At 44.0% G+C, this 144,179-nt stretch overlaps 1 protein-coding gene across 1 annotated transcript; it reads left to right on the plus strand.

Annotated features, from left to right (window-relative positions):
• Nucleotides 1-10,621: 10,621 nt before the first annotated feature.
• On the plus strand, nucleotides 10,622-69,653 carry LOC126235827 (uncharacterized). The gene is made up of 5 exons (XM_049944676.1): nucleotides 10,622-10,814; nucleotides 60,457-60,592; nucleotides 62,631-62,889; nucleotides 65,076-65,234; nucleotides 67,819-69,653. Exons 1-5 carry the CDS (start codon nucleotides 10,679-10,681, stop codon nucleotides 67,867-67,869), a joined length of 741 nt encoding a protein of 246 aa, XP_049800633.1. The 5' UTR covers nucleotides 10,622-10,678; the 3' UTR covers nucleotides 67,870-69,653.
• Nucleotides 69,654-144,179: the final 74,526 nt, after the last annotated feature.

The raw sequence follows: 144,179 nt of genomic DNA on the forward strand, positions 1-144,179 counted from the left end.
TGGGGAAGATCAGTTTGTATTCCGTAGAAATATTGGAACACGTGAGGCAATACGGACCCTACGACTTATCTTAGAAGCTAGATTAAGGAAAGGCAAACCTACGTTTCTAGCATTTGTAGACTTAGAGAAAGCATTTGACAATGTTGACTGGAATACTCTCTTTCAAATTCTGAAGGTGTCAGGGGTAAAATACAGGAAGCGAAATGCTATTTACAATTTGTACGGAAACCAGATGGCAGTTATAAGAGTCGAGGGACATGAAAGGGAAGCAGTGGTTGGGAAGGGAGTGAGACAGTCGAGGAACATGAAAGGGAAGCAGTGGTTGGGAAGGGAGTGAGACAGGGATGTAGCCTCTCCCCGATGTTATTCAGTCTGTATATTGAGCAAGCAATAAAGGAAACAAAAGAAAAATTCGGAGTAGGTATTAATATCCATCGAGAAGAAATAAAAACTTTAAGGTTCGTTGATTACATTGTAATTCTGTCAGATACAGCAAAGGACCTGGAAGAGCAGTTGAACGGAATGGACAGTGTCTTGAAAGGAGGGTATAAGATGAACATCAACAAAAGCAGAACGAGAATAATGGAATGTAGTCGAGTTAACTCGGGCGATGCTGAGGGAATGAGATTAGGAAATGAGACACTTAAAGTAGTAAAGGAGTTTTGCTGTTTGGGGAGCAAAATAACTGATGATGGTTGAAGTAGAAAGGAAATAAAATGTAGACTGCCATTGGCAAGGAAAGCGTTCCTGAAGAAGAGAAATTTGCTAACATCTAGTATAGATTTAAGTGTCAGGAAGTCGTTTTTGAGAGTATTTGTATGGAGTGTAGCCATGTATGGAAGTGAAACATGGACGATAAATAGTTCAGACAACAAGAGAATAGAAGCTTTCGAAATGTGGTGCTATAGAAGAATGCTGAAGATTAGATGGGAAGATCACATAACTAATGAGGAAGTATTGAATAGAACTGGGGAGAAGAGGAGTTTGTGGCACAACCTGACTAGAAGAAGGGATCGGTTGGTAGGACATGTTCTGAGGCACCAAGGGATCACCAATTTAGTATTGGAGGGCAGCGTGGAGGGTAAAAATCGTAGAGGGAGACCAAGAGATGAATACAGTAAGCAGATTCAGAAGGATGTAGGCTGCAGTACGTACTGGGAGATGAAGCAGCTTACACAGGATAGAGTAGCATGGAGAACTGCATCAAAACAGTCTCAGGACTGAAGACCACAACAACAACAACAATAAAAACAACTACTAAGGTCTATGACCCCTTGGTGATGTAAAGAAATTCAAGCTTCTACGTCAAAGCAATCAAAAGAAACGGCCACTTATCTCACATTTTTTGATACTCGCAAACTTACTCATCAAAAGCTGTAGGGTACTTCTCGTTGATCTAGAAACATGAAATTTGCAAGAAGCGAGGTTTCACTGTACAAGTCATGGAAAAAAATCCTAAACCTGTTAATTAATAATCATATCACACAAAAAAATGTTTGTCATTTGTTATCCGTCTGATTAAATTTTCTCGGTTTAGAATCTACGAGCTTTCGGCCGAGCTCTCCTCCGGCATTGTCAAGTGGTGACTGTCGAATGACTGCTGCTGCCGTCCTTATACAGCCACGCTTTCTTCACTGACGTAACTGGTGCTCGCTCGAGCGCCATATACGGTAAGGTTTTCATTGCGCGTTTGCCGCGCCCGCTTCAGCTTTCGGATGGCTGGGTTCCAAGCTGTGCTTAGCTGCAGGCTGCCGTCTTTATCGAGGGTGTTGTCAGAAATTTTTAACTCCATCGCTTCTTTTTTAACACTGTCCCAAAAGTCACTAGTCCGCTTAATAACAGATGTCTCAGCAAATGCAATACGGTGTCCGTTTTCTAAAGCACGTTCTGCCACCGCTGATTTCTCAGGATACCGTAGGCAATCCTGAGAAATCAGCGGTGGCAGTCTGGATGATTGACTGATCTGGCCTTGTAACATTAACCAAAACGGCCTTGCTGTGATGGTACTGCGAACGGCTGAAAGCAAGGGGAAACTACAGCCGTAATTTTTCCCGAGGACAGGATACCGTAGGCAACTTCCCCCGTGAACCATGGACCTTGCCGTTGGTGGAGAGGCTTGCGTGCCTCAGCGATACAGTTGGCCGTACCGTAGGTGCAACCACAACGCAGGGGTATCTGTTGAGAGGCCAGACAAACATGTGGTTCCTGAAGAGGGGCAGCAGCCTTTTCAGTAGTTGCAGGGGCAACAGTCTGGATGATTGACTGATCTGGCCTTGTAACATTAACCAAAACGGCCTTGCTGTGATGGTACTGCGAACGGCTGAAAGCAAGGGGAAACTACAGCCGTAATTTTTCCCGATGACATGCAGCTTTACTGTATGATTAAATGATGATGGCGTCCTCTTGGGTAAAATATTCCAGAGGTAAAATAGTCCCCCATTCGGATCTCCGGGCGGGGACTACTCAAAAGGACGTCGTTATCAGGAGAAAGAAAACTGGCATTCTACGGATCGGAGCGTGGAATGTCAGATCCCTTAATCGGGAAGGTAGGTTAGAAAATTTAAAAAGGGAAATGGATAGGTTAAAGTTAGATATAGTGGGAATTAGTGAAGTTCGGTGGCAGGAGGAACAAGACTTTTGGTCAGGTGATTACCGGGTTATAAATACAAAATCAAATAGGGGTAATGAAGGAGTAGGTTTAATAATGAATAAAAAAATAGGAGTGCGGGTTAGCTACTACAAACAGCATAGTGAACGCATTATTGTGGCCAAGATAGACACAAAGCCCATGCCTACTACAGTAGTACAAGTTTATATGCCAACAAGCTCTGCAGATGATGAAGAAATTGATGAAATGTATGACGAGATAAAAGAAATTATTCAGGTAGTGAAGGGAGACGAAAATTTAATAGTCATGGGTGACTGGAATTCGTCAGTGGGAAAAGGCAGAGAAGGAAACGTAGTAGGTGAATATGGATTGGGGGGAAGAAATGAAAGAGGAAGCCGCCTTGTAGAATTTTGCACAGAGCATAACTTAATCATAGCTAACACTTGGTTCAAGAATCATAAAACAAGGTTGTATACCTGGAAGAATCCTGGAGATACTAAAAGACGGCCTAACGGTGTGCGGGACCGTAGCCCAGCTTCATGGAGACGGTTGCGAATGGTCCTCACCGATACTCCAGGAGCAACAGTGTCGCTAATTTGCTGGGAAGTGGCGGTGCGGTCCCCTACGGCACTGCGTAGGATCCTACGGTCTTGGCGTGCATCCGTGCGTCGCAGTGTCCGGAGCAAGTATGGTGGGTCTGACACACCGGTGTCAATGTGTTCTTTTTTCCATTTCCAGGAGTGTAGATTAGGAAATGAGACACTTAAAGTAGTAAAGGAATTTTGCTATTTTGGGGAGCAAAATAACTGATGATGGTCGAAGTAGAGAGGATATAAAATGCAGACTGGCAATGGCAAGGAAATCGTTTCTGAAGAAGAGAAATTTGTTAACATCGAGTATAGATTTAAGTGTCAGGAAGTCGTTTCTGAAAGTATTTGTATGGAGTGTAGCCATGTATGGAAGTGAAACATGGACGATAACCAGTTTGGACAAGAAGAGAATAGAAGCTTACGAAATGTGGTGCTACAGAAGAATGCTGAAGATAAGGTGGGTAGATCACGTAACTAATGAGGAGGTATTGAATAGGGTTGGGGAGAAGAGAAGTTTGTGGCACAACTTGACTAGAAGAAGGGATCGGTTGGTAGGACATGTTTTGAGGCATCAAGGGATCACAAATTTAGCATTGGAGGGCAGCGTGGAGGGTAAAAATCGTAGAGGGAGACCAAGAGATCAATACACTAAGCAGATTCAGAAGGATGTAGGTTGCAGTAGGTGCTGGGAGATGAAGAAGCTTGCACAGGATAGAGTAGCATGGAGAGCTGCATCAAACCAGTCTCAGGACTGAAGACCACAACAACAACAACAACCGTAGGCAAAAACATCTCTCGTGTTCCACACGGCGCTGTTCAGTAGTGTGCTATGAAACTCTCCACATCCACACGATATTTTATATACTCCTGGCGTTGTGTTGCGCGCCCCCTCCCGCTGGAGGTTCGAGTACTCCCTCGGACATGGGTGTGTGTGCTGTTCCTAGCGTAATTTAGCTTAAGTAGTGTGTAAGTCTAGGGACCGATGACATTATCAGTTTGATCCTTTAGGAATTCACACACTTTTTTTTTTCAGGCTTTCCGAGTCCAACATCGTCTTTACAGGCCTCATTAGCTCTCGAATTTTAGCGGTGCCCTAAAAACCGTATAGATTTTATGCTTCTTTTGAAGCCGGATAATCTTTCCTGTTATTGAGCCACAGAACGGCAAGAATGCAAGCTTCTTGGTGCCCTCCTAGGAGGACTTCTGCGTATGCTTCTTCGGCGAAATCTGGCCGTTGTTGTAGCCGTTTTCTTTGAAGACTTTCCGTAAGTGGCTCAGTTCCTTCGGAATGCTTTCAGCGTCTGAAACGGCTGCCGGTCGATGCACCAACGTCCTCAGAACAGAACTTTTCCGCGAAGAGTGGTGATAGCTGGTAGCATGCAGATATCGGTCTGTGTAGTGGGTTTCCGATAAACACTGTAGCTGACACCCATTTTCTTTCCAGTGGGCGAGGACGTCTAGAAAAGGCAAGGCACCATCTGTCTCTACTTCCATCGTGAATCTCATGTTGTCATGGATGCTGTTGGTGTGGTTGTAGCCAAGATAGGCACGAAGCCCACGCCTACCACAGTAGTACAAGTTTATATGCCAACCAGCTCCGCAGATGACGAAGAGATTGATGAAATGTATGATGAGATAAAAGAAATTACTCAAGTAGTGAAGGGTGACGAAAATTTAATAGTCATGGGTGACAGCAATTTGGTAGCAGGAAAAGGAAGAGAAGGAAAAGTAGTAGGTGAATATGGAATGGGGGTAAAGAATGTAAGAGGAAGTCACCTGGTAGAATTTTGCACGGAGCATACCTTAATCATAGCTAACATTTTGTTTGAGAATCAAGATAGAAGGTTGTATACATGGAACTGGCCTGGAAATACTGGAAGCTTTCAGATACATTATATAATGGTAAGACAGAGATTTAGGAACCAGGTTTTAAATTGTAAGACATTTCCAGGTGCAGATGTGGACTCTGACCACACTCTATTGGTTATGACCTGCAGATTAAAACTGAAGAAACTGAAAAAAGCTGGGAATTTAAGGAGATGGGACCTGGGTAAACTGACTAAAGCAGAGGTTGTACAGAGTTTCAGGGAGAGCATAAGGGAACAATTGACAAGAACGGGGGAAAGAAATACAGTAGAAGAAGGATGGGTAGCTTTGAGGGATGAAGTAGTGAAGGCAGCAGAGGATCAAGTAGGTAAAAAGACGAGGGCTAGTAGAAACCCTTGGGTAACAGAAGAAATATTGAATTTAATCGATGAAAGTAGAAAACATAAAAATGCAGTAAATGAAGCAGGCAAAAAGGGATACAAACGTCTCAAAAATGAGATCGACGATAAGTGCAAAATGGCTAAGCAGGGATGGCTAGAGGACAAGCGTAAGGATGTAGAGGCATATATCACTGGGGGTAAGATAGATACTGCCAACAGGAAAACTAAAGAGACCTTTGGAGAGAAGAGAACCACTTGTATGAATATCAAAAGCTAAGATGGAAAATCAGTTCTAAGCAAAGAAGGGAAATCAGAAATGTGGCAGGAATATATATAGAGGGTCTATACAAGGGCGATATACTTGAAGACATTATTATGGAAATGGAAGAGGATGTAGATGGGAGATATGATACTGCTTGAAGAGTTTGACAGAGCAATGAAAGAGCTAAGTCGAAACAAGGCCCCTGGAGTAGACAACATTCCATTATAACCACTGATAGCCCTGGGAGAGCCAGCCCTGACGAAACTCTACCATCTGGTGAGCAAGATGTATGAGACAGGCTAAATACCCTCTGACTTCAATAAGAATATAATAATTCCAATCGCAAAGAGAGTAGGTATTGACAGATGTGAAAATTACCGAACTATCAGTTTAATAAGTCACGGCTGGAAAATACTAACGAGAATTCTTTACAGACGAATGGAAAAACTGGTAGAAGCGGACCTCGGGGAAGATCAGTTTGGATTCCGTAGAAATGTTGTAACACATGAGGCAATACCGACCCTACGACTTTTCGTAGAAGATAGATTAAGGAAAGGCAAATATACGTTTCCAGCACATACAAACTTAGAGAAAGCTTTTGACAGTATGGACTGGAATACTCTCTTTCAAATTCTGAAGGTGGCAGGGGTAAAATACAGGGAGCGAAATGCTATTTACAATTTGTACAGAAACCAGATGGCAGTTATAAGAGTCGAGGGGCATGAAAGGGAAGTAGTGGTTGGGAAGGGTGTGAGACAGGGTTGTAGCCTATCCCCGACGTTATTCAATCTGTATATTGAGCAAGCAGTGAAGGAAACAAAAGAAAAATTTGGAGTAAGAATTAAAATCCATGGAGAAGAAATAAAAACTTTGAGGTTCGCCGATGACATTCTAATTCTGGCAGAGACAGCAAAGAACTTGGAAGAGCAGTTTAACGGATTGTAGAGTGTCTTGAAAGGAAGATATAAGATGAACGTCAACGAAAGCAAAACGAGGATAATAGAATGTAGTCGAATTAAATCGGGTGATACTGAGGGAATTAGATTAGAAAATGAGACACTTAAAGTAGTAAATGAGTTTTGCTATTTGGGGTCAAAATAACTGATCATGGTCGAAGTAGAGATGAAATAAAATGTAGAGTGGCAATGGCAATGAAAACATTTCTGAAGAAGAGAAATTTGTTAACATCGAGGTTGGTTGGTTGGTTGTTTTGGGGAAGGAGACCAGACAGCGAGGTCATCGGTCTCATCGGATTAGGGAAGGACGGGGAAGGAAGTCGGCCGTGCCCTTTGAAAGGAACCATCCCGGCATTTGCCTGGAGCGATTTAGGGAAATCACGGAAAACCTAAATCAGGATGGCCGGGGTTAACATCGAGTATAGATGTAAGTGTCAGGAAGTCTTTCCTGAAAGTAATTGTATGGAGTGTGGCATTTGTATTTGTATGGCAGTGAAACGTGGACGACAAATAGTTTAGACAAAAAGTGAACAGAAGCTATCGAAATATGGTGCTACAGAAGAATGCTGAAGATTAGATGGGTAGATCACATAACTAATGAGGAGGTACTGAATAAAATAGGGGAGAAGAGAAATTTGTGGCACAACTTGAGTACAAGAAGGGATCGGTTGGTAGGACATGTTCTGAGCCATCAAGAGATCACTAATTTAGCATTGGAGGGCAGCGTGGAGGGTAAAAATCGTAGAGGAAAACCAAGAGATGAATACAGTAAGCAGATTCAGAAGGATGTATGTTGCAGTAGGTACTGGGAGATGAAGAAGCTTCCACAGGATAGAGTAGCATGGAGAGCTGCCTCAAACCAGTCTCTGGACTGAAGACCACAACAACAACAACACCTAAGGTCGACAGTTCCTGTGCTGTGTTAAACATTCAAACTTCATAGTCAGTGCAGTCAAAAGATACGGCCATTTATGTTTATGTCATTTACGTTGCGAATTCTGTCGTCGAAACCTGTAGGGTACCTCCCGTTGTTCTACAATCATGAGATTTGGCAAGAAGCAAGCTTTTACACTAAAACTAATGGTAAAAATCCGAACATTGTTAATTTGTAATTATAGCACACGAAAAAATATTTTCTTGTCATTTTACCCGACTGTCTGTTACGATCCCTTACTCTCAGGAAGGGGTAGACGTAGATTCCAAGCAGGTTACTGTCGCCGATTCACATTCCAAAGGGCAGGGCGAGCGTATTCGTTTCTTGGGAAGGAGAAACCGACAGTGCTTGCCCTCCTTCGGCCGGTCGGCAATGACAGAATCAATGTGCGCGCCCTGCAATGTTTCTCAAAAGATTTTACAGAAACTATGCAGTACAAAACATCATTTTTGCGTTACTTATAGCTTTATACAGTGTATCAGCTTAATGTTGATGTTCCCATGCTTTCGGTAATGGTCATGGTAATTGTTGTATGCTGCGTGAAATTCGAAAAAGTTTGCAATGAAATATTGGAGTCACTATGATTTTGCGTTTGGTGCATATTACATAATATGTTGTTGCGTATGAAATTTATCTAAAATAGTGAATTTTTCTTTAGACTTGAATGGAGGGATCTATCTGTCACGAATTTCGAGAAAATTGATCTGACGTAGCACACCCATTTGCGATCGCGCACGCCAGCGATAAAGCCAGAATGAAATATCCGCAGCATTCCTCATAGTTCATAAATGGTTTGAGATATCGCAATGAGATGTTGATGAAGGATAACACGCAAAGATGAGAGTATTTTGCCATACGGTTACTAGGCAAAACTTCATTATCCACCGTATTATTCCGCTGACTACATACTTTTTCGGTGAAAGAATGTCATTTTCTGGGGCTATCCATAGGTAGTTAAATGAGAAATGCAGTGTGTTTTGGAACAGCATAAGTGAAGACATTACACGTTTATTTTTCCACCGAGGATGTGGCCTTTTTCCCTCAGTTCCTCTCTTAATAAACATAACAAACCACTGTCTGAAAATTTTCTCGCAATTATGGCTGCACAACATGTTAGTGAGGTGACAGAGTGTAAATTCTGCTGTGTTTTGGCGAAAGAAGCAGATTTTAACATGGCTACAAGAGAAACGTCTACGTTTTACTTATAATTCGCCATTCATAACGCTTCTGTAAAAGTTACAAATGTTGAACAAGTCTGGCGAAAATAAATGGCTGCTTATGTTGCATTTTCAGCGGAATTCTTTTTAGATACTAACGAAAGCAGAAGTGGCACCTTTTTGAACGGTCGTCGTGCGAAAAATCTGAGGGCAGGCTTCAGTTTAGAACAACACCTCCGCTCCAGGGCTCGGCGTTTCCCCTGCAGCGGCTGCCCGCAACCCCCACCTCTCGCGCTCTTCCCACGTGTGCGCTGTTATTACTCGTCTACCCGCCATGTTGTTCTGCGCTGACTCTATTGAGTCGAAATTTATGTCACATACTAATGTACGCGACGCCTTGGCAGCATAAAAAATTTAATCTACGTGAACGCAATCAAATGATACTGCCATTTATGTCCTGTATTTTGTAATCCTGCCAGTATCGATATCGATAACAGCAAAAATCGTGGAAATCTCGATTCCCGGAAGGGGTAAACTATCTTTTTACATAATTAAATTGTACGGAACACTCGGCTCCGTATGTTTAAAGCGTTAAAGTGTCGTCAATACACTGTAGTGTCACCAGATGTGACGTTACGCAGATAGATTTGATTCCGACGGGACGGCTGTAGGCCCGTGCGAATATTTGTTGGAGCGGCCAACAGTTGGCAGTTACTGCCCTTTGGACTGTCGCCAGCCGAGCTACGGAGGACGGGGCGCCGCAGACAGGGGTGGCTGGGTTTTCCCCGGCGGAAAGAGGCGAGCGACCACGTGCGCGTTCCGGCAGCGTGGTCGCGCCTTGGGATGAGCTAAGATGGAGGAGTCCTGCCGCTTGAAATATTGCCACTTAGCATAATATCACGGAAGCTACGTAAAATGCCTTAGACGCATGCTAGGAAAAAACTAATGGCAGCTTTGGAACCTTCTCAACGGAACGAGTTCATTGGAACTCGAATGATCTTTTTAACTACAACAATTAAAAATTTATTAACATTTCTTATTTTATTACTTATACAAATTGTAACAATTAAGCCCATTACGTTATTTACACTTACGAGACACTAAATTAAAGCGGGTGATACCAGCAATCACAAGAGCATATCACTTTTTCAAGTTAATGTAGTATACAAAATGTTATGAACTATTTAGTTTATTTTACGTAAATAGTGCCAAAACTATGAAATCCTCCACAGATACACAAATTCCCGATACGATCAGCATGAGTATCTCCTTTAACTTTCCAACTATTTTCAGTTCATATTCATTTATATTCGTGAGTTATAAAATAAGTTGGTGTTTCGACTAGAGGGCCGGATGTGGCGAAATGTGTTTAAGGATTATTTGAAATTATTTAAATAATGTATAAAATGTTTTATTGAGAGGTCGCAAACTGACCGCAAAATTTAAAGAATGTTTTATCGTATGAATTTACGTAAAATTTTTGTGTAAATTGTGAATGGTGGTCAGGGTGTTAAGGCCTTTACTACGCTGTAAAAAAAAAACCTTTGCCAAGACGTTTTGTAAAAGCTTTGATAGTGTAGTTTATGACATATTTCACAAAAGTTTGTGCGTGAATTTTGCCAGGGTAATAAAAAGAAGGGGTCAAGACTGTTCGCTCGGCTGGGAGTCCGGAATCCTTGCGGCAGTAACAAATCTCGCCTGCGGTAGAGGGAATTAGTGGGGGCGGAGCTGCGCAACAGGTGTCGGCACGCGATTCGCTGGTTCCCGACACGGGGTGGTGTCGCTGGCGTCGCCAGTTCGGCCAAACCCCGGATCTCGCGCCACGCGTGAACGAACGGGGTGCTTCTCGTCGGCAGACGGTGTCCGCGCCATCAGTCATCAGTCCACCGCGAGTCGCGACAGGGTTTGCAGCGCAGCTCAAGGACACCTCAGCGACAGCTCTTACTCGCAGCGCCCTCTCCGCCATGCGCATCACACCTCCCCGCCGTCGTGTGGCGCACTCCGACAACGCAGCCAGAGGCACCGGCCGCGGCGGGAATCGCTTCCGCCGGCTGCAGTCCCTCTCTGCCGTGCAGCGGAAGAGGGTGCTCGGGGCAAGAGGTGAGTCTGCGGCGCAGCTTTTTGCACGCTATACTTCGCGTTACTCTCTACTGACGAGGGCAATGTAGGTGACGCTAGCGTTGCTGATACGCAAGCGACACCAACTTTAAGTTTCTGTATTATGACGAATTACACTGTAATAGTTTTCGACGGCTCATGTAAAAGTTGGGTTCGCACTCCTGTGTAGAAGATACGACAGGAGTGCCCCACAGTACCGTCAAAATGTTTTATTAAACTTCATTTTAAGATGGCTGACAATGTTACTTAAGACAGTACTACAGGCCTTGCGAAATACGTAATTACTGTCTCCTGGTTTTGCTTTCTCCAACTCATTCCTCTTATTAAATACTTCCGTAGATCCACTCTGCTACGTTGACTGATGCGATAAAAAATATTGAGCGTCTAGCGCGACTGATAACAGGCATCGCTAGATACTGCCAGACGGCGTCTCTTGTTGATAACGGCGCACCCATGCTGCTTCGCCCGGCAACAGCTACACGTTGTGAAATCAGGTGCCATCTTGCCGCAGTGCTGCCAACGTGACTGCTGCCGTGCTGGGCAGACTGGGCCGCGCGGTGTATTTACGCTGCTCGTGGCGGGCATTTGTACAACATTAATTGCTTCTAAAAGCAGGTACTCCTTGTGCGTATAGAAATTTCTTTTGCTCGAGATAAGTACGGAATTGTTCTAGATGTACTTAGCCCAGAGTGAGTGTTTGCCATTGTACTGGTGGTACCGCCGCACGATTTAAAGACGAACCGCCTGTTCTGTCACTAGAATTAGACTTCAAATTTTATAAACACGACTTGTGCTTAAGAATTCTTGGCTCATGGACATGATACTAATAGTGATCTGTTCGTCGTATTTAAGCCTCTACTCGTTAATCGGTGTATGCGATTTGTTTACATATTAAAGTGACGTTCAGATGTTGCAGCTGAATGAATAGCATTAAACAGGCAAAGTGTTAGCTGCTTTTCAGTTAATTTTCCTCCAAACAAAGTAGTCGTTAATAGCACTTTTCATGTGGTTATTTAATTTACAAGGAACTGGCGGGTTCCATACGTCGGTAGTTTGGTAGCAAATGAATAATCCGCAGCTATTTCACTGTCACGTCTTACATATACAGGATGTGAAGTGTCTCTCAGGCCAACATAAATTTTGTAGCGTGCTTTATATAAATATAGTTAATACTGACACGTTAGAAATTGGGCTAATCGGTGTCTTCTTTGGTACAGATTACAAAAATGATACAACCTATTAGCAGATAGTACTCTCCAATAGTTCCATGATCATATTGTACCGAGCTGTATTCTAATTTTGAATGTAAAGTATTCTAAGGTATTTTCATAAATAGTCGTTAGCGACCACTTAATGAATATGATTGGATTGCCTCTGCTTAGAAACTATCGCGCCTCACATAAACCTACCATCAAAGTTACCATAACAGGGCACAATTACGAACAGACATAATGTCAGGAAATAGTTACTGTAAAATGGATCGTAGGCTGAGCGTATGTTAATGTCAAAACTAAGTTCTATTTCCTGTAATTGTCTAATAATAGGAATACAAGAGTCTGCTACAGAGCTAGTTCGGTTTCCTTTTTCAGTACGGTATTTAATTGAAAATGTCAGCTGCACTTTGATTCGCTGCCTTATCCTTCACTGACTAACCTATTTTCAGTGTAATTACCAGTCTCGTCTGCATAATACACAGTATCAATACGGCCTTCATGTGCAGTGCAGTTCACGTTAGTTCTGGCTATACCTGCTACGTTTGGGAACCGTGATTGTCGAACAATAAAGTACTTATTTATGTTTTCTGCTACTTTTGTTTCATGTTTAATATCTTGCAACGCTTTTAGGTCATATTTTGCTAGACCCCAGGCGTTCACACATACAGAAAAATAGTTAAAATGTCTTTTACTATACCCTTTTGTTGTTAGCACCTTATGTGGCTGTTTAGATAAGTGGTGGGAGGGAGGGTGTGGGGCAGTGGTTGGCCAGATATTGATAGCCAATAAAGTAATTTTCCAAAATACCGCAGAGGCATATACTGCGCTATTTTCCGCAGAGGATTGTCTTCGGTTTCTTCTCATTGCTTACTGAACAGAGGGCTTAGTTTGACACATTAAATGTATTTTATGTTTATTGTTTATTGCCTGCGCGAATTTAGGTTCGCCACTGACACTGGAGGTACCAGTAAAGTTTGGTAGGATATATTGTGTGTGTGTGTGTGTGTGTGTGTGTGTGTGTGTGTGTGTGTGTGTGTGTGTCATACTATAAACCGTATACCTGTTGCCATAACGGGTCGGCCGATCCCACGCGTTGGCTTTGACCCGTGACGTAAGGGTGTTGTGTGACGTCATGACGGCGCGGAGTTTGGTTTGTGAGTGTGGCGTGTTTGATGTCGTCGTGTTGTGGTTCGCTGTTCTCTCTGGTGGTATGTTCAGGGTTTTCGTTTTTGTGGTGTAATGGGCAGTTTGCTTTTGCTCACTATCCAGAATTGTTAGTGTCGGCTGTGTTTGTAGTGGAATTAGTTTGAGAGTTAACGATTTTGTGTGAAGGTTAATTTAGTGTTCGCTGTACATCGTGTGGGAATTTTAGTAAAATTAATCGGTTGTTTTTGTTCAGGAATGGATACGACGGATAACAGCGCGCAGGTCAAAGGAAGTGTTAAATCCCAATGTGTGGTTGTGTATGTTGATATTGGTATCGGGAGATGTTTTTGAGCTATATAGGCCAAGGGAAGTGTCCGATTCCAGATATTGTTTAGTGGTATTTGGGGAGCTTTGTGATGTCGGGTTTTTCGTCGTTTTGTGTGGTTTTATATGGGGGTGGGTGTCTAAATTTGTTTATATTTAGTTTGCTCCCACCTGAAAACACCACATTTACCGCGCTTGTCCCGTTAGTGTCATTACACTTTTTGTGGAAAGTGTGTGTGTGTGTGTGTGTGTGTGTGTGTGTGTGTGTGTGTGTGTTTCGATGTATTTTAGTCATAATGTGTAGGTACCTACTTTATATGCGCCATATTGGAATCGTGGTTTATGGTCTTTTCCGCCATATTTGTGACGTTATGGGTCAAAGCAGACGGGCGGGATCGGACGCTTCCGTATTTCCGCCATAACTGTCTCCCTGCCGCCGACCGCCTTATGTAATGTTCTTAGAGTGTGGTAAAGTTTGTTAAAGTGAAACATAATAGCACTTTGTAAACCCAGAACGAATTTGATGCATTTTATATGGATGGTAAGCAATCAAAACATATTAACTACAGCTGTCTGTGAAGGTTCGTAATTCCTGTAACTGGTAACGCCGTAACAAGAGATTTGAAAGTGGATAAGTTTTCTAATCTGCCAATAACTAGGCTTCTACTAGACGTTACACACACAGGAAGTTTGTCACTTTATTTTTTAAAAAACGTTGTTCATCTGCAAAATTTAAAGAATGGACTTGAGGTTTTCGTTACCTACCATAGATAACCACTGAGGCTTGAAGAAATGAACTTGAAATTTCAAGTAATAGAGGGAAAATACTGTTAGGCACACATAGTGGGGTATGTAAAGCAGTGTAACGTTGGGATTGACGGGTCTAAATTAATACAGAGACTTGGGGATATTAGCAAATTAGAAGACAGAATGAGAAAAGAAATGAAATTGGTTCAGTAGCGGACAGTTGACAATCCAGTTGATATTTAAAGTCGCACAATAGAAGACGTGATTTTACAAAGATCAGAACGGAGTCCGCGTAGTAATACGCGACAGTAAATGTGCTTCGGTGGAACAGCACTGAACAACGGTTTAATCTCAGAAGGGCTCGCCGCAAAGGTCTGGCAGAGCATGATTTGGCAACTAGGCTAGACACGCAGTGGTGAAATAAGTGAGTCGGCCTCGTTATCGGCCATCAGTGACGCCTCGCTGGGGTGATAACGGACCCTGAGGCAGCAACGCGTATCAGGGCAGACGCTGCGCTCGCATTGCTTTGCTTTGATGCTGTGTGTGTGTGTGTGTGTGTGTGTGTGTGTGTGTGTGTGTGTGTGTGTGTAAGCTGCAGAGGTCACGGCCAGAGCGTTCGTCAAACGCAGTTTCTGCTTATGTCTGTATATTTCCGTCATGTCTTGTCCAGCTGCTGCTCAAGGCATCAACTCGACGGCTGCCAGCGATCGCTTGTTGACATTGCATGTCGCGTAGCAGTGGATGCTGGGAAGGCGGCACAAATTGTCTGGCGTATGAGCGAAATATCTAAAAATAAGTAAAAGTTACATTTATGACTAACTCAGTTGCAGTATAATAAGGGGGTTAACCCTTTTGTTTTCCACACTGATTGCATCTTCACATTCAGCGTTTAATTACGAGCTGTCTGCAATACTACTCAAAAACGGAATTTGACTAACATTTTTGCTAAGTACGTCCCCCCATTAAACGTAAAAGTAATGTTTCCCTCAATGCGAAGCTTGCACAATGCTACACTATACCTGCATCATGGGAGTTCATAGACCAAACCGTGATGGTACAGTTTGACGTAGATGCTAAACACAGTATTTCCCTGAAGTAAAAAGTAGTGACGAATGGCAAATACTTTCGGAAAAAGCATTTCGTTTGAGACGGTGATTTACTTGTAATTTCTGTTGACACAATCACGTTGTACGAAGCAGCGATTTTGTCAACAACAAAAATTACAGAAAAAATATACCAGCATCGACTTGAAGCAGTCAGAGATTTGGGATTTGTTATTCACTTAACCTTCATTAACTGAGGTATTAAACATAAAAAAGAGGATGTACCAGCTGAAAATAAAAAAATACGGGCGAAACTTGTGTAATTAAAAATCCATCTTTCGAGAAGGGAATATTCGCATCAACAACTTAGATGGTAGCATACTCTTTAGGCGGACAAGACGTTTTCATCAACGCGTTACTTCTAATCTCCAGAAAAATGTTAAATCTATTTTCATTCGCACAGAATCACTGTTTTAGCCAGTTTCAAAATGAAGGGCAGTAGTGTACTACTTGATTAGGTCTCTACATTGCTTAGTCAAGTACGGATTTGCGTTTCATTGACTTGTGTGAGCCAACTTGGATGTTTTCGGTGTACAGTGTAGTGCAAAATACCTACAGGTAGACTTGAATTATTAAAACGTGCATGAAGTTTCGCCAGATTCTTCCTACAGGACTGTTAAGCTGCTTTTACACGACGGGCTTTACATTTGCTATTATCGTTGAAGCAGGCCATAGACAGTAAGACGTGATTCATAGGAAACATAGTGTGAACGCATCTCAGAGCACGCAGCGTTAAAAGCAGGAAAGCCAGTGTCACAGCCTTTGTTCTTGATGTCTAAGATATACAAAATTACTTCCTCGCAATGCTCCTATGTTCACAGCACTCTCTATGCGAATCATTTCTTAAAGCACGCTACCGGTAGTGCGTACTTTGTAATAAAGTATGTGTAGGTTAGAGCGCGTCTGCCTTCATTGTGGTGATACCGCCAAATACACTCCTGGAAATTGAAATAAGAACACCGTGAATTCATTGTCCCAGGAAGGGGAAACTTTATTGACACATTCCTGGGGTCAGATACATCACATGATCACACTGACAGAACCACAGGCACATAGACACAGGCAACAGAGCATGCACAATGTCGGCACTAGTACAGTGTATATCCACCTTTCGCAGCAATGCAGGCTGCTATTCTCCCATGGAGACGATCGTAGAGATGCTGGATGTAGTCCTGTGGAACGGCTTGCCATGCCATTTCCACCTGGCGCCTCAGTTGGACCAGCGTTCGTGCTGGACGTGCAGACCGCGTGAGACGACGCTTCATCCAGTCCCAAACATGCTCAATGGGGGACAGATCCGGAGATCTTGCTGGCCAGGGTAGTTGACTTACACCTTCTAGAGCACGTTGGGTGGCACGGGATACATTCGGACGTGCATTGTCCTGTTGGAACAGCAAGTTCCCTTGCCGGTCTAGGAATGGTAGAACGATGGGTTCGATGACGGTTTGGATGTACCGTGCACTATTCAGTGTCCCCTCGACGATCACCTGTGGTGTACGGCCAGTGTAGCAGATCACTCCCCACACCATGATGCCGGGTGTTGGCCCTGTGTGCCCCGGTCGTATGCAGTCCTGATTGTGGCGCTCACCTGCACGGCGCCAAACACGCATACGACCATCATTGGCACCAAGGCAGAAGCGACTCTCATCGCTGAAGACGACACGTCTCCATTCGTCCCTCCATTCACGCCTGTCGCGACACCACTGGAGGCGGGCTGCACGATGTTGGGGCGTGAGCGGAAGACGGCCTAACGGTGTGCGGGACCGTAGCCCAGCTTCATGGAGACGGTTGCGAATGGTCCTCGCCGATACCCCAGGAGCAACAGTGTCCCTAATTTGCTGGGAAGTGGCGGTGCGGTCCCCTACGGCACTGCGTAGGATCCTACGGTCTTGGCGTGCATCCGTGCGTCGCTACGGTCCGGTCCCAGGTCGACGGGCACGTGCACCTTGCGCCGACCACTGGCGACATCGATGTACTGTGGAGACCTCACGCCCCACGTGTTGAGCAATTCGGCGGTACGTCCACCCGGCCTCCCGCATGCCCACTATAAGCCCTCGCTCAAAGTCCGTCAACTGCACATACGGTTCACGTCCACGCTGTCGCGGCATGCTACCAGTGTTAAAGACTGCGATGGAGCTCCGTATGCCACGGCAAACTGGCTGACACTGACGGCGGCGGTGCACAAATGCTGCGTAGCTAGCGCCATTCGACGGCCAACACCGCGGTTCCTGGTGTGTCCGCTGTGCCGTGCGTGTGATCATTGCTTGTACAGCCCTCTCGCAGTGTCCGGAGCAAGTATGGTGGGTCTGACACCGGTGTCAATGTGTTCTTTTTTCCATTTCAAGGAGTGTAGATAACGGTATTATCACGTCGCGATCTATAGCTCTTTAAATCAGATGTCAGTTGACATCCCAATAAACATAAGAAAATTATTGTATTGTTATTTGGTTGCTGCCTAAGAGAAATCTTATGTAGTTTCCAGAATGAGATTTTCACTCTGCAGCGGAGTGTGAGCTGATATGGAACTTCCTGGCAGATTAAAACTGTGTGCACCGACAGAGACTCGAAAGGTCCCGAGTTCGAGTCTCGGTCGGTGCACACAGTTTTAATCTGCCAGGAAGTTTCAATCTTCTATAGTGATTAGTGTCGTCTGCAGTATGGTAAATAACTTTGACGTTGAATTGCTACCGTCGGTTCTTGTATTAACGATTTAAAGTTATGTAAATGTTAATTTTTGAGTTCTCAGAGGAAAGACCTCGCTTGCCTGGTCGGCTAGAGTATGTCTAGGAAGACGGTAAGTTCTGTCTGGACGATAAGGATCTGCTAGCAAGTTCCTTCTTCAGAGAAAGTAACTTGCTTACTGAAGAAATAGCGCCTCTGTTAAAAAAATTAACTCACATTGTGCTACTGCGTGGTGGGATATTTTGGAAAAATTGGTTATAAAATGCCATTATCCGAATCGAGATTTGGAAAGTAAAATTTCTCTTAAACGAAATTTGTTTCTTCGGCGGCTCTAGTTCTTTGCGATACTACAGAGCAAAGGTCTTGCATTTGATCCCCTCAGTCGTAGTAGAATTACGTCATTTCGCTTCTTTCCCCTGTTGACGTGAAAACAGTTGCACCTTGGTTCTGCGTTCACGTCAAACTGTAGGCCCCTTGCAGCTGACTGGTTCAGTCAGTTCGAAGGATGGAGGGGATAAATGCGTACCGATTCTAGGTACGCCTAATAAAGCTCTACTGTGCTGAAACAAACGTTGGGGTTGTCAGCTAAAATTCTTACTGTTGCTGTAATGGAAAATAAACTTAAGTTTGTTAAACATTAATTTTCGTATGGCAGCTGCGTATATTGAAAATTCACTGGCTGGTAAATTTTAGTACTGCTGTCATTGGGACCTGAGTTTACAGGGACATAAGCAATAAGTGACTCATTCGATACGTCCATAGTGTATTAAAAGGTTCGAAAGCCCACCGAAATACAGGTGACTTACGGTTAACTGAGATGGATAAAAATAATTTGTACAGGAAGAGTGTTTCTATCTCGAAAGTTGTAAAATTGGTGGGTATTCTGTTGCTTCAGACAGAATAAGGTCTTCGATCATAGTATTAGTCTCTAAGTATCCAGTTTCGGAAGCTCGATAGCGAAGGTCGGTGTAGTCCGGATCGTGGATTAGTCTGTTATTTATGCACTAATCATAGGAAAGGATAGAAGACAGTTGAGTTTTTGTAGTGGCATATGCTGCTTAGAGATGATCAGAGTAGATGATGGGGTTTAAATTATGCTTCTAACCAGTGAAACATTGAACCAGTTAAAGCGATAATGTTCAGCTTAATTATTAATAATCGCTTTACTTCACCTAAACAGTTTAACTGCGTGTAATTAATGCACACACAAGCGACCTTAGATGATAAATGTTGCGCGCAAGACGAATCTCATTACTGCAGAAATCGGTTTTACAGACGAAATCTTCAGGAAATAACTATTTCCTAAATTGTAGTCGTTTTTTCCCGTTCCCTTGCTGTTAGTATAAGATAGGTGTACGCATAACATGCTCTAATCGCCTCAGTAACCTTCCACCCGGAGCAAAATAAATTGCCGAGGCTTCGGTAAGTCTTACGTCGTCGTGTCAAGATTGTTCACAAGATTGACGCATGCATCTGTACAAACGGGTGTAATGGCTCTGTAATGCAGTGTATTCGTTGTTTCTGTGAATTGCAATCCCAGTATCGGCACATGTCAGACGAGTCTTAGGAGGCACAACTTCTGCATCTGTTAAGAACTAGTTACACTAAATAGCAGTGTCTGTCACAAGTAAAAATAAAATTTACGGAGATCTAATACTGGTTTCTGGAAGGCAAGAAGTACAGCACGACCAATAGACATGCCATGTTAAAGCCAACCTTCAGGTTGGTGACGTCTGCACCCTCATGCACAAGCAATAGCAGCAGTCATGTATCTTGCTGTTACACATATGCTGTAGCTGCTTACGTCTGTGCGGTGTTGCAGACATCTAGAAGTGACAGGTTAGCTGCGTTTAGTAAAAGCCAACTACGCGGGCCTGGCGTACTGCCTTTCAGCCACGAAGAAGGGTTGAGGTCCCCCTCGCTCGTCTTCGCATAGGCCAGTCCTAGGACTCGTGGCATCTTGCTGCGGCGAGAGGACCCTCCTGTGTGTGGTGCTTGTGGCGTTCAGATCACTTTGCGCCACATTTTGGTAGGCTGTATTTTCGAACAAGAGGGCAGCGGCTAGCTGCCTTCTATCTTAAATGACGTTCAAACGAATGTAGTGAGGTTTCTACAGTTTCGTGATTTGTCTCCGAAAGTTTTAGGGAGATGTACTTAATATGTTGAGTGTGACTCGCTTATTCATAATTTTTTGTGAGTGGTTTGCCAGTTTAATTTACCTGTACCTTTCTTTTAGTTCTTGTATGACTCTATACCTGTTGTAATACCGGGCGTATCACTTTCCGCCCTTCCTTAGTTGTCTTCAGGCGTGTAGCTCATCGGGAGTTACGTGGAGTGACTGGCTGCCGTTTTATAGATTTTTCTCCTTCCTGTGTGTGCGCAACAGTTTCTGAAATTTTATCCACATTAGTTTTTCATGTGTAAGGGCGCTGATAACGTCGCCGTTGACCGTCCTTAGACCCCAACACACAAACTAGTGGTAGAGATTTATTTCTTGGAAAGAAAGACTGTAAACTTGGTTGTTAGCGTAGATTTCTCGGTATACGTAAGATAGGCGCGGTGCCAACACGGCACCCGTCCGGATTAGTCCACACGGCTTGTGTACATTACGCGCTGAGAAGTGGTCGCTGCCTACAGGTGTTTTGCTTTTCTGAAAACATGGGCGTGAACTTACAATCACAGCGGCATTATCGAAAACAGTAGAACCTCAGCAACATATCGGTATGCGGATGTTTAATGTAGGAAGTAACGTTGTTACTCTGTTCGATATTTCTTGTTCCTGAATAAGTTCTAATGTGAAGTACCCTTCCACTGTCAGCCACTGTAATTAGTTGCAGAACGATCCTTAGAACGGCTTCCTTACATGCCATGTTCTAATATGGAGCTAGGCTGAATGTGCTGCGAATACATAGAAAGAAGGATCCCTTATCATTTAGCTACAAAATAGGACAGCAACTGGAAGCAGTTAATACCATAAATTATCTGGGAGTACGCATTAGGAGTGATTTAAAATGGAATGATCATATAAAGTTGATCGTCGGTAAAGCAGATGCCAGACTGAGATTCATTGGAAGAATCCTAAGGAAATGCAATCCGAAAACAAAGGAATTAGGTTACAGTACGCTTGTTCGCCCTCTGCTTGAATACTGCTCAGCAGTGTGGGATCCATACAAGATAGGGTTGATAGAAGAGGTAGAGAAGATCCAACGGAGAGCAGCGCGCTTCGTTACAGGATCATTTAGTGATCGCGAAAGCGTTATGGAGATGACAGATAAACTCAAGTGGGAGACTGCAGGAGAGACGCTCAGTAGCCCGGTACGGGCTTTTGTTGAAGTTTCGAGAACATACCTTCACCGAAGAGTCAAGCAGTATATTGCTCCCTCCTACGTATATCTCGCGAAGAGACCATGAAGATAAAATCAGAGATTAGAGCCCACGCAGAAGCATACCGACAATCCTTCTTTCCACGAACAATACGAGACTGGAATAGAAGGGAGAACCAATAGAGGTATTCAAGGTACCCTCCGCCACACACCGTCAGGTGGCTTGCGGAGTATGGATGTAGATGTAGACTTCCGAACATGGCCGAATCTTTTAAATCTGCTTATCCGGCTTGAATAAAGCAATATCGATAGTAAGAAGCATCTAATACATTGCTTCTCCTGGAAACACTAACTAAACTTAGGGAATAGCAACTGTCTTCCAATTTCCAATTAGGTTCTGAGGAGTGGACGGTTTCTGTTGAATAGATGGATTGTAATACTGACGGAACCAAACATACGGAGCATACATGGAAGAGCTGTGGCACGTTTAGCGCTCCTTACAGTGCCACGCTGCACTATTCTGCACCATATTTCCGGAAGGTCTGTGGCTTTCAAAGAGTAGTAGTACGTGTGCGAACCAGTAAGATTTGGTATTGCCAGATTTCTTTCTAAATCTTGCCTAACGCTTGTGCAACTTGTAACTGCACGCACATAAGGGAGAAAATTACGGACACATCTTAGAGTAATATTCAAAAATATTATGTTGGTGGTTTGTACCCTTATTATACACCGGCACAGAATTTTCACATGTTGAACTTAACGTAACTATGTGAATTCATTTTACCGAAGATTACGCACTATAGTGTACCATGCCTCTATGTTTTGACTTCCGAAAAGATGATTGAGGGTTGATTAATTTACTCCATCTCGTCCCCGCGTTTTCTTTCTTTGGCCGGAAGATAATCCATTGAAGTCTCCGTCAAGACCGACTGTATGAGGGTTCCTAATGCTTGGACTCGGGAATACGTTACCACTGCTTGGCGTTGGTTGTCTCCTCAACATGTGCCATGCTTAAGAATATTCCCGACAAATCGAAGTTGTGTGTAGATCTACAAAAGACACTGTATGCTAGATTTCAGTTGACAGCCTCTTATTAAAAGCCGGTTCAGGACACTGGATAGTAGTACCAATCATGTAGCACTCGGATTGAATCATCGCATCCAAAACGTGTAATAATTTCGATCTGGTTCTCTTAAAAGGTTATGCCAGCGGATCTTCCCAGAGAACTAAAGTAATGCAACCTTTGACACATGAAGGGAAAAAGTAAAAACTACAGGAAAGATAGTGTAGCATGGATTAGTTGGCGTAGAGGTGGCAAGTCATCCGTACGTAAACTTATTCGAGGTATGTGAACCTGGAGTGGCTACATATGTGTACGTAAAGTATTAGAACAATTCCAAGAGTAGGGGGGGGGGGGGTAAAGGAGGCCTAAACGTAACAGGCGAAGAGTTGAAGCACACAGATGAGCCAAATGTCAACTAGATATAACTGGCGCGGGGAAAAGAGGAGCGATGTTAACTCTACACGGTGCCCATATGATGCTCATAGGAAATAACTTGATACGGTAATAGCAGAAAAGCATCAGAGCAAGTGACGTTTAACAGGTCTTGAGTGTGACGACGATTCCCTCTTGAATGAGACCACAGGGAAGCTAGAATAACATTTGTGAAATTGTCCAACTGTAGCAGCGGACATTCAGAAAATACGAGCGACATTTGTAGTTTCGCGGGCGTAAATTTTCGCCTTCGCATTTGTCACACACAAAGATCGGGTGAAACGATGGCAGTAAGGAAAACTTCAAGAGCTCATTTGTTACCTGAAATGTAATCACTGTTAACGTGAAACAAAAGTTAGTTTCACTTCGGTTATCGATATAATTTAGTAGTTGGAAGATGACTTACGCGAGAGCCTAATAACCACTTACTGCAAATGTACGCAAAGAATCGCTAACAATAACTGGCTGCAGGAAGATGTCGCCCTAGCCATGGGTCGCACCATATCAGATACAGAAATCGTGCTAAGCTCAATGAATACGAAACGTTGCTCGAAAATAAGTTAGTGGCACCACAACAGCGTGGTTATAAGCGACCAGGTGTACAGGTTTAAGACACTGGTGTGCTGCCAACACAGAGGCAGCAGAGCGAAGTTCCCAGCGTGTCGTTGAAATGTGGGTAATTCCATTTCAAGGCCACGTAAGTTTCTGGAGGAAAAAAGAATGGGACGGGTAAGCTACAGAAAGTAAACAAGTCAATGTTTAGATAATCTGGTATTCCGGAAACAGTAAAAACTGTTGCATGATTTGATGAGTAAAGCACTTTCTTTACGACATACTGTAGCTGTGCACTTTGGCGTCAATTTCTCCACGGGCGTTGAAGATTTATAAATTTTCTGTCCTGTGGCAAATGCCTCGTGTTTTGAGAAAGGGATTCAGATTTAGCGTCATGTTTCTGTAGCGGTGACAGTGGTAAGAGTACGCAGTAAGATCTCTTACGTGAAAAGTGAGAGTAGCTGTGGACCGAATGCAGTGTAGCGCAGCGCTTCTACGTAGAGCGGTGTCTCGCGTCTATCCTTGACCCACAAACCAAACCAGATCTGACATGGCCTGAAGGATAGCTCTAATGGTCCACTGTGGCTGGAATTCAGCCAGCTGGTACTCCTCGAATAAGTGGCGTCAGGATTAAAAATGCCGATGTATCTCATCGACTTTGTAAATGTTGAGAGCACATAAGCTAGTAGGAAAAACTTCCTTCAGAACTGTGGTGTCCGTTGTCAGTCCGCTGCGCCTGAGAGCATATTCTTCCAGTGCACTGTTCGGTTGTAAGACACGACGTGCTTAGTTATCGCATGTCTTATCACGTAGCGTGATACGAGACTACTTGAAAGAGAAAGTTTTCAGGTACTCTCCATCCAGGAGAATTTTTAGTCTGCTTGTTAATCTAGACTGCATCGCCGAGAGCAATCGGACAGTAAAGTACCATATAGCACTTTTATCAGTGCTGATGAAGCAAATGAAGTAGCATTTTCTCTCTTAAGGTATCGGGATCTGAACAGCCGCTGTGAGAACTAATTTGCTGGTGGTGTCTGATACTCCCAAAGAATACAGTATTATTCCCCATAACCTGTGCAAGCGTCTCTGATTAGTGTTCGTATGCGAAAGGAGGAAAGATTGCCAACTATGAAGGTCGATCGTGGTTGCTTTTTAGGATGGCCTAAATGGTTACGGTGATTGCACACAGATCGGTATTCAGTCTTCCTGGCAAATTTCATGTCATCACACCAGCGTCACACACATAATTCGGTATAACATCATAGAACAACCTCAATGAAGCTTGTAAGTTTTTCGCAACACGCACACGTTTCCTGAGTTTACGTCGTAGTCCAATTTGGAAACTGAGAATCTCAGCGCCTGAAAACCTGCGCATGTGTAAAATTGGTTACTCAGTTGGTGTCATGTTTAGTATTTACTGAAGATACTGCTTTGCAGCTCTCCATAATTACTCTCTAGCTGTTGACAGGTGTCCTTCGCGGGGGTCCGCCATCACAGAATGGTAAGTGGCCATAGGTTCGTTTGAGCACTTGCCAGACAGCGCCAGACAGGTTGTACTGCGCATGCGCAGCTACGATGACGCAGGCAGCCCGTGTTTGATGCTTGCTCTGCTCATACGCTTTTCGTCTCACCTCCGTGTGGAATTTCGTGCGTGGCGAGGCATAACGTGTCCATGTTTAGAGGACCAAGGGAGTTATACCCTGAGGAATTGTTTTATCAATTCCACCCAGATAAGGAATGCGAAAAGTTTGCAGTTCTTGGCATTTCAAAACTAGACTCCACAGCTCAAAGTACCATAACATTTTGCTATGTAGTGACTTTGACAGATTTTTCTTCTAATTCGTACTCCGCAATAATATGTAGCATTTCCAATCAGGTTTACTTCTACACAGCACTGCAAAAAGCTAGTAAGATGGAATATAAATGCCTTGCAAATAAGTTTCTTGTGTAGCGTACACCAGAATAAAGGACGATAAATTTCATGGCTATTTCAGAATGTGTAAAGAATTAACAAGGTTGTCTGAGGGGCAAAGAAACTATAAAACTGACAGTTTATATTCTACTCTAGGAATAAAGCCATGTGGGGAGTTAAAACAATAAAACACGGTATGCTGCCAGTCTACAATTCAGCATAGGGCATTCTCTATAAATTTAAGATGTAAACACAAATTAAGAAATGAATTCAGGCCTAGAGGAACTACTAGACAAGTGCCTTGTGATCGGAAAAGTTTCACAGAAGGCATATTTGTAAGTCTGCTACAGCTGTCAATATATTTGAAAAAATATTTAGTTCAAAACTACTGACCAAATTTGCCTACTTAGTCAGCTTAGTCAATGTTTACGTATGTTCGTACGTATATAGCATTAAGAGATCTTAGTGTCATATAAGGAACAGGACATCAGAGACTACTCCAGCAGCATCGGAATTTCGTAAGCACTACTAAAATGCTTCATTCCGCTCTAACTACACATCTTTGTCCAGATGCACTCTGAAGTACCTGATATTCAGCTTTTCTGTGTGGCTTTTTGTGATACTAATTTTCTTGGAGGTCCAGTACTGTATTCTCATGTTTGGTCCTTCATTATCGTATGTCGTTCGTCCCATCAAATGAAAATGTGCACTTGAAATTGAACGAAGTTGAAAGTAGCCAATAGTGCGGAATGAAACACTTCGTTTAAAGTAAACTGTCTCGGCAGGAAAAATTAATAGAAGCAAATTTCTCTACAAACTGACAAATAGCTTCATTAAGACATCAATGGCTGATTACTAATAACGTGAGAATAATATAAAATCAGAAAATTGAATCCATTAACTTACTTTGGTCTTTCATGTTTGAGAATGTATATTAACTTCATGGCTCCGGGCCACAGAAATGTTTTCATTTGACGTGAGAGCTGTAAACGAAGAGACAAGCAATATCACGAAACATACACACGGGTCACGTGGAGGACGCCCCACTATAACTCAGCTCGCTCTGCGCATGCGCGAATCTGGCAGCTTGGACGCGCCGGAAAAAATTTTCCGGGTAGCATCTCGCTACTTGCTGCTTCTGCTCATACGGCAAACAGCCACGCTTCAAGTAAGCAGAAGCGGGAGAAGGCTCTACTAATACGCGAATTCAGCTCTGCGCATGCGCACTAGCCCGCTGTAAACTGCTCAACCGAACCTCATGTGTAGTTGTGATCAGTTTAAGACGTAATCGCAGGTGGTAGATCGTAGCACATTGGTATAGGGGTTCTATGACCGTGCCGAGGTCACTGTCAGTAATTCATATGAATGAGACGGACTAACATAGTCGGTTTCTTTTCTGTAACAACTCTTGATCCAAATCGCGGTACATAGTACTGCAAAACTGGTCAGTCTTGATAGGTTCAGTGTTTCACCCGGTTCCCCACAGTAGCAATGAAAAGAAACGGGGTAGAATGGTAACAGTGGAGAGTTAAAGCAGGAAGATCATCTACTTGAACTAATAAAGTTTTGGCCGCGTGCAGAAAGTAATAGGCATCCATATCTTCCAACAACTTCACACTATAATTCCGTTAGTGTTTTGTAAGAGGCGGTAAAACGAAAGGTGTACTGTTAGATTCAGTCAGTTCTAAAAATGTCACGGAGGATATTTGTGTCTTTGAATAGTTAAATGTACATTTAAAACAGCAACGTATCACACACCAGACTGAAAATCGCGCCTTTATGAACTTAGAGCCCAATCTTCAGTCATTGGGTGGAAAGGGTGCACCACCACCACCACCACCACCACCACCACCACCACCACCACCACCACCACCACCTACAGTACAGAAAGTCTAGTATATAACCATAGTGGTAAGCACTCCGTTTTTGCATGGTTTTAGCAGCTTGTACTCCAGTGTGCGCTGATAGATTCTACTTAATTCAGTTACGGATCTGAGAGGTACTACGTCTCGACGCTGCCGGATTATAGTGTTTGCTCGAAGCTTAGCAATCGTGTCGTCCAGCAAGCTGAAAATTTGTCGTGTGAAGTCTCTGACAAATCTATGCACCCAATAATAAATACGAAACATTTAGAAGCTTCAAAACAATTATAGAAACATTGTACCTCTTAGGCTGCTTTCCGGTTAAAATATATCGCTGTCTGGCTACTGTTGTAGACGGTCAGCTTAGTAGCCTTGTTTTCGGACTACTCGAAACGGAGTCCTCCCAGGGACTGCTTTATGGTAGGCACCTTTAGTGCCGGACGGGGACGTTTTGCGAAGCCAAAAATGCCTCAGCATAGGGTCCTGAGAAAGATTGTCCCACAGCTTAAGGAGAGGGAGGACTGCTTCTCACCAGAGAGCCCCGCCGGGAGTGGCTGGGTACGGGAACGGCGACACCGTATTTCCAAACTGGATACAAACCAGCGCTACATCACCTGCCTAAAACTCTGGGTATACCTCAGGGACCATAGAGGCGCGGCGGTGGAACATTGTATGTTACGAACAATGGGATCTTGGCTTCACAGCCTGTACCGCAAGGTGTGCTGTATGCTGAGGATTTCTTTGTAATCAAAGGAGTGGAGGGAACCTGTTGGAAGCTCCCCTCTTCCTACATTCACAAGACCTTGCAGTGTATTGCTGGGTCCTTGAAAACAGTTAGACCACTTCGTAATCGAACACTTCTAGTTGAAACTGTCGCGTCAGAGTATCTAATCTTCTGGGGTGCAAGACTTCGTGTACAGCCCCCCTGCGGGTCCGGGGATTAGAATAGGCCCGAGGTATTCCTGCCTGTCGTAAGAGGCGACTAAAAGGAGTCCATCCCCCTCACGGGGGTAGTTAGCGCCTGCGTCCGGAGACGGACGGTTTCACGACCTATAATCGTGGTCTTTTTGGTTTTTCACTTCTCGTTTGTTTCTTCCTTCCTTTTGTTGGTTCCTTTCTTTGCTCTTCTCCACTTCACTGTCTTCCTTACTCTTTCCCTTGACTCCTCCTTGCCTTCTCATTGCCTTCTTCTCCTTGCCTTCTCCTTGCCTCCTTCTCCTTGCTTTCTCATTGCCTTCTTCTCCTTGCCTTCTCTGGTCTCCGCCTCGGCGTTTGAGACAGTCTGTCCTCTCTCTTCTTTTTCCTCTTCTTCCTTCCTCCCTGTGCGTGTCTGAAGGCCGACCCACGCGTTCGCACGCGTAGCCGGTGACGGGGTAACGCGTAAGTCCCCGCCCTGGGTAGACATGTAAGGCACGCGCGTACCCCCTGGTAAAGGCCAGGCCCGGGGAGGGGTGATTGCCTGAGCTGATACCTTCTGACCATGCCGATTGGTCCCTCCGTCTGTTTCTCGGGAGGTGTGACCTGAGGTGTAAACATTCACCTAAGGCGGGAGTGCCCTCTGAGAGGGTCCCCACAAGGAAGGAGCGCGCCATCGGAGACGCTGGCAATCATGGGGGATTCCTCCGCAATGGATTCTACTCCATCGCTTTCGACTTCGACCCACAAACGGAAACGTGACCAGCCAACAGTGACAAAAATACTACCGCCTGCCCCACAGTTCCTCATAGTTTCTCGGTCTGAGGACGGAAAGGATTTTTCCTCTGTCAACCCTTTCGTTATCCAGAAGGGCGTAGATGCCATAGCCGGATCTGTCAAATCTTGTACCAGGTTGCGTAACGGTACCTTATTACTAGAAACTGAGAGTGCCTTTCAGGCACAAAAACTGCTTCGGGCCACACTCTTGTACACGTTCCCTGTCCGGGTGGAGGCCCACCGCACTTTGAATTCGTCTCGTGGTGTAGTCTATAGTAGCTCTCTCGACGGATTGACTGACGAGGAGCTTCAATCTTTCCTCGCTGAGCAGGGCGTGACGGCTGTCCATCGGGTCATGAAAAAGGTCAACAATGACCTTGTACCGACCCGGACACTTTTCTTAACCTTCGATAGTGTTAAGCTGCCATCGCGCATCAAGGCGGGCTACGAGGTTATTTCTGTTCGCCCCTATGTCCCGACACCTACGCGCTGCTACCAGTGTCAGCGTTTCAATCACACTCGACAGTCTTGTTCCAATGCGGCTAAATGTGTCACTTGTGGCAGGGATGCCCATGAGGGTGACTGTCCACCTCCGTCTCCTCGTTGTGTGAACTGTCAGGGTGACCATGCCGCATCCTCCCGCGACTGTCCTGTCTATAAGGAAGAACGCTGTATCCAGGAAATTAGAGTCAAAGAGAAAGTGTCCACCTCGGCTGCTCGCAAGCTATTGGCTAGTAGGAAGCCCACGCTGCTCCCAGCGGGGAAATACAGCACTGTCCTCGCCTCTCCTCGGACTACCCGGGAGGTAGCAACCCAGACATGCGATCTGACCTTCAGCACCACGGTCGTCCGTTCGGCCAGTGCTAAGGTCGCGCGGTCGACGTCTCCTCTTCCTCCCATCACCCCACAGACACCAGCCACTTCCTCAGCTTCTGCTCAGTCGAAGACCCCGAAGTCAGATGCACGGGCCTTCAAGAAGGAACCATCCCGTGCAGACTTCCTCCGTCCCTCGACCTCCCAGCCTTCGACCGGTACTTCCACCAAACGTCCTTCTAAAAAGGCGCATAGGAAGCACAGTTCTCCTTCTCCGCCGCGGCGCCTTTCTTCTCCTGCGCCACCCAGCGGTTGCCGCCCCAGGCCGTCATCCGTTTCGCCTGGCCGCACCGCTGGTAGCCGAACATCTGGCCGTTCACCGGCGGAGGAAGCTCCCCCTCCCGGCCATCCTCCTGAGATGGCCGATGACCCTATAGACCCCATGGACAATGACTGTCCGCCTCCTGCTAGCGGCGGCAGTGCTCGCTCGAAGCCAGGCCCTAAGCGGCCTTCGAGGTGACCCTTTCTCTCATCTTCCTTTTCTTACGATGGCACTTATTAACTGGAATATTCGCAGCGTTCGCTCCAACCGAGAGGACTTGAAGTTGCTGCTCCGCTCGCATCGTCCGCTCGTTGTAGCCCTCCAGGAAACGAAGCTACGCCCATGCGATCACATTGCCTTGGCACACTACACCTCTGTGCGTTTTGACCTACCCCCTGTGGTAGGTATCCCAGCTCATGGAGGGGTTATGTTGCTGGTCCGGGATGATATTTACTACGATCCCATCACGTTGCACACCGGCCTGCAGGCAGTTGCCATCCGCATTACTCTCCCCACTTTTACGTTTTCCTTTTGTACCGTTAACGCTCCATCGTCATCTGCCGTTACCAGGGCAGACATGACGCAACTTATTGCTCAGCTACCTGCACCATTTTTGTTAACTGGAGACTTCAATGCCCACCATCCTCTTTGGGGCTCTCCAGCATCCTGCCCGAGGGGCTCCTTGTTAGCAGACCTTTTCAACCAGCTCAATCTTGTCTGCCTCAATACTGGCGCCCCTACTTTTCTTTCGGACACATCTCATACCTATTCCCATTTAGACCTCTCTATATGTACTCCCCAACTTGCACGCCGGTTTGAGTGGTATGCACTTGCTGATACATATTCGAGCGACCACTTCCCGTGTGTTATCCATCTCCTGCAGCATACTCCCTCTCCGTGCTCCTCTCGTTGGACCATCTCCAAGGCAGACTGGGGGCTCTTCTCTTCCAGGGCGACCTTTCAGGATCAAACCTTCACAAGCTGCGATCGTCAGGTCGCACACCTCACGGAAGTCATTCTCGCTGCTGCTGAATATTCCATCCCTCACCCTACTTCTTCTCCACGTCGCGTACCGGTCCCCTGGTGGACCGCAGCATGTAGGGACGCTCCTCGTCGACGTGCTTTACGCACCTTTAAACGCCACCCTACAGTGGCGAATTGTATTAATTATAAACGATTACGTGCTCAGTGTCGTCGTATTATTAAAGAAAGCAAGAAAGCCAGCTGGGCTGCTTTCACCAGCACCTTCAACAGTTCTACTCCTTCTGTAGTCTGGGGTAGCCTGCGCCGGCTATCTGGCACTAAGGTCCACTCCCCAATTTCTGGCTTGAAGGTCGCGAATGAAGTCCTTGTGGCCCCTGAGGCTGTCTCCAATGCCTTCGGCCGCTTTTTCGCCGAGGTTTCGAGCTCCGCTCATTACCACCCTGCCTTCCTCCCCCGCAAACAGGCCGAGGAGGCTAGGCCACGTGACTTCCGCTCCTCGAATTGTGAAAGTTATAATGCCCCATTCACCATGCGGGAACTCGAAACCGCACTTGGCCGATCGCGGTCCTCCGCTCCAGGGCCTGATTCTATTCATATTCAGATGCTGAAGAACCTTTCTCCTGCGGGTAAAGGTTTTCTTCTTCGTACATACAATCGCATCTGGATTGAGGGACATGTTCCCGCATGCTGGCGCGAGTCTATTGTTGTCCCGATTCCTAAGCCGGGGAAGGACAAGCACTTGCCTTCCAGTTATCGACCTATCTCGCTTACCAGCTGTGTCTGTAAAGTGATGGAGCGAATGGTTAACTCTCGATTGGTTTGGCTGCTCGAGTCTCGACGCCTACTTACCAATGTACAATGTGGATTTCGAAGGCGCCGCTCTGCTGTCGACCATCTGGTTACCTTGTCGACCTTCATCATGAATAACTTCTTGCGGAAGCGCCCGACCGCGGCTGTGTTCTTTGATTTGGAGAAGGCTTACGACACCTGTTGGAGGGCGGGCATTCTCCGCACCATGCATACGTGGGGCTTTCGCGGTCGCCTCCCTCTTTTTATTCGTTCCTTTTTAATGGATCGACAGTTTCGGGTACGTGTGGGTTCTGTCCTGTCCGACACCTTTCGCCAGGAGAATGGGGTGCCACAGGGCTCAGTTTTGAGCGTCGCTCTCTTCGCCATCGCGATCAATCCAATAATGGATTGCCTCCCAGCTGATGTATCAGGCTCCCTTTTTGTGGACGATTTTACCATCTATTGCAGCGCGCAGTGTCCACGTGTCTTGGAGCGCTGTCTTCAGCGTTCTCTTGACCGTCTTTACTCCTGGAGTGTCGCCAATGGCTTCCGTTTTTCTGCCGAGAAGACGGTCTGTATTAACTTCTGGCGCTACAAAGAGTTTCTCCCACCGTCCTTACGACTCGGTCCCGTTGCTCTCCCACTCGTGGAGACAATCAAATTTTTAGGCCTTACCTTTGACAGGAAACTTAGCTGGTCTCCACATGTGTCATATTTGGCCGCCCGTTGTACCCGTTCTTTAAATGTCCTCCGTGTTCTCAGTGGTATGTCGTGGGGAGCGGATCGAACCGTCCTACTTCGTCTATATCGGTCGATCGTCCGCTCCAAGCTGGATTATGGGAGCTTCGTATACTCCTCTGCACGGCCGTCCATCTTACGCCGCCTCAACTCCATACAACATCGGGGTTTACGACTTGCGATCGGAGCATTTTATACCAGTCCCGTAGAGAGTCTTCATGCTGACGCTGGCGAATTGCCACTCACCTACCGGCGCGATATACTGCTTTGTCGGTATGCCTGTCGGCTACTGTCAATGCCCGACCATCCTTCTTATCGTTCCTTTTTTGACGACTCTCTTGACCTTCAATACGGGTTGTATGTCTCTGCCTTGCTACCCCCTGGAGTTCGCTTTCGTCGCCTCCTTCAACACCTTCATTTTTCACTCCCTGCAACCTTTCGAGTGGGCGAGAGCCGTACGCCACCTTGGCTCCAGGCTCAGGTCCGCGTTCACCTCGACCTCAGCTCGCTCCCAAAAGAGGTCACCCCCGGTTCGGTCTACCACTCCCGTTTTTTGGAACTTCGTTCGAAGTTCAACAACATGACTTTCATTTATACAGATGGCTCTAAGACCAATGACGGGGTCGGGTGTTCCTTTATTGTCGGGGCACAAAGTTTCCAATACCGGCTCCATGGCCATTGTTCGGTCTTCACAGCTGAGCTCTTTGCCCTCTACCAGGCTGTTCTGTACATCTGCCGCCACCGACATTCTGCTTATGTCATCTGCTCAGATTCCCTGAGCGCCATCCAGAGCCTCAGTGATCCGTACCCGGTTCACCCTTTCGTACACCGGATCCAACGCTCTCTTCAGCAGCTGGTGGACGTCGGTACGCCGGTTAGCTTTATGTGGGTTCCTGGCCATGTCGGTATCCCTGGGAACGAAGCTGCAGATGCCGCGGCCAAGGCTGCGGTCCTCCAGCCTCGGACAGCTTCTTGTTGTGTCCCTTCGTCCGATTTTAGCAGGGTCATTTTGAGCGGCTATTCAGGAATCTGCCTCGTGCGACAGTCATTTGGGATACGTGCTACCTACTGCCTAACGGACCTGAACACATCAAACCTCCGAATGCACACCCAAGGGTGGAGAAAACTGCCACCTTGGCGTTTCAGAAGCCCAAAGTGATTTTAAGCCTGATTCAGAAAACTTGCATTCCAGACGTTATTACAACTGTTTAAGACTTAAATACGTATCACAGTTCTATCGTTGCTTGTACGGATGGCTCCCAGCAAGAGGAGGATGCTCACGATTCTTGTTTTCTGATATGGTTTTCAAATGCGCTTTCTTGAGCAATTCCGAAATTTACGCGGCTTTCCTGGCATTACAATGGCTCTATGGACTGACACACCACACGAGGTTTCTCGTCTGTTCAGACTCGCTCATTGCGCTACAAGCGGTCAACCAAATTTGTAAGACCAGTTGATTTGATTCATCTCATGACTTATTGCAGCTCCACGACCGTGGTACGGAGGTAATGTCTTGTTGGGGTACCTGGACACATGAGGATACAGGGAAGCGACATGGCCGTCAAAGCAACCAAAGAAGCATGTGGGGATGGCGTTGTACGTCGATGTGCCGTCGCCTTGCATACCGTCATCTCATCTGTGAGACGAATCAAGTGTCAATGGGAAACAGTGTTTGGTGGTGACGGAAAACAAACTGCGGTCTTTCGAATAGACCACACAGGCACGGCGCAATTCGTGCCAACCTCACAGAAGTTTGGAAGTGCTGCTCAAAAGATTGTGTGTAGGACATAACCCCTTAACACGCGGTTTTCTCCTCGGGCTAGAGGATCCGCCAATCTGAAGTTTCTGGTGTGCTGCTTTATGTTAAGCATATTCTGACTACGTTTCATACGTATTGCCATTAGCACACTTTTGTTTGGCTGGAGATCTGCCCACCATCCGCGCTGACTTCAACAGTGCTACGCCTATTCTGAAATTTTAACTGTCTGTCCTCATCCCCAATGAGGTGGGGAGGGGAGGCGGACTTGATGCATTATAAACTACTCTGCAATTGGGGCAACCGTCGTCCCCACATCGCCATGAGAATGGCACGCTGATGCTGACCTTTCGTCAGGGCACTGATATCCATGATGTTGAACACTCTTCACATCATCCAAACTGAGTCTGCTACCCACCTAAACAGCAAAATCCATATCTTTATTGTAAGTATTACCTAAGCTAACTCTAAGTACTTCGTTCACATTCTTTTGCACTCCGTCTTCGCTGTTGTGTAACTGCACGTAAGTCCTGTGTTGTACTGTAGCTCACATGCTATGATACGGCTTAGTTGCAGAATACTTGCCAAATGCAGGTATAGAACCAAAGGCGCCTGGTTTACAAAACTCCAGTGCAAAAAGATTTAAATCAGGAAAAAAACTGAGATCCACATGTTAAAATTGTGGTTCCACTTTGAGTTAGACATTCGTGCTCCATCTTCCATACTTCAGTAAACCTCATTACAAGCAATTTCAGAACATTTGATACTACGATAAAAAGCTATTAACACATGAGGTGGTCATTGTAGTGTCCTTGCACAGATTGAAATGGTTGTAACTAAAGTGCCCCTCCCATGATAAACAATCTTAATCACTACTGGAGTTTAAAAATCAGCTTTTTCAATACCTCTGTCAGAATTTGAGTGTCATTAGGCAGCTGATAAGGTCAATAAAGCAGACCACTGCTAGGGTAGATATCTAAAGTAAGAAGTAGAAATTTTACTCTGCTAGAGAAGCGTTTACTCGTCCAGTATAGAAAATTTATCTGTACAGCAAGTGCTCCGCCCATACCTCTAAATTTATACTCCGCGAACGACCTTCTGTGTGGCGGAAGTTACTTCTACTAGAATTACCCCTTCTTTCCCCTTATAAATCCACGAGTGCTGCGTGGAAAGAAAGATCGATCAACCACAGTATGAGCTCTTAAATTTCCTCGGTTTGTAAGTTTTGCCAGACGTAAGCCTAAGTGGATGTGACATTGCCTGACCCCTCCTGGTGCGTGCTGTCGGGACTGCAACGGTTAATTGTTCCGTGATGGACAACGCATCTCTTGTAGCTTGTACCAACGGAGTCTAAGGATCTCAGTCAAGATTTCTCTATTAAACCATCACGTAGAATTTTGGAACAAGTATTATGTTAGAGTATAATGACTTTTCTGGAGACTAGAAATATACTCTGTAGGAATCAGCATGGGTTTCGAAAAAGACGGTCGTGTGAAACCCAGCTCGCGCTATTCTTCCACGACTCAGAGGGCCATAGACACGGGTTCACAGGTAGATGCCCTGTCTCTTGACTTCCGCAAGGCGTTCGATACAGTTCCTCACAGTCGTTTAATGCACAAAGTAAGAGCATATGGACTATCAGACCAATTGCGTGATTGGATTGAAGAGTTCCTAGATAACAGAACGCAGCATGTCATTCTCAATGGAGAGTAGTCTTCCGAAGTAAGAGTGATTTCAGGTGTGCCGCAGGGGAGTGTCTTAGGACCGTTGCTATTCACAATATACATAAATGACCTGGTGGATGACATCGGAAGTTAACTGAGGCTGTTTGAGATGATGCTGTGGTGTATCGAGAGGTTGTAACAATAGAAAATTGTACTGAAATGCAGGGGGATCTGCAGCGAATTGACGCATGGTGCAGGTAATGGCAATTGAATCTCAATGTAGACAAGCGTAATGTGCTGCGAATACATAGAAAGTAGGATCCCTTATTTAGCTACAATATAGCAGGTCAGCAACTGGAAGCAGTTAATGACATAAATTATCCGGGAGTACACATTAGAAGTGATTTAAAATGGAATGATCATATAAAGTTGATCGTCGGTAAAGCAGATGCCAGGCTGAGATTCATTGGAAGAATCCTAAGGGAATGCAGTCCGAAAACAAAGGAAGTAGGTTACAGTACGCTTGTTCGCCCGCTGCTTGAATACTGCTCACCAGTATGGGATCCGTACCAGATAGGGTTGATAGAAGAGATAGAGAAGATCCAGCGGAGAGCAGCGCGCTACGTTACAGGATCATTAAGTAACCGCGAAAGCGTTACGGAGATGATAAACTCCAGTGGAAGACTCTGCAAGAGAGACGCTCAGCAGCTCGGTATGGGCTTTTGTTAAAGTTTCGAGAACATACCATCACCGAAGAGTCAAGCAGTATATTGCTCCCTCCTACGTATACCTCGCGAAGAGACCATGAGGATAAAATCAGAGATTACAGCCCACACAGAAGCATACCGACAATCCTTCTTTCCACGAACAATAAGAGACTGGAATAGAAAGGAGAACCGATAGAGGTACTCAGGGTACCCTCCGCCACACACCGTCAGGTGGCTTGCGGAGTATGGATGTAGATGGAGATGTAAAGGAACGCGCCTGTTTCCTTTGCTATTAAGCCAACCTGGTGAGTCATAAACTGATGAGCAGAACTGCAGAATCGATCGAACAAGTAGTCAGATAGCTACTACCTTCGTCGATGAATTAAATTTTTCAGATTATCCCACGGAATGTCTGGGATCTGCTTTTCCTGCCGTTACTTACGTGTGGTCCACTTCAGGTCGCTGCAGAAGTTTACTGCAAGGTATTTATTGTTGCAACGATACATTGCCGATAGAGATATGGAATAGTATTTGTTGTTCTCGTCCGTTTATGTGCAATACGTGGTATTTATTTTTGTAATTGAAAATGTCGTGCCAATCGTCCTAAAGCGACGCTCCGATCGTAGCAGCTTATTACTCGAGCACAAGTGGTGAGATTCGTTCGCATTATTTAAGAGGCTTCACCGCCGTAATTAGCAGCGTGACGCTAGAGTGCGCACGCGCGTCAGGGATCTGATCAGGGGAGCCCGGCAGCCCGTGGAGTAGCGGTTCATTGCCTGCACACCCATAGGAGGAGCAAGTGTCTGCCGGTCTCATGGGGTGGGGGAGGGGCAGGGAAGGGGAACGGCTGAGGGGCGGGAAGGCAGGAAGTGAAACGCTCGCCCGAGCGGCGAGGAATGTGTAGCGGTGGGTAGCACGAGGCGCTGCTCGCTCTCGGCGCACCACATAGATTGCGGCCGGGCAATTGGTCTGGCTGCGATAAACGGCCCAGGCGGAATGCCGACACGTTGCTGTTAGTGAGCCGGCCCTGCTTGCTCACTGCAGAGCTGAACGTCAGCGCTTCTGATAAAGTAGCGTGCTTGTTGCGTACATATCACTGCGCCACATTTTCCTGGAATGTATTTTATTTTCAGACCAGAGGTCAGCGGCAGATTTGCCCTTTAAGTAACGCTGAAGCTAATGTGGTTATCAGGGCTTTCCGGTTTCGTGATGTGGCCAACTTGATGCCTAAAGTTTTTGGGGATGTTCTTAATGTTTCCACAGGGTGACCGGCTCACCCATGTTCTTTTCATAAGTGCTCAGCCAGTCACATTTTCCTGTGCCTTTCCTTTTAGCTCTTTGGTGGTTTTAATCCCACGTGTAGCACCTTTCCACCTTTCACCCTTCTACATAAAGACCCTTGAGCTAGCAATTGGGTCATTGCGAGTGAGTTGGGAGTCATTTTATAGGTTTCCTCCTCAACGTGTGATAATGTAATTTTATCCACATTAGTTTCTTTTAATATGCGTAAGGGCGCGCTCTCACTCTGAACGTTTCCTTATTCAGTTACAAATAGTGACAGTACTGATAGAAGTGATCGAACGTGCAAGTTGAATGTCTTAAGTGTGCAAATGATGGGAAGGACACAACGCTGAGAGTGGGATTAAAGTACTCTCTACCTCACCATATTTTCAGATGAGAATGAAGGGAACGCGCGCAGCAACAAGGATAGCACTCTACTGAGCTCTGTCATCTCTTTGTCGTTCATGGCGAGCTAGGTTAAAATGTTACCACGTCGACCTAATTCGTGGCTTCGTGTCATACCGAGTAGTTCTACATGCACATAACCTAGTGATGTTACATGACCACGTTTTCTTACCAGGACATTCCGGAACTTCCTGGGGTTCTGCAGGTATATCATCCCTACAAAATCAATATTTCGATAGACAATGTGTGAATTCGGAATCTCTTACATTGACAGATACTTGGCGTGGAGTGTTACTAATCTACATAAGTACTGAGTGGCATTACAATCAAAACAATGGTTCTGGTAAAGGAACTCAGTGTACTGCCAGAATTTTTTCGAGCAAATGACTGCAAAGGACTTAAATTCATTAATGGCCAAAGGAGATTTCATAACCTATCATTCCTAATTACCTAATTTTGGAACTAAAGAGGTGACAAACATGAGGTAGCAATATGCACTGAGATGACGATAGCATCGCGTGCACGTGATACAACGCGTCAGTGCATTGGAGAAGCTGTCATCTGCACTTCATGTGAGCAAGTTCCCGATGTGTTTGTGGCCGCACGACGGGAATTACCGGAAATTGAATGCGGTAAGTTAGTTGGAGCTACACACATGGGGCATCCCATTTCGCAAAACGTAAGGGAACTAAATATTTTGAGATCCATAGTGTCAAGAGTGTGGCAAGAAAACCAAATTCCAGGCATTACCTCACCAGACACCGCAATGGCCGACGGCTTTGACGTTAAGACAGTGCAGCAGCGTTTGCGTAGATTTCATTACTCACACTCTGCATGAAATAACCACAAAAATCAAAGTGGGACGTATGACGAATGCGTCCGTTTAAGCAGTGCAGCGAAATTTGGCGTAATGGGCTATGGCAACAAACGCAGAGTACCTTCGCTATAATAGTAATTACGAACGATGGCTGTCTATTTGAGACTTGTTCTCCGCACCTACGTCACATAGGCTTTGACAGCCACGGAGAATTCATTATGTTCCGTGCGCACTGCTGTGTGTGCCGCAACTAATGCGAGCATTAAACGTGATCGCGGCGAGTTGTTCAGTGAATTTAGATTCCACTTGCTGCTATTTGTCATTGCTGATTGTGGTGACAGTCTGCACAAGTGAGACAGAATTTGCAGGATATACGCTGCTTCAACTGGAAAGCACGTGCATGCGCATACCGCAACTGTCGCTGAGAATCGTCAACAATGCAGTCCCCGTCCGTTCCTCGACACGCGCAAACCGTTGTCGTGGATCCGAGCATAGCAGCACATCGCCTGTGGCGCCTCTCCAGGGCTCGTGACTGTATCGGTTGGACCCTACACGACTAGAAACCAGTGGCCTGGTCATAGTCAGAATTTCAGTTGGTAGGAAATCACGCACTTACAGTAGTAAGAGTTATGGTATTTGGGGAGCAAAATAACTGATGGTCGAAGTAGAGGATATAAAATGTAGACTGGCAATGGCAAGGAAAGCGTTTCTGAAGAAGAGGAATTTAACATAGAGTATTGATTTAAGTGTCAGGAATTCGTTTCTGAAAGTATTTGTATGGAGTGCAGCCATGTCTGGAAGTGAAACGTGGACGATAAATAGTTTGGACAAGAAGAGAATAGAAGCTTTCGAAATGTGGTGCTGCAGAAGAATGCTGAAGATTAGATGGGGAGGTACTGAATAGGGTTGGGGAGAAGAGAAGTTTGTGGCACAACTTGACCAGAAGAAGGGATCGGTTGGTAGGACATGTTCTGAGGCATCAAGGGATCACCAATTTAGTATTGGAGGGCAGCGTGGAGGGTAAAAATCGTAGAGGGAGACGGAGATGAATACACTAAGCAGATTCATAAAAATGTAGGTTGCAGTAGGTACCGGGAGATGAAGCTTGCAAAGGATAGAGTAACATGGAGAGCTGCATCAAACCAGTCTCGGGACTGAATACCAGAACAAGAGCTGATAGTAGGCTTAGTGTAACACACATCACGAAGCCGTGGAGCCGGGTTGTCAACAAGCACTGTTCAAACTGGTGGTGGCCCATAAAGGTGTGGGCTGTGTACATGGAATGGATTGGGTCCCCTGGTCAAACTGAACTGATCTTTGACTGCAATGGTTACGTTCGGCTACTTACAAGGGAACCTCCCCATCGCACCCTCCTCAGATTTAGTTAAAAGTTGGCACAGTGAATAGGCCTTGAAAAACTGAACACAGATTAATCGAGAAAACAGGAAGAAGTTGTGTGAAACTATGAAAAAAATTAATAATATATACAAACTGAGTAGTCCACGTGTAACATGCAACATCAAGGAGCTTGTGAAGTCAGTAGCGCCGTGGTCTCGTGGTTAGCGTGAGTAGCTGCAGAGAGAAAGGTCCTTGGTTCAAGTCTTCACTCGACTGAAAATTTTACTTTCTTTATTTTCGCAAGTTATGATCTGTCTGTTCTTTCATTGACGTCTCTGTTCACTGTAATAAGTTTAGTGTCTGTGTTTTGCGACCGCACCGCAAAACCGTGCGATTAGTAGATGAAAGCACGTGCCTCTCCAATGGGAACCGAAAACATTTGTTCGCAAGGTCATAGGTCAACCGATTCCTCCACAGAAAAACGTCTGATATATTCTATACGACACTGGTGACGGCATGTGCGTCACATGACAGGAATATGTTGTCGACCCACCTAACTTGTACACTTGGCGAATGGGTAAAAAGATTCTTCTACCTTGCCCGATTTAGGTTTTCTTGTGGATGTGATGATCACTCCCAAAAAAGTGATGAAAACATACGAGTTTGTCACATAAACTGAAAATAAAAAATTAAACTCTTCACTTGAGGCAAGACTTGAACCTAGGACCTCTCGTTCCGTAGTTGCTCTCGCTAACCACGGGACCACGATGCTGCTTGTCTCCAGTTGTCCTTGATGTTGCCTATCTTCGCATGGACTACTCAGTTTGTATATTTTACTAATTTTTTTCATAGTGCCACACAACTTCTTCCTGTTTTCTCGATTGATCTGTGTTCAGTTTTTCAAGGCCTATCCACTGCGCCAACTTATAACTAAATCTGAGGGGGGTGCGATGGGGAGGTTCCCTTGTTAGACGACTTGCTGCCATTCAGAATTCACGTTCGCGAACAGCGATGTCTAGACACCTCGCCATGATTGTTGGCGACTGGTCTGAAAAATATCCTGGACAACACCAGCAAATGATTTGGCCACCCACATCGCCCTAGATGAGTCCCATCGAACACTTCTGGGACGTAATAGAGGTGATTTTGTGCGCAGTCTTGCACACTTCGGCAGTTACGGACGGTTAGAGGCAGGCGTGGCCCAATTTCTCGTTCGATCTGCCAGATAAATTTTACCAAGAACAGATGAGATTAGTATAAATCGCAATAAACGTTTGGAACGTACAGTGTGGAAACAAATCAGTTATTACAATTGTCAGGGAAACTACATTCTTACATTAAATGGAACAAAAATCACATAAATTGAAGACAATTACACAGTAACATTAAGATTATGGAGCTATTTCCCGACGTTAACTTGTGGAGCGATATCAGAGAGCCGTCTCTGAAACCATGAATGTTACAAACCAGAAGATGGTCCATTGTTTGTACCTCGCCAGTCACAACGCGGATCGTCTGTATTGCTCCATTTGGTTGTTTGCTGTCTGCATCGTCCAACTCCCGTGCGGAACCTGTTTAGAACCGACCAGTGATTCCCGTTGAGATTGAAGCCTTCAACCCTTTTGGTTGGGTCGTGGATTAGGTGGTTTTCCACGCGCCTGTTCTCAGACCCTGCCATGCATTCTTCAATTCAGCATCGAGACCCTCAATATTTCTGCAGGGGACTACGAAACGAGTTGGGTCCGTGCTACGTAGTTATTGCAATACACCCCGGCCAGGAGGGGGGGCTGACATGGTGTTAAGGCGGCCCACGTCTTCTGTGACATTACTTTATTCTCCGCTCGGTATTGTGCTAAGGCCGGTATTACTCTATCAAATTTCTTTGTCAAAGATTTGATCAAACATGTGATAAAATATTCCGTCAAATATATTTGAGAAAGATCTTTGACATAGCGCTAGAAGGGGTATTACACTGTCATCATAGTTTTCGTCAAAGTTAAAGATGGCTGACAACTGTGCACTGTGTGCACATGCGCAAGAGAAGCGGGGAAAAAAAGGAAACATACCTGGGTGAAGCCGTGGGTTTTACGACGACACGATAAAAGCATTCAACAAAACTTATTACGTGAGCTTGTAGTGGCGGACGTCAAGTCGTACATAAATTACTGAAGAATGGATGAGCATACATTTGTGTGTTCAGTGAAGTGTGCCCTCATATCACAAACAATATTCACTTAAGAACTGCTACATCTGCAGAAGACAGGCTCACTGTAACACATTACAGGAGAGGGTTATGTTAGGTCAGGTCTCCAATCTTCGTAATCCATTTTGTATTCAGCGTGCCTCACGTTGTAAAGCGGATCAGCTTCATAGATCTCTATTAATTTTGTAGTTGTCGGCACACACCAATTGTATTTACCGGCAATGTTTATAAAAACACTACAGACGACAAATGCAGCGATGCTAGCGCTCCATGTGGTAAAATGTCACATTGCAGTGAACAGCAGACAACCGACTTCTTTGATCAAATGTACAGCGAGACCCTAGATTTGATCAAATATTGGAAGACATTTGACAAAGTTCGCTATTACACTGTCAAATATGTTTGACAAAGATATTTGACAAGGAAATTTGATAGTGTAATGCCGGCCAGTAAAGTGGGAGTTGATGTTCCAACATTTGACGTCACGTTCAGTTCAGTTGACATCTAATAAGAACCGAGCTGTAATTGGCCCCGTCGCGGCTAGCAGAATTAGCCTACAGAGGCTGCAGAGCAGCGGGCGATGGTGTCAGCCGGTGAGATAAGAGCGCGCTGCGATAGCCCGCTGCCAGCCAGCCAGCCAGCCGCGGCCGGCCGCTGAGAGCGCGGCGGTGCCAGTGTGACGGCGGCAGTGGGAGGCGAGCGGGCGCAGGCGGCGGTCGGTCTGGGCGGACGAGCATCAGCTGATGGCAAAGTGGCGCGCCAGGGCCCGCGCCACCACCGGCGCCGAGATGCCAACAGGTCGGTGCCCCGCGCCGGGCGGCCATATGGCCGGCCGTTAACAATCTGTCCGCGCTGCGCGCACAGTGTTCGCACCTTGACGATCGCGAGTGCCGTGCAATAAAGCTTCAGAGAACAGTGAAGAGATGGCAGCTTTCCGGAGTATGGTGGACGTGATGGTCGTTGCGTAACTATTACGCACTACAGCTGAACACTGCGAGAGGGCGGAACGTAGGCGGGTTAAAATACAGTTCGCCATCTGCGCTGCCCCGTTTGACCGTGCGAAGTATCCTCACACGCAAACGAGCTCTCTAGCTCGACACTGAAATAAGCTCTTCTTAGGGCTGACGGGTGTAAGACAGTTACATCTCCTACCTGAACCTTGTCACTGTTGAAGCAAAGAGACTTACATGGTTAAAGTATTCGAAATACTTTTGTACCCTTTCTCTCATACACGAATATTCCCTGTAAGAGAATGATATTGTTTGACTACATCTGAGCCGGCCGTGGTGGCCGAGCGGTTCTAGGAGCTACAGTCTGGGCCATGGATGTGTGTGATGTCCTTAGATTAGTTAGGTATAAGTAGTTCTAGGTGACTGATGACCTTGGAAGTGAAGTCCCATAGTGCTCAGAGCCATTTGAACTACATCTGAACTTACATACTTTTTCCTAAATATGAGCTGAACCTGTTCAATTAGGTAGGGTAACTGGAAGTAGACACGCGAAGATTGTGCTGTGATTACAGGTGTTGACAGACGTATTCTTGCTTGGCGACGTCTTCAGAGTGTAAGTCGAAGACACTCCAGTAACCACTAGTTAGAGCGCAAACACCCATCCCACATGTTCACAATGGGCTCCAAAATGCGGCTTTCGTAAATAAATTTCCCCAGTATCGCGTCTGATCATTGTTGAACTGTCTTTAAAGTACTCTCCAGTATACATTTTTGGGAATAAGCTTCTGGCTGCCGGCTGTTAATATAGGCGCCCTTTTTGGAAAGTGCTTCGGTTATATTCCGTGTTAAATGTAAAAAATGTCGGTTATTCTGTACAGAATGACTTTGTGGAGCGAAGTAGTATTGGTTATTTACTTCGTATCATTTCAGGATGCTTAGTGTGAAAAAAAGGGAAACTCGATTTTTCACCGGGCTAGCAAGACACATGCAAAACGTAGTCAAAAAACTGTTTACACCGTTAGGAAGTGACAAGTCGTAGCAACAGAAAACTGCCATGAAATGAATTGTCTAAAGTTTGTTACAAATGGTGAGATCGACTATTCTGCAAGTCGAATTGTGCGATACTTTTAGACATCAACCAGAACTAGATTTGATAGTTCGCGCTCTCGTAATAGAAGCGATGGCGTTGGCAATTAGTGAACGGCGTATGTGTGCTTCAAACGGGTTGTTCTTTATATTTGTGAGGAATAGTCTGTAGCTGTAGCTTTGAGTTCATAGTTCATCGCATATCGTTGAGCATTAACAGCAAGAGCAGCCGCTATTTGCTTGCGGTCGCGCGAACGTCACGAGTGTTATCAGTTATTTTTTGTCGTTGCTAACCGGATACTATTGTGTGTGTGTGTGTGTGTGTGTGTGTGTGTGTGTGTGTGTGTGTGTGTACGCACTGATTCCGAACGAAGCTGTTCGTGACGTCGGAAATGAACTGGATAGCGCGGAACCATGTTCCAGGGTGTCTTCGTGGCCGGTGAAAGCGGCGCTGACCGATGTGCCCGTTACCAGTTACCGCCTGTTCGCTGTGTAGCGCCACGCTTGAACGTTTCGACACGTTCAAAAATTGTGAAACAATGTTGGGCGGGGCGCCTGCGCAACTGCTGCTAGCGAAGTTATCTAAGGGTGCGTGTGCACTTGCGAACATTCTCGCCAGCTGATCGCGTGCTGGTGCGGGCAAAAAACCTACGCAGAGCAGAGAACCTCGCCTAATCATTCTAAGAGCCACATAGTTCAGAGTTCGTAAGGTTTTCGAGCGTCTTTGAGCTCGCCGACAAAAAGTCAGTGTCTTGATATCGTTGAGTGCTCACTAGCTACACTCGAGCAGTTCATGCATTGAAGATTTTAGTGCACTGTGTACACGATTATTAAAAATTTGAAGTTTCTGCATAAACTGCTGTAAAAAAATGCTCCTTGTTGATATATTGAAATTATCATTAAATCCTATTTTAACATAGTAGAGATAGCAAAGGCGTAGGGCATCTACTCAGTGGCCAGTATTGACACTAGAAATGGTTTCGTTTAATATCTTCCGCCTCCTCAGCGGCTGACAAGAATAATTCAGCAGAAAGCGTTTGGAGACTTCACTCAATAGGAAAAACAGGCATCAGTTAAATATGCACCGTAATGTAATAGTCTCGGAATACGTGGAAATCTAATTCATACATTACCGTCTAATTTTCCTACGTCAGTATATCAAAACTTTAGACTGAAGAGTCATAGACCCTTCAGAGAAAGTTAATGAGCTGCGTCTAGAAACTGGCGATTTGGTATATTCCAGTAAACGTCGGGCTCCCACTGTGCGTCACTGTACATACCTTCGATTGCAACTACACTGTCGCAGCTACAACTTAAAATAGTCTGAATGTGGCTTTTAGGAAAGCATGTCTTGGTTCCGAGGCATATATTTGAACTGTAAACAGATATTCTCAGTCGGACATAACCGTAATTGATTCCATCTCGCTGTAGCAAGACATGAAAAATATTAGATTCGAAAATGCCTTGCTCTTAATTGGGTAGTTGGGCGAACAGTCAGCGAGCTTAATGAAAGTACTTGTCATATGTACTACTCCGATGATACAAAGGCAATCGTTCACCCTTTTTGCTCCTTGTGTGGAAACAAATTCCAGTATGCCGGAATTACCAGATGTAAATTGCAGTGGTTTGAATGGTGCGGTTAAAAGTAGTGAATGGTGTTACCGAAGCTTAAGCTAGTCTGATGCAGCGAACCAGGACAGAACGTTTTCGTTGCTCTGGTGACGCGGTCCATTACACCCACCGGTTGTGTACGGCTGTGCGGTTCCAGTGGAGCGCTCGCGACGCGGGCAGAGGCACGCAGCACAAGCTGTGGTGCGATCTTGCGCAACCAGCTGCCCCTCCCCCCTTTTCCCTGCCCCTCGCTTCCCCTTCAACGTTTCCCTCCTGTGTCGCCAGCAACACCAGACACACAGGATGACGCTCCGTCCTGCATAGCGTCGACGATTCAGTGCCTATCACCTGTCTCAACTCCACAAGTGGTTTTGAAGCGCGGTCTGGTATCTGTAACTCTTTCCTACTGTCAACGATCGAATATCCAACTGCCACGTCTAATTCTTTTTCCCATATGCACTAATTTATGTTGACCGATCGACAAATTTCGTAGCAACCTACACAAGTCCCGACTGACCGCACTCGGCTATTAGAGCACCGCCCTGTTCCACTTTCTTACGTTCATTGAGTGTATGCTCTGAGGACCCACTTGGTTTTGCACAGAAACAATAACAGGGCTCTGCCTTGGATCTTATGGATCTTAGAGGTAACAAGGCTAAAGAAAGCAAAGAGAAAGTAGTGGCTAATGCAAGGAAAAAAATTAACTCGCGCTGTTCCTTAAGCGGCTGGGAGCCCATGACTTTCGTAATTATCAGTGGATGATTCGTGCAGTTCGGAACGTCAGCAAATTGCACTTAACGCAAAAGATGTCATGATAGAGGTAGTAAGCTGCGAGGTTATGAGCTACAGTACTATTTCCAACCACTGGCAGAAGTTAAGACTACAAATTCAGTGCTATTGTATCCCCCACAATTATTCAGGAAAATGAATCCTGAAACCAGCAACAGGCCTGAGGAAATGTCATGAAAAAGCAAAATAGACGTTTGTGTAAAAGTTTTTAATTTATGTACTTGTAAGTTCAAGAAACGCCGTTTAAATTAGGACTAGTAAACATAGTGGTCGTGCTCATCTAATAAGCTCTAAAGTAAATGTACTATCCGCACACAATACTGAAAGGAAATGTTCGTATGACCGGAAAGAAAAAGACCAAAAATGAAACATTTAACAGCTGTTCGAACTGTAAAAAACTGTTTATAACAGAGAGCTTGAATATAGGCTGAACTTCAACACGTAAAACAATGAAAAAGCATTTTTATGAATTAACGTCCATCTAAAGTCTAAAACATTGTGGTTCGATGTGACTAACATTGTGATGGGGCAGACATCCCACCGGTAATAAATTTCTTCCCCCTCTTTTTTGCAGCAAATCGGGCGTAGCTTGTGCAACAGTAGCGAAGATTCGATTTCTCGGATGGAGTAAATTGTTTTGTAGGGGAGAAACACACTAGGTCTTAAATGAAGCCCAAGTGAAAGAAATGTAGTGTTGAGTCAGGGGAGGGAGGTGGCCATGCGATTAGCCCTTTACGACCAATCCACCAATCCATCGACCTGGGAAGCAATTATCGAGGTTGGGGAATGGGGACCGGTGCACTATGTAATCAAACTTGAGGTTGTTTGCTACAGATTCTGTAAGTTATCTCAATAAATTTCCATGTTTTTTAAATGAAAACGTCGCCATTGGATTGTATTGTTTAATTATGACACAGGTTTCGGTCTTTCGTGCCATTTTCAAGTGAGTTTGTCATTAACATATTGCAGGACGTAAATTCAACCACTAGAAAATGGCAAAAAGGCGGAAACCTGGTCATAATTGAAAAAGTCAAATTGCGGTGTGTTCATTTAAAAATTATTGTAAGATTGGTGCTCGGCAACATAATTTCTGTATCATTCCGAAGTTGTAAGTCCATTTTGATTCTCATTTGTATTAGAATAGCGTTTAATTCCGGAAGCGGTGGCAAAATTCGAACATCTGTCGGGAGGTTGGCACACCGGCTCTGCACACGGCACAGTTCATTAGGTGGAGAGCTTGGCTTCGGTCGGTCGAAACCCCCTACACACGTCCAATTTGTCTAAAGGCTTCAGATTTCAAGTCGGAGCCACTTTCCATAAAACCTTATTTTACAGACCAGTTTTATCTCCTGCCCAAGGAACTCAATACGAAGAGGTCGGGATGCATAGGTACGGGGGAGGGGGAGTCATGAGGGTCTTGATGCTTTCAAAACAAGCTTCTTTCAATATAAGCATTTTCCCATACATAAATTACCTTAGCCCCCAAGAACCATGGAGCAAGGTGGGGTGGGGTGGCTTCTCTGCCCCTACGATACAGTGCACCTGTTTTGACTCAATGGCCTCCGAATGAGAAATACCGCGGGCGTAAATCTGCCCCGTTCGGATCTCCAGGCGAACACTACTCGTGAGGTCATGAAGAATAGACCTAAGTGAAAATAAAAACGAAAAACCCTACACTAAGGGAAGAAACTCAAACAGCATACGCGCTGTTATAGCCATAGTTCCCAGCGGTTTCCACAATTGCAGTGCTTCGTCAAACACTAATGCCACGTAGATTTTATGTTCAGTAAATTGACAGTGTGTCCGTTGCTCTCAAAGATCTCACATTGACTCCTGTACGTCTCCATTTCGGGTATGTACTTTTGGAAGGATAGTTTTTCTGAATTAGAATTTCTTGAGCGTTACTGATGTCGATAAATCACTAGACCTATACATCAAAATACTGTATGTAAATTTATTAAACTTACATAGTACATGTATTGCACGTCAGTGGAGATCGTGACGGCAAGTGGAGAGGCGGAGGAGATGATAGTAACACTGAATCCTCTTCGGCCCTGAACAGATCTACAGCGCCGCAGGTGACTGAGCCTCGGTTCATAATTACGGATTGTTCGCTGTAAGAGGACTCGTCCCGGCGGCTATAGTCTTGCTACGGCAAATTACACTGTTCGATGCATTTACGTACTGTAAACGTAAAGTTAAGATATGCCATTGAGTCTGAAATAGTTTAAATTTGAGCTCTTAAGTATATGTACTACCCGCACACAATACCGAAAGGAAATGTTTGTATGACCTGAAAGAACAAGACCAAAAATCTTACCCTCTTCAGTCTTCGATCGAACAAACTATTCTCGCCACCTACCGCGCCAGTCTCAATACCAAATACTTATATACTTATATCAATACTGTGCTTCCATTTTGCTTTACAGTGTTCTCTGCATAACAAACATCCAGGAGAAAAGATAGTCCCTCAACATAGCACTCGCTCGTACATGTATGCCTTCACCTACATACTCCGCAAGTCACCATATGGTGCTTGCATTCTTTTCCGTTCGTGTAATTTGGCAGGATCATTAATAAAGGTAACTTAACTGGGTTGGCATTACGTGATATTTAGAAAGTTAAATTTGAACCACAAGAAAAAATCCTGAACCACATTGTTGGATAATACGAAAGAAGTCAGAATTAAAGAAAAAGCCCACCGCGGCGAACCATGTTTCAGGATTAAACTAAAAACGCAATTTTGTTTCAAGAAGGCGCGGCCCCTCTCTAGTTTATCGATAAGATACTACCGTTCAGAGAGATTCTAAAGTGAAAACAATCGGAAAAATGTCGATATCCTGCAACTTCGTCGCCAAGCCTAAAGTTGGATCTTGTTTCTCATGGCTGCATTAATGTTTCAGCTGTGGGCAATCACACTGACGGTCTAGTGACACATCAGTTTCTCCCGGCGTATGCAGTGTTCAGGTAACTTCAGGGAATGCACGGTAAAACTGATAAAATGACAGGGTGTGCACCTATCGAAATATCGGAGGTTGTCGGCTACTTCACCCAGTTGCATTTCTTTAAGTAACCTGAACACAAACGCACTAGTCAGTTCAAATACTGGAGCCGATGTATCGCACGGGTGCGACGGCCGTACCTTTTTTGCCCTCTTGCGCCTACGTGCGCTGCTGCTGCTTGCTAAGTGGGAGCAAACTGCGTGGTCACAACAGGCCGTTCACGTGACTGAGTGCAATATATATGGTTGAGCCCTAGACGCACTAGCTGCTGCATCTTAATCAGCCGCAGCGATGTTTATGGCGTGCAGAAGTGACTCGATCTGCTAATTCACGGACGCCACTTAAGATTCCCCAGACGGGACTTCTTTATAAGAGTACTTGTAATAAATGTGGACGCTGCATAAACTGCTTGCAGAACTATTGCGTCAACTAGTGGAAGAAAACCGGCAGCAAGCAACTTGGTGGAGTGCAGACGGATGACGACTTTGACAACCGCCGATATTTCGACAGGTGGATAGCCATTTTGGAGACCTCAAATTCCACAAGGATGACTTGTACAAAGGCAGTGTTCCGCAATAGCAACTTCATGTCCTCAAGGCTGGATCGTTAGTCTCTTACCGCGGACGAGGACAACCAGCGGTTGTGCTGAAGCAAGATTATACGCAAAAGATCGGTAGTTCACCAGCTGATGGAGCGAATAGCAGATGGTGCCGACCCGGCTACGTGAAGTCCTTTGGAACCACGTAAAGGAGTTAGTGGTGCATTCAGACACCGGTTCTATTTAACATTGTTGGAGAATGTTAAGAGAGAGGCTTTGAGGATGGACTAGTGGGAACCGGTTTGGAGGGCGAAGGATCAGTAACTTGAGGGCGAAGGATCAGTAACTTGAGGGCGAAGGATCAGTAACTTGAGGGCGAAGGATCAGTAACTTGAGGGCGAAGGATCAGTAACTTGAGGGCGAAGGATCAGTAACTTGAGGGCGAAGGATCAGTAACTTGAGGGCGAAGGATCAGTAACTTGAGGGCGAAGGATCAGTAACTTGAGGGCGAAGGATCAGTAACTTGAGGGCGAAGGATCAGTAACTTGAGGGCGAAGGATCAGTAACTTGAGGGCGAAGGATCAGTAACTTGAGGGCGAAGGATCAGTAACTTGAGGGCGAAGGATCAGTAACTTGAGGGCGAAGGATCAGTAACTTGAGGGCGAAGGATCAGTAACTTGAGGGCGAAGGATCAGTAACTTGAGGGCGAAGGATCAGTAACTTGAGGGCGAAGGATCAGTAACTTGAGGGCGAAGGATCAGTAACTTGAGGGCGAAGGATCAGTAACTTGAGGGCGAAGGATCAGTAACTTGAGGGCGAAGGATCAGTAACTTGAGGGCGAAGGATCAGTAACTTGAGGGCGAAGGATCAGTAACTTGAGGGCGAAGGATCAGTAACTTGAGGGCGAAGGATCAGTAACTTGAGGGCGAAGGATCAGTAACTTGAGGGCGAAGGATCAGTAACTTGAGGGCGAAGGATCAGTAACTTGAGGGCGAAGGATCAGTAACTTGAGGGCGAAGGATCAGTAACTTGAGGGCGAAGGATCAGTAACTTGAGGGCGAAGGATCAGTAACTTGAGGGCGAAGGATCAGTAACTTGAGGGCGAAGGATCAGTAACTTGAGGGCGAAGGATCAGTAACTTGAGGGCGAAGGATCAGTAACTTGAGGGCGAAGGATCAGTAACTTGAGGGCGAAGGATCAGTAACTTGAGGGCGAAGGATCAGTAACTTGAGGGCGAAGGATCAGTAACTTGAGGGCGAAGGATCAGTAACTTGAGGGCGAAGGATCAGTAACTTGAGGGCGAAGGATCAGTAACTTGAGGGCGAAGGATCAGTAACTTGAGGGCGAAGGATCAGTAACTTGAGGGCGAAGGATCAGTAACTTGAGGGCGAAGGATCAGTAACTTGAGGGCGAAGGATCAGTAACTTGAGGGCGAAGGATCAGTAACTTGAGGGCGAAGGATCAGTAACTTGAGGGCGAAGGATCAGTAACTTGAGGGCGAAGGATCAGTAACTTGAGGGCGAAGGATCAGTAACTTGAGGGCGAAGGATCAGTAACTTGAGGGCGAAGGATCAGTAACTTGAGGGCGAAGGATCAGTAACTTGAGGGCGAAGGATCAGTAACTTGAGGGCGAAGGATCAGTAACTTGAGGGCGAAGGATCAGTAACTTGAGGGCGAAGGATCAGTAACTTGAGGGCGAAGGATCAGTAACTTGAGGGCGAAGGATCAGTAACTTGAGGGCGAAGGATCAGTAACTTGAGGGCGAAGGATCAGTAACTTGAGGGCGAAGGATCAGTAACTTGAGGGCGAAGGATCAGTAACTTGAGGGCGAAGGATCAGTAACTTGAGGGCGAAGGATCAGTAACTTGAGGGCGAAGGATCAGTAACTTGAGGGCGAAGGATCAGTAACTTGAGGGCGAAGGATCAGTAACTTGAGGGCGAAGGATCAGTAACTTGAGGGCGAAGGATCAGTAACTTGAGGGCGAAGGATCAGTAACTTGAGGGCGAAGGATCAGTAACTTGAGGGCGAAGGATCAGTAACTTGAGGGCGAAGGATCAGTAACTTGAGGGCGAAGGATCAGTAACTTGAGGGCGAAGGATCAGTAACTTGAGGGCGAAGGATCAGTAACTTGAGGGCGAAGGATCAGTAACTTGAGGGCGAAGGATCAGTAACTTGAGGGCGAAGGATCAGTAACTTGAGGGCGAAGGATCAGTAACTTGAGGGCGAAGGATCAGTAACTTGAGGGCGAAGGATCAGTAACTTGAGGGCGAAGGATCAGTAACTTGAGGGCGAAGGATCAGTAACTTGTGATTCTTCACACAGTATGGCGTCATCAGCAAATCTTAAGTGGAAATAAATTACTGCATCGAGTTCAGAGAAAAGTGTAATGTCCATTAATAAAGAGGGATATAATTGACAGGCGAGTCGCTACCAGCTGGTGATATGCTATCAGAATATGAAGTTGGTCACTTCATCCGCCTGATGGCTCTACCCAGGCAATAAGCGTAAGATTGTTCTGGGTAGGGATGCTGCATTGACGCTGACAGTGATTCGGAAGACAAAGCCCTAAAGCGTCTTTCTAAATCGGGAGACCTGAAATCTCTGGTATTTCCAGTTTCCTTCTATGGCGTTGAAATGTGGACGGTAACTGAATCGGACATCAAAAGAAAGATATGTGGACGTAGGAAGTTGCTGAGAATATCATGGCTGGGCAAACGGATATAACAAAAAAAAATAGAACTTCTTGGCGTGAAGGTAAGAAAACGAGGTACTTGAAGCTATGGGCGAGAGGTCGTGAGTCGCGCTTGGGTATGTCAGCCGGTAGAGCACTTGCCCCCGTAAGGCAAACTCAGTTTTAATCTGCCAGGAAGTTTCATACCACCGCACATTCTGCTGCAGAGTGGAAATTCACTCTGGCAACAAAAAAAGAAACCTCAACCAACTCGGCGGAGAAGAGGTTGTCCTGTATTTGTTTCCAACGGATTCTGCAGGTCTTTAGTCCCATAATTCGACGACAGGATAACTCTAGAAAGATAATCGTCCCAGACAGTCGAAGGAGAAAGATTGCAGGGAAGACCACCTAGACGATGGATAGACTAAGGAGAAGACACAATTTCAGGACCAGCTGCAGAAGACCGGGAAAAATGGACAAACTGTTAAGAAATTGTCATGGGTTAGATTAGATTAGTTTTTCGTTCCATAGATCCGTGCTGAGGAGATCCTTGTGGGTGTGGAACATGTCATTTTTTAAGCTGAAATAACAATATTAATAGTAAGAATATATACATGTTTCTATTAAAATATTCGTCAATGGAGTAAGAGTAGTTGGCCACTAGTAAGTCTTTCAGGCTCCTTTTAAACTGATCTTTATTTGTAACTAAATTTTTATGTTTGCTTGCAAATTATTGAAGATGAGTGTTCCTGAGTAGTGGACCCATTTTTGAACTAAAGTGCTTTTAAGTCTTTGTGCAGATCATTTTTGTTCCTGGTATTGTATGTGTGAACTGAGCTGTTTGTGGGAAAGATATATTATTTAGGACAAATTTCATTAAGGAGCAAATATACTGAGAGGCAATGGTTAGTATACCCAGTTCTTTGAAGAGGTTTCTACATGACGTCCGTGAATTTACTCCACGTATAATACGTATTACACGCTTTTGCACTCTGAAAACTTTTGTTTAACTTGAAGAGTTACCCCAAAATATTATACCATATGACATTATGGAATGAAAGTAGGCAAAGTATGCAAGCTTTTTCATTTTTGTGTCTCCTATGTCTGCTAACATTCGAATTGCAAATACAGATTTGTTAAGGCGTTTCTGCAGTTCTGTGGTGTGTTCCTCCCAACTGAATTTATAAAGTTGTAATCCCAGGAATTTGACTGCCAACCTCTTCTATCTGCTCTTCATACTTTATGCATATGCTGGGTGGAAACCTCTTGCAGGTTCTCAATTGCATATAGTGAGTCTTTTCGAAGTTTAATGCCAGTGAGTTGGCTTTAAACCATTTATTAATATCCATGAAAATATCATTAGCAGATCTTTCTAGAACTACTCAACATACTATTTATTGCAATACTTGTCATCTGCAAACAAAACTCTGCTTCTGGCAGTGTGACTGATATCATTAATGTACACAAGAAAAAGCAATGGCCCTAAGACGGCTCCTTGTGGGACACCACATGTAATTTCTTCCCATTCTGATGACTGATGACAATTCACTAGTCCCTTGCACTGACACCCTTTGTTTCCTGTTAGCGAGGTATGACTTCAACCATTTTGCAGCACTGCCCGTGACACCATAGAATTCTAATTTATTTAAAACGATGTTGTGGTTCACCCAATCGAATGCCTTTGACAAATCACAGAAAATACCTGCTGCTTGTAACTTGTTATTTAATGAATTAAGTACATTTTCACTGTAGGTGTAAATAGCCTTCTCGATATCAGAACCCTTCAGAAATCCAAACTGTGTTCTTGATAGTTTTATTTGTGGCCAGATGGTTGAGAAGCTGCCTGTACATAACGTTTTTAAAAATTTTTGAGAATAAACACCAATTAAACTGTCAAAGGCAGAAAGGTTCAGAGGAAGACATGGGAACTTTGTTGCAAGATAGTATATCATACTTAACTCGAATTATGGTGTCACTCGTAGATGATTAGGGAAGGAAGGGGTGGATGGACGGGGTTTGCATATTGCAACACATCAGTTGGTACTCGTTTCCGAATTCTGCTTTCTAGTGCGCCCAGTCAGGGACTGGACGTACTGCACCAGCAGTCACCGGTCAGCCGGCCTTCCGCGAGCACTCAAGCGTGTCGGCCGTACCTGGTCGCGTGGTGCGCTGTTCGCTGGCTGCAGGTCACGCGCCACGTTGCCAGATTTGCGGCCACGGAACCTGTAGCGGGCAAAGCTGCGAGTGTCGGGCCTGGAGGGGGGAGGGAAAGACAACACCAGCCGCACTGATTCGCCAAGGGCGCCAGGAATGCCGCCGCGCGAAGCTCGAGATTCACGCCTCTAGCGGCCACAGCTAGAGACTGGCCGGCGCAACCGCTACACGTCGGAGTGTACTCCCGTTCACTTCTAACGCAGGATGTGGCGGCAATGTAATTTTGCGCAACGGTCAGTCGCGTCAGTTATTTGTCGGTATTTATTGAGGCAGCCGTGCATTTAAATCTACATCCATACTGTGCAAACCACCGCGAAGTGCATGGCAGACGGTACGTCCCAGTGTACCAGCTATTTGGGTTTCTTCCCGTTAAACTCGCGTATGGAGCGCCGGAAGAATTACTCGAATGCTGCTGTGCGTTCTGCAGTTACAATAATGTCCTCACGACCCCTCCTGCGAGCGGTACGTAAGGGGTTGAAATATATTCGTAGAATCGTCATTTAAAGCCGTTTCCTGAAACTTTTAGTAGACTTCCTTGGGATAATTTCCGTATACCTTCGAATCTGCCACTTAAGATTTTTCAGCACCACTATAACTTAACCCATGGGTCAAATAAACAAGTTGCCATTCGTGCTGTTACATTAAATATCCTTCACTAGCCCTATCTGGTATGGGTCCCACACTCCAGCAATATTTCAGAGTGGGCCACACGAGTGATGTGTAAGTAGTCTCCTTCGTAGACTGATTTGCATTTCCACATTACCAATAAACTGAAGTCTGTCCCCTGCTCTATCCACAGCAGTCTGTGGTCATGCCATTTCATATCCCGACAATGATAAACCCAGGTACTTGTCAGAGTTAGCAGATTCCAACTGTGAATCATTAATACAATTGTAGGATACTAAGTTTTTCGTTTTGTGAACTGCACAGTTACCAGTCTTTGCAGTACTTTCAAATCTTACCAAGATTAGATAAAATATTTATGCAGCTTCTTCCAGACAGTATTTGACTATAGATAACTGCATCATCTGCAAAGTCATTTACTATTAACACTGTCTGTGAGCTCATTAATATAAAACATGAACAACAAGGAGCCCAATATCTGAAGTTATTTCATCTGACAGTGACTGTGCATCGGAGAACATGCTGCATCCTCCCTCTCAAGACTGTGACAAATTTGATTCCCCATGTGGTGCAACTTTCGACAATAAGTGTAGGTGTGGTACTAAAATGTTTCCCGTATGTTAATAAATACTTAATCTGACTACCTTCATGGAAAGCTTCCAGTATGTCATGTGACAAGTGAGAGTGGGGTTTCAAACAATAGATGTTCTCAGAATCAATGCTGGTTGGCATGGAGGAGCTCATTCTGTTAGATCAGTTTCAAAGTAGCTACAAAACATTAAACCAATAAATTTTGAAACATTAAAAACGATAAACAAAATGGTTTAAAAAATAGTTGTTGGTATCTGTTTGAAAAGATCACTTCAGAACCATTTATCAAATACCGCTCACAAGAAACATTGATGGCCTATGGTAGTATATACTCAATTCTGTTAGTTACCATTACAGCAGGGGAGCACAGTAACAAATCTCTGAAACGAACACGTGCAGGATTGCAGATTTTTTGGGTAGGAATGTGGGCAGGTGGGATGTTGATGCTCGGTTTCTTTGTGAGCTGGGAACATAAAGTAAAAAGTTTATTTAGCCTGGACCAGTGGCCACTTGTGTAGCCATCTGAACATCTTACTGTGGCTGTGTTATGGTAATCTGAGGTTTGGACAATGACCCGGAACTGGTGCCCAGCCATATTGTGATCTTATGTGCTGAAACAGCCACCCTTGAACAAACTGGAGTGAGACTTGTGGCTCAAATGTCCACCAGTGTATTGGACATTGGTCTAAGATAAGTTTGAACTGTTTCCAAAACTCCAGATTCATTTGGATTTCACAAGTAAAAAAGTTGAGCTGGGATTTTTGAAGTGATGCTTCTGTACTTCAGAATTGTGCAAATTGGTTCAAATTTTGTAGGAAGTGTTAGTGGTTGTCCTGTTTTGTGAAAGCTTCGTCTGTTGCCACAACATAAGCAACACGGTTCAAAAGACAATAAAAAGACTATACTGGATCTGTCATTGCCAGAGTCAAAAATCTAGATCAGGTGCGAAGGTATGACAGTCTGTCAAAATTATGATAGTAGTAAAGTTGTGAAACATGAAAAAATGCTATCACTACACACAAAAGTTGACTATCCCCTGGGCAGATGTAAAAGAAGGTAACTAGCTTTTTCACTTACCTGGAAGCTTCAGACATAAAGTTAAAACATCTCAACATTCATGCTTTTTTGGGTGTGAAATGTTCTTCCATAACATAGTGAGTTCTTAGACCCACCCTGTTAAATGTACTGATTTGTCTGAGAACATATGCAAGTTTCTGGACTTCTAGAGTGGGATGCATCTAAAATAGGAAGTATCAATCCATGTTTCATATTACTTTGTGATGATGCAATGTGTTAATTACATGACACGGGTACTAATACTAACCATTAATAACAAAGTTAATATGCTCTGATTTAAATGCCTTTGAAGCTACCATATAAGGTTGAAAGCTATTTCCCTTCTTTTACATTCGTAACTTTGCCAAGGATATGTTTGCCTTTCTTTGTGCTACAATAAGTGTTCCTCATTTGGTTTTAAAATATTGATAAAGTGTGTGGGTCCTGTAGTAAACAGGGTTGAGGAGGAAATTGAACATACACAAAGAGCAACATAAATGGAGAGTTTTTTAACTCCAGAGACATTTAGACAATATAACTCACACACTTGCAGATAGAGGTAAAAATTAGCATCTGTAAGGCAGCTGAAGTGAAACACCCAGTGTAAAGTGGAGATTAATAAATAACCTTAAAGCCCCTTGCAGCTACTTGATTTGTTCATCCTTGTTAGCTTGTCTCCAGCCATTCTATCACTGAAACGGCAAAGAAATTTTATCATTGTGATTACTGCTGACACAAGCTTCCTAACTAAAAAGAAATGCCAGTGTTCCTTGACACCCAATGCCCTACAAAACACTAGAAACCTATCTGCAGTGTCTTTGTAGAGTAAGGACAGGAAAGTCCATTGACTCAAATTGTGTAGGGTTGTTAGCCTGCCACTTCCTGTGTTCTTTTAAAAGAACAGACTAAAAGAGGACTGGCTGGGACCCTCTCCCCTCTGCTGCCGTACACTACAGCAGCAATACACACTTTGCTACTCCTAACATTCTCTTCAGTTTTTTACAGGAAATCCTTTGAAATTGCACACATCTCTGGGCCCACTGAGTGCTGCTGAATATAGCAGCCTTGTTCAAACAATAAATGCCTTACTTTCTCTCAAGTTTCTTAAATGCTGTAGCCATTGTACTGCAAGGGCCACCCTTGGCTGTGGCATGATAGTGTCAAGATGTAGCAGCTTGTAGCTCTTGTAAAACACTGGACAATATGTGTGGTTTAACAATATGCACAAACTTCAGTGCTGTTTAATTCAGAGTTAAGATGGATATGTGTTAAACCACCCCCTTACTTTTCCCTGTTATTAGTTGCTAACTGTTTATTAGTACAGTTGTGCCTTATTCCAGCAGAGGTCTGGTGTTCCAGGTAGCAGCAGGCTGTGTGTTCGAATCGCCAGAATTGGTTGGGTTGGTAACAGACTAGTATCTGATGCAACTTGTCCACCTTTTCCTAATGTAATGGCTGTTTTATAGGAGATTAACATTTCTGTTATCCAGTCCATCACAGCAAAAATTATTAATTACTCTGATATAAAGTTGGTTTTCTCCATTTTTGTAATGGGTTATAATAAAAATCAAACTACTACTGAGCTATACTCATTCTCATCATTCAGAACTCACTTTTATGTAGGTGGGGACTGGTGTCGATTTGCTTTATGGATGGTAGTAATTCCTGAGTTTGTCGATAAACCTAACATCTTTAATGATTGGTTTAGAAGTTCCTGCATTAGGAAAAGGACTACTGGTACAAACATCTTTATTACTACTGGTGATATTTGGCTAGGTGTTTGTCTCTGCATTCTGCATGAGACATGGGGCATCTAAATCTTGTATTCCAAATGTCAATTGTAACCAGTGAAGGTTCTCAACACAAGCAATCTTCCACACTGCTATTAACATAAATCTGGACATGCTCAGACTTTAGCTCTCAGCATAGTGCATCACCTATTGCATAGGTGGGTGTTATAAACCAGAAATACACTATTTCAAAATTAGATCATTCTAGTCTAAAATGACTATCCAAATTTAAGCTTTGTCACTCCCAACATCAGTTCAGCAGGATTTTCCCATTTTCAAAGGGACCCATCCAACGCTCTTTCCAGTTCTGGTTCCAAGATAGCTTTGCTAGATGTGTAATGATCTCAAGGTAAGCAGAGCCAGTTGTAAGTGCTGTTAGTGTCTGGGACAGCCTGGAACAGGAGGGGTGAATGTTTTAACCTAAACTGGATAACTGGAGACACGTCTCTTAATCGAGTAAAGATCCAGCATTCATACAGAGATGCAAATCACCATTTTGTGTCCTTCCTCTCCTCAAGCTTTTGGTAACTGTAAGACCACATTTGCATTTCACAATTTATTTCTAGGTTAACTTAACTCTGAGAATGATGTGCTCATAACATTTATTTCAAATTTTGTACTTGAGTAGGCCACAAGTAGTCAACAATGAGAAAGGAAGTCTTTAATAAAACCTTAGAAAATAATTATGAAGTAAACTAGATTGTGCTAAGTTTCAAAATATACAGTAAATCTGGCTGTGTACCTACATTATATGAACATTTTACAGCACTTGCTAATCTATATAATAACAATCACTTGAATGGGAAACTAATAAGCTAATTTTTTGTTACAGATTACAGGCGAAATTATTTCAATCGTTTTGCTGCACAGCTGTTTGCAGATCCATTTGACAGCAACAGAAAGAAGGCTAGACAGCCACAGAAACCAAAGACAATGCCACTGCACAATTCTCAAATGGATCTTTGCAGGTAAAGTTTCATAAAATTAGTTTTGCTGACATTAACTATGTTGCAAAGTATAATACAAACAAAGGCTTTGTAGTATTTTGCTCAGGACTGAAAATATTTGATATTTGTGACGAAATTAACAGCTTGTTGATAGTTTTAGTGTAATTGTATATTAAAAAAGATCTGTAACTCTAATTCAGGTAACAGACCTGTAAAGAAACTTCTGTATGTCTCTGGTAACTTTGACGACTCATAAATTTTTCTTATTACTCTTCTTAACACTGTTTACACACGACTCTTAACCAGCTTTTGAGACTATGGGATCACTGCAGAATATTTTTACTCTTTTTCATCAGTGCAAATTATTCAAAGACAACCTCCAGTAACTAATTTGTGTAAAGTTGCTAAAGGGCTGTGTTTACAACTAAAATTTGTAGTGAGTTACATGCATGGAGATCAAAAATTAATTTATGCATTAATTGCTCTTCATATTGCTTGTTCGAATTTAACACCTTCTTCATAGTCTATCAATATTTTTGGTAGTTAACACTGCTCTAGTAGTAAACACTTCTTACTTTTTCATTTCCTAAGCTAATTTCCAAAGCACAGCCTTGTTAGATTTCACAACTTTCCATTTCTTCATTTTTTGTTCATTATACAGGGTGTCCCACTTAAACCTCCCCAATTTCAAAGACCCAGGAAAAACTGCAATAGATAAGACAATGAAAAATGCACCACATTATAGAGCATATCAAGAGTTTATTTATCATAAATACACACCTACATGTGAAACATCTGTAGCACGAAAAATATTGAGTCTATATTCAATTTCTTGCCAAGTTCTTTGTAACATTTCCACTGTTATTGTTGCAATTGCATTAGTGATATGTTGTAATGTAAGAATATAGTCCATTTTGGTCACACACGTGGTCCTTCACAAATTCCCATATGAAGAAATCAAGAGGTGGAAAGTCGGGTGAACATGGTGGCCAGGCAATGGGTTCTCTGTGTCCGAACCAACAATCAGCAAATTTCCTCTCCAGAAACTTGCGAACAGCTGTTGACCAATGCAGTGGAGCTCCATATCTTGTTGGAAAATGTTGGATTGCAAGTCTTCCATCAGAGGGTAGAAAACTGCTAAAACATGGCCAGATACTGACCCATTGCAAAGAATTGTCCAACAATCCTGTTGTGCATTACCTCCACCACACATTTAGTTTAGGGCTATAACAAACATGTTCAATGACAACATGCAGATTTTGCTAACCCCAAATCTGCAAGTTTAGCGTATTAACCCTTCCTGATAGATGAGAGGTTCCCTCATCGAAGAATAAACATCTTTCCAGGAAACTGGCACCCATATAAATACACTGCAGCATATCCGCAGCAAACTGTTGCCGGTGTGGTTTGTCCTTCAGCGTCAGATGTTGCAGAATTTGCACTTCGTAAGCGCACATATGAAGATGCTGGTGAACTAAACGATGCAATGTTGATAAAGGTACATAAAGGTACATAACGGTACATAAAGTTGCCTAGATGCTTGACGAATTGACTTATGTGGGCTGAGAAACATTTCTGTGATGCCTTCCACTGTCTCTTCTGAAACTCCCTAACGTGCCCTGCCAGAAACTTCCTATACCATTCCTTAATTGTTTTCACATCAGATGGATCACATTCATACACACAACAATAATTTATTTGCACAGTAATCAGGGATTTTGTTTCTGTGAACCACACTACTGCTTGCATGTGCTGCTGTTGAGTAGCCATTGTCACTTCATGTGACCATGCTGCACTCTCGTGGTGATACTTGGCACTTCTGATGTGAGAATATAGTCTTAGAAATGCTCTACAATGTGTTGCATTTTTCATTCATATCTGCTGTGGTTTTCCTCCCCTGGGTCCTTGAAATTGGGAGGTTTCAGTGGGATAGCCTGTGTAACTCCTTTAGACACTGCCCGTGCCACCAGCAATCCATCAGTTATATTTTTCCTGCTCTATAATACCCTTTCGAAATTTCTGAATAAAATGTTTTTACATGTATCTGCTTCCTTTTCAGGGACATGCGCAGCTTAAGTATTTCGGACGTCAGTGCTGCAGATTTGAGTTTCTCAGAGAAAGGAGACTGGGATGGAGAAGATGGACTAGCAATGCAAATACTGACAGCAACATGGTTCGATGATTTATCATATAATGACGATAGTGGCTGTGGCAGCAGCCGAAGCAGCAGCATCAGCAGTGGTTGCCGTACAAACTCGTGGGAGTCTTTATCAGCTATATTCGCTCCTCCAGCCCCAAAATTTTCTTTTGAGTTGCCGGTAAGTTAACTTGCTTACCCCCACACCCTCCCATGATACCTTCTGTACAGGTGTACATAGTCTAGGAACACTGTTGCACAAGAACATAAACATTGTACATGTCATACATATTGCATTTTGAAGAGAGACTCTTAAAGTTCTTTTTACAAACATTCGCTACACGAACCAGCAGCGTCAATACAGTAACTGAGTTCTGGCCGTACCCGTTCCAGCGTGGCATTGTTGAATGGCAGTCACTTCCATTATTTTCTCCCAGATCTGCTAAATCACGTGGCAGAGGTGGTATATACACAATATATTTGTCCCCCCCCACATAAGTCACAGAGAGTGAGATCTGGTGATTGGGGAAGCCATTTCACGAAACAGCTGTCCCCTTCTGTAGCACAGCCAATCCATCGAGCTGGGTGTTCAGGTACCCACGTACTTCACAATGAAAATGGAGTGGAGCCAAATCTTGCTGAAATATGAACAGTCTGATTGCATTTGAGGCATCAGCCATTGCTCCAACATGTCACAGTAGGAATATCCAGTGTTAGTGCTCTCAGCGAAGAAGAATGGCCTGTACAGTTCTCAATGTGACGAGGCACAAGACATTTACCTTTGGGAATCGTGCTCAAATTAAATGCATTCGTGTGGATGCTTTGTACCCCAGATTCGACAATTATGCCTATTCACTTTCCCATTAGTGTGGAAAGTGGCTTTGTCACTAAAAATTAAGTGATCAACAATGCTACCCCATCCTTATTCAAATGTTGCTACTGCAAACAAAACTCAAATGCTTGTCTTTGTCACGGTCGTGGAGCTTCCGCACTAGCTCAAATTTGAATGGTTTCGTAAACAGCTTGTCGCAGGACTTCACGTGCTGTCATCGGAGCCATTTAGATTTCGTGGGATGCAAGACGCTCAAATTTCTTTTGACTCCATACGAATGTGTCATACCTGCTCCACATTCACTTTAATCACACTGGGATGTCTGCTTCTCTTTGCTGGCCACAAGAAACCCATTGCAACAAATTTGTTGTCAGTGGTAAATGGCCTTCCTTGTTGGTGGCTTCTTACCATACTTAGTTCTAAACACCAGTTGAACAGCTGTAGCACACTTGTTTTAGTCGAACTCCAACATGGAGAAAGCTCATGCTGCACTTGAACTCACCACGTTTGTAAGAAGTGGTGACGTATTGGCAAATTACTAAACTATGCTGTGGTGGTATACATGGGAAAAAAAGAAACTTTCAGGGTTTCTTTTCAATGGCATGAATAATATCTGTAAAATGTTTGGTTCTTGTGCAATAAAGGAGTTTTCCTGGACTTTCTGTACACCCTGTATTTATATTATATCACAAATAAGTTCTAAGTGTAATAATTGGCTACAGTAAAGTTGTATGTTCCTTGGTCAAAGTGTGGCTGTTAAATGTTAGTCAGTAAGAGTGAAAAACTACAGAAGCTAATGAACTGCAAAAATACTTGACAGTGCAATCCAGATACAAAGACAATCCTCAATTAAGATTATAACAGCAGTTTGTGAATATATAGAAATTATTGCTTCAGCAATTCCCAGAGAAATTGCCTCCTTTCACACTACCTTGTATAGTTCAAACTGCCTTCAGCTGTTAAAGGAGTCAAAATTGTAAGTCTCAAATGTCCAAATTCTTTCTCCGTATTTTCTTTTTCTCTTCAGTGTGTGATTGAAAGAGCTAAATTCTGTGCACTTTCTTTGATGTTCATCAGTAAATTTTTAAAGTGTCAGCAGGACGAGTTACTGCAGAATAAGGAAATTTAAATCTGGAAAAGTTCTTGGCTATAATACACAATGTAGAAATAAGTGTAAAAGTTCAAGAAAAATTTCCTATGGTCTGTGATAGGATTTTCAGATCTTATCCAGATGTCACTTCATTTTAGTGAAAACTGGTATTTATTTTGAATTAAGTTACTACATTTTCTATAATTGGGTTATGCCATGTGGAAATTAGTTCAGTAAGACAGCAGTGATGAAACTTGGTTACACTCTTGCCTTAACATTAGAGAAAGTGAGAAATTAGGCAGGGAAAGAAATGGAGGGGAAAGTGATTCTAGAATGATAAAACTATAACATAAAACTGAAGTTCAAAGTGTCTGTAAAGAAAGTTTCATGTTTGTACTTGAATTGGTGAATAAGCAAATTTTTAAAAACATACTTGTTTTTACAGGAACCCTCTCAAGGACTGGACATAAAAATTGACCTGGGTACTTCTATCCAGGATTTTCAGACTGCAGTGTTACCATATGGAAACATTGATATGTACATGCAGAATCGTTCACAATACCACCGACTTGCCCAGGCTGATGACAAAGAAGAGTTTAAACAGGTATGGTACAAAACAGCTATAATGGTTGATTGCATTGCTCCTGACACATTCCCATATTGATGCTTAAATGTGAACATTAATAAGATTTATTTTTACAAAATCCTAACATTAATAACTGGCCGCAGGTTAATAACGTGAAAGTGCATTCCGTGTAATGGAGAAAGTGTTGCCACAGTATTTACACTTGCTGATGAAGTCTTAAACGGCATATAAAATATTCTGATGACAAAATGAACGTAGAAGACTTGGTCAGATGTCAGTGTAACTTGTGCACATACATCCCATTTGTGGGTATGTTAGTCATAATTTCCTGTGACTGATAGATCAAATGGCATTACTGTTAATGCTCATTACTGGGCCTGGTTGAGTGTATGAGGACCATAAACAGCACCATGTGTAGAGAGATCACTGTGAGAACAAGGGTGGAGCATATTTGGAGTGAGTTAGCAGGACAAGAGTGTAACAGGGGCTACATAGTCCCCATTTGGCTGGCAGATCAAATTGTGCAGTATGGAGATTTGTGGGTTGTTCAGACGTGATGGTGACCAACTTCTGAATAGCATTGGGACCCAAGGGCAAGCATACTCAAAGTTCAGGTTGACCATGTCTGATCCAAGGGAGGATTAATGTATGTGCAACAAGCATATTGTAACCTTCACACCTGTGCATGTGCTCAGAAAAAGTAATGTACATTCTGCAGCAGTCACCTTGCACAAATGTTCAGTCAGCAACCAAAGTAAGGAATTACTGTCCCATTTGTAGTGAGTCTTTAATGCAGTGCTGCAAAAAGCTGTATAGAGTGACTGGGAAGCATGTAGTGTATTGTAGCAATTGTAGTTCTGGACTACCTGGGATGACAGTGACCTGGGGACATCACCTATTTTGGAGAGTCTGTGGTTAGTCCTAGTATCATTGTGTGGGAACCATTGAATTGAGCTCAGGTCATGATTGGTTGTGATTGAGGGATTCCTGATGGCACAATAAGTCACTGATACCCTGCATCCCCATGTGTTATTTTTTGGGTGAAGTATTACATTGCAAAACTTAAACAAGACACTGCTCCTCCACACATGGCACCCCTCTATGAACTGTCAGCACTACAGTGAAGCACTCCAATGGCCAGCAAGATCTACAGATCTGTCTCCAATAAAAAATCTGTGGAACTGGCTTGCACATTAATATGCCCCAGAGCTAATAATATGCCCCAGAGCTAATATGTGGGATATTGAGAACCAGTTCCAGTAATTCAGAGCCAGCTTGCTTTTGTAAAATATGCTGCCTGCCTAGGCTCCAGTGAAAAGATATACCCCAGCTTAGTTATTTTGCAAATATGGTCTCCTTTACCTGGATAAAATCAGTTCAAATGTACCCTCTGCCCTTCCTTGAATATAATACTTTAGTTTACATAAATAACATAATTACTGGTTCAATTTCTTTGAACTTGGTTCTACATAGAGTAAAACATATGCAATGATGGTAGATGCTTTTTGTAGACTAATCAATATTGTCAGTTTATTAAATTTCACCATTATCTTATTATTCAATGAAACAGATTTATCTGGAGTGAAATACAGTAAGAATGTACTTCTGCTTCTTTCCAAAAACATTATCATAAGCCTTTACATAATTTGCATAGCACCATATTTTTTAAATAAGTTTCTGTTCTGATCTTCAAAAACAGTACTGCTTGATGATTTCCCTCTTCAAACAATGTGTACTTGCTTACTTCCAGTATATAAATTTGTTGGTTGTTCTAAAGTATAAAATTCTGACAGGACTCAAAACTGTAAAGAGTGAGACAGGGATCAAAATTACATGAGAATAACTTATTTGGTAATCTGTCAATTGTGGTAACATTTGAGCCACCTGAAGCAATTCTTAATATGCTAGATGAACTTACAGCTCGTAGAAAAATCACTTAAAAAAAAATTGAATAGGAAATACAGTGAATTCAAGAGGAAAGTAATGAATACAAGAGAGAGAATACATGTAAATGACAGGAATGATTTTGAGAAGAATTAAATGTTTTGTTCCAATATAGTGTCCCAGGAGGAGTGGTAAATACTTAGGGGAAATAACAGGAATGATCATTTGAAGCAGTCTAGCAAAGTGTCTAAAATGCATACCTTAGGAGCTATGAGTACTGTCATATCTGCTGCTATGAAGCATGTCACTTCCTCTGAAAAAGTTCATAGCTTTTACAGTATGCATTTTAAGGCCCACATTCACTATTTCTTTTGCTTTCAATGACAATTGCTGTAATGTCCCAGAACATTAACCATTCCTTCTGAGACAATCTGCATGAAAACAAGAAGTTTACATGAACTGTGAAAGTTTTGTACTGTTCGGTTAGTAACATGAAATCATCCTTGAAGTGTTTCATCTTTTGGCTGGAAAGTTAGCAGTTCACTGTACTAAAGTGTTTACTGTAATTCTGTTGCATGTAACTGTAAACTTATTATTTGGACTGTCTTATTAAAAGTAGTCTTCAATTCAAGAAGCAAATTAAAAAAATCTTAAATTATAAAAACTAGTCATTTAAATTTTAAAAAAGTGGTGTTAACTCAGAAAATTTTCTTTTCAGGTGAAGTGTTCCTGCTGCGACTTCATGTACACTGTGCCAGTTGATCAGTAGAAAATGCCGAGTGATTGTTAAATGTGATTTCTGAGGCTGTGAGCTTGGTGTTGTAGTCTCCGCATTAAATTTTGCAGTGTTGTGAACGGACTAGTTTATAGTACAAATTGTATTTGTAAGGTGATTCAAAGAAAGAAATAATCACTGTTTTATGTGACAGATTTTATAGTTTAAAATTGAAAGGTATTTTTGTTACCAGTATTAAAACTAAATTTTCTTGTGCTGATTGTGTGATGCAGCCTGCAAAAATTAGAAATCAGTGATTCAGTAATGGAAGAACAATCAGTAGTGTAGCTTTAGTTTTGTGGATTACAATCTGGAAGTATCAATTCATATGGTGCCAAAATCTTCCAAACTGTCTAGTGTCCACAATATTTGTGCTTTCAGTAACTCTTAAAATGCATTGTGTTCAGAGTTTGTGTTATTTTAAATGTCATATGTTTATTATTCATACATACCACAATCATTAAAGCAATTCCAGCTTTGTGAATTCATGTCATGTATGAAATTGCTGCATAGACTACCTGATATTCGTCTATTTTCATAGTGTGCCAAATAAAAAGGAAATAGGTTTTGGTATTATCAAACACTGACTGATAGTTGATAATTTCATTTAGTCTTTGCAGCGAGTACTATAGTATTTAGTGAAATGCTTGAGGTGCAGTGCAATGATATTGCTTGTAATACTTTCCAGAAACATATGAAGAGTGTCATGAAAGGTGTTTCTGAGTCTTAAGTCTCAGATCATAACCACTGGAGTACTGATTTCCAAAAAGACTTAATACAAAATGACATCATTAATTTTGTGTTGTTCCTATTTATATCATTGATGACCTAACTTTTACAAAGTTGTTAAAGTCTGAATCTCTGTCACTCAGATTTGTGGTTTTTGTTCAGTTCTATAGTCACAATTTTAGTTTGTTTTATAATAGCAAAAATTTGCAAGCAGTTCTTGCAAGATATTTGCATTGTGCAATACCAAACAACCTAGTATTACATACATTCCTGTTTTTTGTTCAGTGTATAGCTTTATTTTAGAATGGATTGTTTTTAGTGCCTGTATTATTACATAATGTATAACAATCAAATGGATTTGGGGCATTTGAGGGGTTGTGATGACCAGTTTCCAAACAAGAGCAAATATTTTTCATTAATGCAGGATGCTCTGGCATTGTGTAATAAATAAGGTACTATAGTTTTATCCACTATGCTCAACAGCTCTGTGATATAATTTATATAAATGTTAAACATTCACAGACATGACATGTTACGGCTTTGCAGTTCATTGCACTTAGAACACAGGAAAAAATGCAAGTCTGTGGAAATACTCATATCTTGCCATAATTTGATCTTTCACCTTAAGGATAAAGTTGAAGTTGACTCAGTGAAGAAACTTCTGTTGTGTGGCTTTACCGTATCTATTCAAAATCAGATCTGAAATGCCAAATAATAATACTTGCATTTTCTTCTGATGTAATTTTTCCATATGACATTTCTGTTCTGTTTTATCCACTGTTGAAGAGTTAACTGTTAAATGTGTAGTTAGTGGAATGTCATAGGGAATCTCATTGTCTCTAAATTTGTAAATGATCTCATGATGAAAACAAATTTTTAATTCAAAACCACAAGATGAAATTTGACAAAAGGAATATTTTTCTACAAATTTAGTCTTAACGGATGTTTATGGCATCTACCTTTGTCATATGGACATGACTGAAGAGTTACTCTGTAGTATTATGTGTGAAGTAAATTTTATAAATATTTGTAATTGAATACTTGCTTAATAAAGGTATAAATGGAAATGATTGTGCAGTTAGTTGACATATTACCAAGTATCACTGTCCTGAATTGAATTTCCAGTTCCATCTACTGTACCTGCAATACTTACTCCACATAAGACTGCGTAGTTGCAGATGTTTCTACCTACTGCAAAATGTCTATTTCTTAACAACGAAACACACCATACAGTCACTATGCCCACATAATGTAAAATAAGTTACAAATGAAAAGCCATTCATACTGCTCACATCATGTCACTGTTTGCAACAATAGTGTGTATGTATTAAGTTTTCAATAAATTATTGGTGACTGGGCATCCTGGAACTGATACCAGTTGTAAAAGATTGACATACCAAAGTAAAATTCATCAGCTTAAAAAAAAGTATATTATACATTTGTTTCCTACATTCAGAGCTCTTAGTGCAAAGCAGATTCTCATCCTCCAGAGACCTATCATTTCAAATGTTTCCCAATTTTTTTTGTGGTAAAAGTGACTTTCCACTTCACTGCCTTCATCAGTTCTGCTTGTGGTCTGAGGTATTTGGGAGTCCAAGTCAGTGAACATTGTCTATTTGTGGTAAGGTTTCACCTTCGTCAAGAAGGGCTAAACCATTTGAACACTGATAGGTAAGACTTTCATTTTTTTTGTCATGTCATTTAACTTCTTTCTGATTATCTGCTCTTCACATGCACTGCCAGCTCATTGTGCATTAATCTCATCACAAGCTTCAGTTTGGATGTGACACCTTGAGCACTGGCTGCACAATTTGAGGCATGTGTTGCATGATCAGCCATACGTACAGCAACTTGATCAACAGCTGCTATGGAAATGGGCTACCTCCCTCTCCCTGCTGCACAACCTAATTCATCTGTTCTCCAAAGTTCTTGATCATATTCTTTGGCCAATTTATTCCTCCCATGGGACCTCTATGCATCTCTTTGTGTGAGTGATATTCCCACATTGCAGCACTCCTATTGCTGCCATTCAAATAAAACAAGTTATCGGCAGTGCTCCGTCTTTCTTGGCAATAGCCATTTCATTGTGTATGCAAAACTTAAACCTTTTTACCCATTTACACCAACAGTAACGTCACAAATGAAACACTCATCAGGGGACAAACAGCATACCAACATCAAAACAGGAAACATATCTCATTCTGAATGCTTGTAGTGCCACATTTTCACCTGCTGGCAGAATGGGGTACCATTGTTTCTAGTGTACTCCACAGGCAGCCCACACTGCAGCATTAGAAATGTCAGTTCAGTTATAACAATTCAGTACTATTAGCAAGTGGAGCATCACAAGACTGTAAATGTCAAAAAAATGATTGGTTTCACTGATAAATTCTGATGATATTGGAAAAATCAGATTTTGATGTTGGTGGCCCAGCATAATCAGAGCTATCTGACAGATGATTCATTTGTTGATACATCTGATAATGGTAAGTGATGAAGACATCTGTGTTCATGACAATGGATTGAAAAAAATCTACAGCAAGGAGAAATGTAAGAAGTCACAACGGTGTCAAAAGTAAAACTTTTAACACCTAACCATCCCAAGATCGCATTTATAGCCTGTTTTTGTCCACAGTATGTTTTGTCAACTAGCTGCATGTGACTATTAGAACATGCCCTATGAAGATATATAAATTACTAAATGGCTAAAACGGTCACCCAGTTATACTTGCAGGTGGTGGTTTTTTAAGCTTTCTTCCTGCTTTGTTTCTCCAATTTTTTGAGTTTCGTTCCCATTGCTGGTTTCCATTTTAGTTTTTTTACCTTTTCCTAAGTCACAGACCGGGCGCTAATGACCATAGCAGTTTTGCGCCCAAAAACCAAAACAAAAGGTTGCCTGTCTAATGGCCTCCAGGAGCAACAAAAAACTCATTTTCAAAATTTTGTAATTATTGACCAAATTAAAAATGCTGTCATAATTAATTTACTCAAAAAGAGGTATAATCTTACATTATAGGTTTAACAGACTAAGTATTGAAGTTAGAAACAGTGTATATATGCTTTGAAGCAGTGACTCACAGCACGCAAATTCGGTATTTGAGAATGAGAGCACCTTTTGACATCTAACAAAGTATTTCCATAATTTCATACCTTTCTGAATTATTCCTTTGCTTACAGATCCACAGAATAATAAAATGAAAGCAATTCATTACTTACTAAATGTTCACTGTTCATTTGGTAAAACTTCAGTGTCAAGCATGCTGTTTTAATCTATTACTTCCTTACTACTATGTTTGCTACACAGTTTGCATTGTCAACATCTAATGCTGAAGAGATCTACAAAACACTGTATACATGGGAATGTTATTCTTTAAAGAATTGAGTGGTGGGATTGGATATCAAGTTTGTGTCAGATTTCACACACTAAATTTTAATTTAATGGTGGAATACAAAAAACCAATACAAAGTAAACTGTTTGTCCATTGTACCTCAGTTTATAGAGTTTGATAAGACTAGTTGCAATGTATAAAATCAAACAATACAAAACAAAACTGAGTATCAAAACAGTCCCAAGCCTTCAATCCAGAAGGATAGGAAACATGTACCTTGTTTGGCCACATTCAATATTGTGTGTATGTCCATTTGCTGACACATTATTTCTGTTAACAAAAAATGGTTCAAATGGCTCTTAGCACTATGCAACTTAACTTCTGAGGTCATCAGTCACCTAGAACTTAGAACTACTTAAACCTAACTAACCTAAGGACATCGCACACATCCATGCCCGAGGCAGGTTTTCGAACCTGCGACCGTAGCGGTCACGTGGTTCCAGACTGAAGCGCCTAGAACTGCACGGCCACACTGGTTGGCTTCTTGCATGGGTAATTTTGTGCTCTTGTGTGGCTATTATCAGCATTTGTGTTGTGTTTGACTTACGTGGAACACATCACCTACTCTGCTACCAAATAAGAAATTTCATCAGTTACTACAGGTTCAGAGGTTTACCACAATGAGCCGAAATAATTTGCATTCTCATAGTACTGTCAATTAACTTTACTTAATGGAATTTGTCCATGACTTTAAGTGGACATCATGAAAGATTTGTTAAATGAAAAACTGATTATTGAATATGAACTTTGTTTTCTTTTAGCTTCAGTTACGTTTACTGACCAATTGTTGCAAGGCTCCTGCTATGCACTCCACAGTCGTTGAGAATATACATGTAGATAACAAGCATAAAGGAAAATTCTAAGCCACACATGTAGTTCAAAAGCTATGAGACTTAAATTTGTGCTGCTTGTTAGATTTTATATTTTCTCTCTCAGCAAATTCTTAAAGCTCATAATTTGTGCCAATTAGTGACACACACTTTTGTGTTATTCATAAATAATGCCCTTTGGAATGTGGTTTTAAATTAGCACATTTCCTATCAACCAGCTGTGATGTGCATGAAATGTCAGCTTTGATGTTAATTAGAAACAAAATGTTGTAAGGAAAGGGGTGACATAGTACAAATATCAATTTTGATGACCTTCGGAAAGACACACTGTAGACTAAAAGAAGTGAACACAGTAAATGTGAGAATCTTAGCCTGGTGTCAGATTTTAGTTCTTATGCTGGCCTGGCAGACTGTGTTCAGTTTTACTCCTGAATTTTTGAAGCAGGTACTGTCAACACCCATTTACAACAGTAGTTTCTTCTGCCACCTAGTATTTTAAAATATTTGACAAATTATTTTACTATGATAAGTTACTAGATGATAGACTGTCTTTTTTACCTGTGGTTCTGGGCTCATAATTTATTTGTACAATGAACCCCAAGTACAAAACACATTAAAAGAAGAATAAGCCAGGTAAGAGAGTAGTTTGTTGGAAAGAGCCAAATGTTCAGTAACGACACATGCTGAGAGCCTTATGCCTTATAATGATCAAAAGAGTCAAAGGTAAAGTTATCCCCAACACACAGTTTCCTTGTAACCCTATAGTGCTTTACTAGGCATGAATTTGTTTGAAGTAATGTGCTCTTACTGATAAGTCTGGTAAGACAGAAAGTCCAAATGTATGTTTTGTAAACAACTGACCTTATATCTTGCCATAATCTCGTTTGAGGGATGTAGACTTTGTCTCGTGATCCTCCAGCTTTTTCACCCGATTGTTAAAATAGGTTCCTCAAACTCTGCAGAATACTCATTGACTGCTACTATCACTTCCTCATTTGCTGAAAATTTCTTCCCAGCAAGACAAAGTATCAAGTTAGGAAACAGGAAGAAGTCACTTGGGGCTAAGACCAGTTAACAGCATGGATGAGGAATCGATTAAAAGCCGAATTCATGCACTTTCACCATTGTTATCACTGATATGTGAGGTGGTGCATTATCCTGGCGAAAAAGCACTTTTTTCCATGCTAACCTCGGAAGGATAATAGTGATCAGTTATGCTTCTGCTGTTTCGTAAGTAACCTATGAGGATTATCCCTTAGGAAACCCAAAAAACAGTGGACCTTACCAACTGACAAAATGGTCTTACCCTTCTTCAGAGCACTTTCACCAGCCTTTGTCCATTGATTTGACTACCTTTTTGAAATTGGTGTGTAATGATGGATCCAGGTTTCATCAAGAGTCATAAATCAGCACAAAAAGTCTTGTGGATTGCAACTGAACATTGGCAGACGTTGTGTTGAAATGTGCACAGGTATGTTTTTGGCTGACTGAGCAACTGAGGCACCCACCTCGTACACAGCTTCTTCATTCTCTGTGCAGGATATTAAGCACTCACTCAGTTGACATGTAATCTCATAAATTTTTATTCAGGGTCTTGCATTACCATATCATGGATTTTGTCAGTGGCTTTCTTGGTGGGACCTCAAATTTGACCGTCGGAGCATGCTTCGTCTTTAGGACTTGTTCAACCTTGTTTAAATTCACTAATGCAAAAGTAAATGATCTTCAATGATGATGCATCAACAGATTAGTTAGTAAACTTACATCATGCACGTTTTTTATTATTAGAGGATCTTGCATGTTTGCTGTCAAAGTCAGACTCTCTAGATAGAATAAAATTTCTGAGAGTTTCTTTGCTAACCCTGAAATGTAGTTCAGTGATAGAAAGTACATCATATTTTCACAGAATTCACGTTTCATTATATTCTTCACAGTATCACAGATGTTAATGTTTAATAAAACTTTATACATATTTTCAGTGCATAATTGTTGTAAGCACCTCAAAATTTATTGGGTAGAGATACTGGAAATCCATTCCTTCTCAGGACTGTGGACTTCCTGAAAATACCTACGCTCTGCACCACTGTCTATATGACTACATTATCCAGAATTTTCATTATCAACATGGTTAATTTCCACCACTACCAATGTTAATGGTGCAAATAATACTTTTATAAAGAAAGTAAGAAGAAATAGTGCTAGCAAAACATAAAAACTAAAGAAAAAGTATTCTAGGGCTAGTTTCAACAAAGTAATAAGCAACTATGACATTGTGTTTTGTGCAGGAATCATTTAATGGTTGGTTGGTTTGGGGGGATTAAAGGGACCAGACTGCGACGGTCATCGGTCCCGAATCATTTAATGATCCAAAATAAATATTTTACTGTATATTCGATTCTCAGTGTGGCTCAGTAGCTCAGTGGTTAAGCACGAGACATGAGGTGTCAAGGCCTAGGATCCAATCTCTGATCAGTCCTAGGGTTTTTCTCCGTCAGTTGTCAGCTCTTACACCTTTGGTGATGTTCATTAATGCGATTAATGTTGAAATACTACATGGTTTGGGGCCCAAAGTAAACTCTATCTCCTTATGGCTGGCCAGGTAAGTCAATCCAGAGTTCAGAGACTGTAGTGTTCAAACTAACCTTCCGGTCAGTGACAGTTTTATCCTTTTTAATTGCATTAAGTTTGAATTTAAACAACAAATTTTCTCAACATTATGCAGTAAGAATATCGGATTATAGACTCCGTGTACTGAAGGATCAGTAGTTTCTGTCTGTAGTGTGATGAAGCATCAGTACTTCCTGACTGTAGTTTGGGAGGTACATACAGAATAAGAATATCAATAAATGAAGTACACAAACGTATTTCATTTCGAGTACTTGGTTCATTTCTTGCTGTGTATGTCAACAGAAAATTCTGCTCTATAACAAATACCTACAGGTGTGTGCAATACTTATGCAGAAATCAGTGGCAGCTCATGAGTATACATTCCGGGTGTACGTAAATATTTAGATTCAAATAAAATTGAGAGTGTGGAATTAATAGCAACTGCTGTATAACAGTTATGCTTATCAACAAGTTTATAAAACTATCGACACTGGCAGTAGCACCACCTCCACTACTACTACTACTACTACTACTACCACTAATAATAATAATAATAATAATAATATGTATAATTTATCTGACAAAAGAAAGAATTGTTTTTGTGGAACTTCGTTGTTTTGTACATAATTAAGGACATGTTACGGCAATAACGAAATAATGTGTAAGTTTTCGCAACTCTCCAGTTCGCATTTTTGTGTAACTGGGAGTTTTCGAGCTTTTCCATTTTTTCAGACAAATGTAGAAAATCCCTAACCGATGTATTAGTTCAAGAATTTACTTCCGGGCCGAAAATGGGATATTCTTACGCTGCATCCGCACAACTTGTGCTAACAGTACACTTCCTTTCCTTGTTAAATGTTCGCTTGTAGTCACACTTATTTGATTTCGTGACTCTCTCAATCAAAGGATCTGTTTTCGGAGGCCCTAGTTCCTTTGCCGCTAACGTTTCCTGGTAATTTACTTTTATGTTCCCACAGTGAAATTTTCACTCTGCAGCGGCGTGTGTGTTGATATGAAACTTCCTGACAGATTAAAGTTTTGTGTCGGACAGAGATTCGAACTTGGGACCTTTGCCTTTCGCTGGCAAGTGGACTACCGACTGAGTTATCCAAGCACGACTCACGACCCGGCCGCACAGCTTTACTTTTATGTAAACATTTAAAATAGATTCAACTTAGTTCATAGTTACACTAGAAACGAAAGCCGATTCCTGTACAGTAAACAACCAACTCCAAACACAAAGTCCCATTTGTGGAAAAGATTAAACGCAAGTAGTAATGTCTACTAACATGATCTCTTAAGTAGAATGCAAATGAGGCGCTGAGATCCGTAAGAGCCTAAAGCACACCGCCGTCGATCCGACATTTAAGTGAATATCAGAGAAACAAGTGATACAACATTACGTGAATTTTCATATGTACAATGTGGACCTACAGCACAGATAAACCTGACTATTTCAGAAGCATGAATAAATGCTACGATCTCACAATCGACGGTAGTGTGCTTTAGGCCCTTATGATTCTCACAATCCACCCCTTCAGATTTAGTGGTAAGATGGCTTACTGGATACCCCGTCAAAACCTGAACACAGATCAAACATGAAAAGAGGAAGAAGGTGTACTGAACTGTAAAAAAAAAAAAAAAAAAAAGCAAAGCAGAAACAGTGAATGGTTCAAGCTTAACAAGTCCAATACTGAGTGAACATCAACAGCTGCGGCGTCGTGGTTAAGTGGTCATGGTGTAGGGCTGTGAAGTGGGCGAACTGTTAGAAACTCACACGTGTCATTTATTTTTTTCACATTATGAACTGTCCATCCGGTCACTGAAATGATTGTTCTCTTTCTGTGCTCTTGCCATTATATATTGGTTATAGAATATTAGTCATGTGGTAGTAAGAATACGCTACCGTCGCAAGTAACGTGATGAATAGTGAGAGCACGCGAGATACCACATAGACGTCTCACAGGAGTGTGAACTATGTTACAACAAAGGAATTCAAGAGTCAAAACTTCCAAAACGCAACTTCAAAAACTTTAAAAACATATGTTTTGAAAGAGCACAGAGAAATTGGTGTGTTTATGAAACTCATGGTTTCACTCCTTGCAGCTTATACACTGAAGAGCCAAAGAAACTGGTATATACCTGCCCAATATCGTGTAGCGGCCCCGCGAGTACGCAAAAGTGCCGCAGAACGATGTGGCATGTCTGAAGGGAGGGAATTGTCACCATGAATCTTGCAGGGCTGTTCATAAATCCATAAGAGTACGAAAGCGGTGGAGATCTCATCTGAACATCACGCTGCAAGGCATCCCAGAGATCCTCAATAGTGTTTATGTCTGGGGAGCCTGGTGGTCAGCGGAAGTGTTTAAACTCAGAAGAGTGTTCCTGGAGCTACTCTGTAGCAATACTGGACGTGTGGTGCCTCGCATTGTCCTGCTGAAATTGCTCAAGTTAGTCGGAATGAGCAATGAATATGAATTGATGCAGGTGGTCAGACAGGATGCTTACGTCCGTGTCCCCTGTCAGAGTCGTATCTAGACGTGTCAGGAGTCCCATATCTCTCAAACTGCACACACCCCACACCATTACGGAGCCTCCACCAGCTTGAACATTCCCCTGCTGACATACAGGGTCCATTGATTCATGAGGTTGTCTCCATACCCGTACAGGTCCATCCGCTCGATACAACTTGAAACGAGACTCGTCCGACCAGCCAACATTTTTCCAGTCATCAACAGCCCAATGTTGTTGACGGGCCCAGGCTAGGGGTAAAGCTTTGTGTCGAGTAGTCATCAAGGGTTCACGAGTGGGCCTTCGGCTCCGAAAGTCCATATCAATGAAGTTTCGTTGAATGGTTCGCACGCTGACACTTGTCGATGGCCAAGCGGCCCACCATTGAAATCTGCAGCAAGCTGAGGAACGGTTGCACTTCTGTCACATTGAACGAATGTTTTCAGTTGTCGTCGATCCCGCTCTTGCAGGATTTTTTTCCGGCCGCAGCGATGTCGGCCATTTGTTGTTTTACCGGGTTTGTGATATTCACGACACACCCGTGAAACGGTCGTACGGGAAAATCCCCACTTCATTGCTACCTCGGAGATGCTGTGTCCCATCGCTCGTACGCTGACTGTAACACCGCTTTCAAACTCACTTAAATCTTGATAACCCTCCATTGTAGCAGCAGTAATTCGTTCCAACAACTGCGCCAGACACTTGTAGTCTTATATAGGCGTTGCCGACCGCAGGGCCGTATTCTGCCTGTTTCCATGTCTCTGTTTGAATACGCATGCCTACACCAGTTTCTTTGGCACTTCAGTGTATGACTAACTATTATGTTTTCATCATTTCTTTGGGAGTGATCACATCAGAGTCAAACGAACACCTAAATTGGGCAAGGAGGCATATCTCACTCATTTACCAAGTGTCCAAATTACGTGCGTCGGTAAGAAATTAATATCATATGACACCTGTACTGTCGCTAATGCCGTGTATGACACACCAGACGTGTTTTCCAGTGGAGGATTCGGTTGACTTGTAACCTTGTCGTCAAGGGTTTGCGGTTCCCGTTTCAAAGCCACTTCCTTTCGGCTGCTAAAAGATTAGTTTTTCCGAATCAGCTGACATTATAGGTCCATTCCTTACACCTCACTGTTGAAAACGGACATTACACCACGACACAGACACAAATTGGAATACAAGGAACAGCGAAAAAAAAATGGTACGAGGGAACATTGAACTCAGTTTCCCTGCTTGGTATTGCAACACCGTGACCATTTAACCAAGACGCCGTTGCTGTATGAGACCGCTCGATACTGGAATTTTTTGTTCTTGACCATTCATTGTTTCTATTTTGCTTTTTTCAGTACATCTTCTTCCTGTTTTCATGTTTGGTCTCTGTTCTGGTTTTGATGGGCTTTCCACTGGGCCCTCTTACCACAAAATCTGAGTGGGGTGCGATGGGGATTTTGCCTTGCCAGCGCCTCAAATGGATTACTGTATGAAAAAAACTCATAACGTAATACACTACAACTGATTCAGAAACCGACAAAATAGGTTTGCTGTCAGTACAGCTATAACACATACTGACAGTGTATAGTTTGTGAATTAGCATATCTGAGGAGTGTGCTATCATAGAGCAGGACTTATGCCAAACGAATGGCGATAAAAGTCGGCCGCAGTGTGCTACCTTTTGGTGACACTGACGTAAACTTCTAGTTGGGTGGTAGGGGCTAGCTGTGCAAATTGTGCACACTGTTCATCATATCCGTATCATTTGGCCGGTAAGGCAATTACGTCACTCCACTTGCGCATGCGCGAAAGCTCCTTAAAATGTGCACTACTGGTTTGATCGCAACCTTGTTGCCAAGTTTCGCATACTATAAAGGAGCAGCCGCGCGGTAGATTTAAGTGGCGTATCTTCAGAGTGCACCGTCCATGTTACGTTTAACAATATTCAAAGTAACCAAAAAATCCAGGTGGTGTCGAAAGTTAGTGTGTTCACGTATTCTTGTGCTCTTAAGACAGCAGCCGCCAATGGCAGAAATGTATCTTGCATCTAGCTAATGTATGGCTAACAAGGGAACCTCCCCATCGCACCCCCCTCAGATTTAGTTATAAGTTGGCACAGTGGATAGGCCTTGAAAAACTGAACATAGATCAATCGAGAAAACAGGAAGAAGTTACGTGGAACTATGAAAAAAATAAGCAAAATATACGAACTGAGTAGTCCATGCGCAAGATAGGCAACATTACGAATAAAATGAGCTGAGGAGCGCCGTGGACCCGTGGTTAGCGTGAGCAGCAGCGGAATGAGAGGTCCCTGGTTCAAGTCTTCCCTCGAGTGAAAAGTTTACTTTCTTTATTTTCGCAAAGTTATGATCCGTCCGTTCGTTCATTGACGTCTCTGTTCACTGTAATAAGTTTAGTGTATGTTTTTTGCGACCGCACCGCAAAACCGTGCGATTAGTAGACGAAAGGACGTGCCTCTCCAATGGGCACCGAAAACATTTGCTCGCAAGGTCATACGTCAACCGATTCCTCCACAGGAAAACACGTCTGATATATTCTATACGACACTGGTGACGGCATGTGCGTCACGTGACAGGAATATGTTGTCGACCCATCTAACTTGTACACTTGGCGAATGGGTAAAAAGATTCTTCTACCTTGCCGATTTAGGTTTTCTTGTGGATGTGATAATCACTCCCAAAAAAGTGATGAAGACATAAGAGTTTGTCACATAAACTGCAACAAATGAACGCAACAGTTTCACAGTCGCACAGTTTTCCCTGTGCTCTGTCAAAACAAACGTTTTTAATGTTTTCAAATTTTTCCGTGTGTAGACCGTCAAATCCTGCATGTGTCCAAGTAAATCTGAACATGTCCTGGAATTTTGGAGAGCGAAGTTGATCATGTTTGAGTGCATGAACTTTGATAATTCTCTGAAAATAAAAAATTAAAATTTTCACTCGAGGGAGGATTGAACCAGTGACCTATGGTTCCGTAGCTGCTCACGCTAACCACGGGACCACGGCGCTCCTCAGTGTACACGTACCTTGATGTGGCTTATCTTGGACACGGACTACTCAGTTTGTATATTTTGCTTATTTTTTTCATAGTTCTACACAACTTCTTCCTGTTTTCTCGATTGATCTATGTTCAGTTTTTCAAGGCCTATCCACTTTGCCAACTTATAACTAAATCTGAGGGGGGTGCGATGGGGAGGTTCCCTTGTAAGAAAACTGGCCTGAAGGTGGTGTTGCATAGTGGTAGAATCAAATATGGGCACAGAGATGCAGTCTTAGGGTAAACTGATGCCATTTTCACTACAACAGTTAGCTAGATGGCACTTAAACTACACTATTAAACAAGCCATTGGAAGACCAATCATTTTGTACATGAAGCAAGCAGGCGAGAAGGAATTTGAAAAGAGAATTAAAGTTCGCGGAGTAGTAATAAAAGTCCTGTCAGAGACAGCAGAGGACATCAAGGATCAGCAGAATATATGGCATATGGCACATCATTTTCCAAAATATTTGAGAAGGTGGTGTATTCCAGAATAGTATCGCACCTTAACAACAGCAACATCCTCAGCAAACCACAGTTTGGGTTTCAGAGGAATTGCTCTACTGAGGATGCCATTTGCATGTTCACTCACCACATTTTACAAGCATTAAATAACAAAACAGTACCAGCTGATATTTTCAGCAACCTATCTAAGGCATTTGACTGTGCGAATCACAATATTGTCCTAGATAAACTGAAGTTTTATGGGATTGATGGTACAGCCAATCAACGGATAAGACCAAAAGACTGCTGACAACTGTACTTTGTAATTCAGCCAATGTAGTCTGGGGACGTTATTCTGAATGGGTGGAAATCACATATGGGATATTGTTTCGCTTATATGCAAACGATCTTCCACAGAATCAGTTGTTTTACAGATGACACTAGAATGGTAATAAATCGAAGCATACAAAGACAAACAGAAGAAATGGTAAACAATGTTCTTAAAAGTATCATTGATTGGTCATCAGCGAAAGATCTCACTCTCAGTTTTAAAAAGAAAAAAAACATAATCAGTTCTGCACATATGGGGTACTACACCAGTGTCAAGTGTAACACATGGTGAGGAAATAATAAATAGGGTGGAAAATTCAAATTCGTTAGGGTTATATATTGATGAGAATTTAAACTGGAAAAATCAAATTTTGGAACTCCTACAACAATTTAGTTTAGCCACATTTGCACTTAGAATCATTGCAAATCTTGGGGAGAGACAAAACAATAAGTTTGTATGTTTTCATTCATTATTGTCATATGGAATAATGTTCTGGGGTAACTCATCTTCAAGAAGGAAATGCTACATTGCTCAAAAATGTGCTGTAAGAATAATGTGTGGTGCTCACTCATGGTCATCTTGTAGACATCTAGACATTTATGACGACCTACTAAGATGACAACTGTTGCGTGTGGAGATCCAGGCCGAGGGATGAGAGATGGTGCGCGGTGGAGAAGCCGGAAGACACGTGCAGCGCCTGGCGTCGTTGACGGGGCCCTCCTGTGCGGCCCTCTTGCCCGCGGCGATGGACATCAGAAGACTGAGCGGACCGCGGCACAACACCAAAATGGCGGGAACCACGGAAGCAGACCGTAGAGGAAAACAAGTTCACACCAGCACCATAGATGTATAAATCGCCCTATGCTTTTTAGATCGTATAAAAATGATAATTTTACTGTTTTTTAATTCTGACAAGTACAGATTTTAACCTTGACATCTACATGCTTTAATTACGTATTTTTAATACAAAAAAAGATCTACTGAATACAGTATGCGCAAATGGAATGTAACAAATGTACCAGACGCCTCCTGTCGGTAATAGTGTTATAATTAATATAAATGACGTGCACTCTGCCAACCAGTTTTATGTGACGTAGCATGTGAAAGTTGCTGGATTTGGACGGGTTACTCCTGTAACTGAAATATCAGGTACGTTCTGGTACATTTGATGTTGATTTGATAGGATGAAAAAGATTTGCTTCCGTGAAATAGTAAATTAGTATCATTATTTTTACAGATATGAAGATGGTTCTGAATGAACCGAAACCGGTCATATGAATAATAAAAAATTTGCAATCAAGACGGATTTTAAGTAACATTATATCAAAGTTGATGGCCACGCGCTTTCTTTCTGGCCAATCAGGGCGTTCATACTTGTTATAACTCCACCTACTACAGTTTTTATAGTCTATCACAGGCATCGTTTCTTTCGGAGGGCAGAGTTTGACTTCTGCTACATAATACTGAGATAAACAGCTCTTTCTTTCATGCAAGTTTTAGCGCAGGTGGCTTCAATGAGTCACCAGTGTTTTGAGTTGGGTTTCTCCGGACGTTTTATCTGGGCTCTCCCACCATGTTTCTGTAGAAAGGCTTTCCAAAGGGTCATCGTTAAAAGCAGGGATAAGGACAGCTTTTGCTGGTGGCCTACGTAGTGGCAGCAGCATCTCATTGTGTCTGCTAGGTATCCTGTGGCGAGAGTTTGTTTTTAGCCACGTGGGACTCTGTGCCATCATGAAATTCTCCTTTCCCTCAGAACTGCATCTTGTAGCTCGGGTCAAGGAAATTACTTGCATGCAGTTACTAGAGTGAATATAAGTGGTTTATACCCACAAAATGCTGACTTATTTATTACATCTGCATATTAATAAAATTCGTTCAATTTCATGTAACTATGTCGTGTGACATATCGAGTTAACCGGAATTGTTTCAGGAATTCAATGTAAGGTGTGTTATTAGCTTGACACCTTACAAGATAACCATGAGTATGCCGGAGGATGCTCACTTGTAACATTTTCGGTGACCGAAGTTTTCCTATTTCTTCTCCATTTCATGATGAGTATGCTGAGGAACTTTCTGACTTCCAAGATGACAACACTGCGTTCGCAGGACTACACACACATGTTCCCAGTTTAACAAACACTTGCACAATGACAAGCCTGTTAAATCACCGCCGGCCGGGGTGGCCGAGCGGTTCTAGGCGCTACAGTCTGGAACCGCGCGACCACTACGGTCGCAGGTTGGAATCCTGCCTCGGGCATGGATGTGTGTGATGTCCTTAGGTTAGTTAGGTTTAAGTGATTCTAAGTTCTAGGGGACTGATGACCTTAGAAGTTAAGTCCCATTGTGCTCAGAGCCATTTGAACGTTTTTTTTTGTTTTTTTTTTGTTTTTCTTTTTTTTTTTTTTTGTTAAATCACCTGATCTTAAGCCCTTGTAAACATCTCTGACTTTTTGTAACAATGAAAAATAGCAATCAACGCACCCTCAATTTGTAAGCTGTGTGGGATGTAATCATCAATAAGTGGTTTTAGCTGGACATGACATACCTGAAGAATCTTGTGGACTTTCTTCCTCGCCGAATTGAGGCCATTATCAAAGCTAGATAAGACATTACACAGCATTAGTGTGGTGTCTCGTGGAGGTGACTAATAGTTTTCTGCTGTGTGCATTAGTTGCGGTAGCTACACAGAGATGAAGAGACTTGTGAGATAGACAATCGTGGAGAGCTACAGTAAACCAGTCTGGAGACTGAAAAGGTCAGAACAATGAGTAACTTCATCAATGCCAACGTATCGCTTTGTGATATGTGGAATCTAATGCACGCTGACAGCGAAACTTCATCTTGCCTCTACTGTAGTGACCACTAAAACGTTGATCGCGAGCTATTAGTAGACCAAGGTACGATCAGGTTGGCTAACTTGGATTGCTCCATTGAGCTCAGACCGCTCTCACGACAACAACTGCTTGCTTCACTTGCACAGTTGCCATTGTCAGTCAAGAATTCTACATCGTCAGCCTCTTAGGTGATTGCATTTTAATTCTTTGGGAGAAGGTTTATCACACTAAACACATGAAATATTGCACTGGTAACAAAAGTGATGGGATACCGTCTAAAATCGTGTCGAACCGCCTTTTGTTTAGCGTAATGCAGCAACTCGACGTGACATGGCCTGAACAAATCGTTGGAAATCCTCTGCAGAAGTATGGAGCCGTGCTGTCTCTACAATCGTCCATAATTTCGAAAGCATTGCTGGAGCAGGATTTTCTGCATGTCCCGTAATGTTCGATGGGATTCATGTCGGGTGATCTGGGTAACCAAATCATTTGCTCGAAAGGTCCACAATGATCTTCAAACCAATTGTGAACAATTGTGGTCCAGTGACAGGGCTCACTGTCACCCATAAGACTTGTCGAAGAACGCTCATCACATCAGAACATATGAAATATTAGTTCACTTTATTACATAAATGAATAAAAGATTTACTTAACTTTGGCACATCTCTTTACTATAGGAGTACTGGATAATTTAACGGACAAACTAACAAACTGTTCTGTTGCAGTACTATATTCCACTGGTGAAAGTACATTTCATCAGAAACTTTAACGTCTCTGTCCTACAATACGATGTTGAATGCTGTAGCTGAGGTTTCTAACTGGGGTTGAGCTCTTCCATGCTCAACACTATATTGACCTCGGCGTGAAGGCCCTGCTGCTACTAAGAGGGAGGCATGGTCTTCTGTAGCACCTGTCACACGTCGCTACGGACGTGGAAAGCCCTCTCTAGTGTCTGTGGCTTCAATTCGCGTTGCCGACTTCGATGTAGCACTGCGATCTCTGGACTGTACCATTGTACACTCCTGGAAATGGAAAAAAGAACACGTTGACACCGGTGTGTCAGACCCACCATACTTGCTCCGGACACTGCGAGAGGGCTGTACAAGCAATGATCACACGCACGGCACAGCGGACACACCAGGAACCGCGGTGTTGGCCGTCGAATGGCGCTAGCTGCGCAGCATTTGTGCACCGCCGCCGTCAGTGTCAGCCAGTTTGCCGTGGCATACGGAGCTCCATCGCAGTCTCTAACACTGGTAGCATGCCGCGACAGCGTGGACGTGAACCGTATGTGCAGTTGACGGACTTTGAGCGAGGGCGTATAGTGGGCATGCGGGAGGCCGGGTGGACGTACCGCCGAATTGCTCAACACGTGGGGCGTGAGGTCTCCACAGTACATCGATGTTGTCGCCAGTGGTCGGCGGAAGGTGCACGTGCCCGTCGACCTGGGACCGGACCGCAGCGACGCACGGATGCACGCCAAGACCGTAGGATCCTACGCAGTGCCGTAGGGGACCGCACCGCCACTTCCCAGCAAATTAGGGACACTGTTGCTCCTGGGGTATCGGCGAGGACCATTCGCAACCGTCTCCATGAAGCTGGGCTACGGTCCCGCACACCGTTAGGCCGTCTTCCGCTCACGCCCCAACATCGTGCAGCCCGCCTCCAGTGGTGTCGCGACAGGCGTGAATGGAGGGACGAATGGAGACGTGTCGTCTTCAGCGATGAGAGTCGCTTCTGCCTTGGTGCCAATGATGGTCGTATGCGTGTTTGGCGCCGTGCAGGTGAGCGCCACAATCAGGACTGCATACGACCGAGGCACACAGGGCCAACACCCGGCATCATGGTGTGGGGAGCGATCTCCTACACTGGCCGTACACCACTGGTGATCGTCGAGGGGACACTGAATAGTGCACGGTACATCCAAACCGTCATCGAACCCATCGTTCTACCATTCCTAGACCGGCAAGGGAACTTGCTGTTCCAACAGGACAATGCACGTTCGCATGTATCCCGTGCCACCCAATTTGCTCTAGAAGGTGTAAGTCAACTACCCTGGCCAGCAAGATCTCCGGATCTGTCCCCCATTGAGCATGTTTGGGACTGGATGAAGCGTCGTCTCACGCGGTCTGCACGTCCAGCACGAACGCTGGTCCAACTGAGGCGCCAGGTGGAAATGGCATGGCAAGCCGTTCCACAGGACTACATCCAGCATCTCTACGATCGTCTCCATGGGAGAATAGCAGCCTGCATTGCTGCGAAAGGTGGATATACACTGTACTAGTGCCGACATTGTGCATGCTCTGTTGCCTGTGTCTATGTGCCAGTGGTTCTGTCAGTGTGATCATGTGATGTATCTGACCCCAGGAATGTGTCAATAAAGTTTCCCCTTCCTGGGACAATGAATTGACGGTGTTCTTATTTCAGTTTCCAGGAGTGTATATGTGTGAGGCTCCACATATTATACTCGTATTCCTCATGCATATACAAGACATTAGCTTATGTGGATAGTTTGATTTACGCATTGATACTAAGCTACATTTGTTCTCATGATGATTTTTTCAACATAAAAAAAAGGAAAAAGAAGCCAATTACTTCTTTAGCCAGGAAAAGGACAAATGTGAGTGTTTACTATGCTATGCGAGTGTATTAGTTGGGAAGAAAGTGAAAAATTAATCAAACGTCACTTTCATTTGTGATTTTAAAAGGATTCCGCCCTAAGGAAAGAAAAGGTAAGGCATTTAAAATTCAAATTAATGCTCAAGAATCAATTTTTTAAAACGCACTGGCCAAGAGTAATGCAGCAACTGAGCATCATTCCGAGTTTCAAGTGTTAACCCTTTCAAGTTTAAAATTTATTCCGCATATTTTTGAAAAATAAACAGTCAAATACACTTTCACTGCCAAAAAATTTTAAGTTGACCGATTTAGAAAGTCGCTGAAGTGGGACACGTGTGTCCCCTGGACCTAATTAGATCCATGTTTTTATGTGAACCTAGGAATTTCAGAGATAAATTTTTAATTTTAGAATGGTTTTACCGAGATGGCAATTACGCAAAAAGTATAACAATGCAGCATCAAAACATATTAATCTACTGGCAATGAGAAACATGAAATACCGCACGCAGATTTTCAACGTAAGATTTGAAAATGGTTTTCTAAAAAGTTTCCTGGGTGATATACGTCACACTACATACAAATTGTGTACAAACCAGCAGAAGTACTGAGGTGTGTAGTAATGCTTCAAAACAATACCTATGATGTATAAGAAAACATAGTTAGTTCAGACATTCTTGGAATGGAGCAGATGGTGATTCGATATGATTTTCTTGAAACAAACGCACTGTACCATTTGTAAATACATGCCACCACATTTGATCGCTCACAGCCTTCTATATATCCAGTTCATGATCTGTATTTCTTTTCTCCAAGTTCCGAAAGCTCCTCGCTACATGCTAGCACAAGACGGATATGAGGTATAAATGTCCCAACGCTAAAAACTGCATATTACTTTAGTGGGACTTATATATCCCATCAACCACAAAAGCGTTAATGCAGATGATAATAAATCTTACAAAGACAAGGGGTTAATCAAAATTGCATTTTTGGAAGCTGCAGATTCATTATTTGACTGACTGAAAAATAAAATTTAATTAAAATTCATTTCACACTTACTAAAAATTTGAGTTTATAAGCAATAAACAAATGTAAGATTCTTTAAAAAAATAGTAGGATTTGAAAATGGTACGGTAGATCAGAAGCTTCATACATTTGGCGACCACTGCTTTATGGAGTGGCGACTACATACCAGGTGGCCATAATTATAGTGCAGCTACTCGCGGATATCCAGTGTAGGCTATAATTATCGTATGGCAGCGAAACTTGGTGTATATTCTAATGTAGTAATGCAGAACCGACTTAGGCTGAAACAAAACTGGTTCCGGTTTTGTCCCATAAGGTGCAAATCTGGCGCTGTGAATACAAGAAAGGCGTATGGAAAAGTTTCCGTACGTAGCGGGTTAGTAATGGGACGTGATCAGAAAAGATCAAACAAGTGTGAAAGGTGTAATGTTGGTTTCATTATTATTAATCGCCGCTTGTACAATTTGTTCAATATGAACATGAGAGACGGCGACGAGATGCTGTACAGCGCCAGTTTTGCAGCTGGTGGTCAAAACTGAAACTAATTTGTTGCCAGCGAAAATCTGTTTCGCATAACGCATTAAATATCTACCAAGATTCACTGCCGTACGATAATTACAATCCACGCTGGCCCTTCGTGAGTAGCTTTACTTCAGTTACAACGTGCATGCACCGTGCTCTGTACAACGGCCAACATAGGGTGACGGTTACCGGCCTTGGCATTAGTTTCCAGCGGGACTCAGCAGCAGCTGCGTCTCTCCTGAAGACGGCGGACAGATGGAGCGCCGAAACATCGAGACACGTTGATTGTAGGGTACGCCAGCATATCTGAGGAGACTACCAAGAACTGTTAGATCGGGAAATTATCCAATAATTTACCGTATGCTCTGTATAATAATGCTGAAGACGAGCGTTTCAAGGCGTATCGTCGTTCGGCTAACTGCAGCCTGTCATTTGCTCGTCAAAAATGTGGAAACCGTGTAAATTGTATTCTAACGGTAAAAATCAGCGACGTGCGCGTGAAAAACCGGGTAATGCGCCGGCCGACGCTCCTCTGTGCAATGCGAGCGCGAGTAATAACGGCGCCATTGTGACCGCAGGCTTCCCTCAGAGGCGCGCTATTTCAAGGGTCGTCGACGACATTTTGAAAGAGCGCGTGTATTGCTCCGGAACAATGGCAGGCGAACAAAGCTGGGATTCGGGCGCGCGATCGCTGTAATGCGGGGTTAGCTCTTCAGTCAGTTATTGTCGGCGCAGCTCATCAGCCGCGCTTTTGCCGTCATTAGAATTATTCTGGCGCGCTCTGGATCCGGCAGCGGTGCAGGCTGGGGCAGCCGGGCGCCCTGGAACCCGCCAACCCGTCGCCCCACTCGCCGCGCTATGCTGCTCTCGTCGTAACGAGAGAGACTTAGGCTATACACGGATCAGCCAGGACATTATGACCACCGAACCATTATCGACATAAACCCGTCCAGGCGATAGCAGCGTCACCTGGTGAGGAGCGACTGCTAGTCAGACATACGCACGGTGCGTGTAGTGCCAGTGACCGTGCCGTCTCTGCTTAGAATGAGGAAGGTGCGCGATGTCCACTACTGGCCATTTTGCTACACCAAGAAGAAATGCAGATGATCAACGGATATTCACTGGACAGATATATTATACTAGAACTGACATGTGATTACATTTTCACGCAATTTGGGTGCATAGATCCTCAGAAATCAGTACCCAGAACAACCACCTTTGGCCGTAAATACGCCTGGGCATTGAGACAAACAGAGCTTGCATGGCGTGTACAGGTACACCTGCCCATGCAGTTCAACACGATACCACAGTTCATCAAGAGTAGTGACTGGCGTATTGTGAAGAGACAATTGCTCGGCCACCATTGACCAGACGTTTTCAGTTGGTGAGAGATCTGGGGAATTTGCTGGCCAGGGCAGCAGTTGAACATTTTCTGTATCCAGAAACGCCCGTACAGGACCTGCAACATGCTTTCGTCCATTATCCTGCTGAAATGTAGGGTTTCGCAGAGATCGAATGAAGGGTAGAGCCACGGGTCGTAACAAATCTGAAATGTAACGTCCACTGTTCAAAGTGCCGTCAATGCGAACAAGAGGTGACCGAGACGTGTAACCAATGGCACCCCATACCATCACGCCGGGTGATACGCCAGTATGGCGATGGCGAATACACGCTTCCAATGTGCGTTCACCGCGATGTCGCCAAACACGGATGCGACCATCATGATGCTGTAAACAGAACCTCGATTCATCCGAAAAAATGACGTTTTCCCGTTCGTGCACCCAGGTTCGTCTTTGAGCACACTATCGCAGGCGCTCCTGTGTGTGATGCAGCGTCAAGGCTAACCGCAACCATGGTCTCCGAGCTGATAGTCCGTGCTGCTGCGAACGTCGTCGAACTGTTCATGCAGGTGGTTGTTGTCTTGCAAACGTACCCATCTGTTGAATCAGGGATCGAGACGTGGCTGCACGATCCGTTACAGCCATGCGGATAAGATGCCTGTCATGTCGACTGCTAGTGATACGAGGCCGTTGGGATCCAGCGCGGCGTTCCGTATTACCCTCCTGAACCCACCGATTCCATATTCTGCTAATAGTCATTGGATCTCGACCAACGCGAGCAGCAATGTCGCGATACGATAAACCGCAATCGCAATGGGCTACGATCCGACCTTTATCAAAGTCTGAAACGTGATGGTACGCATTTCTCCTCCTTACACGAGGCATCACAACAACGTTTCACCACGCAACGCCGGTCAACTGCTGTTTCTGTATGAGAAATCGGTTGGAAACTTTCCTCATGCCAGCACGTTGTAGGTGTCGCCACCGGCGCCAACCTTGTGTGAATGCTCTGGAAAGCTAATCATCTGCATATCACAGCGTCTTCTTCCTGTGGGTTAAATTTCGCGTCTGTAGCACGTCATCTTCATGGTGTAGCAATTTTAATGGCCAGTAGTGTATTTGAGTTTGACCGAAGGGAGATTGGTATGGCCCTGGGGCTCGTAACGAGCATTTCGGAAACTGCACGACTTGTCGGGTATTCGAGGACTGCTGTGTTGAGCGTCTTCAACACGTGGCGAAACCAAGGTGAAACCACGTGCAGACGTCGTGCGGTTGGGCGGACACCCCTCATAACAAATATCGGTCGTGGTAGCCTGGGCGGACTGATAAAACAGGCCAAGCGACGAGTTGTGGCGGAGCTAACATCATACTTTAATGCTAGGCAGAGTACAAGTATGTCTGAATACACAGAGTACCAAACACTACTAACGATGGACCAGACAACGACCCGTGCACGATCCAATGTTATCACCATGACATTGGAAACTACGTCCGCCCCCGGTAGCTGAGTGGTCAGCGGGACAGAATGTCAATCCTAAGGGCCCGGTTTCGATTCCCGGCTGGGTCGGAGATTTTCTCCGCTCAGGGACTGGGTGTAGTGTTGTCCTGATCATCATCATTTTATCCCCGTCGACGCGCAAGTCGCCGAAGTGGCGTCAAATCGAAAGACTTGCACCCAGCGAACGGTGTACCCGATGGGAGGCCCTAGTCACACGACGTTGGAAACTACGACTGAAATGGTCAAGTGACCTCGGCACCTGACGTTGACGCAGTGGCAGAGCGTTCCTTGCTCTGATTAATCGCGATATCTTCTTCATCGTGCCGATGGGCCGGCGCGAATCCGTTGTCTTCCAGGGGATCAGCTCCTTGACACCTCTACCTCGGGACGGAGACAAGTTGGTGGCAGCTCCATTATGCTGTGGGGAACATCAATAGGTCCAGTAGAGCCCGTGGAAGGCACCATGACGGCCAAGAGTATTGTACACTGGTTGCAGACCGTGTTCAACCCCTCATGACGATCATCGTTCCCGAAAGCAGTGGCATTTTTCAGCAAGATAATGCGCCATGTCCCAAGGCCAGGAGTGCGATGGAATGGTTCGAGGAACACAGAGGGGAGTTCCAATTGATGTGCTGGCCCTCCAACTCGCTAGATCCGAACTCGATCAAACACATCTGGGATGTGATTGAACGTGGCGTCAGATTTCATCGCACCCGTCCCAGAAATTTACGGGACTTAGGTGACTTGTGTGTGCAGATGTAATGCCAACTCGCTGCAGCAGGTTACCAATCCCTCATTACTTCCATGCCACGATGCGTCGCCGGTGTTATCCGTGCCAAAAGCGGACATACCGACTATTAGGTAGGTAGTCATACTGTTCTGGCTGATCAGTGTGAATATACGATGGGCCCCACAAGTCTCCACAATCTAGAGAGCCTATATACAAATGGCGAGGAGTGAGGTAATCGTAATTGTAATCGCTTAAAAAAATGTTTAAAAGTAACAGTATTGTCAGGGCTGTTACAAAGCGTTTTTCCGTCCTAAGTGAGAATTTAAAAATGACTCCCGCTACAGATATGCCCCCTGCAGCACCATCAAAATCCAACGGTACAGCAATGCACATCTCCAATTAAACTAAGGTGACCAGACGTCATCATTTTCTGGGGACAGTCCTCGGTTTCCATGCTTTGTTCTCAATTCCTTTAAAACTGACTGAGGGCAACAGATGCCCGGCCCAGCACTGAAATCTGCAGCAATATGCGGAATGTTTGCACTTCTGTCATGTTGAACGATTCTCTTCAGTCATCGTTGGTCCCGTTCTTGCGGGATCCTTTTCCGGCCGCAGCGGTGTCGGAGATTTGATGTTTACCGGATTTCTGATATTCACGGTAGACTCGTCAAATGATCTTAAGGGAAAATCTCCACTTCATCGCTATATCGGAGATGCTGTGTCCCATCGCTCGTGCGCCGACCATAACACCACGTTCAGACTCACTTAAATCTTGATAACCTGCCATTGTAGCAGCAGTAACCGATCTAACAACTGCGCCACACGCTTTTTGTCTTATATAGGTGTTGCCGACGGCAACACCGTCTTCTGCCTGTTCACATATCTCTGTATTTGAATACGCATGCCTATACCAGTTTCTTTGGCGCTTCAGTGTAGTATCTACCGTAACATGTCTAGGAGTAACCATTAGTGAAATGGGCACATAAAACAAACAGTAGGAGAAGCAAATGCCAGGCTGCGATTCATAGGAAGAATTTTAAGGAAATACAGTATGACCCATCCACGAAGGAAGTGACCTGCAAGGCGCTTCTTCAACCGATTATTCGGTATTGTTCATCAGTCTGGGCTTTTTTTTTTTTTTTACCAAGTAGGACCAACAGAAGACATGGGGAAGATGTAACGAAGAGCCGCGCGCTTCGTCACGGGATGGTTTAGTCGGAACGGGAGCGTTACAGAAATGCTCAATTAACTCCAGCGGCAGACCTTACAAGAAAGGCGTTATGCATCATGGAGAAGTTTACTATTACTATTCGCGAGTACAACACGGAAAGGGGGATCTGTTAGTGGTACCAGAAGTACATACCGTTAGGCGGATTGCGGAGCATGATGTAGATATAGTAGTGCTAGCAGTAGTCCACCTGATACAACGACTTTGCTCTGAGTATTAAAAAAGAATGGGGTACCTCGGTCGAGCAGCTCCACATAACCCACTCATTTCTCGAGTAAGTGCTTGAGGTCGTCGGTGTAAAGAGTAACGCCACTGGACAATAGATGACTGGAAACGAGTGATCTGGAGTGATGAATCACGCTACGCCCTGCGGCAGTCCGATGGAACGGATCATGTCATCTGCTATCACATGCAGTGTCAACAGTGAGGTACGGAGGAGGTATTGTTGCGGTATGGGGGTGTTTCTCGTGGTTAGTGTGTGGTCCCTCCCTTATTGCCTTAAAGGAAACGGATACATTTTACAGCATAGTGTACTACGTACAGTGGAGGAACAGATCAGAGGCGATTATTGAATATGTAACAATGACAGTGTACCCTGTCACAAATCAGAATCTATGAGGTAATGGTTTGTGGACAAAAAAAGTCCTGAAATGTATTGGCCTGCCCAGAGTCTCGATCTGAACCCAATGGAACTGCAGGGATGAATTGGAACGTCTGCTTCGCTCCGGACCACAGTGTCCAAAATCGCTACCTTCACTGGTTTCGGTCACTGACGAAGAATGAGCTGCAATTCTCACACAGACACTGACACATCTTTGAAAGTGTCTCCAGCAGAGTACAAGCCGTGATAAAGGGCGGACACACCAGATGCTTTTGATCAGATAATGTATGTCACAATTATTTTTATTTTCACAAAATTTCTTTGTTTTGGGGCAACTGGTCTGGCGTGCCACAGCGGAGTGTTATGGGACCATTGCTTTTCACAATACATATAAATGACCTAGTAGATAGTGTCGGAAGTTCCATGCGGCTTTTCGCGGATGATGTTGTAGTATACAGAGAAGTTGCAGCATTAGAAAATTACAGCGAAATGCAGGAAGATCTGCAGCGGATAGGCACTTGGTGCAGGGAGTGGCACCTGACCCTTAACATAGACAAATGTAATGTATTGCGAATACATAGAAAGATGGATCCTTTATTGTATGACTATATGATAGCGGAACAAAGACTGGTAGCCGTTACTTCTGTAAAATATCTGAGAGTATGCGTACGGAACGATTTGAAGTGGAATGATCGTATAAAATTAATTGTTGGTAACGCGGATGCCAGGGTGATATTCATTGGGAGAGTCCTTAGAAAATGTAGTCCATCAACAAAGGAGGTGGCTTACAAAACACTCGTTCGACCTATACTTGAGTATTGCTCATCAGTGTGGAATCCGTACCAGGTCGGGTTGACAGAGGAGATAGAGAAGATCCAAAGAAGAGCGGCGCGTTTCGTCACAGGGTTATTTGGTAACCGTGATAGCGTTACGGAGATGTTTAGCAAACTCTAGTGGCAGACTCTCCAAGAGAGGCGCTCTACATCGCGGTGTAGCTTGCTGTCCAGGTTTCGAGAGGGTGCGTTTCTGGATGAGGTATCGAATACATTGCTTCCCCCTACTTATACCTCCCGAGGAGATCACGAATGTAAAATTAGAGAGATTCGAGCGCGCACGGAGGCTTTCCGGCAGTCGTTCTTCCCGAGAACCATACGGTACTGGAACAGGAAAGGGAGGTAATGACAGTGGTACGTAAAGTGCCCTCCGCCACACACCGTTGGGTGGCTTGCGGAGTATAAATGTAGATATGGATGGTAAATTAAGGATAATTAAGACTTACGAAAAATGTTGGAAATTTGTGGTAAAGTCATATGGGAACAAACTGCTGAGGTCATCGGTCTCTAACCTTACACACTACTTAACCTAACTTAAACTAACTTATTCTAAGGGCAACACACACACACACACACACACACACACACACACATCCTTGAGGGAGGACTCGAACCTCCGGCGGAGGGAGCCGCGCGGACCGTGACAAGGCGCCCCAGACCGCTCGGCTACACAGCACGGCAAGACTTACGAAGTTACCCAATAAAACAAATGAAGAGTTTGAACCAGAAGATTAACGTATTTGCTACGCATACTCATATTTACAATAGTAAACTCATTCTATTTAAGATTACCTCTGGGTTCTTTTGGCAACGGCCTTGCCGCAGTGGATACACCGGTTCCCGTAAGATCACCGAAGTTAAGCACTTTCGGGCGTGGCCGGCACTTGGATGGGTGACCATCCCGCCGCCATGCGCTGTTGCCATTTTTCGGGGTGCACTCAGCCTCGTGATGCCAATTGAGGAGCTACTCGAGCGAATAGTAGCGGCTCCGGTCAAAGAAAACCATCACAACGACCGGGAGAGCGGTGTGCTGACCACACGCCCCTCCTATCCGCATCCTCAACTGAGTATGACACGGCGGTCGGATGGTCCCGATGGGTCACTTGCGGCCTGAAGACGGAGTGCTTTTTTTTTCTGGGTTCTTTTCCTGGATGTTGAGACAAACAGAAAATTTACGGTTAGACCTTTGCTACAGCATATTAGTGTATTTCATTAACAGGCGGTATTTGACTGGTGAGTGGTAAAGGGTATCCCACTGACTGGCCAGTCAATTGTGATCAACGCATAGACTTTCGGGAAAAGAGCGAATGCAGTCATCGTAACTGCTAGTCCCAGAATACTGCAGAGCGTCTACACTCGCTATAACGTCCAGGTGGTCGCATGTGAAGGCGAGACACTCGCGGTTTCGTGGGAAATCTGGAAGCTTCGGTCTGAAAGCTGACTCAGCGGCAGTGTCGTTGGGGCAGTGGGGAATTAACGCGTAGCTGCGGAACGCGTAACTGTATTGGACGCAGAAGAGTGCATCAAAAGTTTTCACTGAGGAAGTTAGTCTGGCAAAGGAACAATAATTCTAATGACGGGAAGACGCCGCACTCTGCATAATCGATCTGCCTTTGATTACTATGAGTGGACCCATGGGTGCAACGCTTTCTTTTAGCAGTTAGTCATTCATTCTCAAAAAACCGAAAAAATAGTATTAAGATCGAAATAAGTGGCATGTTTGTGATCCCCCGTTAATGGTCTATTTATCCAGTAATTTCCACATGTTTGACAAATTTCATAATAACCGTCCATAGCCACTGAGTTCTGTCGCAGTTATGTTTCAGATGTCAGCTCTAGACCAGTACCCCTGTTAGAGGACGGACATCACTGTCTGCAGACAAGGCGTGGCCAGATTACGACTCTGCACAGATCTAGCAGGAAGCACAGGCAAATTTGTCCCTAAAGTTAACATTTCAACATTTGCAATGTTTTATTTTAAGCAAGACCTTTTTTTTCTTCTCTAAAGTCTCAGTTTGTGTTTTTTCCATCAAAAAGGAGGATATGTCGTTTCTATGGCTGTATGCGCCTCCATCTACAGCATAAACGAGGGGACTTCAAAGGGTAAGTTACACATTACTGTAGTGTGTGGGCAACTAGATCATTAGAGCACATCATCACGGCAGGCCAAGTAACTTTCGCTGAATGCTATACTACACTTCACAGTGACACAGATACATAACACTGTTTTTCAACAGTTACCAAGCAACTGTAAACAACAGTCGAACGTTCTGCCAATTTTTCAGTTCTTCAACGACAGAAATCTGCTTCTTGATCACGAATTCATTCGAGAACCAATGTATCAACATCTTCATCGTTGGGAATTCTCTTTCCCCCTCAGATGTTCTATCAGCTTATTGATTGGCGACTCCATAGAGTGCTGTGTGCACAACGACCATATACGTGAAATTAGAGACGTCAGCGTTGGCCGTAATATTGATGGTTTATTGACAGCAAAATCGATTTTCAATCACATAGTGATCATCTTCAGTGCTGTGGTGTACAAATTAAACTCATAGGCACTGGTGTCAAGTTACTGTGATCGTTTCATAAACTTTGGTTACTGATAATATCTTGACACCAGTGCCTTTGAGTTTAATTTATACACCACAACACTGAAGATGATCACTATGTGATTGAAAATCGATTTTGCTGTCAATAAATCATCAATATTACGGCCGACGCTGACCTTCTATCAGCTTCCCGAAAAGAAGAAAATCACCTGGTTCAAGATGTGGATTGTAAGGCCGGTCAGTATCAGACGCGTCTCTGCGGCCTTAGTCAAATTGTTGGCACCATTTCACTACGGCTGCATGTGATATTGTACTTGGTCCATGTACCGCCAGAATTTCGCGGCGAATATATGTGTAATGTAGACTTGTTGCCAAGAAGAATCTTACTGTTCCACGTACTTCCACTATGAAGCATTTGCAAATTGCCAGACCATTTCAGCGCTACACTGTGATGCATCTGTTATCCGTACCGCAGTAGAACTGTACCTGCAGGAAACCCGGAACATGTACTCTCTTCTTACCATGCGTCGCTGTTATTCGCAGTGCTCTGACCCTACAAGTATAACCTACTTTTTGAGGTCCCCACATACACTCTAACATAAAATAAATAAATAAAATAAAATAAAAACGACCCTCCACGAAGAAATTATCTGAATGGGACAGAAATCGACAGAGGTGATGTACATAAACAGATAAACAAATGATTACAATTTCAGAACAATAATTGATTTATTCAAGAGAAATAGCATCACAAATTGAGCAAGTCAATAAATTGTTGGTCCACCTCTGGCCCTTACGCCAGCATCTATTCAGCTTGGCATCGATTGACAGAGTTCTTGGATGTCATACTGAGAGACACCGTGCCAAATTCTGTCCAATTGGCGCGTTAGATCGTCGAAATCCTAAACTGGTCGCAGGGCCCTGCCAATACTGCTCCAAACGTTCTCGACTGGGGACGGTCCGACGACCTTCCTTGCCGAGACAGAGTTTGGCAAGCACGAAGACAAGCATTAGAAACTCTTGGTCTGTGCAGGCGAGCATTACCGTGCTGAAATATAAGCCCAGTATGGCGGGTGACAGTCAGGTTGGTATCCCACCACTGCGAGGGCCATATCAAAACATGTCTTCGCCAGTTTCGAAGCTGGAGTAATCACTGAAGACATATCTACTCCAGTCAATCAGACTCCAGGTCGAAAGTGCCTGGGACCCCTGAAAACGTGGTTGTTGATGTACAGAGGTCAATGACGGCACAAGAAACGCGGTGAGCTCAGCTCCCTTCCTTTGAACAGCCTATTAGTGGTCCTTGTGCTCACTGAAGCAACAGTTGCATGTCGGATCGATGATAATGATGAATATGGGTCTCTGAGTGACTCTCTGACGGCTTCTCGGTCCTCCTGTTCTGGTGTCCCCCTAGGTCGGCCACTTCCTTCTTGACACTGCGTTCGGTCGTGGTTCACCCATTCCTGCTAGCATCGTCGAATGGTGACATCACTCCTACTGCAACGTCGAGCGATTCGCCGATTACTTCAAACGGCTGATTTGAGCCCAACTACACGCCCTCTCTTAAATACTGACATCTTCGTATATTGTTCATCCACCTGTCTGCGAGGCAATGTTATTATCAAACTGAATTCACGGAATGAAATTCGCGAAGGTGTCATGCTCCGGAATCGACATGTCCGCTGTTTGCTATCCTTGCCTGCTGCGTCATGAATTGGCTCTCCAGCGTCACACAGTCATCCATCGGTCACCAAAGTTTACAATTTTGCGTTTTCCGTCGATACCTGTATGAATATCAGTTTGTGACCAGTTTAAATTTCTGCTTCGTTGTGTGTCCAATATACTAACACTGTCTTCAAACTGTGTAAAAAAGACATGAGAACAATAACGAAAAACAGCTATCGGTTTCATTATCAAGACCTGTTCAATATGTAGTGGAATTTAGCTACATCATGGCATAAAGCTGTACAACGAATTGCCCAAAGAGATTACAGGTATTACTAAAACGAACATAAAAATGTAATTTGAAGTATCTGTTAAGGGATACATTCTGTCTAGTGAAGGATTCTTTAATCAACACACTGCAGGGGTGTGGTAAGCAACGTAACACATGTAAAAAATAATGAAACACCTCTGCGATTTCACAATACACTTTCGCTCTCTACGCATTTTTTTCTTTTTTGAAAACCTTTCACATACTTCTGCAATGGACAGTATTAACAGTCGGCCACTGTGGCCGAGCGGTTCTAGGCGCTTCAGTTCGGGACCGCGCTGCTGCTACGGTTGCAGGTTCGAATCCTGCCTCGGGCATGGATGTGTGTGATGTCCTTGGGCTAGTTAGGTTTAAGTAGTTGTAAGTCTAGTGAACTGATGACCTCAGATGTTAAGTCCCATAGTGCTTAGAGCTATTTGAACCATTTGAACAGTATTACAATCTGATTCTCTTCCTGAACTCAAAATTTCACTCATTATGGAAGAATGCTGACGCAGTTTTTCAGAGATGCAAATGGAAGTGGCGGTACACAAATGTAAATTCAACATGATTCTCAGCTTGCAGTGTGTGTATTGTATGCAATGATTGATATTGAGAGACGAATGGAAAGTGCAGCAGTGCGTCCTATGAAATAAGTTATTTGGAAGAATACATGAACAAAGTGGCACTGTAGACCAAGGACAAACTGAAGGATACTGCACTGTTGTTAAGATTATGGGCTTGTATTTTGAGGGTTAGAGGCTCTAATCTCCACCCGGCTTTCCAGATTTAGGTTTTCCATCGTTCCCGTAAATTACTTCAGGCAAAAGTCGAGATGGTTCCTACTATAACAATGTGGCCAAGTGCCTGCCCCATCCATGTCAAACTAGGCAGGTAGTTTGTAAATGCTTATAGATATATGAGTTATGTTTTTTTTCTTAATCCGTAATAGAACAAACGTGTATAATAGTTTATGATATCTTTAATAAAAATTAATGAGCAACTTCTTTAAATTCTAGAAACATGGAATTAGTCAACAACTTGTTTCACTTGAACGAAAAAGGAGCAGAATGATTAACACTGACACGAAACACTGATGTAAAGGAATTGTGTAATGCACGGAAACACATAGTGTCATTGAGATGCATGAAGTACAAATTAACAAGCTCACATGTCATTTGTAGATTAAGATATCGAGGTAAACATAATTTAGTATTCACATCTAGAAAAGAAAATGAGGAATTAGGTAATTAGTTTTGACAAATCCGTCAAAAAATTAAGGTGAGCACTCTTAGCAAACACTTTTACGTCATATTTTGTCACGTAGTGTTACGGATATTTTCCATAGATTTAGCAGAAGACTAAGTAATTAGGTAACATCCACGCCTAGACAGAATTCTTCGCCGGCCGGAGTGGCCGAGCGGTTCTAGGCGCTACAGTCCGGAACCGCGCGACCGCTACGGTCGCAGGTTCGAATCCTGCCTCGGCCATGGATGTGAGTGATGTCCTTAGGTTAGTTAGGTTTAAGTAGTTCTAATTTCTAGGGGACTGACGACCTGAGAAGTTAAGTCCCATAGTGCTCAGAGCTATTTGAACAGAATTCTTCAGCGCTTCATACGTTGAGGTCCCTCGACCTCTTGGTGTGCGTTGCGGGACTGCGTTTTGAGTTTCGACAGGCGCAGCCTACACCTAATGTCGAATGTCATGGCTTCCTACAATTTCCTCAATCAAATGATTTAATGACAGCTACTTATTTTGGTGTTCAACTGCTCTTTTATCAACAATTCTCAAATACAGGACTATACAACGAGGCTGTTCGGTTTCGCGTAGCCGTGCAAGGTAAACTGAACAACAGATGGGCGCAACAGCAAAGGCACCAGGCCGCAGCAGTCATTGTATGGCGAGGTGTCAGGCGCAGCGAATGCTTGCACGCCAACTGTTTTTATTGCTGCGCTGAAGGATCTGTATCTTTTTGCCGATTGTGACAGTTATGCGAAATGTTCAGTGTACCACGAAATACGAGGCGTGTTTTTAAGTAAGTATCGTTTTGAAATTTAAAAAAAAGACGTGCTAAGATATCTCAATAATTTCATTTTTACATGAAAGCCTGTGCCTCAATCTACCTTTCTACATAATAACATTGTATCAGTTTTTGAATACCCTCCTCATAGAAGTGTGCCGCCTGACTTGTTAACCACTGCATCACCACTGTTTTGATTTCGTCATCGTCTTGAAGACGCTGACCGCCCAGGTGTTTCTTCAAGTGCAGGAACAGATGGTAGTCACTGGGCGCAAGATCGGGGCTGTACGGAGGATGATCTAGAGTTTCCCATCGAAAGGTGTGATGAGACCTTTGGTCTGATTCGCCACATGCGGAAGGGCATTGTCTTGCAGCGAAACGATGCCCTTGCTCAACTTCCATGGACTGTTGCTTTGATTCTGGTGTGGCGTAGGCCACCAATTTTTCATCGCCCCTTAACAATTTGGCTTAAGAAATCATCACCGTCGTTGTGGTGCCGCTCAAGGAAAGTCAATGCACTGTCTAAACGTTTGGTTTTGTGCACATCCGTCAACATTTTCGATATCAACACGCGCACAATTTTCGGTAATTCAAGTGCTCCGTCACAATGCCATACAAAACACTACGAGAAACATTAGGAAAGTCATCCCGCAAGGAGGAAATCGTAAAGCGTCTGTTTTCTCTCACCTTATTGTCCACTTCCTGCACCAAACTTTCATTAACGACCGAAGGACGCCCACTCCGTTGTTCATCATGCACATTTGTGCGGCCATCTTTAACTGCTCTCACCCACTTTCTTACCATTCCATCACTCATAACGTTTTCTCCGTAAACTGCACAGATCTCACGATTAATATCGATCGCTTTTAGGCCTTTAGTACTAAGAAATCTTATAACAGCCCGTACTTCACAGTCGGCGGGACTCACGATTGTCGGAAGCATCTCAAACACTCAGTACACAACGTAAACAAGGAAGAATCAGACTGTAATGGCTTCAGTGCGTAGATTAAGGTACAGGGTTCCATGTAAAAATAAAATTATTGAGATATATTAGCACGTCTTTTTTTAATTTCAAAACGGTACTTACTTTAAAAAAACCGTCTCGTATTAAACCGTATCAAGAAGTTGAATTTGCAGCGACATTATGCCATAACATCACGCGGCAAGTACGACAAATACATACAAGGCAGTAATCCTTGACCTAAACGCCAGCCTGTCGGATGAAGAAAGTTACAGTGATACTTAAATTAGCCGACAACAGCATGGAATATATCCATTTTCTCATTCACAACAAAATGGTTCAAATGGCTCTGAGCACTATGGGACTCAACTGCTGAGGTCATTAGTCCCCTAGAACTTAGAACTAGTTAAACCTAACTAACCTAAGGACATCACAAACATCCATGCCCGTGGCAGGATTCGAACCTGCGACCGTAGCGGTCTTGCGGTTCCAGACTGCAGCGCCTTTAACCGCACGGCCACTTCGGCCGGCCCTTTAACAACAGTAGCGGTTTTAGTTTGATGTTCTTTAGTAACTCAATACGATATTCCAGTGCCCGTGCAGTTAAGAAGAACGATGCGATGTTCTGTCCGAAGAAATGTGAACTGTGTTGACTTCAGGGAATGACGACAATGAAATACATGTTTGCGTAATCGAAGAAACATTGCATCGTTGTTCTTAACATCGCAGGCATTGCAATATCGTATTTTTCCGCCGTTACTAGGCAGTGACTTGCAATTAATATGTCTTCCCCGGTGTGAGAATTACATAATGTGTGTACGAGTAGAGGTTGTGACGGAGGAAAAATGGCATATGTAAGTTTGGGTCTAGCCGTAGGTCATACACAGATAGCCGCGTTAGTATACAGGTCCGGCACAAATTTTCATTGTCGTCATTCTCCTATATGGCTAATAGTTGTTCGTATTCGCAATTGGGAATACATTTGTACTTCAGTAATTCATACGTTTTGTAAAACAATAACCCATTGTTTTCAGGATACAGACCATCAAGGAACAGACTGCTGAGTTAATCAGCTATAAAACGTTTCATAATATAGCTGTAGATTTGCACCCATATCCTGAAAGACAACCTAATAATAGTGGCGGGAGTATTGTCCCCACAACTGTTTCCACTACAGCAGTTGGTATCACGTTCTCTAACGACTGTAATGAACCAACTGAAGATTTATCGGATGTGCGGGTGCAACTAACGATGAGTACATGAAAGATTGTGTTGCATTTTCTTTTTCCATGGATGAGTTGTTGGCCTTTTCGGACACGGCATTACAAGTAATTTTTATTACGACAGCGAATGAAACGCTAGACGTACGCAGCTCCCTCTTCTCGTTCGTAGTTAAATTTATTTGGTCATTTTTTTATTTGCTACTGGTTCCTTTGCGTGTAATCTGTTTATAAGTGCGTTCTCTGTAATCGTCACCGGCCGGGGTGGCCGAGTGGTTCTAGGAGCTACAGTCTGAAACCGTGCGACCGCTACGGTCGCAGGTTCGATTCCTGCCTCGGGCATGGATGTGTGTGATGTCCTTAGGTTAGTTAGGTTTAAGTAGTTCTAAGTTCTAGGGGACTGATGACGTCAGAAGTTAAGTCCCATAGTGCTCAGAGCCATTTGAACTTTTTTTTTTGTAATCGTATTCTTCATTAAATGTTAATTTTGATTGATCAGTATTTATGATTTTTTAAATTATGTTTCCATACGTCGATCTGGTCACCACGTAGTTATCTGGCTTGGTGATCTAGCGTGAAACCACATGTCTGGAAACCGAAAGGCCGTGGGATGCAATCCCGGTCGGACCAGTGTGACTTTTACCTAGCCTTCGCCTGTGAATTTGTGAAGACGCCACGAACGACATGTGCTTCGGATTCTACATTAAACTGTGGGTCCCCTTTCCCCAAGAGGATTACTTGGTTGTAGATTAGGGACACGCAAGTTCCCAAGATGGCGCCAGGTCGAAAGACGTGCACCAATTCGCTGAGCCACGCAAAATTATTATTATTATTATTACTACATATGCCTGTTTATTACGCATTGAATTACAACTGCTGTCTTTAACGTACCACCCCGATATCGCCTACAGAATGAGGTTGGTCCAGTTCTGAGCCGTGTGATGCATTCGGAGACACTCCTGTCGCTTGGGCCTGTTGCAGATCGTAGGTATTCGTTATTGAGTAACGAATAATCCGAGACTCGAAGTAGCTAATCAGTATTTAACAAAAGGTCTGGTTACTCATAGGTCGTCTTTCTGCAGTCGAACTCGTGCCCGAGTGGTTCGTAGTCCAACATTTCGTCTCAGCAGGCAGAACGTGTACGGGCTGAGTTGTGAATCTACCGTAGGCTACCGTCGACTATCATAAGTAAACATGGACAACGGTAGCTTACCTAGCAGCCTCGGTCAGTTAAGATCGTTAGCGAGTTACCTGTATGTTAGGTGTGTTGCACACCTATCGGTTGTTACCTCATTTTGATCGCTTTGTTTGCGTATGCGATCAGTGTCTTACTATAATCTCCTAGAAACCGGAAGCGGTGAACCATTTTGAAACTGATTGAGGATATTTAAACGGCCGCATAACTTGTCTGTTACTTAAACAGTATTTATAGCAACATTAAAATTGCCAATATTTAATTGTTGATTTGCAACGCGAAACAGAGGAATATTGCAGCAAAAATGAAAAACAATATAGATTTATTGCGTACCGCAAAATAACGCAATTTCCTAAAAAAAAGGTAAAATAAAAGAAAACGAAGAACAAAAACATACCACCCATCGCTTCAGTACTTCGTCGAGCTTGTATAAAACATGTTTCTGTTACTGCTAAACAACTTTCGCACTTATCAGTTACAGCAGGAAACTCTTCCTTTTAATCATGATGCAGATGTTCTATTCAATACAGAATAACAACAATAATTATATAGATTTTTGGTGGATCTTGGATGTAAACTGTACTTGCACCAAAATTTATTGCTTTGGTTACCTAAAAACGTGTAAGTTACGCGAGGAGCTTTCCTTTTTTTTCCCTTTTTTTTTACTTATAAAGGACAATTTATATTTTGTAAGAATAGTACAATGGACCAACACTGAACGACGTGTGGAGCTAATTATGTGCAAAACAAACAAACAAAAAGCAGTTTCTTTCTCATATATTCATTTATGTTTCTTTCTCTACCAATGCAACCAATATTACCGGTAAACCTATCATTTACTACGTCATTTACGTACAGTACCAATACTACCGAACAGAAATTTTGAACGTTTTGTTACTCGCAGGTCGTGTTATTGCAGTCAAATTAGTGCCCGATTCGTTCGTATTCCAACGGTACGTCTGAGCAGGCCGAAGATCTTGAACTCCATAAGGATGCGTTTAGAAGGATGGAACTGACAAAAATAACAAGGCAGCGAAGGATTTTGTGATGTCGCTGTTCGGGACTGCTCTTCTGTCCTGTTCCTGGAAGGAACACACATCAAGGATTTACTGAATGATTAATTTGGGTCTGGGAGATGATGATGAGGAACCTCAGGCTGCAGAAGAAGAAAATGTGCATGCTGAACGGCCACCAGTTGAAGGTGACAGTGAAGGTGCTAAATTGTGCTACGGCTAAAGACTGAATATGATTCCTCATTCTTTGAATGCTGTAGTTTATGACTGCAATTATCTGTCACCTTATTTATGTCATTTCATTGTGGCCATTTTTGTTACTGTTTTTGTGGGGAAAAAAGGGTAACGAGTTACGACACGGCGCACGCCGCTCTTGCTGACTCAAACGACGGCGGTAGCAGCACGGAGTAAAGAATATGTAAGCCATTTCGTTACTGTTGATACGTTATTTTAGTCACACGTATTCGCTCTCGCTATGGGAGCGCCTGGCCACCAAACAGAAGGCACAATACAGGTTAGTGTATGCATTTAATTTGGCAAATAATTGTTCGGAACTTGAACCTCGTTTCTTCTCTTCGTACGGTGGGCCTAAATATGTGGAGTACTGATACAGAAATCGTAATGCGGTTTTATTAAATTAGAAGTTTTAAAGTACATATCTGATTCAAACGGTTCAAATGGCTCTGAGCACTATGGGACTTAACATCTTAGGTCATCAGTCCCCTAGAACTTAGAACTACTTAAACCTAACTAACCTAAGGACATCACACACATCCATGCCCGAGGCAGGATTCGAACCTGCGACCGTAGCAGTCCCGCGGTTCCAGACTGCAGCGCCTAGAACCGCACGGCCACCGCGGCCGGCCATATCTGATTCAAACAATAATATACTAGAATGTATAAACAATGAGGGATCTTGGATGAAAATGCGAATATTTATGCCACAGATATGGACGTTACATTGGGTGGTGACATCAAAGCGTTTCCTCACTAATAGTAATTGATAGGTAAATCTTTGTTTCTGAAGGAAAAAAATGATAACCAATAGACTTCGAAAGACAATTGTCAGCTGTTTATGTGGGTGAGTCAGCGCATTAGTATCATGTTTGTATATGGTATTTATTTTATGTTTGACATAAGTTCTAGAGAATTTCACGACAATGACATGCATGTACGGGGTGCAACATTACTTACAATTCTGCTGGAAAAGATGATATAATGTTATAAAGCAGAATATCCTAAGATGAGACACAATCTTGCCGAAACCACTTATCTAATTCTAACAAATGCTTTACTACCGATCTTGGCGTTTGAAATTTTCTTCAGAGTCCACACCACTGTAACTCGTCCTCGATAAACTGGCTCCTGGTACTGGGACGGAATTGACGGCAGAGCTGATTCCATATAGGTACTGTATGTATTGTGTTGTATGTTAACCGAGGACCTAGAAACGACGGAGAGGCTCCGTCCCCGCCGCAGCAGCAGTGGTCCACAACCCCACGACGACTACGGCAGTCCACTTCACCGCTCCGCCGCCCCACACCGAACCCAGGGTTATTGTGCGGTTCGGCCCCCGGTGGACCCCCCAGGGAACGTCTCACACCAGACGAGTGTGACCCCTATGTTTGCGTGGTAGAGTAATGGTTGTGTACGCGTACGTAGAGAACTTGTTTGCGCAGCAATCACCGACATAGCGTAACTGAGGCGGAATAAGGGGAACCAGCCCGCATTCGCCGAGGCTGATGGAAAACCGCCTAAAAACCATCCACAGACTGGTCGGTTCACCGGACCTCAACACAAATCCGCCGGGGACCAGGCGCTCCTTCCCGCCCGGAAAGCCGTGCGTTAGACCGCACGGCCAACCGGGCGGGCTTTCCATATAGGTAGTATTAGGAACAGACCTGGGAATATTGCTGGCCGCGTGAGTACACCACGCAGACAGTTCGAAGGGACACAAGCCATGTATTGACGAGCTCTGACCTGTTGAAAAACGGCACCACGATACTATCGGATGAGAATTGCCACAAGAGACCCAGGATATCCGTGACGGACCAACCCCCGACCACGACGTAACGCAATGGTGTGGCTCTTGGGCCACACCATTTTCACGATCTACGACCTTTCCCTCACCGATGCTGTCTCTTCCATGGACTACCTGTGAAGCCAGCATCGCCTGGCGGAATCTGACCGGAAATATACCACTACCTTTGCAAGATTTCTGAAAGTTGCAATGGTTCATGGTTATCAAAAGGTGTTCCGGGTTGACTAACGCACCTCGTTCAGGAATTGCCTGAGTTTACCCCTGGATCTATGTCACTCGGACTTTCAAACTACCCTTTACTTGCCTATACCCAAGATTTGACATTGGCCTTCTGGGCATCACTAGAGTAGACTGTTCTATGATACTGATGATATGGTAATTGGTAACATGGGAATTGTGTGAACCTTGTATGGGAAATTATTGGGAATTTAGAAAACACGTAATCTATCTTAGAGGATTATTACTTTGTTAATTCTATGGGCGATGGGATTATCTCGCCAGTTTCGTTTTCATCTGTGTGTGCTGCCGTCCCTGTTTTTTTTTTTATTTTGCCTTCATTTCTGTCTTTATTTATTTCCTGCTTTTTAGTTTCTAAACTCATCACTTGACTCACACCTGCAGAGAGAGGTGTATTTCTGAGTAGTGTGTCGTCGCCCCCTGAGGCATAGCAGAGTATGCCTCCGCCTTTATTTTTGGTTTATGTCAATAAGTCTTGCTACTAACAGCACCATGCTTTACGTGCTGCGTCGACACTAGAGGATGGCGGCAATTTTGGAGAGGAAAAGGTAGAGCTATAGGGGAGGAAGGAGGCCAAAAAAAAAAAAAAAAAAAAAAAAAAAACTGTTGTGCCGTCCGAGTGCCCTCAAACACTATCAGACGTGGACCGAAGTCATACCTGGTGGCTCCCCCACAGTATGACGCCAGGATTAACACCGCTGTGCCCCTCCAAAACATAAGAATGGGACTCCCCAAGTCGCCGCCATACTCGCTGACGATAGTCATCCAGGACAGTACAGACCTGCGATTCGCTGCTGACCTCAATGCGACTCCGTTAATTAGCAGCCCATGCATCCGGTCACGGCATCGCTCAAAATGCAACCATATGTGAAGAGGTGTTACCGGCAGCCTAAGCATGAGATGGTACTGTCCTAGTCTGCCTGATGGTAGTCTCTGACCATTGGCACAGGTTGACACAGAATGTTTCGTTCTCGGAGGGTAGGGGCTGATGTGGAGGGGATACGATGTTCTTGGTGCACAATACGGTGACGGTGACCTGGTCTCGCGGAACCTTGACAACGAGTATGGCTGCCCTCACGTTCCCATGCTGTCCAACATGGGGCCGCTGTCACTCCCTAATGCCCCTCAAATTTGAATATTTCACGATTTGACAAGCCGATCGAATGGAGACCCACAACGAGGTTCCTTTCAAGCTCTGTCAGGTGCTGATAACGCTGTCTCACTCGATTACGCGGCATCTCCGTGGGCTTCACAGTGACCACTCAATATACGGCGCTGTTCACGCCCCCCCCGTTCCCCACATACACCACCGGGCTTGGAAACAACACTAAAAACGAGCAACAGTAATGGTCTGTGGTGGCCATCCTACCTGTCAGAGGGAATTGTAACTCTTTAACATTCACTTACACGCCTAGCGTGTGTACGTGTACGAAGTTACACTGACATCCGACGACGTTTTCTGTGTTCTTCACGTTTTGTCATATTCTAAAGATTACATAGAAGGGTGAAGCTGTACTCTAAACACTGGGAGGGCTGAAACAAGCGATAAGTAACACAAAAAAAGCGAACGAGTCCCAGGCCAATGGTTCAGTGGTGTACCATTTACCCACTAAGCTACAACGCAACACTAAGCACATCGACTGCATTGTGCGTTTGAACTGTCGTGATTGTCGACTGCATTGTGCAATCCGCAAGGTGTCATAATAAAAAGTTTTTTATATCTACATTTTATTTTGAGACCCTTAAAGTAGTAAATGGGTTTTACTATTTGGGGAGCAAAATAACTCACGATGGTCGAAGTAGAGAGGATATAAAGTGTAGACTGGCAATGGCAAGGAAAGCGTTTCTGAAGAAGAGAAATTTGTTAACATCGAGTTTAGATTTAAGTGTCAGGAAGTCGTTTCTGAAAGTATTTGTATGGAGTGTACCCATGTATGGAAGTGAAACGTGGACGATAAATAGTTTAGACAAGAAGAGAATAGAAGCTTTCGAAATGTGGTGCTACAGAAGAATGCTGAAGATTAGATGGGTAGATCACATAACTAATGAGGAGGTATTGAACAGAATTGGGGAGTAGAGAAATTTGTGACGCAACTTGACTAGAAGAAGGGATCGGTTGGTAGGACATATTCTGAGGCATCAAGGGATCACCAATTTAGTATTGGAGGGTAGCGTGGAGGGTGAAAATCGTAGAGGGAGACCAAGAGATGAATACACTAAACAGATTCAGAAGGATGTAGGCTGCAGTAGGTACTGGGAGATGAAGAAGCTTGCACAGGATAGAGTAGCATGGAGAGCGGCATCAAACCAGTCTCTAGACTGAAGACCACAACAACAACATTTTATTTTAATACATCGTATAAAGAACGACGCATTTTCGATAGATATTTAATGCGCCACCGACTACAAACAGCATTTTTCTTTGCTGCGCAAAGGGTTTTATTACAAGAAACATCAGTTACCGCACTTAACCACAATAATGCGATAACCTCCTTACCGAACTGCGAGGACTTCTCGTAATGTACGTGCGAATTATGAATATAGTTTCTGGGATCCTCACTGTCGGTCGCCTATACCTCTGCACATTCTGAACGCATGCTGCAGCCCTCCATTTCTTGTACGTATCTTGATCAATGCTTGCTGATCGTGGATAGTTTACTACCAAGATACTTCCCTTGAAACATTTCCTTACAGTCCTTGATGGAACTTGTCTTTATGTAATACTCCGCAATATGTATTCGCTGTTCTAATGAAGCTGCCCCATTTCTGTAACATCTCAAGAACAAGAGATTTTTACAGTAACTGACTCACGAGCACACAGTTGCACTCAACTTTCCCATAAAATGCAGAGTAGTGAACTTTGAAACGTCCCCTTAGAAAAATTTATGAATTACTTTGCTGATAAACCTCTTACATTATTTGATTTTCAAACAGCTGAGCAGAACTGAACGTACTCAGACATTTCTCTCTTTACTTATTCTGATAAACACTAAACTGACACACAATATTTTTAGCGCAACGCAGTCTGACTTTCAATAATCTCTACAAAAGAATGGCCCTGACTAACAATAACCTATACCTTTCATGAATAACATACCTCACAAAAATCTTCGTTACTCGAACTACTGCAATACAGCGAGAGCCAATACTGCCAGCTAAAGAAAAGATTCTAACTACTGAAGACACTAAGTACTGATAGGCATAGTTAGCAAATGAAAGATTTTGATGGAGAACAAACAATGTATTTACCTTAATAATTCATCGTATATATATCAGTTCATGATATACAGTACTACAAATTTACCCTCTCTGGCGGACACACGTCCAGATCATCCGCTCTCAAAACTGCGCCATCTCTCCCCCCACACCCACCACTGCTGGCGGCTCACCTCCAACTGCCCAACGCTACGCGCTGTTAACAGCCAACTGCTCAACACTACAATAGCAAATTCCAACAATGCAAACCAGCCACAGACTGCACACAGAACAGTCAGTGATTTTCATACAGAACGCTAGGTGACGTTACCAACATAAAAACCTAAACAGCCTACTTACAACTTTCGAGAGTGTCCCCACTTCACAAGCAATTCGACTAGAGATGGTTAACCGGTAATTTACGCGTACTGCCTTTATGTGGGACACCCTGTATGTGATTTCTAAATATGGAGGTGTTACATGAGCATACTCGCGACATGGCGACGTGTCTTCGGCAGAGAGTAAATACAGATTTGAGCCAGTGAGCGTCGCAAGGGCAGGCAGCGTGTGGTGGCGCTGCTGCGGTATTTATGTGAGCAATTTCCGACTGCGCTGGCTCGGCGCAGTGGGCTCGGGGCAGCGCCTTATCTGGCGACGGCGGAGCCGCGGAGCGACTTATCCGTGCTGCGCCGGGGTCAGCCGGCAGCCGCCAGGAAATTGTCGCCGCAGATACGCATCTGCACGCCGCGCAGCCGAGTTTCTCCATTTCCTGCGGCCTCGCCGTCCCGCCATCCGGCGCCGGAAACACCGCCAGATAAGGCCGCGCACTCAGCGCTGATTGGCCCGCGCTGTCCGGCCTTAGCTGCCCCTCGCTCCAGGCCGGTCCTCAGGCCGCATCTGAATAACGCGCCACCGCCGCCACTGCCCCCTTTTCTTCGGCTGCCTCCACCTCTCCCCCCTCCCCAGACCCTACCTGGCTCCTCTTCGCAGCGCGCCGTGCTGCGTCTCTCGGGGGTTCCCCCTCTCCGCCGCACGGGTCAGCCCTTACCTCACTCGCTTCCTCGTTCCTGATGGTCTCGTGTCCGCCCCGTCGCTAAATACGTTCCCAATTATAGGTGAATGGCCCCGTGAGACGGGCTCAAATAGGTAATCAAGCGGCCGAGTGGGCCGACGTTGGCTCCTTTCAATGGGCGCGCGGCTACAGGGCCAGACCCCGGCGCGCCGCAGGGTCGCTGTTAGCGGAGCGGCCGCTACGTGGCCCTGCCTAAGCTCGGGCAACCAGGACCTGCACTCTGCGCGGCCGATGTGACGTGCGGGTATTTCTACCCGGTAAAAGTAAAATAAAAATTGTGACTTATGAAACACACCTCAAACGGTTGCGGTGGTAAAAGATGTACACCTTAAGAGAAAAACAAGGAAGCACCACGAAGGAATTATCCGAATGGATTGGAAATCGGTAGATGTGATGTATATGTACATACAAACAAATGATGACAGGAAACTGGTAGAGCACTTGCCCGCGAAAGGCAAAGGTCCCGAGTTCGAGTCTCGGTCAGACATACAGTTTTAATCTGCCAGGAAGTTTCGTATCAAAAAATAGCTCTGAGCACTATGGCACTTAACATCTGAGGTCATCAGTCCTCTAGAACTTAGAGCTACTTAAACCTAACTAACCTAAGAACAAACTGCCTATTGGCTTCTGTCTCAGGTTCTTCGGCCGACGTTCATCTAATGATTTTTCTAACGTTTCGCCAGCACGAGTGGCTGGCATTGTCAAAGCTTCACCCTCCATTGCCGGTGGTGAACTGGAGGCGAGCTCGCGGCCGCAGACTATATGTACCTGTCGGGAATCGCCTTGTCGGTCTGCTTCCGGCATCTGTCAAACATGTCACACACAGTGGTCAACCTCACTGAACGACAATTGACCGAAGAGGAAGTGTCAGTCCTTCAAAAAGGAGGGAATTTCGCTATCATCCCGAGAACTATACCTATGGAGGACATCATTGCCAACACCGAAGCAGCCATTCGGACCCTTCCTTGTGAAAGGGCAGAGGAAATACGCACTGAAACAGCCAGGATACTGCGCCGAGCAAAACCACCAGCTTGCAACCTGAAGAAAGAAGAGGTACAAGCCATTAAGAATCTCAACGCCGACAAGAGTATATTGGTACTGCCTGCCAATAAGGGGAATGCGACCGTCGTAATGAAGACCGAAGATTATGAGCAAAAGATCCGAGACCTATTAGATCCGACGACGTACCGAAAACTAAGCGCAGATCCGACGCAGCGTATCACTCGGAATACGAATCGATTAATCAAGGCGTCTTCTCTGCCGGCGGACATACAGAGAAACCTGCGCAACACAGAAGCCCTACCACCTCGGCTGTATGGATTACCCAAGATCCATAAGAACAACGTTCCACTGAGACCGATCGTTAGCGCTCCTGGCTCACCAACGTATAAACTGGCGAAACACTTGGCCTCTCTGCTCCAGCCACACGTGGGAAAGACCGACACATACATTAAGGACTCAGGACATTTCATTGAGAAGCTGAAGAAACTGAAACTTGCGCCAAACGGCATCCTGGTCAGTTTTGATGTTGTTTCGTTATTTACGAAAGTGCCACTCAGCGACGCTCTGGAGCACATCGGTTCCATGTTCCCGCAAGACATCAAAAAGCTCTTCCATGCATGTCTCACCACGAGCTATTTCACGTGGAATGGCGATTTCTACAAACAGCTGGAAGGCGTCGCCATGGGTAGGCCTCTCAGTCCAGTGGTGGCCAACTTCTTCATGGAACAATTCGAAGCACAGGCACTGGACTCGGCGACTTGCAAACCTAAGGTGTGGTACAGGTACGTCGATGATACTTTCGTGGTGTGGAGCCATGGTGAAGAACAGCTCGGTGAATTCCTGAGACACTTGAACAGCCTCCGTGCCAACATAACATTTACCATGGAGGTAGAAAAGGACAGGAAACTGCCATTTCTAGATGTGCTGGTCACAAGGGACGGCGAAAACCTGGGACACAGCGTGTATCGAAAACCGACACACACGGACCGATACCTGCACAAACTGTCAAACCACCACCCGAGCCAGAAAAGAGGCATGATTAGTACGCTCGTAACGAGAGCAGGACGAATATGTGAGCCTCAACACCTCAAACGAGAAATGCAACACCTGGAAACTGTTCTGAGGAGCAATGGGTACTCCACAAATTACATTAGAAGTGTAACAGAGCTAAACACTCGGCGAAGTAAGGAACCAGAAAAAGAAATGTCGGGTACGGCCTTTCTGCCATACATTCCCAGAGTGACTGACAGAATCGGCCGTATATTGCGCAAACACGGCGTAAAGACGATTTTCAAACCGACAAGGAAGATCAAAGAGTGTCTTAGATCGGCGAAGGAGAAAAGAGACCTACTTGCAATGTCGGGAATATACCGTATACCTTGCACATGCGGAAAAGTTTATGTCGGAATGACTGGACGATCCATTAACACCAGGATCAAAGAGCATAAGCGACATTGCAGGTTGGGGCAGGTGGAGAAATCGGCCGTGGCAGAGCACGCACTGAATGAGACCGACCACGTAATAAAATTCGCCGACACGGAAGTTCTGGCTGTAGAGAAGCACTATCACACGCGCTTGTTCAGAGGAGCTGTAGAAATCCAAAAACACGCGAACAGTTTCAACAAGAAAGAGGAAAGCCTTAAGGTAAACGGATCCTGGCTCAAATGGCTCTGAGCACTATGGGACTTAACTTCTAAGGTCATCAGTCCCCTAGAACTTAGAATTACTTAAACCTAACTAACCTAAGGACATCACACACATCCATGCCCGAGGCAGGATTCGAACCTGCGACCGTAGCGGCCACGCGGTTCCAGAGTGTAGCACCTAGAACCACTTGGCCACACTGGCCGGCCGGATCCTGGCTTCCCGTACTGCAGCGAACGACCGTCGCAGGTAGCAAGAGGAGAACCGCACCGGAAATGACCGCGGAGAAGCCCTCGGACGTTGGCGCGCCAGGTACATATAGTCTGCGGCCGCGAGCTCGCCTCCAGTTCACCACCGGCAATGGAGGGTGAAGCTTTGACAATGCCAGCCACTCGTGCTGGCGAAACGTCAGAAAAATCATTAGATGAACGTCGGCCGAAGAACCCGAGACAGAAGCCAATAGGCAGTTTGTCAACAAGTGGCCACGAAAGCCTTAACAATTTTGTAACCTAAGAACATCACACACATCCATGCCCGAGGCAGGATTCGAACCTGCGACCGTAGCAGTCACGCGGTTCCGGACTGAAGCGCCTAGAACCGCTCGGCCACAACGGCCGGCAGTTTCATATCAGCGCACACTCCGCTGCAGAGTGAAAATCTTATTCTGCGAACATCCCCCAGGCTGTGGCTAAGCCATGTCTCCGCAATATCCTTTCTTCCAGGAGTTCTAGTTCTGCAAGGTTCGCAGGAGAGCTTCTGTGAAGTTTGGAAAGTAGGAGACGAGGTACTGGCGGAAAAAAGTTGTGAGGACGGGGCGTGAGTCGTGCATGGGTAGCTCAGACGGTAGAGCACTTGCTCGCTAAAGGCAAAGGTCCCGAGTTCGAGTCTCGGTCCGGCACGCAGTTTTAATCTCCCAATAGGTTTCATATCAGCGCACACTCCGCTGCAAAGTGAAAATCTGATTCTGCAAATGATGACAGATTCAGAAAAATGGTTGATCTGTTCAAGAGAAAGAGTTTCACAAATTGAGCAAGTCAGCAACACGTTGGTCCACCTGTGGTCTTAAGCAAGCAGTTATTTGCCTCGGCATTGATTGGTAGAGTTGTTGGATGTCCTCCAGAGAGATGTCGTGCCAAAATCTGCACAATTGGCGCGTTAGATCGCCAAAGTCCCGGGCTGGTTGGAGGACTCTGCCCGTAATGATCGAAACGTTCTCAGCTGGAGAGAGATCCGGCGACCTCACTAGCCAAGAAAGGGTTTGGCAAGCACATAGACGAGCAGTAGAACCTCTCGCCGAGTGCGGGCAGGCGTTATCTTGCTGAAATGTAATTCCAGGACGGCTTGCCATGAAGGACAACAAAACGGGGAGTAGATTATTGCTGGGCTGTAAGGGCGCCGCGGATGACAACCAAAGAGGTCCTGCTATGAAATGAAATGGCACCCCAGAGGCTGTAGGGCCGTATGGCGGACGACAATCAGGTTCGCATCCAACTGCTGTCCGGGGCGTCTCCAGACGTGTCTCCGCTGGTCACTGGGGCTAAATTTGAAGAGGAACTCATCGCTGAAGGCGCTTCTGCTCGCCGGCCGCGGTGGCCGAGCGGTTCTACCCGCTTCAGTCCGGAACCGCGCGACTGCTTCGGCCGCAGATTCGAATCCTGTCTCAGCCATGGATGTGTGTGATGTCCTTAGGTTAGTCATGTTTAAGTAGTTCTAATTTCTAGGGGACTGATGACCTGAGATATTAAGTCCCAAAGTGCTTAGAGCCATTTGAACCAACACTTTTACTCTAGTCAATGAGGTTCCAGGCCGAATATGTCCAACACTGCTGGAAACGGTCTAGTTGGTGTACAGATGCCGACGGGTGCCGTGAGATCAGCCCCCTTTCTGTTATGCGCCTATTAAAGCTCCTTGTGGTCACTGAAGCACCATCTCCACGTCGGATCGGTATAATGATGAATCCGGGGGTCTGAGAGTCTCTCTGACGATTGCTCGATCCTGAAGTTCTGTCGTCTCTCTTGATAGACCACTTCCTTCTTGACGGCGCGTTCAGACATCTTTCACCCATTCCTACCAACATCATCGAATAGTGGCATCACTGCTACTCCAACGTAGAGCGATTAGCCGACTGTTCCAGACGGCTTCTCTGAGCCTAAATACGGGCCCTCTCTTACATTCTGACATCTGCGTATAGTTTTCACGGGCTTGTACTATCCAACTGAGTACGCTGGATGAATTTTGCAAATACTTTACGGCCTGGTATCGGTATACCCCTGTTTACTATCCTTGCCAGCTGCTCAGTGAAAGTGCGCTACAGCGTCTTCATCCATCGGCCGCTAAAGTTTACATAGTGTTTTCGGTCGATACCTCTAAGAAAATCAGTTTGTGACCAATTTCCGTGAGTCTTTCGTGGTGGGCCGGTTTCTTTGTGTGTGTGTGTGTATGTACATGTGTGTGTGTGTGGGGGGGGGGGTGAACTCATTTAGAAATTAGATTACATTAGACGCAGCCGGCCGCTGTGACCGAGCAGTTCTAGGTGGTTCAGTCCGGAACAGCGCTGCTGCTAAGGTCGCAAGTTCGAATCCTGCCTCGGGCATGGATATGTGTAATGTACTTAGGTTAGTTAGGCCCGCCCGGTTAGCCGAGCGGTCTAACACACGGCGCCGGCCGCTGTTGGCCGAGCGGTTCTGGCGCTACAGTCTGGAACCGCGCGACCGCTACGGTCGCAGGTTCGAATCCTGCCTCGGGCATGGATGTGTGTGTTGTCCTTAGGTTAGTTAGGTTTAAGTAGTTCTAAGTTCTAGGGGACTTATGACCTCAGCAGTTGAGTCCCATAGTGCTCAGAGCCATTTTTTCTAACGCACGGCTTTCCGGAGTAGGAAGGAGCGTCTGGTCCCCGGCGCGAATCTGCCTGGCGGACTTGTGTCGAGGTTCGGTGAGCCGGCCAGTCTGTGGATGGTTTTTAGGCGGTTTTCGATCTGCCTCGGCGAATGCGGGCTGGTTCCCCTTATTCCGCCTCAGCTCTACTATGTCGGCGATTGCTGCGCATACAAGTTCTCCACGTACGCGTACACCACCATTACTCTACCACGCAAACATAGGGGCTACACTCGTCTGGTGTGAGATGTTCCCTGGGTGGGGGGGGGGGGCGGCGGGGGGGGGGGGGCATCCACCGGGGGCTGAACTGCACAATAACCCTGGGTTCGGTGTGGGGCGGCGGAGGGGTGAAGCGGACTGCGGTTGTCGTCGTGGGGTTGTGGACCACTGCGGCTGCGGCAGGGACGGAGGCTCTCCGTCGTTTCTAGGTCCCCAGTTAACATACAACATAAGTTAGTTAGGTTTAAGTAGTTCTAAGTCTAGAGGATTGATGACCTCAGATGTTAAGTCCCATAGTGCTTGGAGCCATTTGAACCATTTTTGAACATTAGACACAGATTTGAAAGTTCAGCTGAACAGAGTAGATACGATCTCGAAGTTTCTCGCGACGACATCCCTGTATAAAACGTCGTCGTTTTACTGGTCACAGCAGATGTGGCTAAAATTCATACTTTTGGCGAAATCCTCAATCTTCTTCGTCAGAAACAACTGACTATACCGTGGCCACTGTTGTGACATTTATAGACCACAGACAGCTCGTGATTGGCTGGCATATGCCATAATTACGTTTCGATCTCAGGCATAGTACCCATGTCTGCATCGGTGCTGACAGTGTTCTAGTGGTAGCGTAACCAGTTCAGCGCTCTTCTCTCTGTCTTCATAGCATCGACAGCTCGCTTCCACGCCCTGCTACCAAAGAGACCACACGTCAGTGACGTCATTGTAATTTTTTGTATCTATGGTACATGAAGTTCACAACTGGATATCAATCTACCACAGCAAAAATATCTCAAAAATCGACAGTGAAATTTTCCTAGAATCAGTAATACCTTAAGTAAAGTTCTTTTTCGTTTCGAGAGATAGTGTGGATCCCTGGTAGAAAGCTCGCTTCTCATGTAGCGGTCCTGGGTGATGCAAATTTTTGAATAAAGGTGCATGCTCTACGAGCATTTCCGCGAAGAGTAAACTACAGAAAGATGGGAAAAAAATCAGTACTGCTCAAGACTAGAAATCGCTGGAACACTGATTAAAATCTCGTTTCGGTCACTTTTTTTTCATTTCTTTGCCGTTCAGTTAGAATATCTGCGTCTTTTGAACATAGAATTCATCAAAGATATGCTTACTAGCTGACAAACCCTGCACTGGCCAGGTATTCATTTTGCAATGTTTCTGTTACAAACATAAACAAAACTGAAGTGTGTTTGTAGCGCAATATCCAAAAAATCTCATTTCTGTGTATTCATGAAAACATCTTTGAAAATGTGAAATGGTCGTACAGACAAACATGCATAATGTACAGATGTAGAAGTATAGCTACTTCGCGCGTCTACTACGTGATTTTGTAAACGTCTCTATGGCAACGTCTCTTCATAGCCTCGCGGTTGAAAGCTATCAAAAGCGCTGCCAGGTGACAGGGATATCGTTAAGTTGATTCGACTGAAGGAGTGTCTTAGTAGCAAAGAATAAATATATTAAAACTTCAGGCTCAGGCCTCTGATTCAGGCCCTCCACTCGACTCTGCACCATAGGACCACAGTCGGTTCTGTCGACGATGCTGCAGATGGTGAGCTCCGCCTTATCTCGCAAGCAAGACTGGCAGTCTTTACGATTTACGCTAGCTAATTCGTCACTTTTCAGTGTAGTCACCATCTTGGTCCACTATTTTTTTCCTCCTTGAGGCAAGCACATGAATAACTGAGCGGCAAAAATCATGATCCTGCTTCCACAGCCGCTGGTGCACACAATTTTTCAAGGTCTTCGCATCTTCAAAGTGATACCCTCAATGAGCTTCGTTGAGGAGTAGGACAGTTTCGATGCCATTATTTTCCTCTTCTTTTTATTCTTGTCGGCCAAAATTTCAGCACATATCTTGGAGTAGCCCTGTTTGTTAACAATGGCCGTCAAACTGCACTTACCGTCGGACAACTGGCGATACAATTCATCTGTTACTATTCGGCGGTCGCCACCGTAGCCGAGGGCGCGCTGCCCCACGTTGCATCAGCCAGCTGTGTTGGCTCTTTAGTTTCTCTACCTATGAACTCATCATCTAACGGTGCTGACGTCCACAGTAGCATCTTCGTACACCAGCACCAGCCATTCATAAAAGTGATTCAGCGTTTCTGCCTCTGCAGTAAGGAAATCAGTCACAGAACGCTTTCTTTTACGTACTCCAAGGCCAGGCGTTTTCTAAATTTGTACGCTGTTTACACATTCCCGACATATTTAGGCTACGTTTTAAGGTTCACTATATGCCACTGGTTTGCTGTCATAGAGTATGATATTTTTGTAAACAGTCCTTGCACTACTGCTCTAGTTATGTAATCGAATTTTTTGACCATAGGGGCTACACTCGTCTGGTGTGAGACGTTTCTTGTGTGGGGGGGGGGGCGGGGGGGGGGCGGGGGGGGCGTCCACCGGGGGCTGAAATGCACAATAACCCTGGGTTCGGTGTGGGGCGGCGGAGGGGTGAAGCGGACTGCGGTTGTCGTCGTGGGTTTGTGGACCACTGCGGCTGCGGCAGGGACGGAGCCTCTCCGTCGTTTCTAGGTCCCCAGTTAACATACAACATAAGTTAGTTAGGTTTAAGTAGTTCTAAGTGTAGAGGATTGATGACCTCAGATGTTAAGTCCCATAGTGCTTGGAGCCATTTGAACCATTTTTGAACATTAGACACTGTGTAGCGAAACCCGTAGCCAGTCGGCGCAATACGTAAATTGCGACTATAGACGAAAAAATATACTTCTTCAGTTACACACTGCTGTCATTTTTTGATGTATGACACTGTTATTGGAATGGGCTGTAGAAGAAAGTTTGCGAAAGTGTGCCAAACTTAGTGAGAAAGAAAAAAAAAAAAAGTAGGCGGCATTACTTGTTAACTGGCCCTCGTAGGAGAGTGGAACAATATTTTACTCTCCTCAAACATTATTCTGTTTTTATTTCTGAGACTGTGTTCATTAACTTCTGGTTTCTCAAGTTCTCAATTTTCAATGTGCCATTATTCTTCTGCAGAGCGGTCGGTAACGGTATGCACTGACTGACCAATGTAGCTGCACTCACAAAGAATCTTATAAATTCCAGGGAGCCTGACTGATAATGTCTTAACAGAGGCAGGATCACCTGTATTTTCACAGGTGGTCAAATAAAAGGGTTCACGCCTCTTCTTCCCAGAACTCTACTTGGTTTGCTAGATGTAGCACCGCAGAAAGGAATAAGCACGATTCTTAGATCGTCGAGTGGTTGTTCAACATTTTCACGTTTTCGTTTCTTGGAGAGCGCTAAGTTGAAACCCCTAACCAGCCATTCTTCCGGAACACGTACTTCAGATGATTAATCTCGGAATCCCGGTGTTCCTTCTCACAAATGTGAGAGCACTGGTACTGCCAGTGTAGACATGGACATAATGTCTGATATCATAACGTAATAGTAACATACGCCGATCAATGCTTCGTGGACTCAAAATGGAATTCCTGAAGGAAGACTACGTTCTTTCCGCGGAACACTTTTGAGAAAATTTAGAGAAGCGACATTTGAAGCCGACTGCAGAACTATTCGGCTGCTGCCAGCGTTCATTTCGAGTAATGTCGACGAAGATTAGACAAACTAGGGCTCGTACGAAAACGTACAGGCAATCATATTTACCCCACTCTCTTCGCGAATGGAACGGAAAAGAAAGTGAGTAGTAGTGGTACAAGATATCCCCTGCCACGCACCATGCGGTGGCCTGCGGAATATGCATGTAGATGAAGATATAGATCACAAGTTCTGTATGAGCTATAAATGGTTGTCACAACAGCCACGGCTCTGAGTTGTTCTTTATGAAGACGATGGACAATATCGTCGGAAGCTCGAAATTTAACCTGGATTTGAAGCAACAAGTAGACCGAGAACGTTTTATACAAGAACAGGTAGTGTCTTGAGAAGAGCTTACGAGATGAATATCAAAAAAAGTAAAACAAGATTATTAGAATGTATTCAAATAAAATCAGGAAATGCTGAGAGTTAGATTAGGAAAAAAGACATTGTAAGTAGCCGTTGGGTTTTGTTATTTGGGCAACAAGGTAACTGTCGATGGTCGCAGCAGGGAAATATAAAATAAACTGATAGTAAGTATTTTCGAGAAGTATTTGTCTTCAGTGAAAAGTGGGCGATGTATAGTTCAGTCAAGAAGAGAATACTAGCTTTTGATATGTGGTGTTGCAGAAGAGTGCTGAAGATTAGATTGTAGATTGTACAAGTAACGAAGATGTATTCAATCGAAATGGGGAGAATCGACTTTTATGGCATGAACTGATTAAAAGAAGGGATCACTTGATTGGACACATCGTGAGGCATCAAGGAATCGTTAGTTTGATAATGGAGGGAAGTGACCCCGCAGTCGACCTGTACCTTTAGGAAGTCAGTGTACCATCCATTCACCTCCTGACTGTGCCACAATGGCTTGAGTGACTCACTATGAACATGAGAGTAGCCGGCCGCGGTGGTCTAGCGGTTCTGGCGCTGCAGTCCGGAACCGCGGGACTGCTACGGTCGCAGGTTCGAATCCTGCCTCGGGCATGGGTGTGTGTGATGTCCTTAGGTTAGTTAGGTTTAAGTAGTTCTAAGTTCTAGGGGACTTATGACCTAAGATGTTGAGTCCCATAGTGCTCAGAGCCATTTGAACCATTTTTGAACATGAGAGTATTCGTGTAGCCACCTGAACCACCTGATGTCAGTCCGACAGAGCACATCTGGAACTCCATCGAGTGAGATGTGCACGGCCTGAACTCAACTGCGACTGTCCTCCATGATTTGCGGGCAGCGCTCTGGCGCCGTGGATCGTGCTGACTCTCCACTTTCACTATCTTGTGGAGCCCCCGCAACGGTACACTGCTGCCGTCATGCCGGCGTAAGAATGTGCCACAAGCTACTAAGATGAGTTCTTAACTTGCTCGCGAGAGGTTACACTGGACAGTGGCAAACTGTACTCGTTGTTGATCATCCTTGGTTTTCACACGTGTTCGCACCTTCACGTACAAACAGCTTCGGCATAACACATGAATGAAGGTGGAAGCCAGAAATAACATCGTAAGTACATGAGATCTCATTCACTAACTTTAACAGTACCGGCGTTAGCAGTCAGCTGCTCTTTGGCAGAATACGCATGCTTCCTCTGGTAAACGTCTGTCCACATTAAAGAAATCAACAAGGCACTAAATGAGACGTGTCGGCTTATTGATGGATATCTGATACCTACACCACTGCCAAGTATTGCCTCAATCAGGTATCCACTGTGTGTTTGTTGCCACTGTGGAAAGAAGAAACATGGTCAGCGACCATAGTCATCCATCACGTGATTTGTACCAACCGTCCGGAAACTGAGGCCCAGGAAAAGCTTCATGAAACCAGCCACATACTGCAAACGACTCCAACCGAAGTCAGAATATAAATACGGAAAGCGCTAGCAGCAAACGATCCGCGTAAGTCTCAACCATCTGAAAATCTGCCGACTGACGACCACGGGAAGTGGCGTGCTCTCAACTGCCTACGCTACGCAATCTGGAGATCCAAAATTAATTTGCAAGAATGCGGATTTCTAGTCGTCGCTACGAACTGTGACTGCGAAGAAACAGAATCCGTGCCCTACTACCAGCTATGTCCCGCGTCCTGCACACGGAAAGATCTGCTTCAAGCTTGAGGGATTTTGGTCATCCATGCTGTAATCTTTCAAGCTCTTATGCCCGGACATGTATACTTTGAGCTGTTTGCTTTATGTATTCTCTGATTTCTTTTTTATGTTTCTGTATATTGGTGCCTTTGACACGAACAGACAAGATACTGATTTTAGGTTATAAAGTGTTAGCACTCAAATTTTCATATGGTGAGAAGCTTTAACTCTTTATCATATGTCAAACAACCGTCGAAGGGTTACCTTTGCTCGAGGAAATCTCTGTATGTATATGGGATGGACGGACAGACCTCCACAGGTGAACGAATCTGTCCAACAGCAAGCAATTCAGCGCATGGAGCTGTCTATACTTCGTAATGTTTAGGGAAGACTATGCCTCGTAATGTTCAGGGAAGGGGTGTTCCTGCTAAAAGTTTTCTCCAAAGACGTGTGACGCGCTAAGAGCATATCTGCAAGAAGAACGGTATTCACTTCCTATGACGCTCCCGACGCTTCCTTCAGAACCCCCATTTTCTTTCAGTAATTCTTTAGTTAATGTATTTTACACTGGCATAAGTCACCATCAGAGCAACAGAAGAGCTTTAGCTAAGTACCGGTACAGGTATGAACTGTAGGTAGTCACGCCTTGTTAATTAATAGATAGAACAGTCATGGTCGACGGGCAATAACGACAGATGGCTGATACACAGTATACAGCGTGACAACAACCCAACAACCGTTGCAAGCGTCACGTGCTAGGCGTGCCCAAGCGGCCACTTTAAGAAATAAACCAAAAGTTTAATAATTTATGTTATAACCGAAGCGGAGCACAAAAATTAATTATTATGGGAAGTCTCTGTGATTCGCCAAAATCAAAATACCCAAGGTAACAGAAGCAATTGGGCATCGCATTGTCAACCGATCACTCACAGACGTATAAAATGGAGTACAAATACAATTTTAAGTCGTTAAGAGCAGCACTGGTTTTGTAGACGAGCGAGAGTCGTTGCTCAAACACCGTTCGTCCCCATTTTTGCGCCGGTGGACGATAACAGAATGAGGAAGACCTCAGGCACAGCAGTCATAATCTCAGATAGTATGTCAGCTCTACACCCGATCAGAAACCGCCATAATTGCTTGACCACTCCTACAGATCCAGCAGCTATCAATGTTGTGTCTCGAGTGCAGAGGAACTGTCGTAACGTCGTGATGGTGTGGATGAAAGGCCACTCTGGGACACCTGGAAATGAACAAGTAAATGTCCTAACAAAACAGGCATCTCTGAATGGAGCTGTTAAATATGATAAACTCCCTCTCACAGATATGATACCAGTGCTCAGAAAGCGATTGTCATTGGACTGGCAAGAGCAAAAGTCGAGGACAACTAAAATCAAAAGCAGTCACTACGCACTAATCCATCCCACGATTCCAAGAGTACCATGGTATAATAAGGGACAAACAACGAGGAGCGTCAGGGGACAGTGTTATCGTGGCTGAAATTTAATCATTGGAAGCTCAAAAAACACCTCTATCGTCTCAACCTAAGCGCCACCCTTCCACGTGATTTCGGAGAGGAAGACAATCCAAACCATGTATTCCTACAATGTCCTCGGAACACAAATCACATAAATGTACTTGCAGGTAATGTTCGGGCTCTTGGTCATTAGTTCCCAAGCAGCCTCCATCCCTTGTTAGCACCCAACGATATAGGCCCCATGGAAGCCCATGTAAATGCCCCTCATAGCGTATTACCGCCCCCACCGGCCTCTGCCTTGGCGCGATGCATTTTTCTAGCAACCACTCGCCTGATGACAGCATATCTATACAAGAATGTTCATCTGATTTAGATAGAAACGCGATTCATCTGACCACGCGACACGCTCCCACTGATCCACGGTCCAATCTCGATGACCCCGTGTCCACTGCAATCATAATTGGCGATGTCGTTTGGTGAACATGAGAACACGCAGCGGTCATCTTCTCGGGGGTCACATGTTAAGCAACGTGCGCTGAACAGTATGCTCCAAAAACGTTCTGCCTGTACTAGCGTTGTACTTTGACGTCAAATTTTCCAAAGATCGCCGCTTGTCCTGTTTTACAGCGCGAGCCAGTCTCTGATCTCCATGATAAGGCAACGACGTCCAAATGCTTGTCGCGTATTTCTATATTTACCGTCCTTCAATTATTTTTCATAGAAGCTTACGACATTAGCGTGCTAACAGACGAATGGAGATTAGATTAGATTTGCTTCGCCGTTTACGAGATCCTCCGAGATGATCACAGAAATTAGGAACAACCTAGTTACTAATTTATGTGATAAAGATAATTTCTATAAAAAGCATTTCTGAATATTGGATCGCATGCTCCATAGGCAACGTATAATTTCATTATTGTGGACACTACACCTTGATCAGCTGAAAGACATTCGACAGAAAAAGAACTCACTTATACTGCACTTACCTGTACATCCATATTGTTGATTTCAGGTTTCTCCGTGACAATTGTGACTTTATTTGCAACGTTATACATTCCATGACAAATCAAACGACGCACCGCGAAGGGATGGTCCGAATAAGACGGAGATCGGTAGACGTGATGTTCATGTACAGACATACAAATCAGTTCGATTTCAGAAAAATTGGATGATTTATTCAAAAGTAAGAGCTTCACAAACTGAGCAGGTCAATAACACGTTGGTCCCACCTCTGGGCCCGCATCTCGTGGTCGTGCGGTAGCGTTCTCGCTTCCCACGCCCGGGTTCCCGGGTTCGATTCCCGGCGGGGTCAGGGATTTTCTCTGCCTCGTGATGGCTGGGTGTTGTGTGCTGTCCTTAGGTTAGTTAGTTTTAAGTAGTTCTAAGTTCTAGGGGACTGATGACCTCAGATGTTGAGTCCCATGGTGCTCAGAACCGTTTGAACCATTTGATAATGCTCCAAACGTTCTGCACTGGGGACAGATCTGGCGATATTGTTTGCCAAGGCAGGATTCGGAAAGCACGTGGACAAGCAGAAGAAACTCTCACCGTGTGCGGGAGGGCACTACCTTGCCGCAATGCAAGCCCAGCATGGCTTGCCACGAAGGGCAACAAAACAGGGGTAAAATATCGTCGACGTACATCTGTGCTGTGAGGGGGCCATTGATGACGACCAAAGGTTCCTGCTGTGAAATGAAATGGTACCCCAGATCATCACTCCTGGTTGTCATGCCGTATGAAGAGTGGTATCCCAGCGGTGTCCGGTGCATCTTCAGACACCTCTTTGCTGGTCATCGTGGCTCAGTTCTAAGCGGGACTCATCACTGAAGACGATTCTACTCCAGTCAATGAGATTCCAGGCCTAAGACGTGTCTGGAGACGCTCCAGACAGCGGTGGGATACCAACATCACTATCGCCCGCCACACGGCTTCATGGCAAGCCATCCTGGGTTTATATTTCAACAAGACAATGCCCGCCCGCACACGACAGTTTCTACTGCTTGTCTTCATACTTGCCAAAACCTACCTTGTCCAGTAAGGTAAGCGGTCGTTTGGAGCATTATGAGCAGGGTCCCCCAGTCAGCTCGTGATTTTGACGATCTAACGCGCCAGTTCGCAGGCACTATATCCCTCAGTATGACATCCAACAACTCCATCAATGAATGTCAAGCCGAATAACTGTCTGTATAAGGGCTAGAGGTGGACCAACGCGTTATTGACTTGATCAGTTTGTGAAAATCTTTCTCTTGAATAAATCATCCACTTTGTCCGAAATCGTAATCATTTGTTTGTCTGTACATTTTCACCACATCTGCCGATTTCCATCCCATTGGGATAACTGCTTCGTAGTGCGTCGTTGCTTTTATGTTGGAGTGTATAACGAACCATTTATGTGTTGCGCTTCGTACTGCCTGTTACAGAATACACTGCTTTGAGAAGATGAAATATTTGTTCTAGAGCCGATGAGAGTGGCATCTATGACTTGACAGTGCCACCTATGATTTTACTGATCTCATACGCTTTACTTAACGTTCAACTGGTAAATCTTTTGTACCTTTAGTGTAGCTTACTTTCCTGTACTTTTCCATCTGCCCCACAAACCGGCCTGTCATTGCCTTATTATATACAAAACTGAAATTTGTGTTATTTTCTTATGTTTTATAAAATACACATGATAAAATACTACGCTTTTAATTCCTCCAAGAAATTAATTCTGAACATCGCTCCTTTTCTTCTGCTTGAGACGCACTATTCCCTGTTTTGTACGAGGAGCTCTGCCTACAGAGAGTTTCATTTTATGTCTATAATGCAGTCAATATACGTATCTGTCCTACGCAACATATTCTGCCAGAATGTAAAAGTTAATAAGTTACGGGCTCTTTTTTAAATAAGTTAAACTTACTTTTAGAGAGCAAAACAACTGTGAGCTTTACCGGACTCGTAACAGCGACTTATCAACAAGCTGAAAAATTTTCATTTGCGAAATGGAAAAGAGCACCAGCATCACAGAGGAACTTCGCTGACATATCTTTCAAAGAAGAAAAATACGAAAAAATTACTACATACCTGCTGAGTGAGAAGCTGATCGTAAAATGAAGAAGTTCCCACACGGATGAGATTCTTGATGCGTCCACTTCGGCCCGCCGTTTACATCTTGATGTCACGTGACGCTGAAAAACAAAAGAAGAAATCGTAAGATAATGGTTTTTTATCTTTTTCCCAGCGATTATTCAATAAAACACCTAGTGATATCCGCCTCCACAGCAGAGGATACCAGCTCATGTTAGCGCAAGATCGTATGGTCCCGAAGTATTCAGTCCGAACTGCGGTGATGGAAGAAATTTTAATTCAGAATTTGGCACGAAAAGGATGGAGAACACAACACATAGGCCACTGTTCCTACTAAGCATCAGGCTGGGTGGCAGTATTCTCAATTACAATTGGAAATTTGTGGTAAGGTCTTATGGGACCAAACTGCAGAGGTCATCGGTCCCTAAGCTTACACACTACTTAATCTAACTTAAACTAACCTACGCTAAAGGCGACACACACACCCGTGCCCGAGGAAGGACTCGAACCTCCGACGGGCGCAGCATCGCGGACCGTGACAAGCCGCCCTAGACCGCTCGGCTACCCCGCGCGGCTCAATCACATCTCACAACTCTTCCCTTATGGGTCTTGAGGGGAAATTACACAGTCCAGTGGAATCAATGTTCAAAAACCGGTATAACCACCATTTTGGTGTATACATGCGGGGAGAGTGTCAGTGAGATTCTGGAAGATACCAACAAGGATGTGGAGCCAAGTCAACTCCAGTGCCGTGGTCAGTTGGGCTAGGGTTGTTAGTTAAGGATCCATGGCGCGAACAGTCCAACCTAGGTGCTCCTACAATTCTCAATTGGGTATAAATCCGGGGAGTTTGGTTGCCAGGGGAGTACAGCAAACTCATCCTGGTGCCTTTCGAAGTCAAGCACGTACTCTGCGAGCTGTGTGACACGTTGAATTGTGCTGCTGGTAGTTGCCATCGTGCCGAGAAGAAAACCGACTGCATGTAGGAGTGAACATGATCCCCAAGGATATATGCATACTTGTGTTGATCCATTGTGACTTCCTGAATAACGAGATCACCCAGTGAATGCCACGAAGACATTCCCCCAGACCATAACGCTCCCTCCTCCGGTCTGAACTCTTCCGACGATTGTTGCAGGGCGGTGCAAGCCAATGGCCTTTGGAGCAAGAAATGTGATTGATCTGAAAACGCCACCTATCGTCACTGAGTGGACGTACAGTTGGTGTGTTAGTGTGCAAATTCCAGCCTTCATCGCCGATGAACAGCAGTCAGCATGGGTGCATGAACCAGGCTCCTGCTGTGGAGGCCTATATGCACCAACATTGTTCGAACTGTCGTTGAGGAAACACTGCAGGTAGCGGCCTTGGTTCATTTGGGCGATCAGTCGCTCAAGAGTTGCACGTCTATTCGCCCGTACACTCACGGCAGCCGTAGTTCACCCCTGTCATCTAGGGCTCATGGTGCACAAGATCTGCGTCGGCACCAGTTTTGGATAGCTCCATTTTGGCATGCGCGATACTCGTACTTCAACCGCGGCCGCACTTGAACAGTATGCAAACTTAGGCGTTCCGTAAACGCTTCCATCCTTGGCCCGAAAGCCAATGATCATTTCTTTTTGGATGTCAGCTAAATTATTCCATTTCCGCACTGCCACAACAACTGCACTGTTTTTCCGCTTCGTCCCCCTCCCCCCTCCCTCGACACACTACATATAGTCTTCAACGCTGTCTGTGATTAGTTATTGCAGGCTGACGTTGAACATGTGCGGTGGTAACATTAATGTGTCTGGACCGTGTAATATGTAAAAAGTTTTCTCTACAATGAAACCTAACAGCACAGCACAAATGTTGGTGTTGTTATGGTCTTCAGTCCAGAGACTAGTTTGATGCAGCTCTCCATGCTACTCTATCCTGTGCAAGCTTCTTCATCTCCCAGTACCTACTGCAACCTACATCCTTCTGAATCTGTTTAGTGTATTCATCTCTTGGACTCCCTCTACGATTTTTACCCTCCACGCTGCCCTCCAATACTAAATTGGTAATGTCTTGATGCCTCAGAATATGTCCTACCAAGCGTTCCCTTCTTCTAGTCAAGTTGTGTCACAAATTTCTCTTCTCCACAACTCTATTCAATACCTTCTCATTAGTTATGTGATCTAACCCATCTAATCTTCAGCTTTCTTCTGCAGCACCACATTTCGAAAGCTTCTATTCTCTTTTTGTCTCAACTATTTATTGTCCGCGTTTCACTTCCATACAAGGCTACACTCCATACAAATACTTTCAGAAACGACTTCCTGACACTTAAATCTATACTCGATATTAACAAATTTCTCTTTTTCAGAAAAACTTTCCTTGCCATTGCCGGTCTACATTTTATGTCCTCTCTACTTCGATCATCATCAGTTATTTTGCTCCCCAAAGAGCAAAACTCCTTTACTACTTTAAGTGCCGCATTTCCTAATCTAATTCCCTCAGCATCACCCGATTTAATTCGACTGCATTCCATTATCCATGTTTTGGTTCAAAGTGGATCTGAGCACTATGGGACTTAACTTCTGAGGTCATCAGTCGCCTAGAACTTAGAACTAATTAAATCTAACTAACCTAAGGACATCACACACATCCATGCCCGAGGCAGGATTCGAACCTGCGACCGTAGCGGTCGCGCAGTTCCAGACTGTAGCGCCTAGAACTGCTCAGCCACACCGGCCGGCTACCACTTTTTGCTTTCGTTGATGTTCATCTTATATCCTCCTTTCAAGACACTGTCCATTCTGTTCAGCTGCTCTTCCAGGTCCTTTGCTGTCTCTGACAGAATTACAATGTCATCGGCGAATCTCTAAGTTTTTACTTCTTCTCCATGGATTTTAATTCCTACATCAAATTTTTCTTTTGTTTCCTTTACTGCTTGCTCAATATAGAGATTGAATAACATCGGGGATAGGCTACAACTCTGTCTCACTCCATTCCCAACCTTTGCTTCCCTTTCATGCACCTCGACTCTTATAACTGCCATCTGGTTTCTGTACAAATTGTAAATAGACTTTCGTTCCCTATATTTTACCGCTGCCATCTTCAGAATTTGAAAGAGAGTATTCCACACACAATATAAATTTTAAATTTGTACGAGAGAAAGAAAGTGACAACAAAATTTATTTACGAAACGAAAGAAATGAGAAACGACATTCTCGTTCAGTATCGACGTAATGAGAAACGACATTCTCGCTGAATATTAACATCTGTGTCATCAAGACAAAAACACCAAATCAAGTTGGTTGGAATGACGTTCCCACGGAAGCGGTGGCCCCACCAGTGCAGACATTGACAGCGTCTGCGACAGCAGTACGTAGTCGCCGACCAATCAGAAGCCGTCCACTGGCTGTGAAAGCCGACCACAGTAGCAGTGAAGGCAGTCAGTTGCTGCTGACGATGGCGATAGAGGCCGTTGTCGAAAGCTCAAGATTTTATCCCGAATTGGCGGCAAGAAAGCCGAGAATGTTTTACGTATCAGCGCCGTCTCGAAAGACTTCGTTCTCGTATTCTCATAATCTAGTTAGATTTACGAACCGAAGGAAATGACGCACGACATTCTCATCTACCGGCGTCTGACTCATGACGGGCCGTCTTCATTTCCCATGTTACCAACATCTGCATGTCACATGAGAACCGCCGACAACATAAGCTCACTTTAACCCACATTGGTACTCTATTGTACATAGACTGGCCCGTTAAATGACGCGACCGTAATCTTATACGTAATGTCTGGGGCTATTTGGAACAGCGTGTGAAACGTAATTATCAACATCGGGTCTAGTGAAGCAGGGGACACAACCCCTCGGCTTTGACCAATGATGTCATACATTACTCATAGATAATAATGCCTTCACTTTCAGCCATAGATAATAAAACAGTTCTGTGTTCCGGATAAGCGCTATCATTGTACATTAAAATAATTGAGTGTGATTTTAAAAGAGATCGCTACATATTGCTCAAAATATTCTTCGAGTGAATTTATTTAAATAATTAGTTGTCTGCAATTCATTCGGTACTTAATTTCATTCTTAGTGATATTGAGGTAATTTGGAGTATTAGTTTCTTATTTTAGGACAATTTTTAGTATCTAATTTTCGTTTGTAGGTGTGGATTTATCTGTTCCGATCAAACTAGATGATTTGAGAGAGGCTATGAGCGTAGCCATGTTGGCCACGATTTGTTTTTTTACATATATGTGGTCTCGTTGCCGAGTATGTTCGATGTCGTAAGTGCGCCGATCTTATGCACCTCCCAAGTGTATCTCGTCGCCGTACTCACGACTTACTCGTATGGCGCTGCAACAAAGATGGGTTGGGGCGGTCCATTAGACGAGGGACGTGGTTCGAAAAATCTAAGCTTGCCTTAAAAGACATTATGAAAGTCACGTACTGTTGGTGTTTGAGATATCCTGTGTGGCTGTGTGTCCAGGAATGTCGTGTGAGTAAGCGTACAGTTGTGGATTGGTACTCTTTTTGTGGGGAAGTTTGTGGGGAATACATGAAATATAGGGGGCCGTTGGCGGGGGGCGGGGGGGGGGGGGGGAGGTGTTATGGTCGAAATTGACGAGTCGCATTTTGGCAAAAGGAAGTACAACAGGGGGGAACCTCCGGTGGGATTATGGTGTGACGATGTAGTGTTTAAAGTAGTACCCAATCGAAGGAAGGAAGTTTTGGTCAGCTTAATTGAAGATCACGTTGTAGAGGGTTCCATTGTAATTTCAGATGGTTTTTCTTCATATGGGGATTTAGGGGAAAGGGGTTAAAAGCAGCTCGTAGTTAATCACAATACTGAGGTCAGATCATTATCCACGGGGGCTTGCACAAATAGCATAGAGGGTTATTGGTCAGCTGTGAAATCTCTTGTAGGGAAGGGGAAACGCCGGATTTCCACACTTCAAAGTCGCTTCGACGAATATTCATGGAGGCGTAGTATTCCCCAAACATATTTCCCGTTTAAATGTTTTTTAAACGTGTTTGGCAAATGTACCGTCCGAAATATGTTAGCTAATTTCACATTAGGAGGGTGGGGGGGGGGGGCGCCGGGAAGGGGTGAATGTGTGTGTCTGTGCGTGTATGTGTATGTGTGTGTATGTGTGTGTGTGTGTGTGTGTGTGTGTGTGTGTTTTCGTAATGTTTTGTTTTTGTGTACGTGGGTATGCGATTTTTGTTGATGTCTTTCTAGCCGAGCTTCGATTCTTTTAAGAAGTTCGCGTATGGTAAGTTCAGTTTTCCATTTTTTTCTTTTACTGCATTTGACTATTTTGACTTATTTCATTGTTGTATTACACCATTACTTATGTTTTCGTGAACTCCAGTACGTAATAGAAATTTCGCAGCTGTCGTTCTTCTTTCGTTTCCCAGCACTAGTAACATTACGATTTTTTCGAATCTGTACTAGCAATATTAAAGGCGAAACGCCCGACACAACTAAAATTCGTATCGCGTCCCTCAGCTGACATTTACACCGACATACCCTATTCGAAAAGTACGACATATGTAACACTGATGAGATTTACCTGTATATGTCAACTGGAGAGCAGGATACAAATGTTGTGCATAGCTGCATAGGTCAACTAAAGAATGGGATACTATTGTCACTGCTGTGATGAAAACTATAACTTTCAGTCGATACTATTAGCATCGAAGGCGAAAAAAAACTGTACCCCGCAGTGAACTACGGGATAAAATTTGTATATGTGTCGTCTTATTGCCCCTTCGCGTAGTTCAACTGAGGTACAGATTGCAAATGTAACGTAGTCCATTTCCACGTTTCGGTTAGCAGTGTACATACATATAGGTCAACGGAAGTAGCGGATACAGATATTATGTACGTAGCTCCTTCTGCCATCGGCAGGACTACTATCTACGTAAGAACAGACTATTAGTGCTGGTGGAGGCGAAAGAAACAACACCTGTAAAATTTGTTTCCCGAGCTTCAGTTGACCTGTATAGTTCAACTGAACAACAGGATATTAATGCTAACGAAAACGAAGAAATCAACGTACGCTAAACTTGTATCCCGTACTGCAGTTAACCAATACAGTTCGAATGAGGTTCGTGATACAACCCATATATATGTGACGTGAGGTATTCTATGCTACCAATATTTCCATCCATTTTTTCCCCTTAATTTTCCACAGAAATAATACGATACAAACGCGCGATATCCTTAACTTGAAAATACTACTTGCCTTCATATATTTCAACTATATTTTTCGTCTCTCGTATACATTTGTTTATGAACAATCTTATCAGCTCTTTCATCTCTGTAATAAATTCTCTCTGGCCAATTCTGACGTCTACATCTACATCTACATCTACATCCACACTCCGCAAGCCACCTGACGACGTGGTACTTTGAGTACCTCTATCGGTCCTCCCTTCTATTCCAGTCTCGTATTGTTCGTGGAAAGAAAGATTGTCGGTATGCCTCTGTGTGGGCTCTAATATCTCTGATTTTATCCTCATGGTCTCTTCGCGAGCTATACGTAGGAGGGAGCAATATATTGCTAGACTCCTCGGTGAAGGTATATTCTCGAAACTTCAACAAAAGCCCGTACCGAGCTACTGAGCGTCTCTCCTGCAAAGTCTTCCACTGGAGTTTATCTATCATCTCCGTAACGCTTTCGCGATTACTAAATGATTCTGTAACGAAGCGCGCTGCTCTCCGCTGGATCTTCTTATCTCTTCTATTAACCCTATCTGGTACGGACCCCACACTGCTGTGCAGTATTCAAGCAGCGGGCGAACAAGCGTACTGTAACCTACTTCCTTTGTTTTCGGATTGCATTTCCTTAGGATTCTTCCAATGAATCTCAGTCTGGCATCTGCTTTACCGACGATTAATTTTATATGGTCATTCCATTTTAAATCACTCCTAATGCCTACTCCCAGGTAATTCAAGGAATTAACTGCTTCCAGTTGGTGACCTGCTATATTGTAGCTAAATGATAAAGGATCTGTTTTTCCATGTATTCACAGCACATTACACTTGTCTACATTGAGATTCAGTTGCCATTCCCTGCATCATGCGTCAATTCGTTGCAGATCCTCCTGCGTTTCAGTACAATTTTCCATTGTTGCAACCTCTCGATATACCACAGCATCATCTGCAAAAAGCCTCAGTGAACTTCCGATGTTATCCACAAGGTCATTTATGTATATTGTGAATAGCAACGGTCCTACGACACTCCCCTGCGGCACACCTGAAATCACACTTACTTCGGAAGACTTCTCTCCATTGAGAATGACATGCTGCGTTCTGTTACCTAGGAACTCTTCAATCCAATCACACAATTGGTCTGATAGTCCATATGCTCTTACTTTCTTCATTAAACGACTGTGGGGAACTGTATCGATCGCCTTGCGGAAGTCAAGAAATACGGCATCTACCTGTGAACCCGTGTCTTTGGCCCTCTGGGTCTCGTGGACGAATAGCGCGAGCTGGGTTTCACACGATCGTCTTTTTCGAAACCCATGCTCACTCCTAAGGAGTAGCTTTCTAGTCTCCAGAAAAGTCATTATACTCGAACATAATGTTGTTGCTGTTGTGGTCTTCAGTCCTGAGACTGGTTGATGCGGCTCTCCATGCTACTCTATCCTGTACAAGCTTCTTCATCTCCCAGTACCTACTGCAGCCTACATCCTTCTGAATCTGTTTTGTGTATTCATCTCTTGGTCTCCCTCTACGATTTTTACCCTCCACGCTGCCTCCAATACTAAATTGGTGATCCCTCGATGTCTCAGAACATGTCCTACCAACCGATCCCTTCTTCTAGTCAAGTTGTGCCACAAACTCCTCTTCTCCCTAATTCTATTCAATACCTCCTCATTAGTTATGTGATCTACCCATCTAATTTTCAGCATTCTTCTGTAGCACCACATTTAGAAAGCTTCTATTCTCTTCTTGTCTAAACTATTTATCGTCCACGTTTCACTTCCATACATGGCTACACTCCATACAAATATTTTCAGAAACGACTTCCTGACATTTAAATCTATACTCGATGTTAACAAATTTTCCTTCTTCAGAAACTATTTCCTTGCCATTGCCACTCTACATTTAAATCCTCTCTACTTCGACCATCATCAGTTATTTTGCTCCCCAAATAGAAAAACTTCTTTACTACTTTAAGTGTCTCATTTCCTAATCTAATTCCCTCAGCATCACCCGACTTAATTCGACTACATTCCATTATCCTCGTTTTGCTTTTGTTGATGTTCATCATATACCCTCCTTTCAAGACACTGTCCATTCCGTTCAACTGCTCTTCCAAGTCCTTTGCTGTCTCTGACAGAATTACAATGTCATCGGCGAACCTCAAAGTTTTTATTTCTTCTCCATGGATTTTAATACCTACTGCGAACTTTTTTTTTGTTTCCTTTATTGCTTGCTCAATATACAGATTGAATAACATCGGGGATAGGCTACAACCCTGTCTCACTCCCTTCCCAACTACTGCTTTCCTTTCATGTCCCTCGACTCTTATAACTGCCATCTGCTTTCTGTACAAATTGTAAATAGCCTTTCGTTCTCTGTATTTTACCCCTGCCACCTTCAGAATTTGAAAGAGAGTATTCCAATCAACATTGTCAAAAGCTTTCTCTAAGTCTACAAATGCTTGAAATGTAGGTTTGCCTTTCCTTAATCTTTCTTCTAAGATAAGTCGTAGGGTCAGTATTGCCTCACGTGTTCCAACATTTCTACGGAATCCAAACTGATCTTCCCGAGGTCAGCTTCTATCAGTATATCCATTCGTCTGTAAAGAATTCGTGTTAGTATTTTGCAGCTGTGACTTATTAAACTGATAGTTCGGTAATTTTCACATCTATGAGCACCTTCTTTCTTTGGGATTGGAATTATTATAATACGTGTTCCAAAATTCTACAACTGACCGACATAGAGATATAGGCCTATAGTTCTGCACATCTGTTCGACGTCCCTTCTTGAAAACGGGGATGCCCTGTGCCCTTTTCCAGTCCTTTGGAACGCTACGCTCTTCTAGAGACCTAAGGTACACCGCTGCAAGAAGGGGGGCAAGTTCCTTCGCGTACCTTTCGTGCTCTCCCTGTGGTGCTTCTGCACAGGTAGACGGTAGTTCCCTCAACAGCAGCGGCTGCTGTCCACAGGCGCACCCGCGCCTCCTCGCTTCTGGCGCCACCTGTCAGCTCGTTGCCAATTCCCGCCGTTTGGCGCTGAATGCGGCGTGCGGCGCGCGGCGTTTATCCCACTGCCGGCCACAACAACAGCGCCCGGGATAAGCTGACTTACTGCCCTATTAAATGTTCACAACAATCGACGAATTACCATAGAAATAGCGCGACGCCAGCAACAAACGATGCAAGTACTACAATTGGTAGTTATTGTTCTGCCGATAATTTTTTTCTGCTTCTCTTTGAAAATCGCTGGCGGATTATAAACATTTGTGCTGCGCTGGTGTACGATGCATAATGCATGCCAAATTGTCGCCCGAATCTGCCGCGCGGCGCTGAAAGCTTGGGTGCTCGTGTGCTGCGACCTTTAGTCGAGCTGTGGCTCTCTGCGGCAGTGTGTTCAAGCGCCTGAGATCAATATTCAGAGAGGAAATTTAGGAACTGAAGTGACACAATAGCGCTTCTCTTACGGAAGCTTGATACGAGCTGTTCCATTAGTCTCCATAGATATTTCCGTGTAAAGTACAAACAGGGACCAAGAACTTCCACAGCCCACAGGCGACATTTTACAAATACGCGTGAAAGTGTCGTACTTCACAGCTACACTTAAATATAAACACGAAGTCAGTAAAGAACTAATTCGATATGGGAAGTGATTGTCGTGGACAGAAAATCAGTATGATACGGTTCGCTGACTATATACAGTGTGTGATCAAAAGTATCCGGACACCTGGCTGAAAATGACTATAAGTTCGTGGCGCCGTCCATCGGTAATGCTGGAATTCAATGTGGTTTTGGCCCACCCTTAGCCTTCATGACAGCTTCCACTCTCGCAGGCATACGTTCAATCAGGTGCTGGAAGGTTTCTTGGGGAATGGCAGCCCATTCTTCACCGAGTGCTGCACTGAGGAGAGGTATCGATGTCGGTCGGTGAGGGCTGGCAGGAAGTCGGCGTTACAAAACATCCCAAAGGTGTTCTGTAGGATTCAGGTGAGGATTCTGTGTAGGCCAGTCCATTACAGGGATGTTATTGTCGTGTTACAACTCCGTCACAGGCTATGCATTATGAACAGGTGCTCGATCGTGTTGAAAGGTGCAATCGCCATCCTCGAATTGCTCTTCAACAGTGGGAAGCAAGAAGGTGCTTAAAATATCGATGTAGGCCTGTGAAGTGACAGTATCACGCAAAATAACAAGGGGTGGAAGCCCCCTCCAGGAAAAACACGACCACACCATAACACCACCGCCTCCGAATTTTACTGTTGGCTCCACACGCGCTGGCATGTGACGTCCACCGAGCATTCGCCATACCAACACCCTGCCAGCGGATCGTCACAATGTTTACCGTGATTCGTCACTGCATAGGACGTTTTTCCACTGTTCAATCGTCCTATGTTTGAGCTCCTTACAACAAGCGAGGCGTCGTTTGGCATTTACCGGCGTGATGTGTGGCTTATGAGAAGCCACTCGACCATGAAATCCAGGTTTTCTCAACTCCTGTCTGACTGTCATAGTACTTGAAGTGGATCCTGATGCGATTTGGATTTACTATGTGATGGCCGGGATAGATGTCTGCCTATTACACATTACCACCCTCTTCAACTGTCGGCGGTCTCTGTCAGTCAATAGACGGGTCGCCCTGTACGCTTTTGTGCTGTACGTGTCCCTTCACGTTTCCACTTGAAAATCACATCGGAAACAGTGGAGTTAGGGATGTTAAGGAGTGTGGAAATCTCGCGTACAGACGTATGACACAAGTGACACCCAATCGCCTAACCACGTTCGAAGTCCGTTGGTTCAGCGGAGCGCCCCACTCTGCTCTCTCACGATGTATAATGACTACTGAGGTCGGTGATATGGAGTGCCTGGCAGTAGGTGGCAGCACAACGCACGTAATATGACAAACGTATGTTTTTGGTAGTGTCCGGATACTTTTGATTGCATAGTGTGGCTGTGGGTGCAGAAAATAAAGAAAAACTGAGTACGGTGAAATGGAATTTGGGCTAGTGAAAGCTGAATTCAGTACACAGACGAAAGGAAATCTAAGGTAATGGTAAGCATGACAGCCTGACATCTTGGGTGACTAAATATTAATCTTAAACGAGAGACTCTTGAGAGGTGGATGAATTTTGCTAAGCAGTAAATTGGCGTTAGTAAACACGATGATGTCACCATTACGCTGTCCCTAGCGAAATGAAGCAAGAATAGCAAGGATAGACGTTGCAAAACAACTATTCCTAAAAAGAATGTTCTCTAGGAATTCAAACATTAAATAGCTTTCATTGTTCAGGCGGATAGTAGAATTTAATTCGAAAGCCTCTTAGGAAAATTATTTGTTGCTTCGAACACACTATTATAACCAGTCTTACTAAAATGACCAGTTAGGTAGTTAAATAAAAAGAAGTTAAAATCTACTATTGTTAAAAGAAAGAGAAAGCGAAAGAATTCGTAGATGACGCTCTTTATGTCAAAAACAATTTGAGCATCATAGGTCGTGCATGTATAGCTGGCATTTTTTTAATAATTACTTTTAAAAAATAGAAAATTAATGTAATTAAATCGGAAGAGAAAGCGAAACAATTCGTGATAAATCCGACTTAAGAGGTAACGAATTTCATCTGCCTTCTACAGTGTCTCCTCCAAGTGTAAAATGTAAGTGTCCAGTATGTCAACCTGTTGTGCACACCTTTACTTTTGTTTTTCTTTTGTTTTGATTTTGTTTATCTACGTACTAGAGGAGAAACTCGGTGTTGCCCAGGTATTTATTCACAGCAGTGCGTCCACGCCAATACCATGCAGTACCTGGCCTTGTGTTTGTTTATGATGTCACATGTGTGTGTGTGTGTGTGTGTGTCCTACAGTGACACAATTTTGTAGGTACACTCAGCGGCATATGTGAATACTCTCTGCAAAATGTGTTGCGAATGGAGTTAGTAGCAACAAAGTGATAAATTTAAACATCATGCATGATGCGGTAATTTTTCACGCTTGTTGTTATTTATGACGCCATATCTCCTGAACTGAGTGTCGTACAATGATATAATTTTGTTCTTACATTCATTGACTTAGTGCAGATTGTCTGTAAAATGTGTTACGAATACTGTTAGTAATAAAGAAGTAATAAGTTATAATGTCATGCCTCATGCGATATTTTTATTGCAAACCAGAACAAATTTCGTGAAGGTTTGAAACTATGCGTAGGTTGTCAGAGAGAAAAAGTTTCGTATAGGAATGAAATTACGTATAACGTTTGTTCCAAGTTGCTAAGTGCCCTCAATCTCATATACTGGATGAATAAAGTCTAAGCATTCACGCGTCGCAGGCTGCGCTTCTTTTTCATCCTTACCCCAACCCCTTTGATAGGTAGATGGTTTTTACCCTGACAGCGATTGTCGCCTGGCAGTAAGGTATATGAGTGCCAAGTGTGGTTGAAATCATTCCAGTGATTTAAAAGGAGTCGTACAACTTAAACACACACACAAACACACACACACACACACACACACACACACACTTACATAAATACGTTTGAATTACAGCTATTAACAAAACAAAACAAAAAAAAAACACTACAAGGAGAATAGATAAAGAAAGAAGATGCGAGAAAGACATAGCAGGAATGATGGTGCGAGGCAGAAGAGCTTTCTGTAAAAAGAAACACCTACTAATATCCAAAACTATAAAGCTTGTAACCAGAAGAAAAATGATGAAAAGCTATGTGTCGATCACAGCTACATATGAATGTGAAACGTGGACAGTGGTGAAGACAGAAATGAAACAATTATACCATGTGAAATGCAGACTCGGGATATTGTGAAAGTTCAGATGAATTGATAGCTAGGAAAAGAAGACCTCCGGCAACGGGAAAAAAATGCAGCTTAATGAAACTACAAAAAAACTAAGGAAGATCAAGGTTTAACGTACCGTCGATTTCGACATCATTAGAGACGAAGTACAAGCTATGGTCGTTTCGAAGGTAGGAAAGTAAATCTATCGAGCCATTTCAAAGGATGCATACGGGCATTTGTCTGGAGCAATTTAAGGAAATGACGGAAAACCAAATTGTGGATGACCGGACGTCGATTTGAATGGTTGTCCTCCTTATCTGAATCCAGTGTGCTAACCACTACGCCACCTCACTCGGTGCTAGTCAGCAAGGCCATCGACTTCGACCACAAACGATAATGTATAGGCAATCTTCTCGGCAAGCTCAAAGAACATCTGAGGAAAGAGATTTTCCAACGATGAGGACGTTGACTCAACGGTTCTAAAATGGCTGCGTTACCTGTGAGCAAATTTCTCCAGTGTGTAGTGAATCCGCTGCAGAATCCTCAAGACATTTGTACATGGCTATCACAGTGTCCTCATGTTTCATGAGAAATGAAAGGAAAGAATCCCACGGCCAGCGCCTGGTGCAACATAAGCATAGTTGCATCATTGGTCCATTACTTTTCATCGAGTGCGCTGTCAACAGTGATATTTATCTGGACATGTTACAAAAGTCTCCTCTCCCACACTTGGAACGCCTGCAACCTGAAGTCGTATTGGAGCCGGATATGTCACTGTCTCACTGAACCCCAACCGTCCACCAGTCTGTGGATGAAAAATTTCAGGATAGGTGGGTTGAAGGGGGTGGACCGATTCGATGGCCGCCATACCCACCTAACATCACGCCATCATACCCGGTGATTATAATTACAGTATAGCTACTCAGAGAGCCGGCCGGTGTGGCCGTGCGGTTCTAAGCGCTTCAGTCTGGAACCGCGTGACCGCTACGGTCGCAGGTTCGAATGCTGCCTCGGGCATGGATGTGTGTGATGTCCTTAGGTTAGTTAGGTTTAAGTAGTTCTAAGTTCTAGGGGACTGATGACCACAGATGTTAAGTCCCATAGTGCTCAGAGCCATCTGAACCATTTTTTTGAGCTTCTCAGAGAGATCCAGTGCGGGCTGTAATTATCGTGTGGCAGTGAAACTTGGAAGATATTCAAATGCGTTAATGCGGAACCGATTTACGCTGAAAAAAAAATTAGTTCCAATTTTGGACACCAGGTGAAAATCTGACACTGTGAATGCAATAAAGATGTATATGTAATGGATTAGGAACGGAACGAAGGCAGAAACGGTCAATTAAGTGAGAAAGTCATAATGTTGATTTTATTATTAAGCGCCACTCATAAAATTGGTTCAGTACGAGCAATGGAGACGTCGACGAGCTGCTGTACAGCGCTAGATTTGCACCTGGTGGCCAAAATTGGAACTAATTTGCTTCCAGCGTAAATCGGTTCCGCATTAACGCATTACCATATCTATCAAGTTTCACAGCCGTTGGATAATTCTTACAGCCAACACTTGATCTCCGTGAGTAGGTGCACTTTAAATATAACCACACCGTACTTCTTCCTATGGAATTTTATAACGGATCAGGTTTACCAAACCAAGGTTACAAATAAACGGGCTTGAAGACACATTGGCAATGCATTTGAACGTATCACCACAGAGTCGCAAATGGAAAGATAATCATCATTCGCCAATGGACGTGAAAGAAATCCGCTCCTGTCAGTAGCTGCACTACTGGCCTTTAAAATTTCTACACCAACAAGAAATGCAGATGATAAACGAGTATTCATTGGACAGCCATGCGGATAAGATGCCTGTCATCTCGACTGCTAGTGATACGAGGCTGTTGGGATCCAGCAAGGCGTTACATATTACCCTCCTCAACCCACCGATTCCATATTCTGCTAACAGTCTTTGGATCTCGACCAACGCGAGCAGCAATGTCGCGATACGATAAACCGCAATCGCGATAGGCTACAATCCGACCTTTATCAAAGTCGGAAACGTGATGGTACGCATTTGTCCTCCTTACACGAGGAATCACAACAACGTTTCAGCAGGAAACGCCGGTCAACTGCTGTTTGTGTATGAGAAATCGGTTGGAAGCTTTCGTCATGTCAGCACGTTGTAGGTTTCGCAACCGGCGCCAACCTTGTTTGAATGCTTTGAAAGGCTAATGATTTGCATATCACAGCATCTTCTTCCTGTCGGTTAAATTTCGCGTCTGTAGCACGATATCTTCGTGGTGTAGCAATTTTAATGGCCAGTAGTGTAGATATGGAATCATGTCTGTGAGTTGACGCAGTCTCCTCATCACTCTGCGAACTACCTGCGATATGTGCGACTTTGATAAAATCTTCGCCGTGAGCATCAAGTGTCTTTGATATCTGAACTATGCTCTACCAGTTGCGGAAAGCACTCTAAATTTCATGTGAAGTACTGTTTGGCAAAGTGATTTAACTACGCGTGAACTGATTTAAATTATTGTTACAGTTTAAAGAATTAAGTTTAGGGAGGGCGTAAAGACTGAACTCCGCCAACCTCAATTTAACTTCAGAAATTTACTTAAGTTATGACGCTAGCGAATTCTGAAAGACGGTTTGCAGTACAGAACTTTTATATTAGGTTTACAACTTTGCCTCCACCATTTTTCTCGCTGTTCGAGGCTTTATTGTGAAAAACTTACAATAAATTTACGGTTCAAAGAAACAGCCATCGCTGGCCACAACTGTGTCCCAGCTTTCGGACAGCA

Source organism: Schistocerca nitens, chromosome 2, assembly GCF_023898315.1.
Source record: "Schistocerca nitens isolate TAMUIC-IGC-003100 chromosome 2, iqSchNite1.1, whole genome shotgun sequence".
NCBI lineage: Eukaryota > Metazoa > Arthropoda > Insecta > Orthoptera > Acrididae > Schistocerca > Schistocerca nitens.

What these genes read in the sequence shown, in the direction of transcription:
- LOC126235827 (XM_049944676.1), top strand. Translation starts at nt 10,679, where the DNA reads ATGCGCATCACACCTCCCCGCCGTCGTGTGGCGCACTCCGACAACGCA. An exon ending in GAGGGTGCTCGGGGCAAGAG is followed by an intron (nt 10,815 to 60,456) that starts GTGAGTCTGCGG and finishes TTTTTGTTACAG; the next exon opens with ATTACAGGCGAAATTATTTC. An exon ending in AATTTTCTTTTGAGTTGCCG is followed by an intron (nt 62,890 to 65,075) that starts GTAAGTTAACTT and finishes TTGTTTTTACAG; the next exon opens with GAACCCTCTCAAGGACTGGA.